The 107,463-nt window shown below is 30.2% G+C and overlaps 1 protein-coding gene across 3 annotated transcripts; it reads left to right on the top strand.

Moving 5' to 3' along the window:
• Positions 1 to 4,489: 4,489 nt before the first annotated feature.
• LOC116765976 (neuropeptide FF receptor 1-like) lies at positions 4,490 to 86,082 on the top strand. 3 transcript variants are annotated; one of them, XM_061522107.1, is made up of 10 exons: positions 4,490 to 4,513; positions 5,121 to 5,381; positions 11,403 to 11,763; positions 58,229 to 58,371; positions 62,604 to 62,830; positions 82,028 to 82,133; positions 82,328 to 82,425; positions 84,469 to 84,637; positions 84,815 to 84,936; positions 85,363 to 86,082. In XM_061522107.1, the coding sequence occupies exons 3-10, from the start codon at positions 11,561 to 11,563 to the stop codon at positions 85,537 to 85,539; spliced, it is 1,245 nt and encodes a 414-aa protein (XP_061378091.1). In that variant the 5' UTR covers positions 4,490 to 4,513; positions 5,121 to 5,381; positions 11,403 to 11,560; the 3' UTR covers positions 85,540 to 86,082. The 3 variants fall into 3 exon arrangements, with proteins under 3 accessions (XP_061378091.1, XP_061378092.1, XP_032511518.1); XM_061522108.1 differs by lacking the exon at positions 4,490 to 4,513 and having other exon boundaries at positions 5,136 to 5,190; XM_032655627.2 differs by lacking the exon at positions 4,490 to 4,513 and having other exon boundaries at positions 5,137 to 5,200.
• Positions 86,083 to 107,463: the final 21,381 nt, after the last annotated feature.

A 107,463-nucleotide genomic window follows, 5' to 3' on the forward strand; every position in this document is an offset into this window, starting at 1 on the left:
GTGTGAGAGCTATCCAGGAGAAATTACTAAGTGTTAGTTAAAGTTGAAAATAAAGTGGTGCGAGTAAGTGAGAGTGCTTTATTGGTGAAAATGGATAACCCGACAGGTGGAAATAGTGTTATGTGACGATAGCGTCGCTGACGTCACAGCTTCTAATAATCGACTTGGACATGGTTCTCCGACATATCTATAACGACAAAAAATTTAATTGTTTAAGGTATGGATGTTTTTATGCTACTATTTTTTAATTTGGTTATCAGAATAACACACATTCAAACATTAATTCCTATGTAGTTCAAATATTTCGCTTTTATCTTAGAAGTCGTATAGAAAGGTTTTGTAATTATAAAATTTCCAACGAAGTATTATATATATTACAATACATCTACGGAAATTCAAAACTAAAAGATTAACCTAGTGTAAATTAAAGATAATATTTTCAAATATTAAAACCAGTATTTGTTTTTGTATTTATAAAACCTTCCTGAAATTGAAATAAATATTCAAATTGGTATAGGTTAGAATGCTATATACATAAATATTGTTCATACTAGATTAGCTCAAATTCTGCAGTGCAGTAAAGTTCAACTGTCAGTTAGTAATTCTTGCACGTGCTGGCAGCTTATTATGTTGTCAATACAAAAGAACATCTATAGATTGTTCTGTGATTAGAATTTGCGGAATAAATTTATTTCTTGCGTATTTTGTATAGTAATCTTTATAATATTTATTTTTTATAATATTACCGCCATATGTTTCTTTACATGTGACAAGATTGTAATCAAATTATTGCATTTAAATATTTAACAGGTTGGCTAATTAATTTTAATTTCACCAAACTTATTTAATAAATAATAAGTTCTTAGCTATATTTTATATTAAGGACACAAGTTGACATACTTCTAGAGATGGTTTTGGTTCTGATATTCGATTTGATTCTTGTAAGTGATTAACTATTATTATCTTCAACCTAATAATTTTTTATCGTACTTATATTATAAATGCGTTCTGTGATATTTGATTATACTCAGAATTACGAAGCTTGCATAGTCGATATAACTTAACTTGATCTAAATGCAAAAACATGTGTAAATCTTTTCATTATTTAATAATATTCAATTTTTTATTCACAAAAGAGAAAGAGATTAAGATAAAACAAAAGAATGTTTTTTTTAAAGTAAATATTACCTATGTCTAACGATACTGCAGGTGGAGCTCCAGGTGTGCTAGGGAGGCACAATGCTTTCAAAACAGAATTTAAAGCGCCATTAAGTCTTTTGGGATTCATATTCGTTGAAGAAAACGCTTTTAAACGTACCGTAACATTTTCTTGCTTATTAAGTAGTTACAACTTATTTGTGGGATATGTGGCTTTCAAATAATAAAGAAAAAAACAGATATTTAACGCTTGAATAAAAAAATCTCCTTTTTGTAAATGTAGTCGATAACTTTTTATTTACGTAAGCTATTTTAGTATGCAATTCAGACTATTTGTACAGATTTCGACTTTCTTTGAAGCTCGACCCTTATAAGTAACAAATTTTTCTACTAAAAATATCAATCACATTTCACGGGCCGATTGATATAAAAAAATCCGAATTCTCTCAAAGGATTTTTATTATATTTAGGAAAATATGAGTAATGTCAGAGACGTTGTACATAAAATAGTTTCAAACTGGCACAAAGTTATCACTATTAAGTATATTTTTATAAACGTAGCTGTAGTGTGGAGGTTACGATGATATAAAAAGTTAGACTGAAATTGAAAACATTTTGCCACATTCCATAAAATGATTTCACCACTTAGATGTGGCCACAACAAGACGCAAATGTACGAGCAAGGGAAGAACGTGCTTCAAGACTTGTTAATTATCGTAAACAGGGGACTTTATATATTTTTTTGTTAATATGAATGACATTTAATTTATAATAAAACTGGAGCTGTTTTGAAAATAAGAAAAAAACATGTTTTTACCAAAAATACCTCCCATATGATGATACAAAGCCTATCAGTTACTGAAATTGTATTAATGTGGCACATGTGGTGCCAAAATCTTTAGATCGCCGCTAGAGTTTCAAAAAACTTATGTTTCGAATAACTTATTAAAGGTCGAGAAATTTCTTACAAAACTTAATTTGGTCATTTATCAAAAGTGAGACTGTTCCAGACGTCATTAAACACAGCTGGGCTATCACAATTTTTGGTGCGTAGAGAAATTGGTTTTTCACATCCGCTGTTCATAAATATCCAAGATATCATCTAACAACCTTCTAATATGTTACAGTCTTTGAACTAGACTTCTAATGTATGTGAGATTCATGAATTTTTATTGAATAATACCTACAAACTGTCAACCAATTTTAAGAAGCAAAAACCAGGTTCAACAGATTCATTATAAAATTGTTCTTTTTAGGTACGATTTCAGAGAATAACCGAGAAATTGTTTCGAACTTATTATAATATTGATGCATGTTTTATTTGATACCAGCTTATACTGAAGGGTCCGCTAAAGACATTGTTTGTTCTTACAAATCTATATAAAGTAAATACATAATAGTTCGAACCTTTTTTTAAACAATTTGTGATTGAAAATATGATTGGAGAGCTGATTTATAAGTAAGATATGAAATAGGTTTTCTGGAGGGAGCTCTTAATATTGCAAATACATCAGTACAAATAGGGAAATTTCTGAAAAGTTGTCTATTATTTTTATTTATAAGACTCATTATACTCAGCAGACGACCAAGACGACATATAGAGGCCATAAAGTCTTGGTGATATGTAAAACACTATATCATAAACAATAATATACCATTAATAAAGATATGCATTAAATGTTTGTAATTCAGATTCACTCTCTCCTCACTACGGCTTTTAAAAACTTTACATGCTCTAATAAAGTTTGTATACAGTTTTTCAACGAGCTTACTGCCAATTAACGAGCGTAAAACCTTTTAGGTCAAACAAATTTTTTTTAAAACACACATACACAAAACTCACACATACACACACAACCCACACATCTGAACGCGCGATGTTTTACATCCTGCGTGACGCCCACGACTGTTACTGATACGTTTACGGAATGACGTTTCTAATTATATCTCCCTTTCTATACGTACGTGATGAACGGCATTCATAACTATTATGGATGAAAATATTGCTTGAGCTCGAATCCTCGCTCAGGACACTTTGTAGTGTTCATCATATAAAACAATAAATTACGTTCTGGAGAAACACCTCACCAGCTGAATCATAATTGTGTTGTTCTGATGTTTCAAGATGGCTTGCAAATGATGTAGGAAATTGGAACAGTGACTCTATCAAGGAATTGCATCTTTATAAGTTTTAGAATAACTTCAAATTTCTTTTATATATACATACCAGTATATTCGAATGAAAATATATGGAATTTTAATAAACAGAATATAACTATTTATATGTATAGTGTAAGGAATATTTTTCATCATTTTTATAATATATAAATATGTGGTGTAGTCATAAATGAGAATGTAAATTTAAAAATACATAACGTCCAGAATCATTCCGACCGGATTTGAAATAATATACAAATTATTCTGTGATGAGGCCAGAGTAAAGCGAAGCATTTATCTGGTATTGTCTGAACAAACAATCACGTTCTCGCAATTTTATTGCTAGTTAAATATTTATACAATAGAGGACTCCGACGTTAACTGTTATTTGTTAAATCACTATTTAAGGGTCAAAGAAATTATTCTGTAAATAACAAAGCGATATTAAATACCTTTGATCGAGATTAGTTTTTATTATTATTATCACATATTGCCATAAAAATTCATGATACTTTCTATTGAAACCTATTTTTTAGAATTCATATTTAATTTATTATAGTTTAATAGAATTTTAGTTTGGCACATGTACATTGAAAGTCTTCTTTTCGTCAAGTGTAAAGTAAAATTTATTTTTCAATTTGTATAGACAATAGTATATATATATATAATTATAACTATATACATTTTATCATTTGTTCCATAAAAGGTGTTTGTAAACAAAAGATTTTTTTTATTATTGTTTATTTATTGGAAAATCTTTAATACGTTTGGAAAATTTTTGATAAAAGTTATTCCCTCCTCAGGTGATGTTATGATAAATAATTAACATTAATAAAATCTAAACGAAGAAAATAAAAAAATATGCTTCTTCAAGCTTTCGAATCCCGTAAGTTTTAGCGCTAATGAATTAGAGCTACAAAAATAAGGTAACTTTTTAAAGAACTTTCGGATCTAAGGACTGCAAAGTGTATAAAAATTAAGATCATCACGAAAACTGCTGAAAAATCTCTAAATCGTTAAATGAAAATAATAACGAAGAGCCTTTGATGTAAACATTACTAATGAGACCAATTGTTATAACTAAAGGAAAAAAGGCCAAATTAGTAAGTACTTTGTGAATGAACATAATAGTAATAAAAAATATTATTATTGTTTAAAATGCATTCAGCGTTCACAGACCTCCATAGCGGAATTAAAAGTATGTATATTTTACTATTAATAAATGTGTAGTAGTCGTATTGCATTTTGGTTAATCGATAACTTTTATGTTTACGAATTTCATCTGAATAAAATATATATACAATTTAAGTCGCCAGTGTCTGTAGAAACCTATAGTATAATAATGTTTTTCTTTGAATAAAATTCCCTGTTTAGAAGTAAGTGTCTTGGCAATATTGTAGAAAGTTGTAGTGTACCTATAAAATATTATATGGTCAAACATAACTTACACAGATATTAAACGAGTTTGGTAATTATATATAGTTTGGTTTTAAATTAATCCTATTAAAATATTGTCGAAATAAAATCAGTATCTTAAGACACGAAGAACCAAGATATTCTCAACGATTGTATAGACGTCACGTTATATTTAAATAATGGTAGTTAATATCGTCTAGTTAAATAAAAATTGTCGCATCAATTTTTTAATTACGAATCATTTTAGTGTTACACTACGTACAAATATTGTTAATGGCTAATACCAAATAAATATAATTCTTACTATGAAATCAAACAACTATACATGTAGTAAGTAAAGTCGTACTTTCAGTTTGTCAGTAAGCTGAAACAATATTGGATATTTTCAGTTATATTGTAGCCCTCTGGGTGCGACGACGCGTCTGTCACTCACGAAGTTTCCGAACTACGAGTGAAAGTGTTGTGAATTGTGAAATTTTATTGCTATTAATTTTTTTTTATATTTTGAATTATATGATGCACTATACACATATTTACACAAAGTTCTGTAGTTGTTAAACGCTCATTCCTGTGCTTTAAATAAATACTTTTTGAAGTAAAAGCTATTGTTAATAAATATTTTTTTTTATATCAATATTGCAGTAAACTTAGTAAGTATTGTTGTAATTTCGTTTGCTAAATGCAAAAAATGCTATTATTTTTAGGAATAATAAAAATATTTTGTTTTATATTTTAGCAATGACACACAACGGCAGGTCTAATGTTACCCGGGTATTTTTATTTCCATTAATATAAACACTTAAATGACGGTAGGCTTTAGTACATTAAATTATATTTCGAAAAGTTAGTTATTATTAGATATTGCTTAGTGATTTACTAAATTATTTTTCTTAGAAAATGATATATTTGACTGGTTATTTAATTTAGTTTATATAATATATATATATATATATATATACTTGTTTAAACTATAGATATAGAAATATATATTATTATATAGATATATATATTATTATAATCTACTTTCTAGCCAAGTAGTAGTCAAAATTTTATTATTTAACAGTCTTTGGAAGCTGAAATGTAAATATTTTTACAGCAGATTTTTCAGGATCAGTTTTAAAAATTATGAATTGTATATAGGACTTTTGTTTCTTATAAATATTTTTTTACACCAAACCTTAGCCACGTAATATGTAAAGAAATAATTATCACGCTGAATAGATTTTGTTCTATAACATTTTAATCTTTTCCAAATTTGTAATTTATTTTCTTCAGATTTTAAATAATATTAATTTCAAAAATATGTTAATAACTCATAAATTTTTTTCAAAGATATTGGGTTTAATTATATCATGCAAGTTAACTGGTTTGCTGTTGTCGGAGAATGTCAGGATTACAGTTTGTCAAAATTAAAAGCACCGTTTAGAGAGCGGTTTACCGATTTGCAGTAGCCTACTATTGAATCTGCATTATATGCACACTAAACATTGTATGTTGAAATGTACAGAGCTGGATGTTGCTAACTGTCGAGATGATGATCCAATCAAATTTATTTTTAACGGTTGAAAATTTTTTTTAATGTAATAGAATTATATCGTATTAGACAAACAAATGTCTCATTTATCTTATTACAACTGTTTGTTAGAAGGAATTGTTAATTAGAGGTGATTGAATTATATGGCTGGTACAATCTAATATATGCAAATTAATTTCAAAATGAACGCATTACTAGAACTAACATTAAATGTTAGTACAGAACGTGCAGGTCTTGAGAAAAATATATTCGCCTTTGTGTTAAGTGATTCAAGATTAAAATTATGCATTTAGATGTTTTAAAAAGTAATTGATCGTTACTCTGTTCTTTAAAATATACAAAAAAACAATAGATACATTTGCTGAAACATCTGGTGCGTCATCTACCGTGAAATAGTGGTACTAATTTAGAAATCGCGGGCGTACAAACAACCCACTTCGACTCATGGCAATCTTCTCAATGGTTTGGGAATGTTCAGAACAAATAAATATTTTATGTTTTAAATTATATTTGTATATACAAATGGTAGACAAATCGTATGTCATTGAAGATAACATGTGCCAATAGCAAATAACATTTCTTTTTGATGGGACTAAAGCTGTTGAATATGGAACATTATAATTACTTTATTAAATAAATTAAAATCATTTTATCAATCTTAAAACATATATAAAATATGTAATTGTATCGAGAAGTTGCTTTGGAAGCTACATAAAGGAAGGAAATACGATGTATATATCGTTTAAAAATATCTTAAAATCACTAAAATCATAAAAAATCTGCGGTTTGCAGAACTTATATCGAAGATTTCTTCGTGTTGCTAAAAACTAATGAACTCAAGTAACATTGAGTCTCCATTAAATGTTTTAGAATGAGATCACTGACGCTACCTTCATTGATTTTATTAAAATATATCTCTTATAAGAATACGTCAGCGAAGTTTTCGATTCGTCAAAAGAACACTCGAAAGAAATATAACTTTGGTAAAAAATATATGAGATATCTCTGAATGTTTATGGTGTATTTGTTTATGTTTTACTCAAATAAAAACTTCATACAACTTATCCCTTATTTAGGAGAAAAAATAATGCTAAGAGTGAGACGGTCAAACTGATGTAACAAATACTGCGAGGATGGGACAGTTTATATCACTCGGTAATAAAGAAATCTTACTTACGTTAATTAACACGTTTCCTCTACGTTTGTTCAGAACAATCAACTTGACTCGACACTAAGATTCTTGACAATGTCATATAGAGTTATGTTACCTATTATTCATATGCCTGTATTCATTAATTCCTTATGTCACAGTTTAATTCTATCTTCCATGAACGGATACAAACTGTTACACAAAAATATAGGTATAAAGTGAATTCGTGAAAATACCTACTCCATATAAAGAGAAGATTCATTACATATGTGTTTTTTAATTCTTTTATACTAGTTACATATATTTGTTAATAAAATTTTATTACAAATGACGTTTCAAGATAAACTGAGTAGTCAGTTGGATTTTGCTTTGCCGTTTGGAATTTGTGTTGATTATTAGTCAGCCTGTATACGGATGACGAAAATATAGAGAATTCGCTATTTTATTCTTAAATGGGCTTTTTTTCTAACTTCATAATTACGAGTTGCAAATGTACCGACGTTACGCTTCAAAAGTTTATATAAATCTGGCAAATTACTAACACGAAGCTAAGTTACACATTTGTAACAGACAGGGGCAAAGCAGACACTGGCGTGTTCATAAACCGGTTTATTTTTCCCTGAAGCAAACTTTACGTGGGTTGAGTCTTTCCACTGTATTTTCTAGAATATTTAGCCTCGTAAATTATTATTAGTCATTTTCACAGCCTGTTAAGGGCCGAAATTTAACTTTTATGTTTCTTTCGGTGGGTTTTGATTTATGTTATCGTAAATCACTAGTAGGCGTTATAACCTTAAGACAAGTTTTTACTTACAAAAGTATAGTATTATACGAAATGAAGACCAAATATAACCAAACTGAACCTATTTCACATTATGTGATTCTTAATTATGACTGATATTTGGTCGGTATTTTGTCTTACAAAAATTGTTAGTATAAAAATGACACAGTACTGTTAAATTTCCGTTCTTAAACAATTAATCTTCCATTCATATCAAAGTGAGGCTTTTATCTTGAGTCAAAAAACCGGCTACAAATAAATAATGAAAATTTTATTGTATTTAAATTTGGTTTTTTAAGTATCAACCTAAGATTTTAAAATGTTTCATCACGTTTTAGATTTTCTTTGTAGTAAATTACTAGTCAACATTCTTATTGATATATTAAACTGTCTGTTTCGTTTATAACTTGAACACGATCTATGTAACTTTATTACAAATACCTCACGCTTAATAAACAAAATTTGTGACAAACAAAAACAAATTTAACGTAGTTAGATGCATTTCAAAATAGTCATTCAAATAGTATGTACCGCGTTTTGTTCTCTAGGTTAAGTAGTCGGCCAGATCTAGGCTTCTAGGATCTAGGTGAGGATCAAATTGAACTGTTAAAATGAGTTTCCAGGAATCCTAACCTTAGTGACTAATATAACAAAGCTTCGACTTTCGTCTTCCTTGTATCTGAACTGCGGACAAAGTAACAAAATGGAAATCAATTTCATTAAATTTATCTTATTGTTTCGAAGATTTTCATGAATACATATTTCAAACGCACTGTCATATCGTTTTTTCCTTTAGACCGTTTCTGCAATAAAATTTCTTTTGCTTTAGAAATGTTCAAGAAATAAAGGCGAGTTACACAAGCAAATTATGTTTAATTTTCATAAAAAAATTCTCCTAATATTATTACATTTCGAATAAAAAGGCTTATAAAAATGTTCGTTTAACCGAAATATGTCGCTTAAATACAATTACTATAGATGTTTGAACAAATCTGAGAGCGAAGGTAATATAAATATATGTATACTCCGATTGACATTGAATATTCTGAGGCACGAACTTCTCGTGTCTTCCTATTTTATTATCAAATAAAACAGCATGTTGTATACAAAATTTACTCTGATACTATATCAATGCCGTGACGTTGAGTGTGGACGCTGTATGACATATTAATGTCTACATTAAACGGTTTTATACAATGTTAGGAATATGAATATTTTTACATTGAGGGACAGAAAAATATATTTAAATATTTTATTTTATATTGAATTTTATAAATATTTATTTGTTAGAAAATAATGATAGCTAAGGTTTTTACGTTTTCTCATTTAAATGAATCTAAGCTTTTCGGATGTTACTACTCGTTCCCGATGTTCCGATTCCTTTGCAGCAACCGTTTTAAGCACGGTTGTTGAAAAAATACGCATAGTAATATTCGCAAACATAAGTTTTATTTTGGTAGAAAAAAAGGTAAAGAAAATATAGGCTTTACGGGTTTGTCTAATCTTCGTATAGAAGCATCTTAAGGTAAGAGAAAAAAGTAATAAATATTATAGCTAGGATTTTATTTCCACTGTATGCTCTGGCCTTAAACTCGGGGGTTTTTTTCAAAAAGGTTTCACTTACGAAGAGAGGAATTCTATTATCAGTTTGAAATATTTTCACGATTATATTGGGTTTCATACTCTTTATTGGATTAAAATGTTTGTTTGAGTCAAAGTGGAAAATATTTATAACAAGTATATTTGTAAGTGTCTCTAAGATCTTGATATGTAGCCAACAACAGTTTATCCCAATATCACTTCTTTGGGGATGTATAAATACATTGAAGTAAAATATCAGAAACACCAAAAATATGAAGGGTTTAATAAAATTATTCTGGGATCAATATCAGATCAATTAGGCCATAAGACGAGAGAAATTATTAAAATATAAATTATAATTATATATGACTTCACTTTTATTATAAAAAAGCTATTTGTACGTCAGTCATATTTTTGTGTTTCATTCGTATATCAAATAAAGAACAAACCAGTTAAGTATGTAAATCCGAAAGTTATAAAAATCTATTTAAAATATCTTATAATTGGAATTAAATACCACTACATAGCTTTAGTTGTTTAGCTACTTTTGACATGAAACAAATTGAATATTTCACTTATCCTCTGAAGTTCGGAGAACGTGTTTAGCAATGTTTAAATGCTATCTTTGGCCTTGATTATAGGATTATTTGTCTATCTTGAATAAAAATAATACTATACATTTCACTTCCACATCAAAAACTAGCATTCTCGTATAATTTTAACTTCCTGTAACAAGAACCAAATTTGAGGAAATATTTTTTTTCTTAGCAAATAAAATAAAATATAATTTCATATTCACTTTCGGATCTCATCAAATGATAATATTAAAATAAATGATTAGCAACCATACTATTATCAGTTTATTTTGCTACAATGAAATAAAATTGTTGTCTGAAGGGATACAAAGAATATAAGAAACGTTAATATTAGAAAAATAATCTATTCATTACTTTGAAAAGATGTTATTAGAGACGATAATTTAAAGATAAGCCATAGTAGTCAAGAACTTTAAACATTGGCGAAAATAAAAGGGTAACATATCTTTTAATAACTAAAGATAAATAAGTCAGCCTTTCTTATAAAATAAAGTATAAGAGTCTGCAGCTAATGAGGAATGTTATTATACACAAATTCTTTTGCTCTCAAACAATAAAAGAAGTTATTTTTATATTAAAAGTACAAATTGTTAGTGATTGTTGAAAAAAATCTAAATATTCAAGAGCAACATTTTATATAGACCAGTTTCAGACAAGAACGAGTGTTATAGTTGTTTATTTATTTCTTTAGTGAAAACTTTCAAGACTATGAAAAGATATTCTTTACTTAGAAATAAATTTAAAATCTAAAATTGTAACTTCGTCCAAAATCAATTCAATGACCCTTTCAGCAAAGTAATCTTAATTTTAAGGGACATTTCGTTGACTTATATTAATTGATAGCAATTATTTTAAAGTTCGACTAATTGTTATTAAGAGGTAGTATTCATTTTGTGTAAAAGAACACCAAAGACTTTAGAATATCTCATCATTAATTAATAATCATCTTAATAAAGTAACTTGTGTAAATATGTGTATTTGCCCGGCAAGACTAATGTTTAACATATCTTTATTGATACAAAACTACAGAGCGCGGTGTGTGTAATAGTTAATATTATATTTTTCTGCAAAATAAACATAAAATGAGAATTACTATAGAACTGAGAGCTGAGTAAATATTTGGACCAACTATGTACTTGAGTGCTGTAACACTATGATCGGTTACATTATATATATCTAACTATCACATGGATAAAATGTCTTTTCGAACTTTTAATTCGTCGATTGGTTGGAATGGGAGTGAAGTGTGGGAAGTCAGCCCTTTGGACTTGGACGTGTTCTACAATCCTGATGTTGTAATTATCGTTCTCTATGTCGTGGTGCTGACTACTTCGCTGTCTGCGAACACGCTGCTCATCTTCATAGTGATCAAATTCCAGTATATGAGAAGGTAAGTTATTCCCAAAGTTTGATTGAATTTCAAGTTTGAGGTTCAACAGATGGCAAGGGGTCTTGGTATAAATAATGGAACTGTAAAAATTATTTGAACTTCTTGTAACAGGTAATAATTAATATATAATTAAGAGGTAAGATTTCTTTTTGTTTTGTCACAATTTTTTTACAATGACCACTCAAAACATTGAAAGCACTTCATATTAATAATGTCTCCTCAACGGGGACGAAGCGGACGGAATTATTTAATAAAATTAATCACTTTTTGAGTGACGTGTATTTTTCTCATTTGGTATTTTGCTTAAATTGATTGGAAAAAATATTTATCAAAGTGTCTGCTGTCTCGAGGTGGTTTATTTCCTCGTTCTTTTTCAGTGTAATCTGTTAGTCTATTATAATAGTAATAACATCATTAATATTAATGTATAATATGAATAATCTATAACTGATTAATATTCTCACATCAACATTGATTTAGACAGTAATTCAATTTTGTGGTTTGATGTCACTCCGTAATTATCTGGACGTCTGTCATGTTATGATATGAAAATGTAGAATTTTTGCTTCGTAAATGGAATATATAGTAAAATTTAAGCTCATTTTAATTATTTTTTATTTATAAAATATACTTTGATATTTAATATGTAAAGATTGCATAGATGTGATACGAAAGTATTTGTTTTTAAATATTGTTTCTGTGTTGTAAGAAACATAAAATGAGAAGGAAAATAAAATAACATTGAAATACATTTGAATATTTCAGTATTGTCAAAATTTAATTTAAATATAAACTGACGTAAGATAAATTGGATCAGGAAGTTCATTCAGGCGAAACATATAACAAGTAACATTTTTTTGACAAAAGCTCAAACTGTTGTAACGTCTAAACAAATGTGAAAACAAAATACATTAAGCTTGTTTATATTTTCCGTTTGTTTGATACTTCACCTTAATTTTTAGAAACAGTAAGAATGACATGTCTGCGATCGGGGAGGGGGAGCCGTTCTTGTGTACACTTCGTTTAATACACATAGCAGACACTGATAATTTGATAAGCGCTGTTGTATACTATCTTTACATTTTTTACTTAATTCAACATGACTTGTAAATATAGCATTATATAATAAATATGCTGTGATTAAATTTATTTTATTACATTTAGACTACCCGCTAATGACAATCTATAATATTCTTTTAAATATCAACTAGATACTCCTGAATTATAACTTCATCTGTTACTTGGTGTAAATGTAACCATGAATGGTCAACACAGTATCTTAGTAACAGAGTATTTGTTAACTAAAAAACATTTTTCCTGCTTCAATTGTAAGACAGTTCAGAGCGTGTAACAAACCTGAGGTCTACGCAATGAAAACTGTTTATTCACCATGTCATTTCCCAACCAGAAACCATTATTTGAAGGAAAAATTAAAATAAGCTACCTTTTTCGAAACTTTTATTTTATTCAGTGGTACTAAACATTTTTCCTTATAACCGTCTAATTCCAAATAAACCTTTTTGTATGTTGAAGAAAATAATTCTACGAAAAGATCTTTACACAAATGGAATCTAATATTTTTAAGGTGAGAGTTGCACCAAGTTATTTAAATTTTCACCAACAGTTTATTCCCTGAGTCCTATGTATTGCCTTACTTTCCTCGTATCCTCAGCCCCAATTTATTATCAAATTATTAAAAAAAGTCCTATTTTTTTGTTTTTACATTATTATAGTTTTGATTGGTCAGCATAACATTGCAAGAAATTGCCTCGAACCATTGTAATAAAAAAAATTACTTCCAACTACTTCTATCTTCTAAGTTGTTCTTTTTTACTTAAAGGATAAAATCAAGTTTTACTATAACTAAATTTATTGGACTCTTTCAGATAAAGATTTGCCAATGATAGATAGGAAACTGTAGTTATATGGCAAACTTCTATTTGGATAAACTCGTGTTGACACACGAGTGGATATCGAACAAACAGTATATTTAAAACCTTCTTTCTCTAAGGCTTCAATTAGTAAATTATATTTAAATACAAAAGAAAAATATGCGGGACATGAGATAAAAAAATATGATCATTTTAATGAAATATGTATTAGTGACGAATATGATATAAGTTGAATATAATAGTTACAAAGGATGTTCACCATTAATGTAATTGTATAAATATTTGTTAGTGTCGAGAATATGTTCAGTTGCCAAAGTATTTTATCAATAAACCGGCCGAGCGATGACTTAAAGCAAGATCTCTGATTGGTGAACAGACCAAGTAGAAGTTATGAGAGTGTTGATTATTTCAATGTACAGATAGAAAACAGATTTTATTTCATGTAAGAATCAATTCAAAGTGAGCTCACTTCAATCTATTTCATATAGAAGTCAATGTCAAAATAGTTGTATAAAGAGATTTTTAGTAAGTATCTAATTAACAATTGTCTTCGATTACGTACATATATATATACATTTTGGTATGAATGTATGTGTATTTGTATGACATTAAGTGTTTGTTTGTATGTGTGCCATACTCCATCTCCTTTGGATTTCGTAAAAGCTGATTAGAGACAAGATTTGGAGTTCGCCGCAACGCACTACAGAAACCTAACAAAGGAATGCTGTCACACATTGACCGGCTCACAGGGCTCTGTGCTGTTCTAACCCAAGCTGAAAATGAGCTATATAACATCAACGATTATTTTGCTAAGTTGATGTCAGACAGGCGGCCGATCCTAAAATTATAACCCAAAACATTATACAGTACGGACAGAAAAGTACAAATTGTGCCGATGGCAAGTGACCGGGTGAATGCCAGGGCGATGAAGTGATTCTATGTATATATATACTAAATAATATTTATTGTTCGATTAATACCTAATAATTATGTATTTGTCCTAAAAAGTTATGCACCTGTCTACAAAAGTAAAAGGGCAGAAATTTCTTGTAAGAGTTTAGTTATCTTTGTAAGCTCCATATTATTTCTTACCACTTACTATTTCTATCATAATCTGTTTTGTTTCACGAGTTGTACTTTGTGAGACTAAAGGCATATATTTTATTCATACAACTATAATAAATTATGTTTATTGCTTATCATAATTAAGGTGAAATGACGTGTTTAACTTTTTTAATAGTATTAGTTAAATATTGTGTCTAAACCTTCATAAAATATTTTATCATTACTTACATCTATTGATTACAGTTTATTTTTTGTTCAACTTTTATCATTTAAGTAAGAGTCTGTTTTAAAAATATATTTTTATGAAATTGTGTTATACATATTTATATAAATTGTGCCCTTTATAGCCGAATATTCTATAGTCACCATACGTATCTATAAAATATTCGGCTTTGGCGACATCATTCTTTGGCTTTCGTATATATTATAAGATTCTTAAAGATTACCATTCATTCTCATATGTTCAAATACATCATTCTGAGTGAAACATCTCCCCTGCTTTACTGTCTATGTATAATCTATTTTTAAGAATTTCACTTTGTGAAATGTTCTAATATTTCTTAATATGACATTTATATTCATGAAACCCTTCGACTTTGATCTCTTAATTTAGTATTAAGTCTCAAGTCAAGTCTTTTTCAATTACAGCTATTAAAAAGTACGAGCAACTTTTGAAAATTATTTTAGGTATGTCGCATATTTTGATGTCTGAACATCCATTAAATTTTATGTTTGTTAAAATAGGAATAAAAAACAATCTTTTTATTTATTTTTTTATTTGTTTTTGAATTTACCCATTACCATATAGTGTTCAATTTTCTTCTTATAAATAGAACTATAATAAGTGCTGTTTTTTGTCTCCAATAATATTTAATATTGTAATTAATATTTTGTATAAACTAATAAGCAACGAGAAAAAATTGAGGTATCGGTTCAAGTTTAACAACAAATACACAGAATCCATCTTAGCCTTCGCTGACGATCTCGCAATACTGACACGTAACCCCAAACACTGTCAAGTTCTATCGGATGAGGTGGATAAATTCTGTGAGTGGTCGGATGGATTGAGGACAAAACCAAATAAACTCACTGTCACTGTCTGTATCTCGTTAGGCGAAATACAAAATGTACCTCATATGATCCGGGATTATCGTTAGGCGGTCAATGCGTTTCTACGGTTACGGAAAATGCTCCTTTTAAATTTCTCGGTCGTAAGATAGATAATATAGGTCCTACTCCATCTTTACAAGTAATAGTAGATAGCTTTTTGAACGATCTTAACAAGGTAGATAACCAACCGATTAGTAACGTCAAAAAAGCTTCGATCTACGATAATTATCTAATATCAAGATTGAATTGGCCGTTCCTCGTCTATGATTTTAGTAAGACCCTTCTGTCAAAATTAAATGCAAGCGTCGTAAAGGTTTTGAAGTTGTGGCTCGGGCTCGCTCTATCGGCTGATTCGTCAGCGTTATTCAGGGATCAAAATAATTTTGGGATGAATTTAAAAAGGCTATCGGAACTCTATAAACACCTAAGAGATTTCAAGAGACCTATCCTGGGGAAATTACAGGATGACGTTCTTACATCGAGACTTCAATTCGATAAACAGTTTATGATAGGGGCACAAAGCACTATTGCTTTAGTAGGGTTAGGATCAAGTAGGAAGGCCAAAGATACGCATATATTAAAGACCTTTAATTGACAAGACGAGAATTCTAAATATAAGATCCATGCAATGATTTTAGAAATGCAGAATGAGTGGCTACACATTGGAGATTTTTGCATACCATTAACACTAAAATGGCGCACTTTGATTCATGATTGGTCGCTAGCAATGCTAAAATTTTATCTCAATGCGTTTCAGATGACTCTCCCAGAACAGAGTAATTTAGTAAGATGGGGCAAAGGTACCCAAAAAACTTGCTATATCTGCGGGGAGGCAGTTGGAACTGCTTAGCATTTTCTGGTGGGATGTAGGGTACTCCTAGATAGCAATCAGCACTCGCGTCGTCACGATAGGGTTTTAGAAATCGACGTGAAGCGGTTAGTCTATCGGTAGCAAGAGCGCAAAAAGAAATAACCACAAACCAACGATCAATAGGTTTTGTGAGAGAAGGCTACAAAATCAAACGTCAAGCTTTACTCTATTATTAAAGCGGCTTCGAATTGGACTATAATGATGATACGTATGAGAAGCAATATAAAATCCGAGAGGATATTTGCGTGTCGGCCTCCAGACGGGACATATTTTTTATTCGCGAATTTTAAAGCGCGTTGTACTAATAGAGCTCACGGTTCCTTGGGAAACCAACATCCCCAAAGATCATGCCATCAAGGTCAACAAGTATTACGAGCTCACTAACGAGCTCACTAAGAATATGTTTGTTGTAAATTTGTACGCGGTAGAAGTAGGAGCGAGAGGTATAACAGCAAATCTCGCTACAATCTGCTAAAAGACTTAGGCCTGTCAAGAACTAACATCAGTTTATTCTTGGAACGTGCGTCGAAGGCAGCCTTAGCAGGTTCGTTTCAAATTGGGTAGGTAGAGAGAGGAGCTTGGACAGTGGAGGTGAGCGCTTAACGCGCGTTAGATGGGGGCCCTTTAAACCAACACCTGGGTCGCAAGTCCCAGTTACTGTTGAAGCTCCTCTCTCTTCAACGCGATGGACCCGGCACCCGCACGGTGAATCCATGGAATCCTGAGAGGTTTCGTCTGTTATAAGACCCTATGTCCGTGCAACGAAAGTATTCTCTATGATTGCCTGAATGTTCATTACCATGGTAACAGAATAAAAAAATTTAATCGAAATACTAAATTTAGAAATTGTATAAATACAAGTAGTTATTATAATTTTAAATCTATGTTTATTTTGTAATAGAAATATTTAGGCATTAATTTGTTAATTGAAGGTATAAACTTCTGGCTTAGCCATTTTGTATGGTATTGCTAAAATAAACGCTGAAGCATAAAATATCATCAAGATTTTTAATTAAAATAATAACATACGTTACTGTGTGTTCGATTCTTATCATTTCATAAATCGAAAATTAAATTGTAAGTTAAACTATGCAGCTAGATGTAATAAGTTCTAGCTTGAAACTTTACAATTTGTACTCCAAAACTAATATATCTATATGTCTAAAGAATTCTTTGCTTACATGTTCATTAATTGATATTATTTTTGATTTTAAAGCTGTTATTAATCAAATAATACTTGATGATACAAAACCTAACTTATACATTTCCCATGAAACCCAGAAACACTCCTTGTCATAAAAAATATAAACCAGCAAAAAACTATACACACACACTCCTAAATATTTTTAAGATTGAATCAGGGTTGGAGGGTCTAGTCCATTCAGCAAATACCGGACGTTTAAACCGGATAAGACGTAGACAAAGCAATATCACATAAAAATGGTATTGTTTGTATATCTCTATGTTAGAGTTTTTATAGATGACAAAACCCTAAAATGCTCTGTTCAAACAATTCGTTAGCAGTTGAGCGATCTTCTTTTGTTAAGTATCGAATTTATTGATAAAAACGATAAAGTTGACAACTAGACATATTTTGTAGCTATTGTAAAAAGCATTGTCTATGTAATTTTTAGAAAAATAGTTTTTTGTGGCACTGATCAGTTTAATACATATTTTTTTTTGTGAAATTTCATTTAAAATATAAAAATATACAACAAAAGAAGTGATTACTATCGTGTTTATGTAATAGGGATTTCGCATTACAAAAATCTGTTCCATACATAAAAGATCACATATATTATACTGGCGTCAATTCATTGTAATGAAACGATTGTGGAAGAACGATTATTTTTTATAATATTCTTTTTATTAAAAGTCTTTACATAATACAAATTCTTTTGATTTTTGAAACTATGTTGATTATAATACCTTAAAAAATTAATTTAATTATAGTAGTTACAAAACAAGAACATATTTAATGTGACATTCAATATGGTCAAGGATAATTCTTTATTATTACATTTAATAAGATAAATTTTAAGGCACTTAAATATAATTTATTTACTGATTAAATATCATCGTATTTTTACTACTTCAACTCTAAGATTTTGGATATATAAGAAAAGCAGTTCTAAATACTGTAACATTATGAAAAAAAAAATGGTTAAGTAACTTAGCGGTATACTTAAGCCTTTTTAAGTTATTCTCATTCTTATATCGTTTAAATGCTTTTATTTGAAAGACGTTTCTGTTCTTTCTCACGCAACGCAATAACACATTTATCAACATATGTATAGTGTATATAAAGTATTATAAATTTATGGAATAAATTTTTACATTCATTGAATGAAAATACCACGAGGGTACAAAATATGAGATTAAAGTCTGTCCGTAGCAATAATGCTGTACTGGAAAACCCTGGGTATACTTAGTTTTTATTTAAGTGCTGTTTGACTCAGTCATGCGTGTAAAGATAACTCATAGAATATAGAATAAAACTTTAGAAGTTATATAATGTTGTTTTTGTTTCGTATAAAACTATTATAATATAATCTGCAATTGCGTTTCAGAGAAATATAATTTAAACGGCCGTTAAGACATTAAGAAATCCTGAAAGCCGTATTAATGAGATCAATAGATTAACATATGGGTCTTTATTGTCTTTGTTAACGAGATGACCTGAGCGTTTGTAATCGGTTTGGTCGGATACGAATTTTAGTTATCATCCGAAATATATTTGATATCAAAGGTACAGAGATTTTGATTTAAAACTAGCTGAGCCGACAGACGCCGTCATGTCAAAGATATAATTCCGACCGGGGAGCTGCGTGAGGGTGATAAATCGTTCCGAATGCCCGTGATAAAGTCCTTGATAATAAAACTAATTTGCACAAATATAACGCTTAGAATGAACTACTCTTTGTAAACGATACTCAAGTTGTGTAACCTATCTGCTTAGCTCGCTGAGCATAGAGTACATTATAGAATTTTTTTATCGATGTTTACTACTTTGATAAAAAAATAAGGTTCCTTGGTTTTTTAAAGTTTCTATGAAAATGTTTTCATTTCGTTCTGAATCTTCTGCTAAGTGTTTTTGAGAAGAGTTTTGTTTGAGAAGAGTTTTGACGTTCAATGTCTGGCCGTTCGTGTATTTTTGTTAATGTAATTTTCTTTCAACCCAGTTAACATCATAAATATATGTATATGAGTTCCGAATAAAGGTATCAGAAACCTTAATATCAAAGTGTAACACGGGACGAATCGGCGCTAAAACGAAGATAGCTTTTATGTTTATATTAATTGTTATATATAAAATATATTCTACAAATTCTATACATCGTTTACTTTGGACTATAAATATGCAATGCAATGACTAAAATTATTATTAAGTAAACGGTGTCTTAAAAAAATTAAGAAAAAACAGTTTTTTTTTTATTTTCCATCATCGAAGTTCCTAATTGTAATTAATACAGGAGTTGTTTAATAGAAATCATATATTAAATTAAGAAGGTCCTAATTAGTACTAATAATGATGTTTATTTTTCTCATATCTTCTTTCTTTAGAACCATTTTCAACAATGTTTATGGCGTATTAAATACTTTATTTAAAAAAAAATATTTTTAAAACACAGATTTATTAATTTCATCGTATATCATTGTTAAAATTTATAATTTACGTTTTTATAATTCATTAAAAATGTGTATACATGCCTCTCTCCTCGTGTAAACTAAAATCCTCAAGTGAGAAAATTTTTAAGGTATTTAAGGTCACTTGTTACAAATGATGCACCCTACATAAAATCTAAGTCAGTAAAATATAAGTTCTAAAGTAACAAACAGCAATTAAATGTTTATTTTACAAAAGGAATATAAGTTTTTTTATTGTTTTAATTGCAATGCAGTAATCGTGTTCACAAGATGATTTGATTGTCCCCGTTAGTAGACTGGTCACTTTAGTTCCTTCTAAAGTCACTCATATCCTGATGCTCTTAGTAGTTAACATTCGCACTAGATACATGGGATCACAAACTGACAAGTTAAAGTTGTCACGGTAGTTATAACGAATCAAAAAGTATGACATTATTTCACACCTGTTAAGGACGCACATAGACAAATTTTACTATATTTTCCATTTAAAAGGTATTGTGAATTATATCAAATGTAAGTTGATTAAGTTGTGAAATTTACGTGATAATTAAAAAGGTACGAATAAAATATAACCTTAAAAAAGGTTACACTCGAAATTACAGGCCCACGTAAAAAAAAGTTCAATTAACATTTAATATGGGATATGTTTACACACATGTATTCATTTACGGTTATTTTAATTTGGGATACTCCACAAATTGGTCAAACAAAACTCGATCCGTCAATGAGATCACATGTTCAATTCAATTACACGAATGAGGCCTATAACTCCTAAAGTAAATATTTTACTGTTTACACAATTTATTAGGACGAAACGAGATCACAGCTTTTGTGAATACACAAACACATATTTTGTGAATTTTGCGAATATAAGCCATGTCATTACCTAACATTTTCATTTACATGCATATAGAGAAGTTGTTATTCGTACTGTATATTGTAGGGTTGATTTAATTTCACCGTTAAAATTATTAATATTCAAGAAATGCAAATGTTTTATTGTTTAGTTTAATTGGAGAAGTTGTAATAAATATTTATATAAAAATAGAGTTAGTTTGAACTGAATGAAGAAGGTTATTTTTATAAGGTGTTCTAGAGCTAAATTTATATCGCTTTTATGGATATTAAACATATAGTGCTCAGACAAAATTATCATACATTACAATATAAAAAGAATATGTTTTATTCATGGGTCAAGTAACGTTTGGCAAACTTTTATTCAAAGTTCTAACTCCTCAGGTAACGTAACTTTTTGTTACGTGAATGTCCTTAAATTACATTTTAATAGAGTTCAGATTGACTTGTTATTTCATTTCTCGTTTTTTATATGTAATAAAAGATAAGTTTTAAGAGTTTAATATTGAACGATTCTGCGTATTCATTCTGAGAACAAATTTTAGATTCTAGGAAGCTAAAGTAGAATTAAATTATTGTTAGGTAAATACGCCACGAGTTATTGGAGATCTTCCAAATATGCTAGCGTATTATTATCAAATTATCAAATGTTACAGTGGGAGTTACTTGTGATTTCGGTAATTGTGGACGGTACCATATACTGCAACAATGTAACCTTTGAAAAAATATAAATACTGCTTGTTTCAACAAGTTTATAGTACATTTTATTCATTACTTTGTTTCATTAATATTATGTATTGAGATATAAAATGTTCTTGGGAGCAAATATTTTACGTTCCTTTGAATACACAAGTTTTTATTCAATCTGTTTCAAAGAATCGGTGATTTGATACCGATCTCACAAACCAACACCCAGTCGTTAAGGTTGAGTTTCAACTAAACGTAATGCGTATTTTTAATTCGTTTATTTATTTATCTTAATTTTGTTGCCTTTTCTCTATTTTGACTATCTATTTAACACGCCCTTAATATCATATTAAATGTCGCTTATTCTTAATTTCATTTTAGAGTATTATTTTAGTGACTATTATATTTCCCACAGACTATGATTATTGAAAGCCTTTATATGAGTGTCTACTTCAATGATTGTCTCAATGTCTGTATTGTTATGCTAAATTAATATTCCCAAATTTACATCGAAATGTCTGTCTAGGACGTTTCGGCTCTAGTAGGAGGACTTAATGTGTTTAATGTCACATACTATGTCCATTTACAAAGTAAATATAATCAAAACACAGATAGCCAGTCTTTAGTGACTTACATTATAGTGGTTAGTTGTAATGTATACAATATTCAAGGTCTGAAACGTTTTCAGTTAACGTTAAAATTTGCTATTTACAAATTACTAACAGACAGTTTAAGAAAATATTTGCACATAACTTTATATGACTGTTTTACTACCCTCTACTACTGCTGTTCCTTAATGCGTTCAAAAACATTGAGGTGAAAGAAAATAGCTGAAATTTGTTTCAACTTATCACTACTGTCTTTTTGTGTTATTATCTGGGTTAATAATTTTGGTGGCGTAGTTATATAAAAGGTTGTATTTTCCCTGAAACTTGACACCGATCCTCCTTCTGATGGATGGCGAATTAAGATATTACTGTATAGGGGAATACCATATAGTAACAATTAAGAGAATTGTAAGCGACATGTTTCATAATAAATTATTGAGTGTTTTAAATACTAAACTATGTAAGTGAAACAACTGTGAGTTTTTAAATCGTAATATAGGGTTTTCCATAAGGGCGCTTGATCTTTGAAATGCAAAAAAAAATACATGTAGGAAAGATATTTGCGAAATTTTTTTTTATTTGGAAGGTCTATCGACCCCATTATGTATGGAATATGACATCATTCAAATGACCGCCACGGCTTCGGTTGGTGGCGCGCACACGAAAGGTCCAATTTTCGATGACTCTGGCGCACAAATCGGGCTGTATTTGATCGATGGCGTGGCGTGGTCAAATCGCACGATCTCGGTGGCCAGTTCACGTTGCCTCCGCGCGAGATGACCATGTCCAGAAATTGCTCGTGCAGAACTTCCATCGTAGCGTGTGCTGTGTGGCACGTAGCGCCGTCCTGTTGAAACCACATGTTGTCCAGATCCATATTCTCGATTTCAGGCCAAAAGAAGTTGGTTATCATCGACCGGTATCGCTCACCATTGACGGTGACGGCCACACCATTATCGTTTTCGAAAAAATACGGAACAATCACGCCTCCGGCCCAAAATCCGCACCAAACAGTCACTTTCTGCGGGTGCATTGCCACTTGGTGAACCTCGTGTGGATTGGTCTCGTCCCAAATACGGCAATTTTGCTTGTTGACATAGCCATTCATCCAAAAATGCGCCTCGTCGCTGAAGATGATTTTTTTGCCAAAATCGGCGTCAACTTCCAACTGCTCTAATGCCCAGTCAGCGAACACACGGCGCTGTCTATGGTCATTAACCTTGAGCTCTTGGGTCAGCTGGATCTTGTACGGGTGCAGACTCAAGTCACAACGCAAAATTCGCTAAGTTGTCGTCTGCGAAAGGCCGAGTTCCTGTGCGCGACGCGGAATTGACTGCCGCGGGTTTTCGAGGACACTGTCGCGCACAGCGGCGATATTCTCGGCAGATCTCGCGTTACGTTGACGCACGGGAACCGGCTGATTGTTAACTGACCCGGTTGACTCGAATTTGTCCACCAATCGACGGATAGTCGACTCGGCAGGACGATCATCGCGACCGTAAAACGGGCGAAGTGCGCGGAACGTTGCTCGAACTGAAGACCCATTTTCATAAAACAATTTTATGATTTGCACGTGCTGCTCGACACTGTAACCTGCCATGGTGGTTTGGAAGGACGGAATGAATATAACACACTACATTTGACAGCTGTCACTCAAACAACATGGCCGCAATCAGCTGTCAAAGTTCAAGCGTCCCTATTGGAAAACCCCATACCATAAAGAAAATAAGTTTTTCATTGAACTTGTTTCATAAAGTCATATAAAAAAATATTAATTATCAAATAAAAAATAGGATAAAATATAAGATTGTTCACTCACTTTGATCACTTTCAATTTTGCTCAATTAAGCAAATAACAAAACGTATTTAATCAAAATTATAAAAAAAATCTTTATTTGATCTGAAAGTCTTTTTCTTGAGACATATTTTATAATTAAAAGACATGGCTCACAGTTATTCGCTTACATTTATATCATTTTATTTTGTACGAACAGACAAATATTTTATATTGTCAAGGATCTTTATACTCGATTTAATCTCTAAAGATTCAACATTAGTTTTACACGCCAACTAAAACAATTTTCCCACTTATTGAAGTAAAGTTATTCTTTCATTGCAATTTTCATTAAAATGTTGGCTTTTGTAATTTTTTATATTTATGTTAGTAGTTGGTGTTTATTAAAAATTATAAAACTTGACTTATAAAGAAATAAAATAATTTTAGTTCGTCCGTATCTGTTGAAGAATTGTACGATATGAATTGCTGTTATAAATTTATTTAGAAGACAAATAAGTTGTAGTTTGTACAACGGACACTTTACAGATAGCAATTAAGACGCGGCTATTAGAGAGATATTGGATAAGCTTATTTCAAAGCAGTATATTTGAATTTACAGGGCCATATCAGAATAGAATTTTAGTTGGAATACCAGATGAGATTTGATTTATTTAATAAGTTCTAAGAATTATGAATATCTAGACTTACAGTTACTATTATAATGTAATAATTATTGTTCATAGTTTTCTAATGATTAATTATAATATTTTATTTGTCAATTTAAAAAAAAAAGTCACAAGTGGCTAACTTGAAAACTATGTTAAAAGATTGCTTTATAACAACTGCGAGTCTGCGTAACTTTAATTAGGTATAAAAACAAATCTGTAACTGTATGACAGATTTAATTATTATTTCTTTCAAGGAAGAAATTAATTTCTGATTTTAAAAGCAAGTATTTTATACGCCACGTCATATTTATAATCATGTAAGCAAATATAAATAAGTTATTCTTCGTTTCGGCTAACACAAGAAATTAAGTTATAGAAAGTGAACATAAAGTAATTTTTTTAATGTTACAACTTTCATTCATATTTTCAAACTCTTAATTCATAATGTCGCGGCTTTCTTCTTCTTAATGTTTCATTTGAAAGGAAAAAATAAACGAAAATTCAACGGCAATTGTTAGAAAATTTAATAAAAGAATCAGTTCCGTAAACTCTCCTCCTAATTTAATGTAATATTAAAGTATAATCACTGCTATTACTTACTATTCTGTATCAGATTAGACGGAGGTGAACCGTTGGCCCTATAAACTTTTATAAGCCACTAACTTATAAATTCTGAATTATTGTATGAGTTGATTGTTTTAAAGAAACAGGATCAAAAAATCCTTATTTGGAATAAAAGTTTCTTTGTTTCTCTCTCTTATCTGACAGCCTGACCAAGTGTCATGATATTTAGAAGAAATGAAACCACCCACGATGTTAAATATGATAGATTTCGATGTAAACTGGATTTTATTTAAAACCCATTGACCCACGAAAATAGTTAATGTTATTGGACTCCGAGGCATGAATGCATATTAAAAAATTTGTATATGTTTGCTTTGTTTTTGTAGAGATTTTGAATATTCATAAAATTGCTTTCAAACATGATAAATAAAGTTTATTTATTAAATTTAAATGTATGTTCTGAAAAAACAAATTACTGTGATTCGTAGTTCGATACAGATAAAAAATTGAATAAGAATAAGGAAGAATGTCTTGACTGATAATAAAAACAATATATTTTTAATCTTTTAATGAAGTTTAAATTATTATAATAGATTATATGGATACGTTTTAAATAGTTCAGCATCATTTCAGAATTATTGTTAATTTTATAAATATTAATTATGAAAACTAAAACATTATAACAACTCTAAGATAACAAAAACGTCTTTTCTGAGAGACATAAATACCACTTGTCAATTCAGACAGTTTTCGGTCGTAAATTGTAATGGCTAACATTACAGTGATTTATGCTTTATAACTTTGAAGGCGGCCATATTGCTGTTCAAGAAATTGGTTTGATAGAGATAAGGAATTTAAACTGAACACTAGCCGCTCTAATGACAAATACAGTTCCGGAGGCTATTAAGGCAATTAATTATTTAATTCAATATGAATATCAAGGGGTAAAATAAATAAAACAATTCTTCTTTATAGTACTACTCTTTATTGTTGAAGTTTTCAGTATCCAGACTAATTATTTTCCTGTCAATGTCCAGTCATTGTCAAATTTTAATATTGTTATTATTAGCCACATATTATATAGCAAGGGCTGGGTTGGGTTTTTGGGATTAGTAGTTGGGATCAAACGGGAGTATTTTCTAAATCGTGTTTATTTAATTTCTTGTATAATGGAAAATGTGTTAAAAACTACCCTCTACACTATTTAGACTTTCATCTTATTCCATTAAGTTGTATACAAATAATCGAATTTCATTTACGACAATCGTTTACAGCAAATAATTTCCTTCTATAACCTTTGAAGTTTGGTTGTAAGAAATTAGGATTTTAGAACAAATCTCTGATTATTATGTAAATGAACCAGAATATTGTTTCTCTAAAGCCATCTTGAAGAGCTATTAATTTGAGATCGTCTCTTTATGAAAAAAAGATTAATATTGCTTAACAAGGACTTCATATTTTTAAATTGATATTTCAAAGGTTTTGTTCGGGACTGCTCAGATTTCATTTTGTTTAAAAGGAAACAGGAAGGTATAATAATGTTACTAAGGCCCAATTTGAAGCCGGGACATATACAATTAAACATATTTCATAAAAAATATAATTATAAAGGTACGTACCTACGATGTAAATACTTACAAATGTAAAATTCTTAATATATAAGTGATTTGTTTTGAGTTTTTTTTTTTATTCTATTAATAGAGAAAATATAAATAAATTTAAGAAAAAAGAAGTGTTTAGATCAAAACTTGTTTGGAATATTTTAAAGTTTCTCTCGTGTGTTATCAGTATTTTAATGGATATATTTTCTTGTTTTCTAATTATATTATCACCACAAGTTCACATTGTCGAGCTACCTAGAGGACGCAATACGGACGTAATGTACGTAATTTTTCATTCATGAAACTTCCATATTCCAGCATAAATGTAGGTTACTGGAAAAGAAATGGGGAACTCTTCGTATGTAGTGTGACTGTACGTTATGTGTAAGCATACTGAAGCCAACGTTAAAGTGGGTGGACAAAAATTTTATTGTCATACATGAATATCTTATCTGTTCTAAGCAGAATTTATGGGACATGAGCTTAAAAATCAAATAAAATATTTCTAAAAATATAAAACATAATTTTTTTTGTACGAGTATGATTGAGAACGAATTTTGTTATTAAAATATAGACTTCTTTAATTTCCCACAAACTACTGAAAAACTATCGGTCTCAGATAAATTAAAATTATATATATTTCATGAACTTTTGCCGTACGGCGCGGTCTATGTACATATATAGAGAATTATTTCACAGATTTTTTTTATAATGATGTTAAGGCAGTGTATTCTTGAGGAAACTGTTCTCATAACCTTATTGATTTTTTACTTATTTCTTTAATAACGGGTCTTGTCATTCAATCTTCCTGATGCCTATTTTATATTTAATTACATTACGGCTTTGAATATTAACTTTGATATTATTTTTTTTTTGTGACCTCTATTTACATAATTTTAGTCTTACATAATTTTGATATAGTTGTATGTACCTATAAGATTTTCATATATACAACGCGTTGTTTTATTATTTTAAAAACACACACTCCCAACTTTTCGATGCCTCCACAGCAACCGTGATCACGGGCAGACGAGATAAAGTTGTCATTTTATAACAAATAATAAAAAAGCATAGTATAGCCTAGCGTCTTCGTTTTATTTAAATGAATACATGCGAAAATCTTAGATATCGTGATACAAAGTTATCATTTTAAACTTTCGTGTAATTTTTCCTCTTTTTCATATTCTTATAAATGTTTTACCCTTAGTTTAGAATTATTTGTTAATCAGAATATTTTGTCATACTACAAGGGACTCATTTGAAAATCATAATATTAATATTTGAAAACTTGGCTTTATTATTAAGAGTTTTTTTTTTCAGTTATTGTTTATATGGAATAGAAGTGTACAAGGCATTTTTTTTATTAAATCTATTTAATATACATATAAAATTATTCAAAATAAACATTACAAACTACCATGACTTTGAAACACGTGTTTAATTAGTTAATCCGTGAAGATTCCTTAATGTACATGAAGATGATGTAAGGTATAAAGATATTTATATTCTAGTACTGAACTTAAAACTATAAATTAATATTTAAATATCTTATTAAAAATATATGGTTCTTAGTATATATACCTCTACATACCTCTACCTCTAATCAGTCTCTTCTCACAGTTACAACATCTCCAAAAAGTTTTCCAGGTTCAATATTTATGCGACATGTTTTAGTAAACCAGGAGGGAAATTCTTCCCATCAACATAGCTATTTTTGTACAGTCATTTTGAATTTTGTTTTTATGAGTATATATTGACACTCCATCCTTGTTTCTATTACATTAAAAATTCCTATAAGTTTTCATTACGTCATCTTTTTCATCGACTTATTGTGTTAATTGATTGAAAAATATATAAACTTTAAAATATCTGAGTAAATGTATATATTTTTTTATTACTTCATGTCTATTCTTGAATAGTTTTGTCACAATTTTGCTAAAATATACGGGTATAAATTTTTGTAAATTGTTCATAAATGTCTAACTTCTTTGTAAGATAATTACAATGTTGTATGTTGATGACTGTAATTTTATTATTAAAGGACTATAAACATATAATTTACTTGGTATATTCATTTGGGCTAATGCATACATGTTTAGTTTTAATAATGTGGTTACTTCTTGTATATAAATTATATAATGTTGTCGTCCGTTTTCACGTTAACTTTTCTTTAACCTGAAACGGGTAATATTTCGTTTGAAGTAAGTACATGATTGAAAGCCCGAGATACTCAAGCTGAAAACAAATAAATGAACTTCTTTTTTTGAATTGTTTTGGATATAAGAGTGACTCCATTGTTGTTTCTTTTGAAAAATGCGAATAACAAGAACCCTCTTGAAAAACCGAACCACTAAGAGATTATTCAAAGAAATTGACTATATTTTTGAAATACTCTTATGGAGTGAGATAACAATATAATTTTTCTTTGTAGTTGTAAAGACAAATTATATTGTCTTATCCTATATTAGTCGTTTTCCTTATTTTTATATATATTTTTTAAATTTCATGCGGCAATGGTTTTTTTATATCGTATAATTTTCCTAAACAACGTCTTTTTATTCCTAAAGTTTAAAAAAATATATAAGTTATGTGAAAAAAAAAACGAAATCATTTTTTTTATAATAGTTTATTCAATTCACCTTATGTCAAGTTACAAATATTGAATTTTTGTGAGGAATAAACGGAGCTTTGTCTCGGTAAAACTATTATAGTTGCTGTCAGTTACTCGTCACGAAGTGGAACCTCCAGCACTAAGTGTAAACAATAAATCTTCATAGTACACTGTTGAAATAACAAAGTTTGTATAAAAAAAGCCTATTTATTACCTTACTATGGCATTTTATTTCAATGTTATTTTCCATCCAAAATCAAAGTAATCTAGAAAAGCCCACTAGTTAATTAATATGCTAATGTACATAAAAGTGACATCAAACAGTTTTACGATGATTTCATTGGTTTTTCTTGATTAAATGGTTTGGGTTTTAAGAATCCTATTTAAAGTAAATGAAAAAGTTTTCCATTTTATAAATGACATTAATAATAGCGTCTCACATTTAATAGAAAATTAGAAGAAAGATGTAAATAAAGTTAAGAATCTTAAGTGCTTGTGTTAACACTAATTTCCTGTTTGGAAACAATTGTGGTTTTATAACCTACGACCCTTTATGTCTAGGTTTTTCAGTTACAATAACCTTTAAGATACTCTCAAGTATTTTTTCACGGCTTTCACTTTATTGCCGCTTTCCTTTCAAAATAAACCATACTTTAATGATTTATTATGGCTATTAAAATAGCCTCTTTGACCTAGATTACTTAAGTATAAGTATTTATGTTAGCAAGTATTGCTTATTTTTCATTAAAAAAAAATTTAATTGTCATATTACATAACTTCCTTTTTTTTCCTTTCTGTTAATATGCATTTCCTTATTTCATTGAATGTTTAAAAAACCCGTATATGTATGTGCCGACATATTACTATTCATATGTATTATAATTTATATCTGACTTTTGTATATAAATTAATGTTACCTTAACCCTACTGAAGAAGGTGTAAAAGGTTAGATGTTATCAATATCCGCTAACATAACATCCAATAACTTAAAGAAAGTTAAAGAAAGCATTTACTGAAGGAAATAAAAGATAAAAATAAATTATCCTAGAAAATTGTGACAAAGAAGAAATGTTTTATAGAAAAATTAGAGATTTATAAAATATTTATCTATCGACAGCAGTTATTTTTTTCATTTATGATGTAGCTTTTGAAAGATACTGATAAAGTTTTTAATTTCAATTCCCTCAATTTCTATTTATGTGTAATTCATATCACACGAGGTAATAATTGTTTTTTTAATAAGAGATAATATTAAATCCATCGTCACTATACTACAAAAACATTTAATATAAATGTATTTTCAAAACATAATAAGTTAAACAAATTCTCAATGCTGACAGTAAATGATGCTTGTTATGACTATTAACTTAGGGTTAGATTAACAAAGCGCACCTTGAGGGTATACGTACATGATAAAAGACAAAAGCCAAACTTAAAGTATCTAGCTTAAAGACAGCTGTCTTAATTTATATATAATATATAAATTAATCCTCTAGTGTATATTTAAAATAAAATATATATTAATATTCTTATCTCTTATGATGTTTATTTTAATCTGTATTTCAATGCAATTCAATATATATATATTTTTTTTAACAGCTAAATTGTAAAAACTAATCTTAGTTGTATTGTGAATATAGAAGTATGTCTGAAGATGCACATCTGTTTTGTATAGAAGTTCACGAACAGTTACATTTAGGAATTTATTCTGTGTCTAATTAATCGTTATTGTTTTTAAAATATACTCAGTTCTCTGCATCACTGTAAAAACTAAATATCATGGTATCCTCACTTATATAAAGAATTTTTACGGATCAAATCAATTTTGTGGAATAAAATGTATGTGTTCGCACAATTGTAACAGAAGTATTTAATTATAACAATTTTATTTTATTGATTTTTTTTAGGTCTATAATATTCTCAAAGTTTAGTATCGCAAGAGATTGAGGCTTAAAATACTTTAGTTTGAAGGAGTTAAATAAATTATGTAAATAAGCAGATTCTTATAAGAATCTTTTAAAAATTCAATAAAAGTATCTTTATTAAACTGTCAGGGTTTTTCATGTTGATTTATAAAATAAAATTTTAAAATAGTTTTAATGTTCTCATTTTTTCTATTAAATTTTTATGTTACACGAAGATTTCTTTTAATATCTTTATTTTTATTTAATAAATTTGTTACGGGAATAAAATTTAGGTGATTAAAAAGGATCCAATTTATACTTAACCATAGATCTTCTTCATTCATTCAAGTATAACTTGATGGACACAAAAATAATCTGAATAGATGACAAGTAAATGTGGCTTCGTAAACAAGGTTCTCCACTGTTTTCTTCACACTAAATACATGTCCTTTATGATTGACAAACCTGATTGATAGAATTTATTTTCATAACCATAAACAAAAATATATTTACATATGTTTTTCGTAATTAAATTATAAATATTAACCTTATTAAATTTTGAAAGCCGTAAAGCTCGCTACACATGTTGTGTTCACTAAAAAGTAGCTTTAAATAGATTAATGTTGGGATCCGACCACTAAAGCATAAAGGGTAAGGACGTGGTAATAATTGGAAAACATACCTTTAATACACGAGTGTGGTCTGTCCCTATGTATCGTAAAATGTGTAGCGGGAAATTGGCGATATGGTAGTTAATATTTCAATATTTGTTGACTACGAAGGTTTTAATTTGTTATTCGGTTATGAGCAACAGACGAGTACAGCAGTTTTTGTGGTTATTATCAACCATGCATATATGTATATTATACAAGAGTTCATATACATATGTTCCCCCTCGTTAATAGAAGATCTTGAAGAAAAAACGAGGCACTTCATTTTGAGTCTTTGTAGCATACAATTTATGACTGCTGACAACACTGAGTAAAAATTAAAGTTAAAGTTATTGTAATATAAGATTGTTTCGCTATAAGATACATGTAATTTATGGGAGTCCAACGTCAAATGATATATTAATATAATTGTAAAAAAATCATTAACAATGTCTTTTATTTTCTTAACGATTTACTAATGTCATTTTTCATTTTAATATCATCTGAAAAAGAGACATTTTCATCTTGTCTGCCAATGACCACGGTGTCGTGTAATAAAAAAACGAATACTACATCCGAAAATATTAATTTCATATAAAGACACTTGTCTTTATTAAATTTAACAAAATGTAATAGTATGTATTAATCATTGCTTCCAAAGTCGTTTAGGAAATGTTATTTCACTATTTCGCAATAGAAGTGTCACCGGCACGATTTAGGGACGATGGCGTGTACCTGGAGCTACATTGACTTGGTTTTCACATTCGAAAAACGCTTACATTTCCAGAGGATATTATGCGTTCCAGTTATTCGACGATTGTGATAATTCTATAAGAAACACAATGCAATTACCAGTAAAATATTGTACGTACAGAATAAATACATTTTTAATTTTCGCGCTAATACTTCAATTGAGGAAGTCGAAGGTTGTGGTCTGAATTCCTGCGGCTTCATTATGAATACTGCATCATTTGCTGCAGTGGTATTATTTAAACTAGCTATTGAAATTAATTGGACGTCAATTCAAATCTGATTCATTGTAAATGAATGTGTTTATTGTGAATTTATATGTTTTATGATATATATATATATATATATATATATATATATAGTGATATATAATCCAAAGTAATAATAATTATGTGGATGCGAGTATATACCTACACATACATTGTTTGCATATAATTTTTTTCCCAAAGCGTACCGAACTATCTTTGAATGATTTATGTCTTTCTTTCATGTTTACGTCAAATTAAATAAATTGAGAGTTATCCTGGATTTTTGCAAGATTCAAGGTTACTAAATTCTGATTGTCGGTTTATATAATGATATAAAATTATTATATTAATTTTATAATACAAAATATGCCAGGAAGTTACCGTTTAAGTGTTTAACAACAGATTGAAAATGAATAATATATCAAAATTATTCCTGTTCGTTATATAATCGGCGGCGTTAAGCTCGTAAATTGATATTTCGTGTTCAAATTTATCATAACATTAACAGAACACCAGAAGCTTACAATCATCATACAATACATTAAGGTGACGTATTCATTGAAACAAAGTATTAATTTACAAAGAAATTTGTTTTGAAAACCTATAATATATAATGTTCCAAACATCTAAAGATCTTGAAAAATATAAGCTAAAATGTTATAATTCTATTGGCAATTAAAATATTGTTATCTGTTTTGTGTTTATTTTGTAGTGGACTGACATCGTGTGCTTTTTATCAGTGATGGAGAATCTGGGTTCGTTTTCAGATATACTTTGACCTTTTCATAACATTATTATTTCAGAAACTGTTTCAGTCCTTGCGAAGCTGGACCGTTATTAAGTAATTCGTGTCTCGTTTTTAAAGAATCTTTTAGTCATTATTTGTCGCCCTAGTACGTGACATTTTATCTGAGAATTTGTGACTGAAGAAGTAAAATTTATGTATGTATATTTTAACGCTTTACTTATTAAATTTATTGAGTTGGAAAAGAAATACTTACAAGAATTCAGTTCCATAACACTCAAAATGGATCAATCCGTTTATCTTTACCACGAACAGTGAAGATGGAAAGCTTTTGAGTTTGATACCAGAGAGCTCTTTGGATTGAATATCTCGAATCCATTTATTTCGTTTCCACATATATGTCACATATATATAACGAATCACATAAAATAAGTTTTTATTTAGAGTTTGCGTGGAACTTTAAGGATTTTCCTCGTCAAGATTAACGTATGTAGTATATTCATAGCGTTTCAATATTTTTTCGTAAGTATTATCTTGCCTCCGACTAATTGGTGTAGCGACACTCTTAGATAATATAGTCAATAAATTTTTCTATGTACATATTTAAGCAACAAAACATAAAAATAGCGGATTTCAGAAGATTTATGTCATTTAAAAACATAACGTTTCTATTGTTGTCTCGTAACTCGTTTGCATTCCTGTACATTGTTTTATGGTATACTTGTTAAGTGACAGTATGTTCATTAATTTTTAAACTGATTTTTTGAACCAAAAACATTGACGATGTTTTAATAAGTTGACATTTACAAACATAGAAGCTCTTCCTTTTAATATTTCTTTTCAAGGAGTTTTGCACTTTTTGTGACAGTTCATTTACAGATTAAATTCAAGCTCGTAGCAGATTCTTGAAAAACTGCCATGTTTTTCTTATTTATGAATTTTTTTACTTCAGGAAAGTACACGTAGTTTCAAAAGGTATGAGTTTTTTTTTTAAACTTATAATTAATTTATTTTTGTATTTAAAATATATTCATTTGTTTAAAAACTTTCAACAAATTTGTAATTTTATTGTTTTCTCAACTGGAGAGAAAGCTGACATATTTATAACCAATTAATAAATGAATAATACGCACTACAGTAAGTCACTCGAGTTTACCTTGAAGTGTAAAAAGATATTGTGAAACATTTGAATACTTTTCGCAGTTTGGAAAATTAATGTTTACCTCTGTATACGTTTGTGTTCATATATAAGTTCGAGCATGTGGGTTTTTCTTCGAACGTATATAAATTTCTATTTCATAAATACAATGGATGTTTAGACGCATAAGGGAAAAATCATTCTTATCCAATAAATGGTTGTAAATCGATATCCAGATGACGAAGTACCGTATGGTGAATGAAGAAAACTTCTTTAATAGGGAAAATCCAATTAAATATCAAGTGCTCTTTCTAAACTTTTCAATTCTTAAGAAACAAGTTGTTTGCTGAATTCTTAGGGTGATAATATATAATTTAATTACTTTTTCAAATATTTTAAAACTTGGTCGTTTTATATGTGATATATTTTAATAGAATTATTTATATGTATTTTGTAAAATTAAAGTACAATTGTTACAAAATTTTTTTGACCATTGTTTTAATTTTTTTTAGTTTAAGAGAGATATAAATTACGAATCCTAATTGAATAAAATTTGATGTAAATTGAAAACATAGAAAAGCATTGTACAGTTTTGGGGAAACTGTAAAATCTGTAAAAAAAATTATATTTCGGTCAGTAAATTAAAAACATTATGTGAAAACTTTTTTTTAAATATCAAGGAATAATTTTACATTCGAGGATTGAAAGCCACTTTTTTGAGAGGAAATTGTTAGTTTAATCAGATCATAATTTCCTAAGCCAAAAAGGATATAACTTTATTGAAATACCATTAGCTTGAATACTGTCCACAATATATATGAACTAGTATTTTACAATACTCGGATAGACTTTCCGGAATTGTTCCGAAATGATTTTTCATATTTATTTCAAACACAAGAACTATTTGAAGTAGATCTAAAGTTCAAGTTCGCATTAAATTTAAAACTAATTGCTTCAAAGTAATATATTAATGTCGGGTTCCAACCACTAAACCTTAAAGGGTATGACACGACAATTAATAGCAACTACGCGTTTGGTCCCTGAGTTGGGTTTGTAACGTACAATATGTGACGTAGGAATATTTACGTTTGACCAGTTTCATCACATTAATAAGATGGACTTGAGTAAGCCTGGATAAGAGTTATTACTGAATTTCATTAAAATAAAATCCTTTATCCGCTTCAAAATATGCTTTACATTAATATCGAAAGTTTCTTGAATAAGAGTAATCAGAATTGAAGCTAAGGTACAAGACAAACTTAAACTTAATGATGCTCTCGGTTACTTTGAAGACTATTTATAACAGGTTATTGTAAAATTTAAGTACTCCCAACAAATTTAAAATAGAGAAGCATTTATTGTAAAATGATTTATGAAATTGTTACTGGTTTACATCACCATGATAAGAGTCGCTTGTGGCTTATATATATATTATATTATATTTGTTAATGTTAAAGTTATCATGTAACAAGCCACGTTTCTCTCAACTTTAAGCATAATAACACAAGTGAATGTAAACATTTCTCATAGCTGGCCTATGTGGTTGAAAGTTCTCGATTGGCGGCAATGAACCGGATGGAGGCGCAACGCTTACCCTCCCACGAGGTATACCCTTAATTACGTCAAAATCGTAATTATTCACCAAAGGTTACATCGAGGATTTAAGGATTTCATGAAAATTTTTGGGTAAACTTTAGTCTAATCGAAACATATTTAGCAATGGATTTATCGAAAAGTAATTACATTAAATGATCATGTTAATTCGCATATTATTAATTATTAGTGATATAATTCTTTGACTACAAACTAATGACCAGCACATTTTTTTGGTACGGACGAGGATAGTTGGGGGATGTTCTTGGTTTTTGTCTTCTGTGAAGTAATGACCTGCGACTGGTGTACATTTTCATCAGAATACCAAATGTGCATAATCAATTGCATATAAAGCGGTAAGAGTTCGTCATTTATAGATCTACTCACATCATAGGATAAAATAGGCTATGGAATAAGAATTGGGAAACGTTTATATTTTCACAAAGAGAACTTAATATTTTAATTAGAAGCATTAAATTAAATGTAAATTTTGGTTTAGACAGTCAGTAAGGTTTTTCCTCAGAAAACTACTCAGGCTATAAATACACTAATTATACTATTGAAATTAAAATAAATCTTACTCCCGAACTTTTTATTTGCATTTCATGCTGTTAAGGAACGATTTATTCTTCTTCTTCAAATATCTCCTGTTTTTGGAGGTTGGCCGTCAGATTCATAAACTCGTTATCAATAGTATGTGTCATTTAAAAAATTCTGGATTCTCGAGGACGTGCATCTAGAACCTGTTCATCATAATTTATGATCACTAAATGAGAAAATTAATACATGTGAAAATACGAGTATGATCAGAAATGAGACAATTTCACCTACCTACCTTAAAAGTATACAAATTTTAAATAAAATGGACTAAATATTTCCCTGAGGAATATCAACCTTTTGAAAAGACTCAGGTGACGTCACATTATTATTAACTTTCTATATCCTTTTATGATGTTAATTAAATCCGTTTCAGTCCATTTAAGTTGTTAATTAGTTAATTTTATTCTGTATTTTCTCTAATTTAAATTTTTGGACATAAAGCTAACTATTCCCTCTAAAGAATGTAATTAAATTCTTGTATATAATACTACGTTCGCTTATATGTAAAGTTTTTAGAGTTAGAGAGTGCTATGCTCAGAGTTCTATACAATGACGGCAATAGCTAGAAGAACTTATGAGAATGTAGAAAATATTAACTCTCGTTACATTTGTAAAGTCTTTGTGGCTTTAGACAGACTAAATATAGGGTTTTCCATTAAGGGCGCTTGATCTTTGAAATGCAAAAAAAAATACATGTAGGAAAGATATTTGCGAAATTTTTTTTTTATTTGGAAGGTCTATCGACCCCATTATGTATGGAATATGACATCATTCAAATGACCGCCACGGCTTCGGTTGGTGGCGCGCACACGAAAGGTCCAATTTTCGATGACTCTGGCGCACAAATCGGGCTGTATTTGATCGATGGCGTGGCGTATGTTGACTTTGAGGACATCGGTGGTTTGCGGCTTGTTGGCATAGACCTGCGACTTAAGAAAACCCCACAAGAAAAAGTCCAGCGGGGTCAAATCGCACGATCTCGGTGGCCAGTTCACGTCGCCTCCGCGCGAGATGACCATGTCCAGAAATTGCTCGTGCAGAACTTCCATCGTAGCGTGTGCTGTGTGGCACGTAGCGCCGTCCTGTTGAAACCATATGTTGTCCAGATCCATATTCTCGATTTCAGGCCAAAAGAAGTTGGTTATCATCGACCGGTATCGCTCACCATTGACGGTGACGGCCACACCATTATCGTTTTCGAAAAAATACGGACCAATCACGCCTCCGGCCCAAAATCCGCACCAAACAGTCACTTTCTGCGGGTGCATTGCCACTTGGTGAACCTCGTGTGGATTGGTCTCGTCCCAAATACGGCAATTTTGCTTGTTGACATAGCCATTCATCCAAAAATGCGCCTCGTCGCTGAAGATGATTTTTTTGCCAAAATCGGCGTCAACTTCCAACTGCTCTAATGCCCAGTCAGCGAACACACGGCGCTGTCTATGGTCATTAACCTTGAGCTCTTGGGTCAGCTGGATCTTGTACGGGTGCAGGCTCAAGTCACAACGCAAAATTCGCCAAGTTGTCGTCTGCGAAAGGCCGAGTTCCTGTGCGCGACGCGGAATTGACTGCCGCGGGTTTTCGAGGACACTGTCGCGCACAGCGGCGATATTCTCGGCAGATCTCGCGTTACGTTGACGCACGGGAACCGGCTGATTGTTAACTGACCCGGTTGACTCGAATTTGTCCACCAATCGACGGATAGTCGACTCGGCAGGACGATCATCGCGACCGTAAAACGGGCGAAGTGCGCGGAACGTTGCTCGAACTGAAGACCCATTTTCATAAAACAATTTTATGATTTGCACGTGCTGCTCGACACTGTAACCTGCCATGGTGGTTTGGGAGGACGGAATGAATATAACACACTGCATTTGACAGCTGTCACTCAAATAACATGGCCGCAATCAGCTGTCAAAGTTCAAGCGTCCCTATTGGAAAACCCCATATATCCTTGGTCTTAAAAATTATTAGATTTTGAAATAATTCAGAGTGAGTCATCTTATTAGTAAAAGACAAATCCGAAGTCGACACGTTGATCATCTTATTCAAAGCAAATTCAGCTTCGATATATTTCAATCTTTTGTGAAGTCATTAAAAATTCAGTGGGTTAAAAGAAGAAATGTGTCGAAGAGAAAAAATTTAAAACAACAGGTTCTGCTTGTTTAGTATTACTGTCGTATTTATTATTCTCTTACCCACAAATCTGTTAATTTTTTCCTGTCATATCCTATCCGTTGAATTAACGGATAAATGTCTTGTTTGTAGTTATAGTTATAGAATAAAAATGTGTCATTAACTTAATTCAGTTTTATTTCGTTAATAGTTAGTTAAAAATCGTGTTAAGAATAAAATAAGGTCTTATATTTTTCTACCTTTTTTGTGAAAAATAATAAAATTTCAATGACAATAAAATAGTATAAGAACAAAAATGGCAATTTGTGTGCACACATGGCCTATCGAATAACAAAGTAAATGCGACTTTTATTAAATAAAAAAATTGAGTTTATACAGCTGTTGGATTATTTCTCATTCAAAACGCACCTTCCAATATCAGGGATCTGCCATCTAATCTCTGATTATTGTATCACTAGAAGAATCACTGTCTTTTTTTTCGGAGACAAATACTCTATTTCCTACAGACGCGACGTTGCTTACATATAAGCTGTTTGAATACGCTGGGATAAAAGCTTGGAGTTTCCAAAATTATCTCAATAAGTAAAGGAAGGTCTCAAGGTGCCAGATGTGGACAACTATATAGCCAATTGGCTAGATCTTTTGCTGACAACACGAACATATAGATATACATTCAAAGTCTCATCTTCTTTTGACGCTTTTCACCACTGTCTGTTTATTTAAAATTGACTGAATTAACTTAAGTATATCTCCACTTGATCACGAGCTTCAATGTGAATGGTGCATGTTGAGGTATAAGTTATCAGTTTGAAATTAAATACTAAATTTCTTTTCATCTTATTCTTGGTGGTAGGTTTTGCTTCTCTACTTGAAATCCGTAGAAACGAAAACGACACAACTGATGTGACATGTCAGGCTATTGAATACTTTAAACCCTTTGCTGACGTTTTCATTAGTGGCATAGCTTGCTAGATTGGTATCCATAACTAAGAAAAGACGCTGTGCAGATCGACTAATATTATCTTATTACAGTCCGATTTAGTTAACTCTATACTATGCAATCTAGAACCTAGAAGACAATTTGGTTTTGAAATTGGTCAACTAGGGATCTTTTGGTGCAGGCTATTCACTTTTACAGGAAACATTTAGAGAACAACGGAGAAACTCTATCAATTTCAGGTGATGTCTGGAAAGAAGAATTCTTAGAAACTCTATTTTTGGTGCACATTAACGAACTATTATTACCGGGAATTTTTGATAACACCGATGACAGCACAGTTGTGGAGCAGTATCGAAATAGCTCATGCTTTAATCCATGCTTCCAATTCCTACCATCGCACAATCAGTCTTACGCTGGCCCTCCATTCTTCTATTGTAGACCTCCCTAGCTTCCACCCCCAGCGACACACTTCTTTTTTTTTTACGCATACAGTAAAAAAACCAAACACTGCCTGTATGTGCGTTTCCTTTCAGTTACTATTTTATGTCTTCAAAGCAAAAGTGAATATACTATCACCGAGAACTATCTCGGTTGTAGTGTATTCACTCTCTAAAGCACTAGCTTTCACCGACCGTGGCTCTATTTCCACCGTTAGATTGAAATGCTAATCGAGATCATTCCAGTCTAATAAAAAAATAACGATTTATGTTTTTGTAGTTATTTTTTCCCTCTTCTCTCATTCATTTTTGAAATCCAGAAGAACCTTATACAAGAATATTTATCAAATTTAATTTATATAATATCATTTGCGCCTTTACATTGATGGGAAGGACAAGAAAATCTTTTTATATGTAACTTTTCTCATTGGAGATAATATTGAACTTCAAGAAAATATTCTTCATGATTAATTAAGTTTTCAATAAAAACTTAGAAAAATAAAATAAACATTCAAGGGATTAGATAAGTTTATTTCAACTGTTAAAGAAAGTGTTAAATTCATATAATTTAATACTTAATTAAAAGAGACTTCGCTTCTTATTTTAATTTCAAAATGTATTATAAAATAGAAATGCAATAGAATTTATTCTAGCAGAAACATTTCACAAAAATGTATTAAGCGCAATTACAAATTATTGAATATTGTTTAAATTTGTGGAATTAATGTTTTAAGCAAGATTGCTTAAATAAATTAGATAATTTATTTAATTATTTTTGCCAAACAAATAATTGTTAATTTCATACAATTCAATGGATTGCATACCTACATATGTAAGTAAATTATAATTTATTTATTATACTATGTTATAACAAAAAGAGATTTGCGACCATAAGTCTTATGGGGAGCAAAAACTTTGTGTAAATCTGAATTTGAACGTTGAGCTAATTTCAAATTGATGATTCTGGAAACTTGCCGAGTCCCTATTTTGTTCAATTTGTATTGGTTTCGACAGTGTACTTAGTTATATATATTGAAAATATTATATATTCCTAGGAAAATTTTGATTACATAGTTATAAATTAATTATATTTTACGTTATAAAAAAGTTCTGCTCTTGTATACTATTTGTGTAACATATTTGTAGTTTAAAATAATACAAATATCATTGAAATACATAAAAATGAAGTTATATCCTGAAAGAAATTTCAGAAACGTTTATACAACTGTTTAAATAACCATTAGTTGAAAGTTTATAGTAGAGTCAATATTTCCTATGCTTTCGGCAACATATCTCGAGCTTAGCTATGGAAGTTAGGTGAAAGCTTTAAAATAACCCATTGAATTTTACAAAATGCATAAGTTAAAATTTTTATATTTTTATAATTTTAAATTTATTTTTAAATAAAATTGCTTAGGGATTATGGTATCGTTTCAAAGACTTAATGGATCTTTATAAATGGAAGGGGAATTTTACTGGATTTTAGGTTTTAAAACATTAAGCTGTGTTACTATATCAATTAAGGTTATTTTAAATGACCGAATCTAAATTGGGAAAAAATACAATATGTAAATAAACATTTATAACATTTGTATTTTATATATTCGAATTTTGATAGAACTAGAAGAAATAGAGGAAAACGTTTAATGATATAAAGATTGTTTGAAATATTTGATAATATTTTGTAGGCTCTTCTCAATATGATTTCAAATACTGCTCAAAATATTACTAGTGGCCTATATTTGTACCGTGTTTATTGAACATGCGGTTGTCTAATAGGGTCAGTAATCTTATAAGCCATCTAACCGAGTTACTGTTATATGTTGGGTGTAATGGTGTTTTTCCTTATAGTTAGGTTAATTTATATATGATACTATAATAACTACGGCGAGTATAAAGAATGTTCTTTAAATGTCAGTGAATTATTTCTAAGCACTTAATTTTTATGGTAGTTTTGCAAAAAGCAACGATAATTATTTTAAAATTTACGAATACGTATGAAGTGTTTAAAGGTAATGAAAAATATGGACTATTAGAAAATCAAAGACAGCAAAGAAATTTATTACACCATCGGAATAATTTACTCCCTAACATTTAAAGCTAGTATTTCATTAATTTTTAGCATTCACTTTGAGCTCTTAACCTGAAAATATTTTTTGCATTGGATAGATTTTAGTCTAACACAGAGTATTCAGAGAAACTCAAGTTAGGATCAATCAAAGGTTGAGATTCATAGAATTATTGGAATATATCAAATTTCATTTGAATTCTGTGACAGCTATACAGCAGTGAAACGTTCGAAATATGTCAGTTAAACTTATCGAAGCCATCTGGAATTATAAGTAAATGAATATCTTCATCAACATCTATCTTAAGACTGTGTTAAAATTATTTAAACAATTGTCTTAAAGCTCAAGCGCGAGTGGCCAAACAAGGGTAAAGAATTGACGCGGATGAATTTTTTACATAAACGCGTCACGTACACGTAAAATAGTACGGTGGCACAATGGTTAAGGCTTGACATGGGTTGGCGGGTAAATCGGTCTATAACATAAATTATAAAAACAACTACCGCTTATCTTGACGTTGTTGGACATTAAAAGTAATACAGCTCTGACATCCAGTTATTATAATAACATGCTAGGAATAATTATTTATAGATCAAGATAATCATCGCTTTAAGAGTTGTCGTAATATTTTTTTTTATTCGTTTCATTTAAGAGTAGTGGTATGTTTAAAGGTTAAAACTCGTTTGCTGTTTCCTAAAAATTGGTTAAACTTACTACTTTTACTTTAAAATTTTTCACTTGCTAAAACACTCAACATTAAATCATTCCATGACATGTTAGCGTCACGACGAAACTTCGCCGAGAGATGCGAGATAGGAAAAGTCAATAGATTAAAAACCATTTTCCCGTATGAAGTGAACTAAAATTTCGTTCAAAACAAAATCTTCAAATATAGAATTTAATTTAGGGTAAAATAATTCGTTTCAAAAAAAATATATTAAAAATTTACTTTATTCTCTGTAAATGAAATTAGATTTTAACAAATTAGATTAAAAATCTTAACAAAAAAATTTAGCCAATTAAGTTTCTGGCGAATACCGCACTTTGAGATTCTCATTTCATAGATCTCCCCGTAACTCTAAGATCTATAAAGGTATTACAGAAGTTCACACATCTCGTCTGCCCGTGATCACGGTTGCTGAAAAGTAACCGAAACGTCGCGATTATGTAGTTTTTTAAAATAATAAAAATCCGCGTAGTTTATCCGAAAAACATTAGTTTCATTTAAATTACAGAAGTTTTTTTAATGGAATGTAAGGATATCATAAACATGCCATATCTTAGAACATCTTCAATTCTCATTAGTATCATAATCAATCGATGATTTAATATTTTCTTGTGATATAAATTTAACATTTACCTAATCGTAAAGTATTTTAAGAATTCTAAAAAAAAATGTTTTAAAACCGGAACGGGTGTTGTCTTCTAATAAGATTGAAGCCGGAAAATTAACGAACATATTGATTTCAGCTTTTATCTGTCGTTTGCGCCTAAAATGTATAAGGTTCAAAATACAAGTACGGCGATCTACAGTTTTTTCGATAACAACACAAAACAGATATAATGTTTAAGAACAAGCATAGAGTATCTATACTATTATTATTGTTATGGACATGATACACACATTAAAAATTTATCACGTTTTTGCTACTTCTAAGCCTTGAGCGCGAATAAAATTCAGTAAAATGAACCATTAATTCAGGACAGCAAATAAAAACGCCGTAAAACTTTATTCAAATCATGTCTAATACTTAAATGGCTTTGGAGTTCTTGTTATTTTTTGAAATTTTTAAAGTTAATAACATGGATAATGAACAAAATAAAACAAGTAGCGTACTAATATTGTGAAACTTTTGAAAAAGTTTTTTATTCCAGTTGGTTATTTAAGACGTAAAATAAAATAATTTTAGTAGTAAAGGAATAGACAACATTAAATGGAGTCTACTTGAGATAATTCTTATTAAACCGTTTATTTGATTTATTTGGAACTTGGACATAATATCTCATTAATAAATAATTATAACTATTGGTATATACATTTCTTATGAAATTTATAGGACGAACCTTGATAGTTTGATAGGTTTAATATTGTCTCGTTCTTAATTAACTTGTCTAGTAACAGATTGTAACAACATAAGTCATAGTTTCTTACTAGAATGATCGTCTCATATTAATACGACTTAAATGAATGTTTATATCCGATTAAATAACAAATTGCATTAACATTAAATTATTTATTCTGAAGTCAAAAGATATAGTTCGAACATATATTAAGATAAGGGAAAATATTTTATTTTTACAAGATTTTATTTAATTGCAATAGGAGACGAAACCTCTTATCATTTAATGGATTCACTGTGCGGGTGCCGCGTCCATCGCGTTGCAGGGAGAGGAGGTTCAACAGTGCTTGAAACTTGCGACCCAGGTGTAAGTTTAAGAGGCCCCTATCTAACGCGCGTTAAACGCTCACCTCCACAGTCCAAGCTCCTTTCTCTACCCAACCAAATTTGAAAAGAACCTACTACGGCTGCCTTCGAAGTATGTTCCGAGAATGAATTGATATTAGTTCTGGACAGGCAAAAGACTTTTAGTAGGTTGTAGAGAGATTTTGAGGTTATATCTCTCCCTGCCATTTCTACCACGTACAAATACACGACGAACCTATTTCGAGTGAGTTCGTTTGTGAGCTCATAATATTTATTGACCTTGATGGCATATTGATAGATGGCATATTGATAGATTGATGGCATATTGACCATGTTGGTTTCCCAAGGAACCGTTAGCTCAATTATCACAACGCACTTTAAAATTCGCAAGTTCATAAATATATCTGGTCTGGAAGCCGACGCACAAATAACCTCTGGATTTTGCATTGCTTCTTATACTTATCCATCATTATAGTCCAATCCGAAGCCGCTTTAAGAATAGAGAAAGGCTTGAAGTTTGGTTTTGTAGCCGTAGTGCCTTCTCTCATAAAAGCTACTCATCACTTTGATTTCACTCATCACGTTGATTCCCTTTGCGCTTCGGCTACCGAAAGACTAACCGCTTCACGTATGATTTCCAGAACCCTATCGTGCCGACGGGAGTATTGATCGCTATCCAGGTGTACCTTCCAGCCCACCAGCAAATGCTTAGCGGTTCCAACTGCCTTTCCACAGATATAGCAAGTTTTATCGGTACCTTTACCCTATCTTACTAAATTACTCTGATCTGGGAGAGTCATTTGGAACGCATTGAGATAAAATTTTAGCAATGCTGGCGGCCAATCATGAAATAACCACTCGTTCGGCATATCTAAACTCATTGAATGGATCTTATATTTCTTATTCTCGTCTTGCCGAGTAAAAGACTTCAATATATCCGTATCTTTGGCCTTCTTACTTGATCTTAACCTTACTCTGTTTCTCTGTGCTTCTATCTTAAATTGCTTATGGAATTGAGGCCTTGACTCCAGCTCTACTGCATCTCTGTTTTTTGGGAGCAATGTAACGACGTCATCATGGCCTTTCCCCAGGATACTTCTCTTGGAAACTCTTAGGTGTTTATAGAGCTCCGATGGCCTTTTTAGACTCGTCCCAAAAATATTGCGATCCCTGTGTTAAGCAGATGAATCAGCCGCTAGCGCGAACCCGAGCCACTGCTTCAACATCTTTATGACGCCTACATATAATTTTGATAAATTATATCAAAATTTCCGTAAAAGTTTTTCTTCTAATTCATATTGAAAACATATAAATTATAAGGAAATTTGACTCATGTCTGGTGAAGATTGGATATTTAAGTAAATTGTTTTATTTGTTACAAACTTCCGATAGCAGATTGACCTTCGCGTGTGTGTGTATCAGTATTAATGTTGATATAATGTTTCGTAATGTATAACGTATCTATTTCCTGAGAAAATAGCTTTATATTGAAAAAAATATATACTTGAAATTGGTTTATCACCCAGCAGTACAGTTATTAAACATACAGTTTTTGAATTATACAATTTTTAACGCATACAAGCAAAAGATATCTGAGATTTTCTTGAGTACACATTTAAATGAAACCATGATTTTTGCATATGCTACGGGCTTTTATTCGATTACATAACATTTTCCCCATCGTTTAAATTTTCTTACATTGATGAATAAGATGTAAACTCAAATAAAATATACGCGTAGTTTCTTCGAAAGTCAAGTTTTATACAAAAGGGCAAGTATTATTTCTTTATAATATTGTACTAATCAATCAAACAATTTCATCTTCATCAAATCGGAGACTGTTGAGTCTTATTAGGGTTTTAGTGTATAATCATTAAAATAATTTCAAAATAATAAGTGTTAGAATACGATAAATTATAGCCTCGTGGCTATAATTTATCTATTACAAAATGATTTCTACATTCACATTATATTGTCCCAGCTCACGTCTAGCTACAATAAACACTGTGTTATTTAGTTGCAATCAACTATATAAAACTTTTTATTAAGGATTAGTTTCTAATTCAAAGAGCTTTATCATGTTACTTGCTAGGAACGAAGTGTCTCATCAACATAACGATGGTCAACTCTCCTTCATGTTATGTAAATATGAGTTTGGTATTTTTATTAAATTTTTAACAATTGTTCTTGGACTATTATATATTCTTCTTAACTTATGTACAAACACCAGTACGTTCAGTAACTACGTTATGTTAGGTTACTGATGATACATTGAATCCCAAAACTAATCGTCTACTGTTTTGTGTGGCCAATGACTTATTTTGATTGAAGTATACTTAAATAATAATCTCACTCACATAAAATTAATCGAACTTTGTTTAAGAGATAATTTGTAACAAATGTTTATACTTATTGTTTTCTGTATTAAGAGTAGAGTTAAATAAATATAAAATTTGATTATAAAGTTGTAAGTTCTATACTAAATTCCAATTAGTATTCAAAAGATCATAATCTTGTATAAATATTACATTCTCATAGTGTTGCAAGCAAAACAAAATAGCCGTCCGTCACAATGGGGGAGGTAAGCTTCCTATAAAACTTTCCTAAATGTTACTCCGTTTTCGTGACTTGTTCACTTATGTTTTGATTTTATTATAAAAGTACATAATGTGGTTATTTTTACGAGCCGCGACTGGAGTCTGTAATGACTACATATTTGGTTTTATTTTTTTTTATTCTGGAAGTCTGATATTATATGTAAAGATTATGTCATAACTGTCTTATAAAATCTTTGGTATATTTCTTAAAAATGAAGTAAGCGTAAAAAGCTCAAATTATGTGTGTCATATTTTCCATCATATTTTTCAAGCTCGTATAGTTTCTTTTTTAAAATTTTTATGTGATATTATTCTGAATCAAAATCTTAGAATAAAATTTTCATCATAATTGAAACAGGTTATAAGCATTCGATCAATTATTATTAGTAGTGAGTTATATTTTTCTATTAAATTATATTTCCTTTTCTTTTGGTAATGAAATATTCCACAAACATATTTCAAATGAAATATATTACATACCGAATTCAACTTTTGAAAGACGTTTAATGTCATGTTGGCATGATTAATGGCTGTTACTCCTGTACCCATCGTGACGTCATTTAAAATACAGATGTGAATGAAACATCACTCAGCAAACAATGCATCATCAAAATAATCCAACAATAAAAGTTTTTATCTATGTACCATTTTGTATTATATGATGCAATATGTTACTGGTCTGAGAAGAAGCTAGAGAAGATACATAGATCACACCTGCATTTTGAATCTTAGCTTATAAACTGGTCCGTTGTACATAAAATAAAAAAAAAAAACAAAAATTATTGATTTTCAGAATAGCAACTCCTATTGGATTGTTTGCATTTATTCTAAAACGGAAAATCACTATCGTAAGTGACAGATATGGCCCGTTAACTGGACTCAAAACGGCATTTGGTCCTGATCGTATCAAGAAAAAGATTGTCTTGACACAAAAAAGCAAGAAGCCTAAAATCTAAGAAACCTCTCCAATGAACGGAAATATAGCCAAACATTCTAGAGGCGTTTCTGTACTCTATTTAACGGAACACTGATGTTCCGTGACTTCACTTACCTTAGAGTACGTGGAAGACGGCCTCTATATTCGGCTATAAAAGCTAAGTCTTTTATAGTTCATTCTTATTATCTCATTTTTATACTTGAAACTTGTCACAGGTGTTCCATGTTCCTAGAATACTAACTCAATTAAGCCTTCTTCCCGTACAACATCGTAATTTTAGGTCATCTAGACCTAGGCAATTATTTCACGGATAAAAGTTAATAGTTTTAGAGGTTCCTCAAACTTCTTCCCCATTTAGAAGCTGTTAGTCTATCTACACCTTTTAATCCGCAACAGAACTAAGATTGTTTTTACAAAAAAAGGTGACACTTTATTTCTCTGGACCCTCACAAAATGCATGTGATACAAAACAAATTCATGTGCATAGCTAGAGTCACGTCCAGGTAAATCAAGAACTAGGATCTCCATAGCCTCGAATTATCATGACGATAGGACATTGGTCTATATCGACCAATGTCCTATCAAGTTAGGAGACAGTAGGCAGTGAGGACTTACAGAACTTTGTCTCTACTGCTTGGGCTAGGGACCTGAAAGCTTCGTTTTGTTGGTTCTAATCAAGTTGGTTTCAATCAAGCAGAGAGTTTCGCGACACAATAGTTAATACGGTCGAGACAGATCTCCTTTAATACTCTTAAACAGGACTTGATGGCGTGTTTGGCTCTCTTTTCGGAGCTAATATCCGAAGTTTTGTCGTTACGAGTATCAACCAATGAAAGATAGAACGAATAATTGTCAAGTACAATATGTAGCGAACCACATTCAGTTGTATGATACCAAGGTTTGCTAACGGTAATGGGTACAATAGGAAATAGAATAAAGTATTACAATACCTGACGTATCACTTCAGTAACAATGTCGGAGCATCTCGATGGATCCTCAGTAGAGAAGAAAATCTGTTAAACAATCTGTAAAAATACACAGTTACATAGAAGGACAGCATTTTGTGGATGGTGACTCCACTAAGTGGGCCCCCTTCTGCGACTGCAACAGGTCAGCGGAGCATCCATCTTCGAATACCGGAACAATGAATAATCAAGCAGGTGATACAACCAATTCTTGGTGTATCGTAGTCCGCTCAGATTACGAAGCAGCTGTTCAGACTTATTCTTTATACGATTTCATTACCAGTATACCGGACTTTGAGAAGTTGTTGTCCCCATGACATATTCAAATGAGTGGTAACTTTGCCAGAGCTGGTATAAGATACTATCACTAAGAAAAATATTTAAATCGCTAACAAAAAATAAGGTAATACCAGAAAACCTCCTCAAAAAAAGTTTTGGAACACTAGCAATAATTTGATACAGCTGTGATTAAGACATAAATAATGAAAAATATATTTAGCCTCAAATTTATTACATGTGTACTATAGTCACTAAGAAGTGTTTGGTAAATAAGTAAGATGAAATCCTCTCTTGGAAACCCATAATTAAAGTAAAAATCTCAGTAGATTAGAAATGATAGTATGCTTTTTTAAATTGAACTATTCATAATTTTATTAAAATTTAATAATTACATATTAACACCATGGGCGTTGAAATAATAGTATATATACTCGCATAATATATACATATAAAACAGGCCGAGTGGAAAGATACAGAAGGAGGAAAACGTTTCGGGGAAATGTTTGCATATAAAAAGTAAACTGAGCAAATCAAACATTAAGCCTTTATCTTTTTACCTCGTTTACTACTCTGTCGGATATTGCTCATATAAATACGGAATAAAAACATAACTCTTACCTTTTTCCCGCTATCACCGCGTAAAAAGTAACGCAAATTCATTATAAAACGGGTACATCTTGGATCCTCTTTGTCATATTTTGGAAAATTAAGTAAGCATTGTAAAATAATTTTGGCAGTACTAGTGTAATATTTATTACACTTTCATCTCCTTTACCCGTGATCACGGTTAGTGTGAGGTAAACGTAACGTTGGGTAAAATGTAACACGAGAAATAACGTACCATATCCGAAACCAAATTTTCATTTATTTGTGCAAAAGCGAGGTAACATTGTTCCTCATTACTATTTTATATTATTAAATTTCTGAATCCTAAAACAAACTCATAATTTTCCGTACAAAGGTGATAAGAAATAAGAACTATTAAATGAATTATATACTTCAGATTTGACTGTTTTAATACATCATTAAATAAATATACATACGTTATATGTAAGTAAGCGTATTAAAAATTTATTTATCTTGTTTTCAAATTAAGTTTTTGAATCTATGGAATATAATTTGACAATGAAAATGTCGTATAAACGATTATTTAAGATATAACGTTAATCCAAGTTAGGTGCTGATTAAGTCAGAGAGAAAACTACATATTACTAAGAGAAGCAATTGTTGACTAAAAATTACTTTTTTAACAATAGTTTTGTTTATAACAGTAACGCTTTCTCAAAAGGATGTTATTAAAGTCTTAAACTACGTGCTATAACCTCAGTTATGGTATATAATGTGTGTGTTATATGGAGGTAAATATATGACTAAATTACATTGATGAGTTCACTAACCATCGCAGTTCATACACATTTTCATTATAAATTTAAATAATTTATACATAATACAAATGTATTTGTTTTTGTTTTTTAAAAGAAATTATAATAGTCTATATTTTTCATAGGATTTGACTGTCATTAAGGGGTTTTTAATACTTTGAAGTCATATACTAAAATATGGTTACAGAATTCGTTGTTTGCTCCTCAAAATATATACAGTGACCAATATATATATATATATATATATATATATATATATATAACTATTAATTGAACAAAAAAATCGATATTGCTTTGGATATTTGCTTTGAAAACAATTTACTGATAATGTAAATTTTTCACTAAGTCTAAAAATAAAAAAATGATTTTTATTTACTTTCATTAATTCTGTATATTACCAGCTGCAAATAAATTACTTTACTAGTCCATAAAAAACTTTTAAAAACAGATAATAACAATTTCCATTTAAATGCCCGTCATATAAAATGTCAGTTCTCGTGACGTATATAAATCGAAGCCTTTTTTAATATATTAATTACTTATTCAGAATGAAACAGTGGGTAGTCTCATTTCATTATAAAATTCTTCTTAGATGAATTCAAATTATACCGAAATTGAAAGTTTGTCACAAAAAGCTATTGTCGAAAACTAAATAAATTTGATTTCGTCTTTGAACCTGAAACAAACAAGTTCATACAGCTTTGAACAGTAATAAACTTACGAGACATATTTATTGCACTCGTTATTGTATGGATTTCATGGATTACAGTGAATCCCATTGTTTTCCATGTGACTTTATTTTAGTATCTGTTTGATTGCCATCTCAGAAACGTTCAATATTAAAAGCAAGAGGAGGATTTTGAATAAAGCAGTATAATTATATAAATTTTTAATTTGGAGTAATTTTGTTATATCTATGAATATTTGCAAAGTTTGGGTCTTTATAAGGAAAAACCCCATCCCTCGTCTTGATGCCTTTTGGCTTTTACTTAATTGTGGCATTGTTACAAAATTTTCATAAACGTTTATAGTTATTTTGTAAAATGTATGATTTGATTAAATCAGTTTTTATTGTATCCCGCCCATCGCGTCAAGTTCACTGCACTCAAATCAGCCGGGTAAATACTTTGGAGACTCAAATATTTAGTGATCGGTAACATCGTCAAGGTTCCCTTTGATTCATTAGTGAGAAATTTGAATAAACTGTGGAAATTATTAGTGATTTTCATATTTGCTTGAATGACTGTCACCTTGATTTAACTTAGTGTAGTCTGTAGATCATATTGATTTTATTTTATTTTAAATATAATGGAAATATTCCGATATAATTTTTTTAAGGTGCATTTTTTTCATGAGATCGTGTTAAATTTTTCATTCATCAATCACATGTCATATTACAGCGAACCGCAAATATGGTTACAGTAAAAGAGCTTGGCTAAACTTGGTCCACTAAGATCAGTTTAAATAAGATGAGTGTATAGGATTTATAGTCTTACTCATTTATGCAATTGTTGTATAGTATTTGAGTATCGGCCAGTGATTGAAATAAATATTTAGCTGAGTTTTAAACATGCATCTATCATCTGAAACTATTCTGGATGGTATCATTTCTGCGTTACCTACATGTTCTTGAAAGCCAGACTGACATTAAATATTACAGTTACGTAAATATTAAATTTATGTTTATTACTATTATTCAAGAGTTTTTGGGATTTTTTTTACATATAACATTGTAGAGTACTAATATACTTTTTTTGTTAAAAAAAGCAATAGAAACTCTTTGTGACCGCATTTCACAGAATTATAATTTGAAAATAATGAGAGATGAGAGTTACGTTACGAAGACCCTTTGTGATTACATTTCAAACTTTAATTTTAAGCTTTATTAAAGAAGATTGTTAGACGAATACTTACATATTTCAATTGCGGTCGATCCTTTTATAATTTATAATGTTATATAATTTAAATAAAAATCGGACACAGAAGAAAATATTACTTTTATACATTTTAAGAGAGAAGATGATTTCTAAATGTAAATGTAAATAATCAAGAGATTAATGTTTATTAAGTTAGTGGATAAATTATTAGTCTAATGTTAATATAATTGTATTTTATACTAATATTATATATACTTATTCATTATTATCAACAGTTACAACAATTATTTCACTTAAACTGCCATAAATGTTTATAATTTAATATTTTTAGAAAAAAAAGGTTAACAATAAATATATGCAATACACAGTTAAATGAAACTAAAATTTTTGCGATATACTACGCGTGTTTTTTTTTTGTTGTTAAAACTACATACTCCCGACGTTTCGGTTACTTTTCAGCAATCGTGATCACGGGCAGACGAGATTTCTCGTGAAATAAACTCGTGAAAGTTTTGGATCTCATTATGTGTATTGTAAAAAATTGTGTTTTATATATTTTTTAACATATAACTTTATTTAATTATGTGTACACATTTTACATACAATTTAATATTTTAAAAGCAAAAGGTTCTATGACATTTCATGATAAACTTTCAAAGACAAAGTTTAGAATAAGGTCGCTCGTATAATGAAAATTGTATGAAAAAATATGTATAAGAATTTAATAGATATTTACTTCCGACATTGAAAACAATCAAGAAAAGGACATGAACATTATATTACGTTAATATAAATGACACTATTATATTATATTGTAAGCTGCAAAAGGTTTTCTACCTTTAATAAAACATTACAATTAAAGTCTCCTAATTTCAGAGGGCTAAAAGGTTCTCTTTAACCCGTTGTTGACGCATGAACGACTTTTGCGCATCAGTTAATATCAAAATTGTAGCCAATATAGTACATACTAAATATCAATCACAATTTTGATTCTTCATTTTGATTGCTTTTTTATCAAAGGTCTTATTGGGAACCGATTGTGCAGGAAAGTTAATGTCGCATTAATAAATAGTATAAAATTTTGTTCTTGTAAATATCTTTATACCCGTTACGGGGTTTTTTATGAAATTCACTCTTAAATAACTTTTTTAATAAAGCAGAAAGTATCGTTCGTATTCTGAGATACTGGTTTATAATATATATGTACGTTTTAAGTACATTGTTAATCAATTCACAATCAGTCAACATAATTGACATTAAAATTTCTAGTGTAAGGTGTGAAAATTATATTTCCGCGATTGTTTTTTGGAAAATATATCATATTCTAAAAGGGTCTATTTTTACTATAATTGAGGATTTAGATTCGATAAAAGGATAGTAGTGGCCCAAGAGACGAAACTTTTCAGCATTCCATGTAATCAACGTACGGGAGCCGGGTCCATCGCGTTGCAGGGATAGGAGCTTCAACTCTCTACCTAACCAAATTTGAAACAAACCAACTGGAGATGCCTTCGAAGTACGTTCTAAGAATCCATTGATGTTAGTTCTGGACAGGCCCAAGTCTTTTAGTAGGTTGTAGGGAGATTTAGCTGTTATACCTCTCGCTCCCACTTTTACCCTTTACAAATTTACGTAATACTTATTAACCTCGATGGCTTGGTAAATACAAACATAAGTAGATTTTTTATAACCTTCCGTTTTTTCTTATAAGTTTTATCTTATCATGTTTATTACAAAACTACTGCTAGGTAGTATGTTCGAGAATCAGTTGCTACACATTATAATTGGAAAGAGCAAAGTGATTTAGTATTCTATTGGCTGTGTGTACCGGCTGGGTTAATTAGGCCTTTATTTAAGGAAAATCAATCAAAAACTAATGCAAAACTAACAAAAACCTGAAAACATACAACCAAAATACATGAAAAGATGATTTTTATTTGAATTACCTATTTTCTATCAAAAAATACATAGATTTTAATTGATAGTAAATCTAGAAAGGAGGTTTGTAGTAAAAAAAAAGTTAAATACAATAATTTTCTGCAGAATAATTTTGTCCCTTCAGAAGGAATATTCTTGGCATTTATCACACGGAATGTGAATATTTCTGCTTAACTTTTCTTGTATGCAGGTCTTACATAATTCATGAGTACCCGGACTATAATATTTAACATTTCGTAGATCTAGAGTTATGCTTATATTTTTTATATTATTATCTTTTTCAATATTTATAAAAATGTTTCTTTCGTCATATCGAACCAAAATTATGAAAGTTCTATAAACGGCAGTGGAGTAATTAATGATTTCCTCCCGTCTCCTGTCCAGGCATAAAGTCAAATGTTCGGTATTAACTAGCTCTCCTTTTTTAACTTTCCGCTAACTCCCTTTCTAATATAGTCATGCTATGTGACAAGAGATTTATTTCTTGATAGTTGTGTACCTGTACTTCACCTTTTCATACTTACTATTAAATCACTTACCACTGCACTGATACATCATTCATCTGTTATCTACTTTTCTTGTAATAACTTGTAGAAGAATAGTCAGATATACAATACCTTCAATGTGGTCTAAAAGCTGTTTCATTCTTCATCATTGGTTTATAAAATGTTTATTTAGCTGTTATAAATACTAAATAAACACTTTATTAATAGAGCTATTAATGAACATTGAAAACCTTAAAAAGCATTTAATATTATTTTTATTTATATACTTGATAAATATTTTGCAAAAAGGTACAAAGTTAATTTGCTAATGTAATTTTGTAGCTTTTGATTACAGATAATTCAAATGCTCTTAAAATAAATATAAAAATGTTAAAGTTATGACGCGAATTTAACACGAAAGACGTTAAAATGAACCAACGTCTTATATTTCATATCGACAAGTAAAGCATATTGTTTGACTCAAATAAATTGAAAGAAACTGACAATTGTAAAGAAATTTTACGGATGGCTTCAATAAAAGCCTATAATCGAGGCAGGAGGAAAAGAAATTGCGTCGAGGTATTATATTAAGAGATGAGGCTTTTTGAATTGTGTAAAATATTTCGATAAATTTCTTATTATTTCAGCATTAATTTTTATAGTCATGCTATTATTCGTCGCGAGATGTTTTTAAAATGACTTAAAATCTAAACTTACTATAATTAAAAAAAATACTGACAATGATTATTAACAAACGGCATTCCACAGTACTTATTATTCACGTGACATTTATTAGTCCATTGAAGGCAAACTCGACGAGATTAAGTAAATATGTTAAATGAAATCAAAATCCCGAGGCCAAGTAGGTTTTGTGTAATACTAAACTAATTTTTAACATTAATTTTAATAAGGTGACATAAAGCAAACACCCTGATACCCTTTCTTTACTCTAAATTTATAATTTTATTGTTGCTTCAAAGTAGTTTGAGAAGCATTTGCAAACTAAATTTGATTTATATGGAGTGAGTGTGTCTGCAAGACATCAATCATCGTTACAATATTTTCCTGTATTCATAAATTTTCCGAATACTTTTTCATTACTTGTTTCTAAATTTGTCTTCGACGACACGATGATAAAAACTCTTAGCTATATCAATATCTTTAATTATAACAGATTACAGTTACCTCACAGCATTTTGTTGACAATATGATATTATGTTTTATCCTAACTTGCTCGATTTGGGGAGTCTTTCCCTAGACTGTTCTTAATTTTATAGTTATCTCCTAATGACTTTTACAGACTATAAAACCTGTTATTGTTTTGAATATTTAATTTGGGACTAACAAATCTGAGGGCTTATGTTGCGAGTTGAACTTTACAATATTTTCATGATACAATCACTATAATTACAAATTTAAAATCAATTCTTAATACATATATTTTTACATGTAAATGTTTCTATAAACTGGTTTTTATATTTGCTCATTTCAAATCAAGTCTCGAGCGTACGATTTAGAAAAACTTATTTATTATTCCTAACAGGTCTCCGGAGAGATACCGCGGAGTTACTTATGTTTAGGAAACACACATTTTTCATTTGTATTTCTGTGATAGAGACTGGACTTACATCTGTCAGTTTTATATTTTATTATATAAAAAATAATATTTATATTAAGAATTTCCGTGTGTCTAAATATACATAAAATATGTTTTAAATGAATATGTTCTTTTGTTTGGAAAGTTTCTTTATTATTTCTAACAGGGAAAAGTGGATTTTGCGTACGTTTTCTCGTTTTGTGAACATGTAAAGTTACTTAGTTTTTATGTAAATATTCATATATTTGAAAATTAATACTGAACATAAAAAAAGAAAGAATTTTTTTAGCTCTTGTATTGTATTATATAGATATTATATTTTGTTAATATGTAGTTTTAAATAAAAATATAGCTTTTCTTAAATAAAGCACATTTATTCAAAATACTTTTGGACAGAATTACCTATTTACAGTATTTATTTGCAATCTCGCATGGTAATTAATTCCTGTTTTACAGGATGCTTGAAATCATTATAGGTGGTCATAATCCTTTATTTCCCTATTACCAACTATTTAAACTCACAAATATTATTATATTTCATTGTATACAAATAAAAAGTTGTCTCTGGGGACTCCAATCACTGATAGTATTGTTTAACGTTCCTTAACCTTTTTTGTAATTGAGACCGCCGCTACTAAATAGATCCAAATACTGAGTAAAATTACTGTAATACATTTCTGTAAGCTGAAAGTCTGTAAGCTGAAGGCAGAATGATTTCTTCTCCTTTCCTCAAGGATTGTCGTGTATTAAAATCAATGCGAATCTTATAATAGAAATGTTTTACATACTAATTTGATTGTTTTTTTTTGTTGCAGCGTTACAAACATTTTCCTCGTGAATCTTTCGGTGGCTGATCTCCTGGTGACGTTGTTCTGTATGCCGGTCCAGATCGCTAAATCTGTCACACTTTTGTGGTATTTTGGCGAAGTGATGTGCAAAACTGTAAATTTTTTACAGGGTAAGTAGGTAATTGCATAAAACGTATTGTTTACTCAAGTAACAGAGTCTAAAAAGAAAGTAAAATATGCTTCATGTTTTATTTCAGACAATTTATAAACTATATTTCAACCGTTAATAAACGTCATGTCGTAGACACTTTGTGACAAAGCTACAACAGGCTTAGAATGCAGCTCTGTAAAGAAAAATGATATTATATTCATTAAGGAAATACGTCAATTAACTTCCTCTATAACAAATATAATTATGACAATGATAAGCTTAGATCTAATACATTTTTAAATTTAGATGTATCTTTATAACTTTTGAATTTTTTTTTACCTTATAAAGTATAAGTTAGACGTCGTCATAAAATGAATTATTATTTTTCGGAGACGAAAACAAAGTAAAACTAATTTATTATTATTTCTTGTATTACTTAGCCTTCAACTGTCTTTCGAGAAGGTTTAAAAAATTTGCTAGTCTTAAATATACATAAATCCGTTCTTTGATCGGCAGGTCATCCTTTTTGGTTTGTAGAGGCATGCTTAGGAACTCTTTCAGTCTGTTTTCATATTCACTTCAATTTATTAGGGTAGTCATTAATATTTAAATATTTTCTTCAGACGTGGTCGACCCTCAGTGGACCCTGAATAAAATTTTAACATAGCGAAGAAAATATTGTCCATCAAAAAAAAATTTTGTCCATAATAAAAAAAAATTAAAATATTTCATTGTTATTTTAGGTTTTATGTAATATAGCAGTATATAATTAAACATTTGATATCTATTTAAAAATATCGCGTTTGACAAATTGTTATAGACGAACATTCACGAGCATCCAAATATATAAGTTAAGAAATATTCCGCTAATGTAGTGCCTCGATATTTAATAGTTTCGAAGATGTTTTCATAAATTGGGAATATACGAGACTATTTTATTTCTATATTGCCATCAGAATATATTTCAGCTGCGAGTCTCATTTTTGTAAGGTTAAAGTACGAAGAGCAAACTACTATCCGATCGTTAAAGCAATGACAGCAGCCAAAGCAAAGATTATCAATTTTATTATTTTAATTAAAATTTTACAGTTTCTTAAGACGTTACAAAAGTAAAAGGAGAATATGTTACGGAGTTACGAGTGTAATCAAATTTGCATAGCCTTAAACTTTATAATAAGGGAATGCGATGACGAACTTTAATGCCACCAATCAAGTTACACATTAATTTTGTTATTATGATATGCTCAGTCTTATATCGCGTCATGTTGTCGTGTAACCCGACTAAATATTTCGTTTAATAAAAAAAGTACCTACATACAAATATAAAAAGTTTACATATTACTAGTAGATTAATTAAATCCAGAAATTTTTTTTTACAAAGGTCATTAGGATGGAAAAAATGTCTTTTGTCGGTACAAGCTTATGACTAGATCTTCGATCATGAATATTTTTTTATAATATAATAATAATTTTCTGTAAGGGAAGGAGTATTAGAGAAAAAAAGACTAAATAAAAAAAAACAAAAAGAAAATAAATTCGGTTGTAAAATACTGAAGCAAGTGATTTTAGTTTCAATAAAACCCATGCAATAAAAATTTAAACATAATGTTTCTTAAGGTTATAAATATTGTTAGTCACTTTTTAAAATAAAATATTATCGAAAGTAGCAATTTCTTTAAAAGCTCTTTCCAAGCAATATCAAGATTATACACAATTGCGAAAATCGAGTTGATTTCAGAGGTATCCAATAGTTGGATATCATATTATGTAGCATTATAAAAAGATATTGAAAATATTTAAAATTAGTTGTGTTGCTTTTCTGACGGTTGAAGCAGTAAAGCTGAAGTAAGTTTCTAAAAGATGTAAAATTTCGAACATGCTGGATGTTTGTCTAAAATAATACCTAATAAATCGCTATCGAGTCAGCTTCATATTGAATTTATTTATTAAGTAACAAATTATAACTATGAATCCTAAAAACATATTAAGTTTTGTTTAGATTTCAAAAATAAATTATTAAATTTTTAGTATCCAGAACTGTTAATCAACGAACAGTAGAATTCGCTTCGAATAGTGCAAGTTTTAATTGAATGTTTATCTCTACCGGCACATATAATAATACGTATACATTTGTTCGCAAAAGTGTAACCAGTATCGTTGTTTTCGTAAATTACTCGCAGACTCAGCAAAATATACGTAGGAAAAGTCTGTAAAAGTAATTGGCATATTTTTAGAAGAAATAAAAAATAAAATCTGTTCAATAATTCTCTAACTAACAATAAGCTGGACTTAAATAGTCTGAAGCCGAGAAAAAGTCATTGCTCTGTGAAAACAATGTGAAAGCGTCAGATGACTCACATCTCGTACAGAAGTTATTGAAACTAGACCTAGAGTTAGTATTGCCTTCTCTAAAACAAGGCGGAGGAAGTAAAAATAATGTAAATTATACTTTGTGATGGCTGATTAGAAACTACAAAGTCCAAAAATATTTTGCAAGCGACGTGGTTACCGTAATGATTTAAACTTTTATTAGGCCTTATTTCAAGAAAATAACACGTTGTAACATAAAATAGTATTCACGGTGTCATGTTTTAGAAAATTATTACACTCTTGGAACGCTCCGCAAATTTCAAGACAAATCAAGCAAGTCCTAAAAGTTATAGTGGAATAAAAGTGGGACTTCTTCATGATATATTTTTTCATTATATTTTTTAAGTATTTTGGCGTAACACGACAATATTAAATATTACGAGAGACTTTACTTATAACCCAATTATGCATACTTAGAAGTATGTTCCCGCGAGCTGTATACTAACTTAAATACATTTAAAACCTTTGAGATATAAACTGTAATGAACTGAGTGTGTGCTTTTCTTCTTAGAAATTTAATTCTGTAGTCCAGGAAACATTGGTGCATTAAATATTCTCCTAATATTTTGAAAAACATTGCCAATAATTTTTAACGCAAAAATTTAATTTCGATGACTACTACTGTGCTCTTTTTCATATAAATATTACCTAAAGTTTTAAATATCCGTATGATAACTGTATCAATTAATTTTTTTAAGGAATCTTATGATACAAAGTGTGCGTGTTTTAAATAAGATTTGAGACACGTGCATTTTCTAAACGAGATTTAAATTAAGTGACTTGAACAAGTTTACAAGACGAAGGCTAATAGAATTTAAGTGTTCATTGAGTTCATTGCAAGTCACTTTTATAGTTAGTTTAATTAAGTACTACTATAACAGGTTGATATTTAAAAGCAACGGACAACTTTTACTTGCCCTGATTATAATGATATCGAAACTAAATGTCAAGAAAAAAATCAGAAGATAGTACAATACACATTCGATCGTATTTTATATGGGCAGTTGCTTAGAACAGTTATAAATATATTTTTTTGATAATGTGATTTAAATAATTTTTCGTCTGCGTTCAGAGTACTATTGAGAGCAAAATGAGCTAATTTAAAATATGTGCTTTAAGTTCTTAGTAAGTTTTCTACCTGCCATTGAACTTTATAATATGGTTCTTATAAATTAAAAAATCTTTAAAATTATTTTTTGTTTTATTTATGATAGTAGTCGTGAACACTGGTTGTAACACACCTAGTGTATTATTATATCTTGCAAGGTTAAAGAACATTAAAATCTCTCCCAACATTTTATCTTGAACTATTTAGTAATTTTGATGTAATTCAGAAGTATGTATATTGTGTAACCCGTATAACTGATAAGACTTCGAAGAGGTATGTTTTTATTTGGTTAAATTTAGTAAAATTTAAAGGGTTGAGATTATAATAAATTCATATTTAGTGCAATAGAAAACTTCTCGTATGCGTGAAGTTCTAGTGTTTTGTAATTTACTAAAGATGCAATTTATGCATGCAAAACTAAACTTTAGTAACATTACTTGACAAGCAAGCAAGCAATTTATAATATTTCACAGATATCTCGTATTGCCTCCGCTACTCAGTCGATCATCATAAGATTTCATTTCTCTGCTCTATTGGGCAAAAGATAATATAGGAAAACCTTTGATCCTCGACAACTGGAATCCGTTTTGAACTTAAGATATTTTAATATAATATCAGATATCTTCAAGTGAAACAAATAAAGTTATTATAAAATTATGAATCATTAATTCTAACTTTTTATATCAAACAATTACAAATGACTTTAAGTAGGAAATTATTTATACGTATTAATAATTTTAGAAACTGATGATATAATATAAATTGAATTGCAGGAGTGGCCGTGGCATCCAGTGTGTTTACTATAACGGCCATGTCGGTGGACCGGTATTTGGCAATCACGCAGTCACTTCGTCAGCCTTGGATGCCTTCAAGACGAGGAGCTTGTTCCCTTCTTGCAACCCTGTGGTTTATTTCCTTAGCCATATTTGCACCACTGCTAGCTGTTGCAGCCGTGGAAAGGGAAGAAGTTCCGATTCTTGCAAGGAATAAAAATGGATCGGTAAGTCTGCAGGGTTAGTATTAATACAGTGAAATATAATGAGCAGATAATGATATCTCAATAATGATTCCTACGTCTTATATGATTCAGGTAAGTATTGAGATAAAATAAAAAATCAGACGCTTTGCATTACTGATACTTTTTTTTAATCAATAGAATATTATAAACTGACTTACTCTTCCTTAGTCTCTAGCGTCTCGTAATCATTTTGTCCGGTATTTACTGGTTACTGTAGACAGCGTTAATAATGAGTAACTGATGGATTTGATAACATAACAACTATTGTAGTATTTGTTTCAACTTCTATATTATTTCAAAGAATATATCTTGAAGAGATTAACTTTAAACATACTGGAGGGTTTCTAAAAACACGATACCTCTAAGGCGGAGTTAAAATTTCTGACCAAGAAATACGGGCTATAAGGTTGTGTTTCGCACGTGACGGACTCGAGTTGTGGGATTGACAAGAGCACGTGGCCTCCTGAAGTAGGAGGTCAATACGGAGCACGTGGCGGCTAAAAGAACTTCGGAGTAGTCTTAAGATAGTTACTGTATTATAAAGAATCAGACGACGGTTGAATTCTCGTATTTATAACTATCGAGAACATAAGAATCACGAAAGCTTGTACACACGATTAAAACTGTCGAATCGTTTTTTTCTATTTTGTTTTATAACTGAATAAGTAAAGAAAACTTAACGAGGAAACGAAATTATTATGAAGTTTTTGATTTGGTTTAATTTGGGACTTAAAGTTACCACACAGATAAAGAAAACAGGCTAGACAAAAATTAACTTAATTATAAATGAAGTCAAATGGAAAGAGGGCATATAGATGTAATAAATTAGTTTAGTTTTGCAACTGTAGATTATAAAATAATTAAGGATTATAAGCCATATATAGTTTTGAACTCCGAAGTGAAAAGTGACGAAAGGCTTATTAATGATTATTATTTGTTTGAAAACAATATAGACAGTCTTGAGGATAGGCCTCAAAATGGCCAGCCCTCGCTTTTTTATAGCACTGAAGAGTGTGTTCAGAAATTTTAAGTCTATCATCATTTTATCAGCAGAAAACCAGATGCACCTCGGATTCCAACCATTTTATTAGGCTCGCTACTAGGACGTCTTGAGAAAAATAATAAACAAACACTTTGCCAATATAAATAACTATCCGATGGATATACAAAATGTTTAAAGTAATAATAAATTGCAAAATTGATATACAAAATTGAATTTCTACGAAGAAATAGGTTTTCGCATTGATAAAAGATAATTAAGATTTCTTTTTATAATTTTACAAGTTTTTTAAAATATAATAGTACTAACGTATGACTGTGTTACAGTGATTTAAGATAAAAATAATTTGATTAAATAAAAATAGCGAATTTTATGACGACATGTATAGCTTATATTATATTTAACTCATATAATTTTTGTAACTTTTTTAATATTGTCGTTTTAAAGGGCAATCCAAATTTTTAAATTGTTTTCATATCTCAGACTATTAGTTGCATTGCAGTATAAATCACAAATTTAATTTTCCAGAATTTGTTTCATCCACGTCGAAAAACTAAAATTTTTAGCTTACCATAAGTACACACTTAAAATGATTTTAAAGTATATGCTTTTATCATTTTAAGTTTAAACTATAGTTATACCTCTATAATATATATACTTATATAAGTATTAAACTTATGACGTTTTGTAGGAATTCCTTAAAAAGTATTTTATATCATTATCAACAAAATTTTCTTTCATTTAAAACCAATGAAATTTTCCTAACAACTTTTTTTCCTTATCTCGTTACTCGAATAAAGCTACAATAATCTCGCTCTTGTATTTTTTTCTTGTTCGCTTAGTTTCCTCATTATTTTGTAATTTAAGACAAAATACCCTTGTAAGATATACTTTTTTAAAATAAAATTAGTTAAAACTAACACATCGAATATCTGCACTACTAAAAATGTAAAGGTCGAACTACATAAATGTTATCCCTTTTCGTACTTTTATGAATGTAAAGAAGAGAACCTTTTTTAATAAAGGCGAAAACAGAAGATTTGTAGAATAATCTTTTGTACTTTTATAATACTCTTTTGTACCCCCAGATGCAGAGGAGGGTAAGTTAGACGTCGACGTGCATGCGTGCGTGCGAGTGTTTCTCTTAAACGGATCAATCGATTTTGATGCGGTTTTTTAAATTTGTTAATCACTTTCATCTCGTCTGTCCGTGATCACGGTTTCTGTAAAGGAACCGAAACGTCGGGAATATGTAGCTATAAAATTATTGGTCATTGGCATTTGAAAACCTTAAATGAAACCCTTGCTGGAATGTTGTCATGATTTATATTAAAGAAGTGTGCCGATATTACTGTCATAAAAAATATTAAAAGATATAGGTGGGTATTTTTATGTCAAAAAATAAATCATCTTTTAAGTTCGTTTTGAGTTGAAACATATTGAGTTAATTTGAGTTTAATCTTAATAGATAATATATAATGCAGGGTTTTTATTGCACACCCTGCATTCAGTTGTAATTAATAACATTAGTTTTACTGCATATTTAAGAAAATAAAAAATAAATTAAAGAAGTAGTGCCGAAAAAAATACAGAAGTATGCAAAGGCGGTGTTATTGCTTATATTTGCGTTTTCCTAACCGTTGCAGAATAGCATGGATCAAGAAATAAAATCCTCCATTTATTATCATTATAAATATTTATATTGATAACAGTAAAAATATCAAAAAATAAATTAAACGGGTATATAATCAATTAAGAAAACAATTATAGCTCACAGCTCCAGAACAGGGTTGTCAATATGCACAATTCTCCATCAATTATCTAAACATTAGACAGCAAATGCGCCTCTTCCAACACGCTTCATTGTTACTACCAGATAATATATTTTATATGTACCTTCATATACCTAATAGTTTTATATTTCCATCCAAATATTCGTCACAATATATAATAATTTAAAACACATCATCCAAGTTAAACACGCTAAATTTAATAATGATTAAGATATTGTTTCACGAACAGGAAGTACAAACAAATTAATTAATTTGTCTTGACATCAATTATTAATTAAAATTAAACAATGAAAATACACAAATGATTTAGGAAAATGAAGATAGTACTTTGTGAAGCATGGTAAATTGACTGATTCGCATAATGGCTGGTGTTACCTGTCGATCGGACAGGATACTGGCGTTAAGTGGGTACTTCACAAGGATTTAGGATGAACAAGGGTTAACGTTCTAATAATATCGACACCATTTTTCTTCTCAAACATTTCCACCTAGAGGTGGAAATAAGGAACCTTTCAGTATGTTCTTCATGACCTATTGTAATAATATTTACTTCTAAACTTGCTTAGGACAGGAGTAGTCTCTAAGAAAACCTTCTCTTTTTTATTCTGTTAATAATAAAAAGTCCTTGTTCATATCAATTTAACGAAATCATTTGCTTTGTCCATAGAAGGTTTTTAGGCCATCAATGAATGAAATAGCTTTTTTGTATGGGACACAATTTATTACATTCAATAAAAAGATGCTATTAAATTAAATAAATATCACAGTACTTTTAATTTTTGCTCTAATTTTTAACAATTTCTATAAAACCAAAACAATATAAACAAAGCAGAGTTAACATATAATAGTTGATGTACGCTAAAATATGAATATCTATGTGCTCATACTATGGAGTTAAAATAAAATTACTGTTTTCTTAAAGTTCTATAAAAAATAATTAATAAAAAGTCTAATCCTTATATATGGCAGGTTTTCCGAAACTTTTTAAGAACTTAATAATGTTATAAATAACATTTTTGATATATTTGACCACTAAGGCACTGAGAAGATTGAGAAACTTGAAATAAATGGAACGTCCCTTAAATTAACATTAAGGGACACCGCGGGTCGTGTTTAATAAAGTTTGTGGGAAACAGGTGTTGAACAAGATAACAAACGCTGTTTATGAAATGCTCATCATTCGTCGCACTACTAATAGCGAAAAAAGGAATTTACCGATTAAGGAAATTATCAATATGAAAAGACTATACAATAACTATAATATTATATATTTTTAAAGATATATAGTAGTGTGTTCTCATTTATAACTCATATCTTTGTAAAATAGGCATATTGGGAAGGCAGTCGCCTCTCGTTATGCAAAATAACATAATTGAATTAGTTTTTAAAATGGTGAAGAAGGAAAATGCTTGGAATATTACTAAGGCATGAGGGTAAATTGTTTAAAAATAACTTATTTGTATATTAAAACCGATATTTTTAATATACAAATAAGTTTTATGACGTTCAAATTTTAAATATCTTATTTAAATAAAGGGTCAAAGCAGTTCCAAGAGGCATGATTATGTAAAATATTTATTATTTTATCCAAATACATCGTCAAATTTAAACAAGAATTATAAAAATTTTGATTATACAACCAGCAGACCGTTATTTTATTTACTCGACAATTCATTCTGTTTGATTAACTTCCCGAACAAAGAGGATCGTTGTATCAGGTATAAATTAAAAAAAAACATAACTCAGACACAGGCAGGAATCAGCAGCTTTTATGTATTAAAAAAAATAAGGAAAAATTAGAGTGAATTTATAAATTATTTTCTAACTAATATATTTTAAATGTTTCCTTATACATACCAATTAATACAAACGTTTGATAGTAACTTAATTTCCTGTGATACATTAAAATTATCATTCAGTATAACTTTCTTGTACGATGAAAAAAATATTTGAATAAAATAAACTGCCCGAAATGGTTTGACTCCTGTTAATAGGATTCATGTGAAAAATATATGTTGCAAACGAATTAATTAAGGTAGACGGTAGACCACGTAGACGGTTTGACGAATCCTTTATTTCGAAGGGGTTTGATCCCGCCAACTCCTCGAGCGAGAATGTTCTTAATCTGTACTCTCGCTTCTATTTAGACCAACCAACACGCATTGTTGTGACTGTACTTGCACAGGTTACGCAGGTGCTTATGCACATAACACCTGATAATTTTAACCATCAATTATTAATTACGTAAAGAAAACGTATGTCCATAAAAGGTGCGCGCACTGTACCATCCTGCTTTCCTAAGACTACTTAATTTTATTGTTTTTTCAATATTGCGCTTGTTGCTTGTTTCCTGTTAGCCTTAGCAGGGAAAGACTATTCGTTTTGAGCCAATATATATGTGAGAGCGCGGGGATCCTCGTGGAACCTTGGCCAAGACCCTAGTCCTTTAAAAGGCTTTCGAGTCTGGGCGTTAAGTACTGATGACGATGGACAGGCTTCCATTTTGAAGCAAAGACAGTCTTTACTCAAAATGATACTTGTTTATTGCTAACAAATTCTTACAATGAATGTTAAGAATTGTATAGCGGAGATTCTACCACTGTGGCTCCTAAGAGCGACCAATGTAGAATGAATTCAGTACGATTATGCTTTGACTTTTATATGGTAAATTCTATATTACAATTGTGGGTACTTGGAAAAAACTAATCACCTGATGTATTAATAAAGTTATTAACATCGGTGAAGTGGGTAATTTGAAAACAATTATAATGAACGAATACACGAAAAGGAATATTTTCGATACGAGAAGGCTTTCGGCGCGACACGGCCATACTGACGGTTGGTGCGTGCTCAGCGCCAACGTCTAGTTCTCATAATATATTGTGACTTCGAAATCAAATCGAAAATCTAAAGTAATTTCTAGAAATATTCAGATGTAAGGATGCGACTAGAATTTTGGAGACGTCTATATGTGCATACACTCCACGTATCTTACCATCGGTTTGTAGAGTTTTGTAGATGTGATGTGCATACACTACACGTGTCATGACATCGGTTTGTAGAATTTTGTAGATGTGATGCGCATACACTACACGAGTCATGCCATCGGTTTGTAGAAGTTTGTAGATGTTGTGATGTGCATACACTACACGTGTCATGACATCGGTTTGTAGAATTTTGTAGATGTGATGTGCATACACTACACGTGTCATGCCATCGGTTTGTAGAATTTTGTAGATGTGATGTTGCATACACTACACGTGTCATGCTATCGGTTTGTAGAATTTTGTAGATGTGATGTGCATACACTACACGTGTCATGCCATCGTTTTGTAGAAGTTTGTAGATTCAGATGCGAATATCCTGTACGAGTCAGAGAACCTGTAAAGTTTTGGAGAATTTGGTAGATGTTGTTTCAGTTGGTATTCGTAAGCTTGTTGTCATCAAACTCATCAATCTGCGACACTGCCATCCGTTCGTGTGGGTTAGTTGCTTTTAGCAATTTTTCGTGGTTTTCCTCTTCCTGTAACATGCTTAGAAAAATAACGGTTATTATTAAATCTCTTAGGGTTCGCCAAGACCTAGGTCTAATGTTATATTCCCATCTATGTTTATAAAATTTAGATATTCTAATGGAGCAGTGATGATAATGGAGCAATGATGACGTCGTGTCAGTAAAGTTAATGGAGAAATGCTAATGTTTTATGACTTGTAAAATTTTAACGTTAGCTAAAGTCCAATGCAATATGCCATTCAGAAGTTACCAATTTCTTGATCAACACGAAACAATTTTTCAAGATGGATTGAAGCACTTTACTGATCCATTTGCTCGGCTAATACCTGGCTATACGGAGTAAATACTAATTCCAAAACGATCACAGAAAGTTTTAACCTCTCCTAACAACTCACTACCCCTGTCAACGATTATATTTCTTTTGGTATACCAAGTTTACTAGCAACGTACACGCGGATGACTTCAAATTCCGAAGAGTGATTTGGTATGGGAAGCAATCTGAGTTGTCTTGATACTGACAAACTTAAACATTTTCATCCATATTATGACCCGAGGGTAATAATATTCACACACATATAAGATTCGGACCGAAGTCAGCATTCTGTAGTCTATCACATTTCTTATATTCAACACCAAAATCAAAATTATGAAAGAAATCTCACCAACGGTGAATACGTGAAAGAAGAACTCGTTTGTACTTAGATGCTTTCAAGGAGTCAAAGTCTTGTTAATGATTTGAATTATCAACTATAAAAGAAAGAGTGAATATATTTAATGACGAAGACCACTACGCGAGTTTAAAGCTCCTACAAATGGTATCCGTTTTCAGCATCAGTAGTTCGTATTCTCCTATAATCGACAGCATGCTGTCTTTTGTTTTAGGACTTGAATGAGTACTGCCCTATAACCAAGAGACCTTGCCTCGACATATGTTTCTATAGAAGCGTTTTCTTGAAATATGGGGAGAACAGGCTCAGCTGTTAGGAATTATATTATCATATTACGAGTCATCTCTTGTTCGTGAATCGAATTCCAATTTTACTTTTCTTGGTTAAGGCGTTATGATGTATACAGAAATTGGGAATAAACTTTCTAAAACTCCCTGCAAGACCGTTGAATTGTATTTCTTGGTTAATGGTTCTGGAAATAGGGAGATTTTATAGAATTTTTTACTTTTTGTCAGCCGGGACGCACTTTTCCCTTTGAAATTAAGTTACAGAAATATTCAACATACTTTTTTGAAGAAAGAGCACTCAATATTATTCGAAAAACTACCGAAGCCACCGACGAACATATGTCCAAAAAGAGCAAGCAGATGATTTATTTTCGTCTAAGGTATTAAGTATTATTTATTACGTCTATAAGTCTGAATCAACATTTATGAATGACTACGTTGAAGTTTTTAAATGGATCATATTTAAGAACGAAACCAATACCAGCCCCATATGTAACAATAACGGTGAGGCCATTTTTCTCTAAAAATTTGTTCCCAAGAACATCTCAACGGAAAGCTCATGAACTGACAAGACAAATAAACTTATTATAGTATTATCCGAAAGGAATATGACCAGAACCGAATCGACTCCATCTAGTTCGTTAGTAAATGCGACCAAGGATTTTTTTTTTATTTTTTTTTAAAGATGCTCTAATAACGGCACAACCAGTACCACTATCAAAAAGGGCAATAAGAGATAAATTTTGAACTTATTTTACCATAGTGGTGAATGTAGGACTGCTATGTTCACTTATTGCTAGGAAATATCTTTAGTGATTGACATTACTGTTGCAGCAGCATCCTAAGGGTGACGTTGTTTGCATCTATAGCAAAATAAGCCCGATCCGATGATAAAATGATAAGATTTAATAATAGTTTGAAGTGAAATGGGAGGTTCCTTGCGATAACCATCGTTAACTCGACTTTTTAATCTTGCAGTGGCAGCTAGAAAAATCAGTTTAGGTAAGGAATGGGTACTTACGTTCATAATTCTATGCTTAATTTTTGTCACCTGTATTTTCAATAGCAGCTTCCAAAAACGGCATTTTTTTTTGACTTAATTTGTCGTTGGTAACTCTTCGCCATATGTTTTCGAACTTCTTGAAGAAAGGAAGTTACTTTCATTCGAACTTCCTACTCGTTCAAAGATTCTGGTTCCTCAATAGAAAACAAGATGCCCCATGTCTTCATCTCAAAAATTGTGGTGCAACGGTTCTTGAGTCTTCAAAAACGTGCAGAGTTGTATGTTGAACCAGGCGATTTCATGTAGACGATCCGGCGGTTAAAAGTGTGGCGTAAGACGTCCCTGCTTCTGATGTGAGAGCGCGGGGATCCTCGTGGAACCTTGGCCAAGACCCTAGTCCTTTAAAAGGCTTTCGAGTCTGGGCGTTAAGTACTGATGACGATGGACAGGCTTCCATTTTGAAGCAAAGACAGTCTTTACTCAAAATGATACTTGTTTATTGCTAACAAATTCTTACAATGAATGTTAAGAATTGTATAGCGGAGATTCTACCACTGTGGCTCCTAAGAGCGACCAATGTAGAATGAATTCAGTACGATTATGCTTTGACTTTTATATGGTAAATTCTATATTACAATTGTGGGTACTTGGAAAAAACTAATCACCTGATGTATTAATAAAGTTATTAACATCGGTGAAGTGGGTAATTTGAAAACAATTATAATGAACGAATACACGAAAAGGAATATTTTCGATACGAGAAGGCTTTCGGCGCGACATATATATATATATATATATATATATATATATTATATATTGTCTAGAGTGCTGAAGCTAGTTATTAAGTAGGGTTGCTAGTACAGCGACAACTTGGTGGTTTAGTAGCGTCAGCGGTTGCCCAATAGGTATTGCATGTAATATGCTAAGTATAACTGGAGTCACAGTGTCAGCAGTTGCCCAAAAATTTGAGGTATAACATATATGAAAACATTTTATCTCCATAACAAACTGGTTGGCGAAATCCACAGAAATACATCGCTTAGAATTCAGACGAAATTATTTCTATAAGATGATACAAATAATAGTGATATTAATTTATAAAGAGTTTTTTAGTTTATTTAGAGACTAATAACAAGCAAAGATCTAGTATTAAATCCATTAACATGCACACATATAAGTACGTGGTATTAAAACCCAAAACTACATAATACATCCGTGCACGTTATTTAGGTATATAATATTAATCGAAGACTCTTTATTGTAACTCTTTTTGGATTATTTGATAAGAAATGTATCTATTAATGATCAACTAGGTACGATGAAATAGTTTAATAGGTTCGTATTTAGCTTTACAAGCTTAAGGTATGTAAATTAAATTGTGAGACCAAGACTTAACTACTACTTTCACACGATATTATTGCAAACTAGTCGAAACCCTTTTTCACTTAAAAAAACAAATGAACAGTATATATATAATTGTGAAGTGAACATGGATTTGTAAATTGAATTTAACGATTTTCAATTTGCATAAAAATATGAGGTTTTCTAACTTAAGTTCGTTACTAAATTGGCAAAATATAAGAAAGAAAATTCCTCTTAAAGGGCATCACCCATCTTGTTTTTTTGCTTGCTCGAAGCAAAACCTAAACTTATTGACTGATTTTGTTTGTACCTTAATGTCAGTTTTGAAATTACATCACAACTTTAAAAAAAAGTCATATTCAGAATCTGACAAGTGACAAAAATGAAAATTTAAATTCTATCTAGCGATATAACATTATTTATAAAAGATCATTTAATTATTAAATATTAACCGTCTAAACGATTTACATTTTTGGGGTCTGTGTCAAAATTATGCGAGAATTTATATATATCTTTGAGATTTAAATGAAACTAATATATTTCGGATTTACTACGCGGATTTTATTATTTTAAAACTACATAATCCCGACGTTTCGGTTACTTTTCAGCAACCGTGATCACTGGCAGACGAGATGTGAATGTAGTAGTATCCGAAATATATTAGTTTCATTTACATGAATAAAACTCGCGAAAGTCTTACATCTCATTATATCTTTGAGATACGCCTTAAATACGTTCTTCTTATAAAATTAATGAGTACAAACAAAAAAAAAAAATTATGTATGTACAAGGATCATGAAATTTAATCTTTACTTAAAATGGCCTCTGAGTAAAATATAACAATATTAAACGCAGAAATTGCCTTAACAACTGGATTCCTTTGTAAAGTTAATTCAATTAAAGCATTGCCTTTATATTTTAGAGTCTCGTTTTTAGATTGACTTAAAAGTTTCGTCTTTATAAACACTAGAAACTTTGTAGGAGTCATTGTTAGATTACTGAGATATAATTAAGCTAAAGTTATGCTGACAAAGTTGATAGATAAGAATTGTTGTCTAGAGATTTATCGGTATTGATGGTTATAATTTTAAATGTTCTACGAAAATTATATAAAGCGTACTGACATATGACTACTATTCTAACATGTAGTGGCTTTTACTGCGTCTCAATTTTCTTCTGTGGCATTCTGTACTTAAGTTAAGTTTTGTTTGTACACTACACCATATAATTTTGGCCATATTTTTGGCATTTGGCCCTTAAGATTGTTCTGGTAACTTAAAATATAGCCGTCCAAATATTACAGTTGAAAATCAAGTATCAGACTGTTAGTACGATTGTGTTCTTTGCTGTTAACATTTAAAGTTACTGGCAAAAAATTCGTTCAATTTGTTTACAATATTTACTACAACATACGTAGAAATCGTATAAGTAAAGTGAATACAATTTTTACTTACCTGTAGCACCTGGTACCATAGAATTGGCCGTCAGTCTAAGCTAGCTGGTATGTTTACGTGTACTGTACAGATTAATACTTACCTCTTATATACATATGTTTTGACCTTAGAACATAACATAAGTATAAACTGGGAGACGCGGGATTTTGGACTACATATCTGACTTTCAAAAATCAGACATAACAGAAATATTATATAAATTTCATTTTTTTATTCTAAAATTCATTTAAAATATAGATCTTTTTCTATGCTGAGTGCCTGTGATTCATGCCTACAAATATTTTGAGCTATTTTATTTGCTAATAATCGTGTAATACAAATAATTTTAGTAATAAAAGCAATCGAAAAGTATTTAGCCAAGAAATTTATTTTTGAATTACTTCAAAAAACGGTAAAGGTTGAAAAATATAAAAAAAAATATAAAAAAAATTAAAAATAATTATAACTTGTTTTTTTTTTTAAGAAATAAAGTCACATGTTCAATGTGTGCTTTTTTGACATTTTAATTCCAATTAAGTTCGAAATGCTTCGATATGTTTTTATTGCAGTCCAATTAAATAAAAGATTTTGGTGGCTAGAAAAATAATGATGAAACAGAAAATAATGCTAAGCCTTAGGTTCCATTTACTAGGGTTCAACTCACAAGATTAAAAATATGATGTTGTAGCTTTAAAAATCTTCTAAAATTATTATTAACTGCTTTTAAATAGATCAATAAAGTTTTATACAAAATTTTCTATTCTCAAATATTTTCTGATTTTATTATTTTAAAGGCGAAAATATATATTTTTTAAGATTATATAAGAATGGTGTTTATTTATTTAATATATAACAGAAAATAAATGCATGTAGGTAATTAGAAATCCAGTGTCAATTAAAAATTTAAATGTTTTTTTTTTACATTGATCATCAGCTTAAATAGTAAATAAATAATAATAATAATAAAAGAGATGAAAAATATAAACTGGTGATATTATAACCTTAATTTAAACATAATATTTAACTTGGATTAATTTGCTCTTCATCTTAAATAAACATTAACACAGTCAGTGAACCCTGTTAAATAGGTTTTGTTAGAAACAGGATGTTGAACGAAATAACATTGCTTGTTAACTCTAAATATAAATTTACAATATTATTACACAAGAGAACTAATATTAAAAAAAAAACAACTTAACGAGTAACAAATACTCTTTTCAAACTTTTTTATTAGTTAAGAAGTTACTTAGAGAGAGTATTGATTACATAAAGTATAATCCTGCTGATCATCTAGCAATTAATATATATCTTTAAAATAATCCTTTTTTGTTCTAAGGAAAGTTCTCTTATAATTTAAATACCTATCGGAACAACAAACATGGTTATATTAGAGAAATATGGACACTATAAAAGACCATAATTTACTAACAATACTTCTCAATATACGAAAGGAATACGCTTTTTGTAAAGCATGCATATATGTGGGAGCAATAACCCTAAAGGTTCCCCAAAACTAGGGTAAGTAGGCTCATATAAGTAAGGCCTTTATAACGTAATCAATAGCTTATTTTTTAATTTTGACTGGATAGTGATTGGTTATCTTTCCCCTCGTTGGCTGTAGAAATGTCTTAGCCTTAGGTGGTGAATGCGCTATCTCCGAAACATTCTGAATTGATTAATAATGTAATGTTTGTTCATAAATTATAATTGGAAGGAAACGCAGACTCAGGTAAACTGTTCCAATTCTTTGCTGTAAGCAAGAGGAAGGAGGAAGTATACCGCTTTGTCCGAATGCAAGTAAAGTCAACATAAAAACATGGAGGCCCGCATTACATCTGATTGCTCAATAAAAATGAATGATAATCTTACCCACACTCTCTAAAGTGTATCCTATAGAATGCTAAAAACCACCTTTGGTCACATCAAGACTATGCAGAGTACTCAGCATTTGTTTTTTAGTATTGAGGACTTTTGTCAGAAAGCAATCGCAGTCATGAAAGCGAGATGAACTACAATTGCAGTTGTCAAATTGTGAAATTTTTGAGCGAAAAAAGAAGCAAGCAGTGGTACTTTCTCCTTTGACATATAAGCTAATGTCCCATCAGATTGAACTAGAGCAGTTGTAAAAATTTACAGATGTTTGTCTCTACTACTTTGGCTCGGGACCAGAAAGCTCTCTTTTAGGAATATTCATCAGAGAGTTTCGCGTAATTACATATGTTACTCTCGAGACAAGGCTTTTTATAGCTCTTTTTCAGTACTTGGTGCTTGAGGCAAAGTCCTTTTTTTTAAAGTAACGCCTTGAGTGCTGCTTTTCAAGCAATTACTAAGGAAAAATATGCCAAATATTTGTGATTTTCAGCCTAACCATATATGGCTGTGAATATCTTAAAAGCGATCTATTAATATTATAAAAATCTCCGCGGTGTCTTTATGTACGAAGGTCAATAAGCTTTATATTCAGCAGACCGGGATTTGGGACCTTGCTTTTAAACTCGTAATCGCTTTTCTTTGTTCCGATAATTACTACAAGTTAAAATATTATAGATTTCGAAAATCTGGATGGGTAAAAATTAACATTTTTATTTGATTCGGTAGTAAGATGCATTTTGAGACCGTACACTATCCATTATTAATCAAACTGCACATAACATTTCATATTTGATATAGCTCCAATATTATGTCCAGCTTAAGTTATTTTTATTGTTACTAAAAACATGAACGATTTTCTTAAACAACGATCCTCTAAAAAGAATGAAGAAAACATAGCAGAAGACTATAGCACCCTTCGAACATGGGCGAGCTTATCGATTTCATTTTCAACAGGCACTGAAAGTTTGGTTTAAGTATAAGAGTTGATGAAATAAGCACAAGTCCATATGATATTGATAGCGAGTTATAGTGATTATTTCTGAAATTCCTATGTGAAGTGGTTTTAATATAAAGGATTTACCGCACGATAAAACGATATAACGATCTCTTCATGGATTTGTGAACTCAAAACGGCAGGCATATTTTCTTTTTGTTCCTAAGGAAAACAATACACGTTTCTTTTTGTATCTCTTTGTCAGCTTTATTAAAAAACAAGAATATAATGCACCGGAAAATCATTTTTTCGAACAGTCCTTGTATTGTTCGAGTTTTGACTCCACGTCGAGATTATTAGAGATGATTAGAATCTTCGTATAATCTCATTAACCCATCTTAAAAGTCACCCTCATTAGAAATGTTTAAACTACTCTAATATTTACAGAGCTACTTTGACCAAACGAATTTGTTTTCACTTCCAAAATTTCTTAGTACTCATTAAAATTAGGAACGTACTCAAATTAATTAAAATATATTTTAACATCAAACGAAATAATTAAATGTTTGAGACATTTGTAATTTTTTTAATTAAATCCATAAAGCTTTAAAAATGTAACTTTGTTACCTAAAGTAGCTGGAGGCCCTTAACAGATAATACGATATCTTAATATAAAGTTGCTGAGACATAACAGAAATACGATTGTGATCTTTAGTGGCTATGAAATATTGGCTAATAGCAAACAGCATCATGACATTATCGATTGACTTTAATCCATCGGTCTCGTCATTATAGTAAGTATACTTTTAATGATTAAGCCTCTATTGTAGCTTGAAACCACTAGGTACGCTCGAAGGCTAGATACAACTACCAATCACGTTGTGTGTGCACTCAGATATGATCCTAGGGTAGAATTAAATGATTATAGGGATAATAATGAATTGATCATATTTATCGAGAATTGAAAATGGTGATACCTTCATAGATAATGTTTTCACTGTTTATGATATTTATAGTATTAGCGCCTGTACTAAAAAGACCAAATAGATGTTCATATGTAAAAAAAAACACCTAATACGTCCCCACTATTATGGACTAGAAAGCACGTTGAAAAGTTACACATACAAATATTTGTGATACCGGATGAAATAAAGTGTCAAAAAAAAAATCTTAAAGAAATAAAATCGAGCAACTACTGTGAATAATAAATATAATTATTAATAAATTTTCCTTTAAAACTGATTTTAACTCAAAAAACGTACTCATTGATTTTTTAGAAATTTATTTAAAAATCAATATGAAAGTAGTAGTAGTAAGGTTAAGAAGGGTAAAGCTTATACGCGAAAATAAACATAAAGTAGCAAAAATTTTGATATTTTCTAAACTCAACAGAAATATAGGAACTAGTAGAAGTAGTAGGAACAAAAATAATTATAGATGTTAGTTTAATTTCATCTATAAATATTGATATGATTTCCAAATGTTTTTTTTTTAAATAAAGAGGAAAGTTAATCAGTTTCATGTTGTTGTTTTAATGCCACACACAATGTCTCGATTTATTTTTATATACTTATTTATTATATGACAAGTAAATAATAACTCATATATAATTTCATGAATTTGGCTGGGAAAAATAAGCGAAAATATTTTCTTCTCAACAAAAAAATTCACTAGAAATAAACTCTTAAATTAATGAGAGTAATTGTAAATGGCAGGTTTAAAGACAAAATAATAATTTTTTTATCCAAATATAAAATTATATATGCTGTTGTTTTGCAACTGTGGCCGCATATTAAGACATATGAGGTTTCATTACATTTCTCAAAAATATTCTTTATCAGATCTTAATTTGGTGAGAGTATAAAAAAAAATCAATTACAAAAATAATTGAAATAGGAATGGCGCAAGAAACATTTAGTCATATTGACATCTCCCACCTTGTTGATGTTGGATAAAAAAGGGCCTTATTTACCCTATATGACATTTCCTACATGAATGTGAAATTTCCTTAACGATTAATCAATCCAGAGTGTAAGCGGAACAAACAGACAAAAAGACAAAAAATAAGTATTTACAGACTTAATCTATGTGAAATAGTGGTATTGAAATAAAATATTAAACCTAGAACGAGAGCTTCGAAATCACTCCAGGAATCAATGCCGCACCTGTTCGGAAGTATGACGTATTTGCCTACCATCTATTCACACAGACAAATTAAGAGAATGTAACGGCAAGATATAAATAACACTCTTCCAGTGAAGTTTCAACGAAGCTCGATATCTAGAACAAATGTATAGACCGAAAACCAGAGCGATCTCTATTAAATATATAGGAACTAAAAATTGGTTGATCCCAAGGCTGACTAGTAATTCGTGGTTTGTTTCGTGTTAGTAAACTAAAAGATAGCTATTTAGTAACAGTAATGTTGTTAATAAGTTATCATGTAATTAATGATAGTGCTGAACCTCCCTCTAAAGAAAACACAAATTGTACTATGGGGCAACATTAACTTTACCTCTGGAAAGCCCTAATAAACCTAGATTACGGTTAATCTATGAAACAAAATAAGTAATTATTTTGTTTTGATCAAGAGTCCAGTGGATTTCAACTGTCTATGTTGTTCGTCACTCTAATCAAAATATAAGAAATAAGTTAGCATATAAAGTATCTTAACACATGACTTGGATTTGTAGTTAGATGTATTTTACTTCAAGAATTTAATCTTAATATTATACGGGTTTCAAGTTTTGTCGTTGGAATACAGCACCATATGTTTGAGAACAATATAAGACGCCATCGTAATTGAGATCCTATGAAATTGTAATTTTTCCAGGTGTACCTGATTACTCTTTTCCATAATAATCATTATATTGAATGCAGTAGAAAATTTAAAAACCAAAAGTCACTCCAATCATCCCAAATTTGATCTGTTTTATAAGCTACCCAATTAATATTTTGAATAATTTACAGAAACCACCAAAATTCAACAAAAAGCTACATTTATGTGGAATTGTAGGGATTATTGTTAACAGATAATTAATATTAAATATAAAGTAATCGCCAGTAAGACTGAAGCTCAAATTCAATGTGTTATCTCCTTTATAAAGTACCTATATCTATTTAAAGAGGGATAACATTGAGACAATACGCCTAACTTTCTACCATAATACAAACTTTGTATTCAATTTAGTTAAGATATTTCTGTATAAACTGATAACAAACGTAATGTGATTTACTTTGAAGACACGAATTTTCATAAGGGTGACGTTGTTGTTGTTTAAACAATGTGTAAAATTAATAACATTCATTATTTTAATGTCAGCGAAAATTTAATTAAAATTAAAATATTGATGGCGAGGTATTTACTATTTTAAATATACATTGGTTCACTGCGAGAGGATTGTTATTGAATAAATAAAACGCGAACTTGGCTTTGCACGCTGCCTTGTGTCTCGATTAATGCTCAATAAGAGAAATAAAGTTTTTATAGCACGACACCGTTGTTTTATGCGAATTCTGTTTATTATGTAATTAAAAAGAGATATCTAACAAAGGACGCTATTACTTAAGTAAATGTGATACGTAATATAATAGTAAAATATTTATTTAATATTTAAATAAAGATAAAACTGACTTTATTGAAAATTTAGAATAGAAATGTTTTCAAAATTAGAACTTTATACTAAAAATGTATGCTGACCGATTCGGTCCTTGGATTTAGCGGAGTTTGAAAAAAAAGAAAAATGTTTTAATAGATTAATATAAATAATTTATAAATATGTAATATTAAAATGTTTTTTATATTAGATTTTTTGTTAAGTTTTTTGCTGTAGAGATCATATGTATTAAAATTGAAAATACATATAATCAGTGTCAATTTCCCAATTTTTAAATCCGAAAACGTTGTTAGGAATATATACGAGTTCGGAAACAGTTGAGTTCGATAAAAAAACTGTTAGAAATTGAAATATACTGACTGGAATATCAAAGCATATGGGTCGCGGGAAATTTGTTTAACTTTTTGTATGCTTTTGACATGGCGAGCTGACCGCACACGACTATTGCAGAAACGCGAACGAAAATGTACACAAAATATTTCAAATCAACTTTCATCGTTGTCTTTAGTTTTGATAGATGTAATTGTTGCGATCTTTACGACATTTGATTTAATAAAATATATTTTCTTTTTTACAAATTTTAAAGTAATCTGTTAATTGTCAGTCTGATCGTCTGTTTATTTGTGAAAACTCCTAAAACTAATGATTTGATTATAATTAAGTTTTCATTAAAACTATAATCATAGGGAGTTAAATTTTTTGTAAGGTTTTGTAGGATATGGATTGTTTAATTATAAAAAATGTAAGCAATAATTCTTTTCGGCCTACATAAAATATTTTGATGGGATAAATATGTTTCTAGGATTATTAACTACTTAATTTATTCAAAAGACATCACCTTTAAGGCAGATATGAAGTACAACATAAAAGGCAGCTACATTCTTAGGTGGTAGAGCCTAGCTGTGGTCAAGTTATTCCTGCTCGAACATGGGCTGACTCGACCGGAGAAGTACCACCCTCTCACAGAAGATCGGCGTGAAGTAGCCTTTAATAGCTGCGTTTCGTTCGATGAGTGAGAGAGCCGGTTGCACTTTCCCTTTTCCCATCCTTCCCTATCCCTTCCCTTTTTCCTCCCTTTTCCACCTTTTCCTCTCCCTCTTCTCTAATAAATGGTGGCAACACTTGAAATCAAATATGCATGCATTTTAATTTAATATAAGGTATAGAAGGCTATATTTTTTTAAATGCTAAACGGGGTAAAAAAGCTGACGGTGTACCTGATGGGAGGTAGTTTCGGTCTTCATCGACATCTGCAACATGGTATTGTGAATGTATTGCCTCTCTTGAGGCGAAGGGAAGGGTGATGGAAGGCTGCTCATGGTCAAATGACCATCCAATCAAAGAGCATTGCACTTGGTCTTAACTGAGAGTCAAGTTTTGGGTCGCTGGCATAGGGTACGAAAATGTACGCAGTTGCAGGTTCTCCCTGGATCAAATGCCAATAAAACACCATCAACAACTTAAAACAGACTTAGACTCATGCAGGTCAGACGGTCATTGTACAGGAAAGGGTTGGAGAAGGAAAAGGGCAACCAGCTCTCTTACTCATTGGACGAAACGCAGCCATTAAAGGCTACTTCAAGCCGACCTTCTGTGAGAACCAGCACACGTTCGAGCTGTAGTTACTTCAGCACAGCTAGGCTCTACCACCTTGAAAATGTATTTAATATTGAATAAATAAACTTTTAATTTACAGGTTTGGTTGGAAAGCAGTATAGAGTTTTGTACAGAAAAGTGGCCAGATTCCATCAGAAAGGAGCTGTTTGGAACTTTCAGTTTTATACTAGTTTATGCTATACCAGGTTTGTTATTTTCTGTCAATAATCATGTAAAATAAAAATAGTTTAAAAAAATTGTAATGCCGAAGTATATATATATATATATATTTAATTAAGATAAATATTACTATATTGTAAGTTTTCATGCTTTCATTCTTTAAAAAAAAACCTTTTCCCGAATGATTTTGTTTTGGTTCCATCTAAATTTATTTTCACAGGTTGCATTGTTGTCGTCTCGTATTCATTGATGGGTCGACGTTTGTGCTCAGTGCTGCCACCGTTTGATCAGACTGAAGGAAGTGCGAATAGCCAGCAGGTATAAAAAAAAGACATTTTATGATTCAATAAAATGTTTGTGTTAAAATTTAAATCTCCTCAATTGATACGGGAAAAATTAATTCAACCCGCCTAACCGATGTGACATAAATTAAAAAAGAAAGAGGTTGCAAAATTCAATGTAAAAGTAATATTTGCAAGCATTTTAAAAGACAAATGAAGCTCCAAAAGTCACACTAAAATACATTTAATCTATCTAAGAATAAAGATACTCAACAAGACCATATCACAAAGCTCAATTGTTAAACCAATAAAAAACGTAGGAAATAACTATTTGCGCTTGATACAAATTTATCGAAGGAAACCCTAAAAGGGTCACATCGCAGGAGGTTTAAGAGAACATGATCTAATTATGATCAAAAGCAAAATAAAAAAATAAGGCAAGCAACTTTTAACTGCGTTTACAAAAGCACTTTTTTGCAATTAATTAAAATAATATACATAAAACATAATTGACTATATACTCTAATTACAATTTCAAATACTTTGTTGAGTTTGGTGTCTATGATGAAGATAGTAGTGATTCTCTAACAGTCATTTCATCACTCACAAACACTTATTTTGAATACCTCTTGCCGGTCAACATTCCTGCCTAGTGATTGAATTAAAAGTGCTTCAAACCAACTGTCTACTGGTTGTTAATTCATTAGAATTTCGTGTGCATATGCAAATATGTGTCTCCAATGTGTATGCAGTTTGTAGGTGGTAGAGCCTAGCTTTAGTCGTGTAACTACAGGTTGAACATAGACTGGCTCGACCGGGGTAGAACCACCCTCTCACAGAAGATCGGCGTGAAGTAGCCTTTAGAGGCTGCGTTCCGTCCGCTGAGTGAGAGAGCCGGTTTCCCTGTCCCTTTCCCTTTTCCCACCTTTTCCTGACATTCCCATATACCCACTCTTCCATATTTCTAAAAAAACAGGTTGGCAACGCATCCGCAACAGAGTTTGCGTATGTCCATGGACGACGGTAGCTACTGCCCACCACGTAGGCCGTCTGCTCGTTTGTTACCTTTAACATAAAAAAAAAATGTTTGAATCTTAATCCGTTTGATTAAAAAAAAAATCGGATAGTAAGAAACAATTTAAGAAGTGAATTACAATTTAAAACTGGCTCTCTATCATTTATGTTACCGGATTTATTGATAATTTCTTTGAAATAATCCTGGGGTTAATTTTTTGTGGAGCCAAAATCTTTATGCTGAATACTTATCGATTTAGTTGCAGTCTACAAAAGAAAACCTCCAGGAATACTGCACGTATTTTTAAAAATCTATCTTTTTTGTGTTAATCTAATGATCTTGTATTATAATTATAAAAGTTAAATCGAAACATAAGTCTTAGGATCTTTCATTTATATATTTAAAAATAATATAAAAAAATAATGTATAAATAAAACCGTAGTATAATATATATATTAAACTAGTTTAAGGGAAGAGTTATAATAATTATTAATTATATATTATTTTTAATTATTATATGGGTGTCTATTCGATTATTAAAACACATATAAGTTGGGTTTAGTACAAAGAGCTGTAATATTTAATTGTATCTGTAATAGAAGCAACAAAACTATCTACTGTTGACAGCCAATAATGACGGGGCGATGTAACTTTTGGGGTAATTTAACTTGTAAATTTGTTATCGTAAACAAAGTTATCGATGTTAAACGTGTAGCAAATCTATTGGCAACCTCAAGATTACTTGAAGTATAGTAATTATAAACTAAAACTTAAAATTAATATTACAGGATATAATAATGCTGCGAAAGTAATTATGCTTTTATCATATAAGTAAAGACATTTGTTTAAGTTAGAAAGCGTTTAAGTGTACTGAAAAAGCTCTATAATCATAACATTTTATGTCTCTAATTCATTGACCTTAGTGAAAGGGACGCATAAAATGTTATGGTATACAAGATAACAAGACGATGTTGTTAAATCTTATGTTTTCTTTACATGGTAAGTTGAAATATATTGGTCAATTATAAATCAGCTGTAATCCCGTTCATTTGTTTCACTTTTCAGCGTTTACGTCTGGTTCGTGAAAGAAAACGAGTAGCGTGGATACTGCTTCTGTTGGCAGTGCTGTTCGCGTTGTGCTGGCTACCTTATAATATTTTGCAACTGCTGATTGACGTAAATGCTGTTCAGGTTGATTCTGTAGCGCTCGTGCTGCCGTATACGCTACTACTAGGTAAATTTTCTTCACTAAAATCCGTTCACAAAATGTTATTCGCTGAATATTTGTAGTGGCAATAAATACCAAGAGTACGATTCAACAATTCAACAATGTAAGAAAATTTTAAGGCTTTTTTGACCAATATGACTTTTAGTTTATAAAAAATAATTTATTCGATAAATCCAATTTCAGGGCACACGAACTCAGCAATCAACCCGATAGTATACTGTTTGATGACCCGCAACTTCCGTCGCTCACTGCGCAAGCTGCTCTGTCACGACCCCGGTAACATACACTCTAGTACTCATTTCAATGTAAGTTTAAAGTTTAAGGCAGTTAGTAATAACAACGAACTAAAACCGTCTCGATGTTTCATCTTAACCCAATAATATTATTTTTAAATTAAACCTGTGTAGTCACCTTCGACTCAACCTTCATTTATTTTAAAGGTTTGTTGGTAGAATCATTTTGTTTCATTCTAATCGTTCAAAAATTATCCATGACTCAACATAACCGAATTATTATAACCATATTTTCATATATGTATACAGATTTTGTATTAATTTCTTAATCTAATACATTTAATACTACGCATAGAAAACTTATTTTTAATATATGTCATTCCTTTATATCCATTTAACGTTGTATCCATCTTACGTATTTTATGTAATGTACTTACTTACGTTTACATAACTTCTCAACTTGTCGTTTATAAAATTTATATGAAACATATGTTTCAGATGCAAGGCTTACGACAAAAATCCAACACGTCTAGCATGAGAACGTATACGACAGTGACATTTAGGAGCAGCAACAATCAGAATCGACCACAATCAACGCCCGTTCAATACGGCAGGGTCAGTAGAAGCTCCCTGAAGGACCCCGCATGGCACAGAGGAAAGGCTCAGTTTCTATAGTGTGATAGCTTAGTATTATAACTCATACTGAAACATGTATTATATAAATTAGAATACAAAGGTAAATTAAATTTGAATACTAGCTTATAGTTAAGAAAGTATTTATTGTAGAATTAGGTTTTATCTGAATAATGTTTGCACTGTAATCAAAATTTATATTAAGCTCTGCTTATAAGGCTAGCTTGCACTATTACTATACTATTTTATTTAATATTATAATAAGAGAATGATAGAGATATTGTCCCTATTTAAAAACATCTTTTAAATGTAAAGAAGGCTTATATGGGTACATTGAAACCATAAAAATAATGTAAAACGTACAACGATTAGAAATTATTTATCAAAATATCAGTGGCTTTGCTATATTTGTATATTAACTTATGTAAATACATAGTAAGTATATATCTAAAAATAATTATTTATTATATTCTTTACTTACATAATAAACGCGACTTGAATACTAAAAAAATTATGAATTTTCAACTTTGACATAAAATATTTAATTTAATTATTTTTTTAGCCTAAGTCGATTATTTAATAAAATAAGATCTCACAATGTTTGTTTAGTATAATTTTTAAGATGGGAAAATGTTGCGTCTTAGATTAAATATTTCTTTCTTCAGCTTCTTAGATTTAAATGTATTCTATTAAACTTATTGTAATATGTAAATATAAATATGTATGCTTTGTTAACTTGTATTTCTAGTACCTATTCCCGATATGAAATGAATTCAATAAATCCACTTGGATTTAGAACCACATGAAATTCACTAATAATTTATCTGGTTCCAGAACTAATAAATATATCCCAAACTCTACCAAGTATACAATAAATGGTTTATAAAATAAATATCACTATGAAGTGGTTGAAGATAAAACAATATTAAATATAACTTATAAATGAGATTTCTACATAATCATAAAAACAATTTTCTCTGCGCCATCTAGTAGTTTGCGTCTCAATTATGAAGTACCAAAAAGATATTTTTCACTACCTCATGTCTGTTTAGAATTTACTTACACACAGATGGCAATATTTTAGAAAATATTAAAAAATGTTTTTGGATACACGAAGAAATACTTAAACCCAGCTTCAACAAACTTTGTTAAATCTAAAAGAGCCTTATACTAACGAACCTTCAACGATATAACTGTCTGTTAAAATATTTATTTATGTTCCACGATGAAAAATTAACAACGCCTTATTAAAGGTCACTTAAAATGACCGGCTACCAAATTATTCGATCTTGTTATAAGACGATCAAATTGAAGTTAGAGCGTTTAATACGACATGATCGCTGCGAGGCACCACTTTATCCCTAGATCGTATATATCCCTCGATTCGTCACTTGTCAGCTAATGTGTGCAAATTTTATTTATCGTTGATTACATGGATTTGGCAAACTAAAAGATTCTTTTCAGTTAACTACGTGTAACCTGTGAAAACCGTTTTGTCAATTTATTGGTATAAATTGTGTTCAAATTATAAGTGAAAAAAAGGCAACATTTTTCATTATATGAAGAAGAAATTTTAATTCATCTTTTTAATAAATACAATTAAATTGTAGGAAATGACAAAACAGATGCTGCTAACATGGCTACGTAAAATCAGGGATGGGATTGGACGTTTGAGTTTTGACAATACAAGACATTAACAGTCCGTTAGCCATTTGACGCATCGCTTGAGCAGGAATTAATATGAATGCCTTGTTAAGACATTTAAACAGATATTAGTGGTACGTAGTGGGACGCTCGATACATCTAACAGTCCGTCAAACGCCTTAACAAGATATCATTAATTTAACAGTGTTTGGTGATACTGGGTCTTAATCTCGCTTTTGTCAACAAGCAAAAACATCAAAGTTCAAAGGTCAATTTGTCGGAAACTTTTAGCTGTTAATTATATTGGTGGGCATTTAAACTTCAGGGTTCTAATTAAACTGCAATTACTTGAATAAACACGGATCGTATTTAAATACTTAATGTATATTTATATGTAATTTTGTGTATATTAAAATGTAAACTTAATTTTGTAAAACTACAAAAAGCGAACTATTTTTAAAGTAATACTATTGAACTACGTCTATTTAATTTCACATTTCGCATCTAAGATTTTTATGAAACAAATAAAAGATGAGTTTTAATCAAGAGTGGCGTCGTACAAAAATTAATAGCATTAACTTAAAAAATATATGACATATAATTTGCAACGCCTCTTTTATTATTAATAATATAAGCGTTAACCTTTAAAAAAATAGTCATGAGGTCATTAAATTTTACACCTTGAACGTTAATTTACTTATTCATTTCCCAATACGAACTTGTTGCTCTGGTAACGATTTTAAATGTTCCTGCTTAAGATTTTTAATAAATAGCGTCCAATTATAAAAAAATCTACCGTGTGAATAACATAACATCATGTAGTGTTTTCTGTACATAGAATGGAGTCTGTATAATTGATGGCAATCTGTACGCGTATTTTTATTTAAAACCCTTAAAATATTAGTTGGACTCTAAATGCGCTAGAAAAAATTTTGCCACAAAATATTGGGTCATGTTCCTACTGCTTTAGAGCGAAACGGGCACAAAAAGGACGCAATCGATGACCTTTTAACTTCTTTCTCGTGTTTTTGCTTTCCAGTTCTTGAAGCTCGGAATTTAAATTAAATTTAGAACATATGTTGCATGAAGTCTGTCCGCAAAAAGTGTACGGATAAGTTCAGATGAACGAGTAAGTCACAAAACATATTTGTAACCAATAACGTTACAGTAAGATGTTACTTATTTATAAAATTACAATGCTAAAATAATTATGTTGAACTTAATAGATAGAAGCTCTAATCAAAATGGGTAAGAGCATTTCTTTGTGACTCTTAATAATTATAAAAGTATAGTCATGAACATAATTTTACTTATTTATTTTATTACTTTATATGTCGTATTTATTGAATATAATGGAGCTTATTAAACAAGTCACAACAAGGTTCATATAAAAGCTTTGAGAATGAGAGGCTTTATAGAATTTTCACTACGACGGTTGGTGAAAGAAAAATCAACTCTATGGTGACCGTATTAGATATTCAAATGCTTTCGAGTGTTTTGCAGTATTTCATTAATAGCAGCGACATAAATATTTTTATTCAATGATATCGAAGATTTTCGGATACTTTCGACTCCCGATAATTCTTAGTTTTATTTAAATATCTTTATCATCTTTAATTTATTTCCATGACAATATTTCTCGTAATAAGTAAAAATATGATAATATTAATTGGATAAGTCTCCAAGGGATTCTATTCTTATAACATTTTCAAACTACTACATATCTTAGAATGAGTATTATATTAAATGAAAATTGAATGGGTACAGAAAGGGCCTTGTAGAATTCAATTATTGTTAAACTATAGTTTAGAAGAACTGATCACCCTTACTCGTAACAAACGCAATATTCATAAAATGTGTGTTATTTTAATTGTATTGATATATTTTTTGTATTTAGGTATATTTGGCGAAAAGTGAAAAACTTTTTTTCTCATTGCAAGTAGCTTTTCTAAATTGTAATATGGCATATGGAGTCAGTAGTTAAGTCTACTAATCATAATTCTATGATCAAAGAAGTCAAATATTGTAACGAAATGAATAGGTACAGACCATTTTCGAATTCTACGTTAAGCTAAACTCTGAGAAAAATGTTAAATTTTAATTAGCCTCCGTCTCCATGTACCAGGGACAGTCATCAGTTACACGTGAAGAAGAATATTTTGACACTAATATGTAACTCAAAATTATTTAATAAATACGTTAAATATACTCGTAAATCTCGTTTGACTTTACGTTCAGTTTACGAAGTTTTTACAAGATCACCTTCATACAATTATTGATCTCATGATAGAATTTTGAAATACCTTCGATTTTACTTCTTGAAACACAGAAACATAGAAATGATAATATGGAAATAAGTTTAATTGGTCTATAATTTTACCGTGAGAGTGAGTGTTGATGTGAGTGTATAGGAACTTTCCGTTAATAAACAAATAGATTTGACAATAATAATTAATGTTCATAACAATGTTTACTAAATGTGGGTAAATCTCTAGGATCAGTTTCGCTCATTTGCTCATCCGTCCCTTCGTATCATAATCCAAAGGATTCCTTTTAACAGACAACTCAATAAACACATCTTACGTATATGACATATCTTCAAACACCAATATTAATTTTTTATTTTTATATCTCTTAGTTTTCCATTATATTAAAAATAAACACAAAGAGTAATATTCTTTAAAAATTACACAAAGTTGTTATAAAATATTATTATGGAAATTACCCGGAAACAGTCTTTTTATCTACTGGCGTTACTAACGAAAGGGTTTCAAAGAATTGAAATTAGAGTAGAGATGAGGTCTTCATTTTTTTAAGTGACTTCTTATAAATTTTATAAGAAAATTTATTTTTTGAATAAACAAGGAAAAACCGTGTTTATAGAAAAAATATAGTAAGTCTCATATTAAAGAAGTATATAGGACGGAACTTGCATTAATAGTTTCCTCTTGGGATACTTTAAAGGTGTTAAAAAGATTTGGAAAATACTTAAAAGGAAACAGAAATTTAATTTATAGAAATGGCAAAATAATATTATTGTTGCTGTCTTTGTATTATTACTTGTCTCCAGTTTAATAATTTGCCTTTTTGTTATGTATTTTGTGGTATGCTATGTACATATATATATATATATATATATATATATATATATATTAAACATGTAATTTCACTCTTATTTTTTTCTATAAAATTGTTTTATCAAATCGTCCTCATTAATAAAAGTGATGGAGGATTAGGTATTTTTTATATTATCTTGTATTGTAAAAAAATTATATATATGAAAAATTTACAAAAGTTTTTGGTGAAAAATTTAATTTAAACGGAGTTCATACGAAATGATACAAGTAATTTTATATTAGGTCCTATACACATATAAGTAACTAGCTATGAGTCCAACTTCGTAAATTCAGATTGGTCGTTTCTATTATTAATCTTAATATAATCGTACAATGTTTCTTGAATAACTATTACATCAAAATTAATTTTATAATTATTATAGTAATAAAAAAATATATTTAATAATTTAAACATCAATCAGAGAAATCGAGAATTATTAAATGTTCATAAAGAAACAACATGAATGTCTATGATATAATGAAGTAAAAATTAATCTCAAGGATCATCATAATGATCATTACGAATTAATCAAATAATTATTACTGATTATTAAAGAGTGTCGGATGTAAGGACAGTATAGTTTGGAGGTTAGTGTTCGAAATAGCATGTGGGTTGGATCGCAGCTACGAAACTCTAACATCGCTTGACAATTATAATTTTATAAAATTTCCGTTAAAGCAATCGGTTCAAGCTTCGGGGAATATTCCCGATGTGCTATTTAAGTAAAACAGTCCTAATGATGATGGGAGCACTGTATTTTATTGAATGCAAAATGGTACTATTTGTTGTTTTGGTGTAATAAATCATCAGACTGCTCATATATAGCGATGCCCAATATGCTTAAAACAGCGAAGCCTTTGGAGCAACCGAAACCATACAAAACTGCCTTTTATACGTATATTTGCCCGTACAGAAATTGAATTTACTCTCTATCCATATTAGATGTATTATTAATATTCTCTCTGATTCTACGGCCTAAATATTGATTTAAAGCTCTCAGTCTAGCTCAAATTGTTGACACAGAACTCGTCAAGCTAGCATTCGACACGTTGACTACTGATAGTCACGTCGAGATGATTCATGTACAAGTTAAACAGGATAGTCAAAGTCAGGCCTCCCTGTCTAGCAGCGTGTTCCAATGTATAAACGTCTGAAATTATTTCCGCCCAGCGACCACTCTGATCACTATACTAGAACCTATCTATATAAAAAAATATATATACTCGTAAGCCTATGATACGATGATGCTATATTTATTTCTATCGAACGAAATACCTTGTCTTCGTTACTATTTTGAATACCAAACCGACGCTCTCGTCGAACAGTAGGTATTATTTGACAACTGCCGATGATCACTAAATATGAAAGCAACTGCTTAGTAAGCCGATTATCCACTACCTGCAACAACCTATTTTCACACTAACACTTATGTTATGTGATAAAACCTGAATAAAAAGCTTTTAAAACGCTATATCCTAATTTATTATTGAAATACATAAATGCACATGTGTGCATTTATGTATTTTAGTTTGATAGCGTTGTAGCGTATGTATGAGTACATACTCACACTCAGACGCACACGCTAACAAGTATTTGCTGAGACATAAAAATAACACTGTATCGAAATTATTCGATCTGTTTGAGAGCTACGATACAAACAACGTCGTCAATCTTATATCACAACTGTTTTTGCGTTTTGAGTTAAAAATATGACTATGACAATTGTGAATGAATACAATGCATTACAAGTCGTCGTAATTAATAAATATTATCTTTAAAATGTTTGTGTAAACTACAATGTGTCTGAGAACAGCAATCTATAAGGCTTGAACAAGAAAATGGTCCTATCTCGCCGTTATATTTCAACAAAAGCTAAGGCATTAGGTACTAGAGGTATCAGGTCTCCCGCGACATACCCATTTATAAGGGATTACAAAACAAGCCTTGAAACAGAGTTAAAACTCACATCATTTAAGTTTGACATATTACGTTTTGATTCTGTTCGAAACCTCACTATAACGAAAATATCAACCAAAATTTAGTACGTTGAAAGAAGTATTGTAACATATACGTTATTATGTTAGTCTTGAAAATCTCAATATCTTTTACAATAGAACATTAACCGCCCGTGGCTTCACATAAAAAGATAGACTGGATATTTCTATTACCAGAATAAATAATGCAATTTCTCTGATATAGAGAATATTATGATTTATAAAACATATAAAGTAATTCAAATAAATAGAGGTATTTAATTTTATTATTTGGCACCTTTAACTATTTTAAATTCAATTTCCCTAAAATATCATACGTAAGGTTTTTACGTACTATATATTATTACTATAGTATGGTATAATATTGTACATGAAAATATCTAAACCTGTCATATAACTTTATTATAAAAAAAATAATGATTACGAATGACTCTTAGATTTAAAATGTAATATAATCAATAGACAAGCATTTAAAACACAATGAATATGCAAGGGATACACATGTCTTTGTGTTTATCGAAATGAAAAGTTCCCGCTTCTGACTTCAATTAATTTATATGTAAATGTAACTTATCACTTTGAATCTGACAGTTTGTTACGTGTGGTGTATTTCAAACAAACAAATTAATGGAACATCCATATTTTAATTATTTGTAAATATGTATTTTTATAATTATATAATATTAAATGACTCCTATTGTAGATTAAATACTTTATTTATAAGTATAAAAAGTTTTTTTGTCATTTCTTTCTAAAGGGGATTAAACTTTCAATTATAAAAAGAGAGTAAGTAAAGTCAAAATAAGGGCTAACAGCACTTTTAATGGTCAACGCTCATGGTTTAGCTTTTCAGAAGGCTGTTTCTACATGCTTTTACTTTTAGTCTTAGTAGTACGTGTAACACGTTTGTGAGGTGTTACGGTCGCCCCGCCAGCTGTTGTATATTTAATAGGTATGATTGTGAATTTAAAGTGAACTTTCGTGTACCCTAAATGTAGATTTCATTGAGGTATTTCTAATTGGGATTCTAATGATAAATAAGGTTTGATATTATTTATTTTAAATAATATCTACATTTGAATTTATAATTTAAAATATTGCTGTTGTATAGATACAAATATTAAATTATAATTATGTAACATAATAATAAAACAGGAAAAATATATATTTTCACAGAAATTTGATAGCACCGATTTTGTGTACGAAGAAGTTAGAAAATATGCACAACCTGATCCATTCACTTAGAAGCCTTCTTCACATAAAGAAGTTTGTTTTGTTGTGAATTACGATGGACTGAGTGTAAAAATACATAATTTATGAACTAGTATTTACAGTGTTAAGAAGGAAATATTCATACAAATATTTAAAACAGAATAATTATATAAAAAAAGCACATTGACTTTCCAATGCATTAATTTTCTTTAAGTTTCTTTTTACGTACACCCATGTCGTCAATCATTTCTTTTCTACTATCGCGACAATTCATCTTGATTGTTGCTTTCAAACTATTGATAACAATTCTTCACAATCTTTTATGTCGCTCCTCGAATCAATTATTCAATTCGAATTCAAAGGAAACTTTACATTTGTTGAAAATAGAGACGACAGCCTTTTATGTTTCATAAAAAGAACAAGAATTTTCTGTGTCATGATTGAAATATCAATTTAAATAGAAGCTTGACATATGATTTACTCTCTCTCTCTCATTAACGGACACTCATAACTATATTTATTTTTATTAATCTTTTAGGCACTTCATTTTCTCGTGTTTTCTTTTGTTTTGTCACTTTGGTTTCTCTTGTATATATTAGTTTGAGGTCGAACTTTTACATATTAATTTGTAAATTCTTTTTTTCTTAGAGAGATAAGTAAATATTATAAATCTCACTAAAATACATTTATATTTTTGGCGGAGGTCGGTTTGTGTGGTTCTGTAATTAGTAAGTTTTCATTAATATAATATCAAAAAGTGTGCGGCTACGATTATATACACTTTCACAATTCGTTTTTGTTCATGAATATTTTCAAGTATTTAATATAAAATTTATTACAAAAGGTTATATTATTTTGTATGTATTTGTAAAAATACGTTTATAATTGGTGGTGTGATATTTATAATTGGTCAGTTTTGGTTACAAAGACTGGAAAAATATTGTTTATTGACTTGTTTTTTATACGTTTCCGTCCAAAATAAATTAAATCTTAAGGTATGTTAATAATATCTGACATAAAATATCAAGAGTTATTCAAAGTGTGCGATTGTTTTGACGGATAGCGGTGAGATTGGAAATGAAACTCATAGCTTTCATCTGTTGAAATATTTAGTATGGACATTTAATTGGTTTTAATCGTGTCTCTATTATTAGAAAAGTTTTGGACTTAATTTTCAAGTTGAAAATCAGACACAATAGGTTATGAAAAATTCATCGACAGGCACAGGATTGGAATTATGACTTTTCAAATATAAATTGAAAATATAATAAAAAGTATAAATCTCTTCATTCCGAGTCCTATTATCATTTATATTAGTCACAAAACATTTTGTAGACTGCACCCACAAACGTACCCTTAACGTCATACTTGTGTTTAATATATATATGGGTACCTCTTTATTGACTTGTCTTTTATATTATTAATGTTAAGGAATGCATAATGCTTAAATTAATTTTCCAATAAACCAAAATATAGGTAAATCCGTTGTGTTGCTAATTTATTAATCCTCAAGCACTTAAGCAATTGTAGTAAGACAAAGTGGGAAGGTAAGATCAAAGCGGAATATAGAATAATTTACGTTCTTTAAAACAATAACAAAATCGTTTAGGGAGACGTCGGATGAAGATAAAAAAAATTGTAAAATCTCTAGAAACATAAACTTTGTAATATTTGTTTTACAATATTTTTTTTATCTTTATTGATTCCATGCGGATGACTAAGACTAAAACACTTACATATATGATCATGCATGTATACTACATGTCAGAATTATCTATAACAATTCCACTTCACTATTTTTTTGCTTTACTTAAATATAACTTATAAATATTAGTAGGTATTTTTAAAGAAATACCATGCCAATGGTGAATGTTGAAATAAATCACATTAACATGCCATAAAAACATACTAAAAGATTAAGTAATATTTAAAATTTTTTGTATAACGGTTAATTTGTAAATAAGGCGAAATAATAATGTAGTTGTGATGTTTTAAGTATTAATCGAGCCAGGAATGTAACAAATTCCAGGTCTTCAAACGCCAGGTTTCGCCTATTCAAATCAGTTGTCTATTTCATTTTAATTTGGGCCTCAGATGTATCTAAAGCCCAAATTAAAATGAAATAAACCAAATCTTAAATTAAATAAACTGAAATAAATCATATTTCAATATAACTCTGTTTGATGAAACGCATTCCTGATAAAACTGTTTTATTTCATTTCTCTAATATTTTTCCACTTCAAGTGTGGAAAAGTCATAAAAACCATTTTATCGATTAACCAAAACCGATTTTTATCGAAGTAAGCTTTATTGAGAACCTGTTTATCTTTTCGCAAAACAAACAAAAAATATACTTTTCTGTTTGATTTAACCTTAGCAAATAGGTTTCTTCTTTTTATTTTTCTCATTTGAATTTCCATCGTTATGATTATATAGTGTACACGTCAAAACTCACTTTCCGCGACAAAACAGTTACTTATTTATCTGTAAAATTAAATGTATTTCAAAGATTTAACACAAATTATATTTTAAATGAACAGGTCAATTTGAATACTAAACGAGTATGCCTTGATTCAATGTATCTTAAAAGCAAAAATAAATTTAAAATTAAAGTACTAATTTCTTACATAATGTTTAACATAATTATATTATACTTCCTACATACAACTTAACACATTTTATAAATTTTACATAAAATTTTTAATCCTTACTATCTATTATATGATAAAAATTATTATGAAGGAATTATGTTAACATAACTAGTTATTATTTTGACTGTAAACTAACACTATTGAATGTACAAACCTTCTTACCAGTTTCAATCGTCCAAAATATAGCACTTCATGAAACGATGCAGGTATGACAGTGGCTGCATGAAAACCTTTTGTACTCCAATCAAAAATTATCGAACTAATTTTTAAAAATTTTTCCAGCGATACTATATTTTATATATTAATATGATTTTCTTTAATTTTACATACTGATCAGCGATGGAAGTTCAAAAACAAAAAAAGAAATAACGAATCTCTTCGTTTTTTCAATGTACTGGAAAGCAAATTTTAGTTTTAACATGTTATGAAATATTAAATATTATATATTAAATATGAGTAGCGATAGCTGTACACACATAGTTCTTGTGGAGTCCACTACATACAAGAACATAGTTATATATTAATATGAAGCATTTACTTGAGGTTACCAAAAGGGAGCTTGAAAGGGAATTTCAATAAATATTTTATATTAATTTAGTACGTTTAAAGGTCATGAAGCTCATAAATATTACGAAAACAAAGAATATTCTACAAACTTTTATAAGCTTATGATTAAAACAGATTTGTGTTGACGAAATAATGTCTAGCTTATACTGGAAAATTTTTGGTGATACTATAATTTAAATATGGAATGTGAGTTAATATCTTCCAATGCGAGACAACTTAAAATGAAGGCTCTTGTTTCTGATAACCACACTATTTTTTTTCTCGGAAACGTCCTGGTAACCGTGTGATGGAAGGTGCCAAAAATCAGATGGAGCTTCATGGGTACTTTCCCCTTTAGAGGCATGCCCCGGAAGCTGCACGAATCACAGTCAAAAAACAAAGTGCCTTAAACCACTCGTGGAAACGAGAGCTGGAGTCATCTGTCATCTTCTAGTCCACTGTGGGTGTACTTTGAGTATATTTCAAATGATGAACGGACAAGAGAACTTTCCGTCTTGTGCAGATTCTGTCTAAATGCCTGTTTCGGATAGTATTTCTAGAAGATCGTGAGGAGAAGCGTCCCCCTGATACAAACAATGGATCGGGCTGAGACTGGATTGTTCGTCACACCCTTCAGTAATGATTGTCTCAGCGTGGTGTACTGGCAGCCGTGATTGGCGGCGATGTCTTACTGTAGAGAGTCATAAAAAAGATTTAAGACTGAGAATATTTGGATCAGAAGGCCGCGGCACCTATCAGGAAGATTGACTTTTCCTTTAAACTGTTCTGACCGGTGAGACCGGTGAGACGGATTACGCGCACAGTCCCTATCTAATCTACCTAGGCGATAGAGCCAGGTCGAGAGGGAAATGTGGTCCAACAAATTGTTTTACTTAGGCCTACAACGAACGGGTGCTTGCCTGACTCGGAGCTTACCGCGGTTGAAATATTTCACCAGAACATCACGTTAGATTTCACCAGCTATCAAAAGAAGATTTTTTTAAGGGAAATATATTTCTATATTACTGTAAATCTTATCTTTTGTCCCTGTCTCAGGCTTAAAATCAAGGGAAGTAGCAGTTTTTGTTTTTGTGATCTTGGTTAATAATTATATTATAAGGCGCTAAAATTCAAAGACAGTTTTTTTCTTTTCATGAGTGTCATTTCATATAGATATATCTACTTGCAAAACTTAATAAGATTATTTTTCTTTCCCTGATATCTGTTGTTGTGAAGTAGCGGTACCTACTATATATGTACCTGTATATTGTATTATGAATTCCTCACATTCATTTCTATCTATTGTATCACTTGTAAATTCCTAAATTAATCTGTTACTTATTACTTGTTTCTGATATCCTGCCTCAAAACACCAACATAGACAGTCATTAAAAATAAATATTTGTTAAAATTTTATACACTTACGTTTGTTTACGTTTGCTTACTTTTAATTGAAAAACAATGGCTGCTTGGAAAAATTTTTTAAAGGAAAAAAGAACGTCAGAAGACCATTATTATTATATTTATATATGTTAGTTTTACATTATAGCAAAATGTTTATTTTTGTTTATTGAATTCATTGGAAATTTAGAAAAAAAACAGCACTCAATAAATTAACAAAAAATAATAAGTGTTTTATTATAATTTGAAACCTGTTAATATAATTCATATTAAATATATGAATACATTTCCTATAGACTATTGGTGGGCCTTATCTTCAGTTAAACAGTTAAGAATCGGCACCGACTGATAAAGTCTTACCAGAAGACACATTAATATAAGTTCATATTAAAGCAAGTAAAGTCTATCTTAATTACAAACATAATCCTAATTTTAAAAGCATTCTCGCTTCTTAAGTTCATAAAATTATCACGACTTCTAAATATCTACTTTATTTCAGTAAAGTTTTGTACGTGGTAAAGCTTAAATGTGGTCAAGTAACTACAGTTTGAAAATGGGCTGGCTCGACCGAGAAGGTACCACCCTCTCACAGAAGGTCGCCGTGTAGTCTTTAATGGCTGCTTTTCGCCAGATGAGTGAGAGAGCCGGTTGCCCTTTCCCTGTTCCCACCCTTACCTGCCATTTTCTTATTTTTCATTTCATTTTCTTTTTCTCCCCCCTCCCTTTTTCTCAACAATCAAGGTTAGCAACGCATTCGCAATATTTCTATTGCAGATGGCCAAGGGCGACGGCGATTACTGCCCATCAAGTAGGCCGTCTTCTCGTCTGCCAACTCTTTCAAAAAAAAGTTGTCTAAACATTTTAGTTGGTTAATGAGGACACAAGAACTACACTGTGAATGGTTTAATTAACACATACATTTATTAGATTTATAGAACACAATTAAAAGAAAAAGTCAAAATATTTTTTTTCTTCTGTCTTCAAATGAATCTAAGCATAACATTTAAATAGAAAATAAATAGTCCGGCATCTATGAAATTTTATTAAATAACGATATACAAAGGAATATGTCATTTCCGGTAAAAATTGGTGCCTTAAATGAAACCTCGACTTCCTTTATAATGTTTGCTTGCAAGCCTTGCAAGTTTAAAAAGCATTTTTTTGCTTTTACCTTACAAAATCATATAAAAAAAATAACATATACATAATTGGTTTTAGATTAGTATATCTATGTGATATAAAGCGTCTTTCTCTCCTTATTTGCAATCTATTATCCCTTAATCTCTAAAGTTACTTAATATTCTCTTAATAAATCATAACAGAGCATTATCTACACTTACTGAATTCATCAAAATGTCAGGTCATTAGGCAAAAGTGATATCGTTTGTTAAATACATTAATCGACGTCCTATTCAGTATATTAAATAGAAATAATAATTTTAAAGTTTTTTTATGGATTATTATGGAGTAAACAATTTTTCGCCTATAAAATATTAAAAGTAATTATTTTGTAAGGGAGGTCGTCGAGTTTGGCCTACGTGTCATCATGTAGTGAGAATAAAATAAAAAATGATATTATTTTTACACTCTAAATAAAAATGATTTAAAAGAAACAGTTAAGATAAAATCATTTAAAAAATAGTTCGTGTTTTGTCTAACCTTCTGAGGCCGCCATTTTTTGATATTTGACAACACAGAAGTAAACACTTTTTTACCTGATATTAGTCAATATTACAACTATTATGTGAAAGTGAAATCTGTATAGGAGCCTTAACATTGTTACTTTAAAACACTAGGCACGGTAGGAAAGTGGTTATTTCAAATGTGCTGTGCTGTGCTGTGTTGTATTTCGATACAATGTGACGATAATAAATAATAATTTACTATTTATATTGTAATTTCAACTATTTGAAGATAATACTGTGTTTTTTTTACTATTTTATTTTGTAAATTAAATATATTATGTTAGTATAAAGAAAATATGTCAGAACTTTAGAAATATGTCAGAAAATCTGTCACAATGTCACAGAATCTGAACAATGTGGCTTGTGAAAATTATGTTTTATGAAATATTTACTTTTATCTACTAAAAACTCTAGTCTTAACTTATAAGAATTAATAATTAATTTAGATTAATCAATCCTTGTAATAAACTGAGTTTATGAGCCAATAAACAAAAATACAGAATGCAACACATAAAATAAAATAATAAAATTCACATTAGTCTGCGAGATGTTTGTCAATCATTAGGTAAAAATCCAAGTATGAAATTATAGGTAAAATGTATTTGTTGACACTAAAACCCAGTTTTTACTTTTTATTCCACAATACTATCTTTATTTGAACACGGTTAGCACTTTGATGGCATCTATTTTCCGCTGCTTTAATAGTATTTGATATAACGTATTAACATTTCACTTTAACTTTAATTTGATCACTTGACTTGCGGTGTTGTTGCACAAGAATATACCTGCGAACGTAAAATATAAGTCATTTAGGACTAAGGATTCAATTTTTTTATGGCTTTTTTAAAAGTCAAACAAAGTGGAACATTTTATTTATGATTTAAACGAAAAAAATTGTAAACCGTTTATACAATAATGATATGTAAGATTTTCGCATGTACTCACTTAAATGGAACTGAGTTTTTCGGACGCTATGTGTGTCAAAGATACTTTCATCTCGTCTCCCATAATCACAGTTGCCGTAAAGGAAATGAAACATCGGTAATGTTTATAGAATTTAATGAATTGGTCTACATACTCGTGGATATGAAATACAAGAAGGTCAAATAAAATAAGGTAAAGAAATTTGATTAAATAACGTTAATCGTAGTGACGGCAAGGGGGGTAATAAAAATTAACTTACTTCAATGACATGAAATGGAAATCGGATGAAACGCAGGCTTCAAAGACTTCTTCTAGACGCTGATCTTCTGTGAGAGAATGGTACTTCCCCGGTCTTTTTAGAAAATTTTATTTTTATATAAAAATATGTCTAAAAACTTTTGTATTTATGACATCCTGAGTATTCTTGCCACCACCAAAAAGTTGATATGTGTGTGCATATCTATATTAGTCAATTTTAAAGTATCATCCATATGAGTAAACCAAAAAAAGAAAAAAAACCATCACGATTTGTGATAAATATTGATAAAATTTAAATACTCTTTGTATTTACTTTAAAAGTAATAAAAATACATAGTTAAAAAACTTTTATGATAGTACTAAATAGTCATAAATGCAATCACATTATGGTAAAGAGCAATGTAATGAATTGATGAATGTGAATAAGTTTTAGGCTTATTAGCATATTACTTTATCCATACAAATTGTTATCTTCATTTTGGCAGCACAAAATGAGTGCGTACTTCGTTTTCCCCTTGGAAATCGTTTTTCACAGATAATAGAAAGTTACATATATGTACAAACATACATTTTCAATCCATGAGCTGTTTGTTATAATGAAATATTATATATAATGTCTTCTATCTTTAACAGCTTCAGGATAGTTTGGACTCATTATTGAGATTTCATCAGGTAATTTATTCCTTTTTGCCTTTAAACATACTTTGTTAAAGTGATTGATATTTGGGTTTAGACTCATTGTTAGAAAGATATCATTAGTATTTAAAAGGGGCTCGTTAAATTAAATAATGAGAAACCAGAAAATCATATTAACAACAGCATCTGAATAGAAAGGAATATTAAATATATTGAATATATTTTCGGCAGAATTTCTCAGTCATATTTTACCCAATTACTTATCCTACAGGTTTGTATAATAACGTTTGTATGATTAGTATTTTACGTATCCCCTCAAAAACATTATCTGCATAATCTTTAAAAGCGATTTATTTCAAAAATTATACTTAGTTTAAATATTCAGCACAATAAGAGTGTTTAAAATTAATTAGGTAATTTGTATCTTAAATTACTTTGTCTGGAAAGCGAACATAAACATGGCATTTGAAATTGAAATATTACATTGTTTTGCCTATCTAGACAAAGTGACGCAAATATCATACATGAGTAAATAGAGATAAAAATTGTAATTGTCATTGTTTGATATTTCCGGTATTTATCATTGGGAATATAATCGAAGATGTAATCCACTATTTGTGTGTCACGTTAATGAATTATTGATTTATTTTAGACAGAACGTGTAATTCATCAAACTCAAGTGACTTTGGGAAACAGGTAATAGGATTAGAGATATTGAGGAGTGTCTCCCTCATTACGTGTCTCATTATAACAGAATAGGTCTTTGGCTGTCGAAAAAAAAGAGCTATCAGCTACCGCTTCCAATGGGAAATGGGTTCCGTCAACAATTTTCTCAAAAATGCTAATTCTTCATAATCACAAAATTAAATTTGTTATTGTTATTGGGAGTCCCCCAATTCATAAATAAAAAAATCCGACGGTAGTCTTTTATAAAAAATATGTTTATTTTTATAAATCTACCTTGTAACAGAACGATTCGTTATGGCATAAGTAAATATTGTACCCTCTTGTACTTCATTTTAAACATAGCTATCATTCATATTCAACATTATCTATATTTCTTAGTGTTTTCTTAGCTGTCTCAGTTTTTAAGTAATCTAGGTGACGTACATTAGTAAACTTACATCAATCTTCATCATTTGTCATATAATATTTATTTGAAATAAGTCTAATAAAGATTTAAATAAAAAAATATTGCAACATGTAAAAATGTATTAATAACTATGTATTCATCTATTCAATTTAATTATTATTTATTACTACTACTTGTTGTTCCTGTCTTTCGTCATAAATCATTTTAATAGAAAATATTAAGTTCGAAAACCAGACTTTTCTACATTTTTAAATTAATTAAAACCTTTTCATATGTCGAAATGAGTTCTAGTTTAATAAATAAATTAGTTATCTCTTGATAATATTACATAAATTCTCGGAAAATAAAATAAATTATTCTGTTGAGAAAATAAAGTAAATATTTGAAAGGCTCTTCAAACGGTCAGAGGTGAGTAGTTCTGAGATATTTTTCATTTTTTTCTTATGAATATAAATATGGTTAAAAGTTTGTTATTATATATACAAAGGAGATTTTCTATCAATATTTCAGTATAGCAGTAGCTTATCACATTACTTTATTTAACTATTTAGTTCCATTGTAAATATCAAGACTATAATTATTTCCTTTAAGTGTCGCTCATAATAATAAACACGCTTTAACTTTGTCTATACATTTCTTATATTATACACCGGTACTGGAATGTGGAGAAAATATTTCAGTTGTGAACTTCTAAAAGCCGGAATCAATTTTTGATCCAAAAAGCTCATATTATGCAGTATATGTCATTTCTCTCATTTAAAACACCATAATATATGTACAGTAAAAATCCATTATGCAATAAAGAATTGCATATTAAAAACTTTAAAAAGACATTTGAAAATAATTGTCAAACTGAAAGCCATAAAACTAAATATTAATAAAGGTATTGATAATTAAATCAAAGGCTCAATGCTTCCAGGAGTTCTTAATTATTTTTTTTGTATATTTAAGATACTCCAAGAATTGATAAAAGTATCAACAATGACGATAATTAAGTGAGCGAATTTATTAAGAAGGCAACAATAAGGATTGCGACAATGATTAATTAGGAAAAGTAAATTTAAGTTGATAAAGTAACTCAGGTTAATTAATATTCTATAATAAACCAAGCAAAATGTTAAATAAAGTCATCATAATTTTCTTGCAAAAACTGGAAGAGAGTTCGTGTTCTCTGTAAATTCAAATAGAATATTGTTCATCCGAGTAGTGTAAATCATTTTATCCTACTTTGAAGCGAGTGAGACGTGTGTGAGGTGCGATATGGTGTCATGCATCTCACTTTATGCGGCGCGTGTTGTATGTTACTTTATATAAATTTTCATATACTTATATAAAGGTGGACATAAATATTATGTGCAGGATTAAAACTCGTAAACTAAACGTGGTCGCAGCTACAAGTTGTAATCAAACTTGAACACCACCCATTTAATAAAACTATATAAAATCATTCATGGTGTCGGTATCACAAAGCACTGAAATTATTGTTATTATATATTTTTCTTATCGTCATTGTATAAGTATTTTCAATGTTTTGAAATAAATAGGAAAAATCTATGTACAAAAATATATTTCTAAGTGTATTGTTTGTTTTACTTAAATTTACTGGAATGAAATAATTAAATACATATATTGGTTCATGCTTGAAAATTTCATAGATAATTAGAAATTAAAATTTGAGATTAAATTTCATGCGGTGGTTGGGTATTATAACCCCATTTAAACCTAGAGATAACAAAACGAAAATCTTTCTATATAACTACGCTATACAATAGAAAGAAATTTTGATAGGGCATTTGAAAACATGAAGAACGAACGCTAAAGGGTCAAATATAATGCAAAAATCCTTAATATGCCTTCAACAATTTTGCTTTCAAGGTTATTTATGTTTACCATCTCAATATATAAATTATGTATTTTATCGAAAAAAATTTTTAAAAATTAAATTTTAAAGTACTGTCGCGTAGTTTTTCGTTTTACTATCATTTGTCGTATTACAGCCGGTTGTAGAGTGGCGGTGGAAATAGCGGCTCCAGTGGTTCCACATTAGTCGACTAATTTTTACAATATTACCGATTCGTAAAAAATCTTATTTGTATTTTTGTGTCGTCATTAGTGCGTTAAATAAATATTGTGCTCACTTTTGACATTTATACACCTTAAGAATCTGCAACATTCAAGTTTTTTTTATGTGAAAGGTGGCAAACGAACAGACGGGCTACTTAATGGGCAGTAGTAACCGTCACCCATGGGCATCCGCAACATAGATGTTGCGGTTGCGTTGCCAACCTTAATTGTGGAGAAAAAGGGAGGAGTGGGAATAAGAAAATGGTAGGAAAGGGTGCGAACGGGAAAAGGGCAGCCGGCTTTCTCACTCTTTGGACGAAATGCAGCCACTAAAAGCTACTTCACGCCGATCTTCTGTGAGAGGGTGGTATTTCCCCGGTCGAGCTAGCCAAAGTTCGAGCTGTAGTAACTTGAACACAGCTAGGCTCTACCACCTAAAAGTTTTTTTCTTTATAGTAATAATATGAACGGATGCGCTTGTGTTATAAAATTTATTCTGAGTCTGTAGCCAGATATGGTTCAGTCTCTGGAAGACCGAATCTGTATCGAGTGGTATAGTTTAATATTTTCTTACTTTTTTCTTAGTTTCTTTTTTAAAATATTTTATAATTATAGTATTTAATATATATCTAATAACGTCTTACAATTCAATGAATTCACCGTGCGGGTGACGGGTCCATCACTTTGCAGGGAGAGGAACTTCAACAGTGCCTGGGACTTGCGACCCAGGTGTAGGTTTAGGGGCCCCTATCTAACGCGCGTTAAACGCTCACCTCCACTGTCCAAGCCCCTCTCCCTACCTAACCAAATTTGAAAAGAACCTACTAGGACTACCTTCGAAGTAGGTTCCAAGAATAAATTGTTATTAGTTCTGGACAGCCCCAGGCCTTTTAGTAGGTGTAGAGAGATTTTGCCTTTATACATCTCGCTCCCACTACTACCGCGTACGCATTGAGACAAAATTTTAGCAATGCTGGCGACCATCATGAATTAAGATACGAGATTTTAGTGCTAATGGTATCCAAAAATTTCCTATGTCTAACCACTCGTACTGCATCTCTAAACTCATTGCATCGTTCTTATATTTAATATTTTCATCTTGCCGCATATCAGACTTCAATATATCCCTATCTTGGGAATTCTTACTTGATCCCAACCCTACTCTTTTACTTTGTGTTCCTATCATTAACTGCTTATGGAATTGATTTCTTGACTCTAACTCTGGGACATCTTTGTCTTTTGGGAGCGATGTAACGAGTTCATCATGGGATGTCCCCAGGATATATCTCTTGGAAACTTTTAGGTGTGTATAGAGCTCCGATGACTTTTTTAGACTCATGCCAAAACGATTGCGATGCCTGAATTAAGGTGATGAGTCGTTAGCACGAGCCCGAGCCAAAACTTCAACATCCTTATGACGCCTACATCTAATTTTCACAAAAGGGTCTTATTAAAATCATAGACGAGACAAGGCTAATTTAAACTCGAAGTTAACTTAGAAATCTTACGAAGGACTTAGAAATCTTACGACCGAGAAATTTAAATGGTGCATTTTCCGTAACCGTAGAAATGCATTAAGCGCCTTACGATAATCCTGGATCGTATGAGGTACATCTTGTATTCCGCCTACCGAGACACAGACAGTGACATTTATTTGGTTTTGTCCTCAATCCATCCGACCATTCAATGAATTTATTCACTTCATCCAATAGTACTTGACAGTGTTTGGGATTACGTGTCAGTATTGCGAGATCGTCAGCGAAGGCTAAGATAGATTTTGTGTGTTTTATTATTAAACTTGAACCGATACCCCTTTTTTATTTATTACTGATTCGTTAATCTAAAAACATTTTAATTTGAATATTAAATACTATTGGATATAAACAACAACCTTGAAATAGTTCTACATAGTAACTCACAATTTTTTGAAACGCCTTCTTTAGTTAATATAGAAAATTAAATTTTTTATAATATGACTCGATCATATCACTAACTAGGGGTGGAAAGTTGTACCATCTCAGCGCGAATAGCATTAATTCATGTTGAATCGATCCGAACGCGTTCTATAAGTCTAACCAACAGACTGTTATTTGCCTCTCACTTTTCCTAGCATCTTTTAAACGCTCCGACAGCAAGGTGTTGTGTCCAGGCATCTAGAAATAACGGGTGAAAACCCTTTCTGGTGATTTGGCCTAAAATACCTGTTGCTGACCATGAATCGTGTCATTCTCGTTTGTAGAACTGAGAAAAAGATTTTAGATATAGCATTTGTTAAGGCTATCGGTCTAGTATGTTTCGGATCAGTAACTCGATCTTTTTTGGGAACGAGGATAAAAATTGCTTTTCCAAAGCACTCCGGGATTTGCTTCCTTGACCAAATTTTTTATACATTTAGATATAAGTTGATCACTTTGTACAAAAGGTCATTTCATTTTCTCAGAACGAAGTAAAAAGCAATTTAATTTAGGAACAAGGCTTCAGAGATTAGACAAAGTTCCTATAGTTTTATTTTAACATTGCAACCATCTTGAGCTAAAGTTTAAATTAAAGTTCAAGTAGAAAATCCTGGATGAAAAGTTCATTGACACGATCATGACATGAATCTGTAATCTCCGGAATATGGCTTTAATTGTATAAAGTTAAAGGTAGGTTCTCGGAAAAGGTTATCAATAATATATACACATGTCATAACAAATTACTGCTATATTATTGTTTTTATCGTATATAGGTATTGTGTTAAT

This window comes from Danaus plexippus, chromosome 11 (assembly GCF_018135715.1).
Source record: "Danaus plexippus chromosome 11, MEX_DaPlex, whole genome shotgun sequence".
Lineage (NCBI taxonomy): Eukaryota > Metazoa > Arthropoda > Insecta > Lepidoptera > Nymphalidae > Danaus > Danaus plexippus.

Coding starts and splice junctions, on each gene's coding strand:
- LOC116765976 (XM_061522107.1), top strand. CDS start 11,561: ATGGATAAAATGTCTTTTCGAACTTTTAATTCGTCGATTGGTTGGAAT. Junction 62,831..82,027: donor CAAGGAATAAAAATGGATCG/GTAAGTCTGCAG, acceptor TTTAATTTACAG/GTTTGGTTGGAAAGCAGTAT. Junction 82,134..82,327: donor ACTAGTTTATGCTATACCAG/GTTTGTTATTTT, acceptor TTATTTTCACAG/GTTGCATTGTTGTCGTCTCG.